This window comes from Phycodurus eques, chromosome 13 (genome assembly GCF_024500275.1).
Source record: "Phycodurus eques isolate BA_2022a chromosome 13, UOR_Pequ_1.1, whole genome shotgun sequence".
Lineage (NCBI taxonomy): Eukaryota > Metazoa > Chordata > Actinopteri > Syngnathiformes > Syngnathidae > Phycodurus > Phycodurus eques.
In genome coordinates, this window is record NC_084537.1 from 25,164,522 (window position 1) to 25,304,990 (window position 140,469).

General features: G+C 44.5%; 7 protein-coding genes and 1 long non-coding RNA gene across 37 annotated transcripts; 6 read left to right on the forward strand and 2 right to left on the reverse strand.

The window, feature by feature from the left end:
* The first annotated feature begins 725 nt into the window (after positions 1-725).
* On the forward strand, positions 726-15,599 carry LOC133411833 (phospholipid phosphatase 3-like). Of its 4 annotated transcripts, XM_061694552.1 has the most exons (7): positions 960-1,009; positions 2,651-5,257; positions 5,379-5,483; positions 10,760-11,040; positions 11,954-12,011; positions 12,118-12,294; positions 13,239-15,599. In XM_061694552.1, exons 2-7 carry the CDS (start codon positions 5,198-5,200, stop codon positions 13,365-13,367), a joined length of 810 nt encoding a protein of 269 aa, XP_061550536.1. In that variant the 5' UTR covers positions 960-1,009; positions 2,651-5,197; the 3' UTR covers positions 13,368-15,599. The 4 variants fall into 4 exon arrangements, with proteins under 4 accessions (XP_061550535.1, XP_061550533.1, XP_061550537.1 ...); XM_061694551.1 differs by lacking the exon at positions 2,651-5,257 and having other exon boundaries at positions 726-1,009; positions 5,329-5,483; XM_061694549.1 differs by lacking the exons at positions 2,651-5,257; positions 5,379-5,483 and adding an exon at positions 6,437-6,594 and having other exon boundaries at positions 726-1,009.
* Positions 15,113-20,920, reverse strand: LOC133411835 (uncharacterized). The gene is made up of 3 exons (XR_009769700.1): positions 20,639-20,920; positions 19,643-19,781; positions 15,113-15,750 (listed from the first exon to the last, which is right to left on the reverse strand). It is a non-coding gene; the product is annotated as an uncharacterized LOC133411835 (long non-coding RNA).
* Positions 20,921-27,279: 6,359 nt separating this feature from the next.
* Positions 27,280-29,425, forward strand: LOC133411834 (leucine rich adaptor protein 1-like). Its single transcript, XM_061694554.1, has 3 exons — positions 27,280-27,468; positions 28,889-29,076; positions 29,158-29,425. Exons 1-3 carry the CDS (start codon positions 27,280-27,282, stop codon positions 29,402-29,404), a joined length of 624 nt encoding a protein of 207 aa, XP_061550538.1. The 3' UTR covers positions 29,405-29,425.
* Positions 29,426-30,046: 621 nt separating this feature from the next.
* pgap6 (post-glycosylphosphatidylinositol attachment to proteins 6) lies at positions 30,047-41,433 on the forward strand. Of its 3 annotated transcripts, XR_009769699.1 has the most exons (15): positions 30,047-30,094; positions 30,697-30,891; positions 31,734-31,917; positions 32,005-32,206; positions 32,445-32,572; positions 32,654-32,919; positions 33,747-34,075; positions 34,605-34,701; positions 35,504-35,618; positions 36,243-36,382; positions 38,176-38,354; positions 38,441-38,587; positions 38,669-38,785; positions 39,303-39,899; positions 40,054-41,433. XR_009769699.1 is itself a non-coding variant. In XM_061694544.1 (14 exons), exons 2-14 carry the CDS (start codon positions 30,834-30,836, stop codon positions 39,636-39,638), a joined length of 2,298 nt encoding a protein of 765 aa, XP_061550528.1. In that variant the 5' UTR covers positions 30,047-30,094; positions 30,697-30,833; the 3' UTR covers positions 39,639-41,433. The 3 variants fall into 3 exon arrangements, 2 of the variants coding, with proteins under 2 accessions (XP_061550528.1, XP_061550529.1); XM_061694544.1 differs by having other exon boundaries at positions 39,303-41,433; XM_061694545.1 differs by having other exon boundaries at positions 38,714-38,785; positions 39,303-41,433.
* rgs11 (regulator of G protein signaling 11) lies at positions 41,369-53,734 on the reverse strand. Of its 3 annotated transcripts, none has more exons than XM_061694547.1 (17): positions 53,633-53,734; positions 52,267-52,363; positions 52,081-52,131; positions 50,967-51,073; positions 50,803-50,854; positions 50,402-50,460; positions 50,233-50,309; positions 50,058-50,139; positions 47,361-47,429; positions 46,221-46,244; positions 46,079-46,140; positions 45,669-45,782; positions 44,679-44,794; positions 44,496-44,583; positions 44,272-44,410; positions 43,267-43,349; positions 41,369-43,185 (listed from the first exon to the last, which is right to left on the reverse strand). In XM_061694547.1, the coding sequence occupies exons 1-17, from the start codon at positions 53,693-53,695 to the stop codon at positions 43,065-43,067; spliced, it is 1,404 nt and encodes a 467-aa protein (XP_061550531.1). In that variant the 5' UTR covers positions 53,696-53,734; the 3' UTR covers positions 41,369-43,064. The 3 variants fall into 3 exon arrangements, with proteins under 3 accessions (XP_061550531.1, XP_061550530.1, XP_061550532.1); XM_061694546.1 differs by having other exon boundaries at positions 44,679-44,797; XM_061694548.1 differs by lacking the exon at positions 52,267-52,363 and having other exon boundaries at positions 44,679-44,797.
* Positions 53,735-54,132: 398 nt separating this feature from the next.
* Positions 54,133-59,662, forward strand: ints15 (integrator complex subunit 15). 3 transcript variants are annotated; one of them, XM_061694083.1, is made up of 9 exons: positions 54,139-54,216; positions 54,720-54,916; positions 55,019-55,240; positions 56,047-56,212; positions 57,126-57,403; positions 57,843-58,080; positions 58,295-58,334; positions 59,079-59,346; positions 59,576-59,662. In XM_061694083.1, exons 2-8 carry the CDS (start codon positions 54,722-54,724, stop codon positions 59,314-59,316), a joined length of 1,377 nt encoding a protein of 458 aa, XP_061550067.1. In that variant the 5' UTR covers positions 54,139-54,216; positions 54,720-54,721; the 3' UTR covers positions 59,317-59,346; positions 59,576-59,662. The 3 variants fall into 3 exon arrangements, with proteins under 3 accessions (XP_061550066.1, XP_061550067.1, XP_061550065.1); XM_061694082.1 differs by lacking the exon at positions 59,576-59,662 and having other exon boundaries at positions 54,133-54,216; positions 54,716-54,916; positions 59,079-59,485; XM_061694081.1 differs by lacking the exon at positions 59,576-59,662 and having other exon boundaries at positions 59,079-59,485.
* A 3,194-nt stretch (positions 59,663-62,856) lies between these two features.
* On the forward strand, positions 62,857-85,541 carry tfr1a (transferrin receptor 1a). 6 transcript variants are annotated; one of them, XM_061694898.1, is made up of 19 exons: positions 68,147-68,232; positions 69,957-70,141; positions 73,915-73,964; positions 74,786-75,023; positions 75,377-75,563; positions 75,727-75,952; positions 76,055-76,177; positions 76,289-76,384; positions 76,956-77,095; positions 78,967-79,118; positions 79,209-79,328; positions 80,308-80,393; positions 80,486-80,549; positions 80,683-80,750; positions 81,341-81,408; positions 81,482-81,575; positions 82,261-82,482; positions 83,281-83,433; positions 83,536-85,541. In XM_061694898.1, the coding sequence occupies exons 3-19, from the start codon at positions 73,932-73,934 to the stop codon at positions 83,776-83,778; spliced, it is 2,313 nt and encodes a 770-aa protein (XP_061550882.1). In that variant the 5' UTR covers positions 68,147-68,232; positions 69,957-70,141; positions 73,915-73,931; the 3' UTR covers positions 83,779-85,541. The 6 variants fall into 6 exon arrangements, with proteins under 6 accessions (XP_061550887.1, XP_061550882.1, XP_061550886.1 ...); XM_061694903.1 differs by lacking the exons at positions 68,147-68,232; positions 69,957-70,141 and adding an exon at positions 62,857-62,926; XM_061694897.1 differs by lacking the exon at positions 69,957-70,141 and having other exon boundaries at positions 68,158-68,232.
* Positions 85,542-89,202: 3,661 nt separating this feature from the next.
* LOC133411941 (activated CDC42 kinase 1-like) lies at positions 89,203-130,446 on the forward strand. 16 transcript variants are annotated; one of them, XM_061694792.1, is made up of 23 exons: positions 89,203-89,410; positions 89,538-92,599; positions 95,242-95,412; positions 100,877-102,138; positions 102,668-102,724; positions 111,780-111,957; positions 112,198-112,268; positions 114,321-114,590; positions 114,687-114,839; positions 117,143-117,306; positions 118,238-118,357; positions 118,516-118,642; positions 118,823-118,969; positions 119,658-119,752; positions 120,048-120,242; positions 120,348-120,439; positions 121,313-121,345; positions 121,617-122,050; positions 123,157-124,233; positions 125,692-125,787; positions 127,330-127,458; positions 127,879-127,952; positions 128,369-130,446. In XM_061694792.1, the coding sequence occupies exons 4-22, from the start codon at positions 102,058-102,060 to the stop codon at positions 127,915-127,917; spliced, it is 3,558 nt and encodes a 1,185-aa protein (XP_061550776.1). In that variant the 5' UTR covers positions 89,203-89,410; positions 89,538-92,599; positions 95,242-95,412; positions 100,877-102,057; the 3' UTR covers positions 127,918-127,952; positions 128,369-130,446. The 16 variants fall into 16 exon arrangements, with proteins under 16 accessions (XP_061550776.1, XP_061550775.1, XP_061550778.1 ...); XM_061694791.1 differs by lacking the exon at positions 89,538-92,599; XM_061694794.1 differs by lacking the exon at positions 89,538-92,599 and having other exon boundaries at positions 121,316-121,345.
* Positions 130,447-140,469: the final 10,023 nt, after the last annotated feature.

Sequence of the window (140,469 nt, forward strand, 5' to 3'; positions counted from 1 at the left end):
ACTGCGCTGCATCATACTCAAAGTTGTTTGTAATATTTCGCTTATGTCAGGGATTCTCAAAGTGCGGCGCGGGTGCCGCCACTGGTCTGCGGGATCTCTGTCGTCGTATGCGAAACAATCACTGAAGTACAGTTAGTTGTACCGGTATTAACTTTTACGTTCAATACATTTGCATTTAATCTTTAAGATCTGTTTGTTCTTGACATTTATCAGTAGCTACGACTTTATGGTGGTACTTGGACAGCTGAGTGTGTGTGTGTCCACCCCTCTTTTTGGTGGTACTTGGTAACGAGAGAACTAATTTCCTTGGATGTGGGGCGTGTTAAGAGTATGTAGCATATCTCTGACAGCGGTTACATTTGTTTATATATAATTTGGGTGGCTTATAGGGTCGCTGACCAATCTGTGGACTAATACCGCCATACTCATGAGAGGGAAAATCAATGGACTAATGTGGACCGTTCTACGTTGCGCAATAGTGTCGTTGTTTTCTCCACCAATTAGGACACATTGTTTAAAATGAAGCGCTTGGGGATGTCAAGTATGGAATCATTTTGGAGCTTCATCCGGCTTTTGTGCCTCAAAACTCCAAAGGGAGACCGACGTGGGGGGCCCGCGGCCGAATGCTCGAATTGGGAGGCGGGGCTCCCTCCCCTCGGAGGCGGGGCTCCCTCCCCTCGGAGGCGGGGCTGTTTTTCCTTTCCACTCTCACCGCCCCCGAAGAAAGGAAGAAGCAAGTCAAGGATGGGGCCGAGTCCGAAGATTGTGCCAATGCGCCAAGTGACAGTTGCTCGCTAGACGACTTACTCCTCTTGCGGGGAGAGCAAAGAGAGCAAGGTCATTCGTCTCGACTTGAAGAACTCGAGGAGCTTTTAAATGCAACGCTGCTTGATCTATGAGAAAAGCATGGCAGGCGAGACGAAGAACGGCGGCGCTTCTGCGAGCGGCTGGAAAGAGCACAGCCGCACAAAGTTGCTGGTCGGGGTGGACCTCTTCTGCCTCTTCTTGGGTAAGACTCCGCTCGCGCAATTTGGAATTGCGCGTCGCGTGTCTCTGGAAGCGCTCGAGCCCAAATCCCTGAGGCGTTCGTCCACTCGTGGTCGCCGAGTGGCAAGTCTTTTTCAATACGCCAAAGGTTTGTCACGTATGCTGGCCTATGGGTTTTGGAGTTATCGTGCCCACCGTCTCAACAGTGAAACCGAATTCGACGGTGTCAAACGCGCGGGCCGGGGGCCGGCCGCGGCCCGCCGCATCGTTTTATGTGGACCACGAAAGCCGATTGTGCGTCGACTGACTTAGTTTCTCGTGAAAATACCAACATTGCAAATCGTCTTCGCTTGTAATAATGTTGCGATATTGCAAGCATTTTTGTTACTAATCCCCGCTTTAAAAGAAATGTGATAATAGTTGAACAAACTTTTTTTGAATTGACTTCAGATTTAAAAAAAAAAAAAAAAAAAAGATTTTAATTATACGAGGCGATCGTTCATTTACATGGGCTCCCTTCAAAGTCATAACGGCCTCCGCGGGAAGCCAACCACCACGTTGTGGCCCGCAACAAAGGCGAGTTTGACACCTGAGATGTTAATGCGTTGTTCACATCAAATTGTTATTGTCAGAGTGTTGGTCACGCTCGACCCGTCGCCCCCACAACGGCACGTTTAATACAGCCTCCAGTAGAGGTACTTGAGCATAAACCATCCCAGAAGGTTCCAAAATTGCCTTCATAAAACTAATATGGAGCTTTAAAGTTGCGAGGTTTATCGTGACACTTTTATGGGATGTCTTTTTGTTTTGTTTAGTTTTCCTCCCCAAGTGCTCACAGGATGACTCCTTAAAAGAAAGACTTGCTACGGTTCTTTCTTCGCCAAAGACCTGAACTGCAGCCCCGCTTTTCCTCGGGAGATCTCTGCGCCACTTCCCTCGATGCGCACATCTGGCATTCTACGTCTTGCTGTGTATTTGCGGAGTCGTGAAGGGAAGTGGCGCAAGGGTCAGACTGGAGCGTGATGTCAAGCAGCTGCAAACACGGGCTCATTAAGGTCGTCGCTGCGGCCGCGACGCTTCCGTTCGCTTGACGTCCTCTTGGAGGTGTGATCTATTTTTACTCGTTTAATTTCTGACCTCCGCTTTTGAATTCGATGTTTCAACTGGAGCGTTGTGCTCAACGCCGAGAGATACAAGTGCAACGGTTCCCTCAACGTACTGTGTTTAGCTCCTCTCTTTTTCCCTCTTTGTCTCCATGCGATTTCATGCGGGCATTTTTGGCTATTATTCATTGTTGTCCCAGCCTCCCAGGGTGACGCCAGTTGAAAACCTCTGCAGGAGAACATTGTTTTCGGCTCAGGACGCACCATAGTCCACAATAAGATAAAACCTAAGACTGCATGGGAAAACCATGGTACAACTATTGTTAAGACAATACGGCGATAGAGTTACGGTACGAACAATCTCGGCGTGTGTCCGGGGAGTGTAAATCTCCATGATTTGTGCTGTGTGAGCCCAACTCCCCACAGAGAAGCTTGTCAACAAACCAGCCGTGTTTTTTCTGGCGAGACGTGCGGTTTAAAGGGCCGCAACCACGGGGAGGAAATGGCGGGCCGGGACTGGTAATCGCCACTCCCTCAATTCTCACACACTCTGATTGCAGTTCTTGGATCGCTGCACTCGTAGCAGATCACCCGCTTCAGAACGTTGGCCGCCAGGAGAGAGCTGCTCTTATGACATTGGAGTTTCCCTCTGCGTCACGCAGTTGGATCTTGACCACTTTCTTTCAACACCACAGCAAGTGTCTTACAGTAAATCTTCAAACTCGCTAAGCTTTTGAATACCGTTTCTTATTTTGGTCTAAATCTGATCTCCCATGTCACCTACTAGCGATGGGCATTTGACTAAATTTGATTGATCCGTAAAGGGGAAAACAATCGATTTGATAGTTTCAAAATATTTAAGAATGAGATGGGAGGATCGACCGCTGAATGGTCTCCACTGAAGTTGCTTTGATGTCAGCATTTGTATTAAGCTGATTAATTAGCATAGTTTAACTTCCCTAAAATGACATTATTCGTATTGCTGTATGATTGTTATGAATTGGATTATTTTGTGTGTGTGTTTTCGCTGCAGTTGTTGTTGTTGTTGTTGTTAAAGTCCTCTCGCTTCTCCTCACGCGGGTCGCGGGCGTGCTGGAGCCTATCCCGGCCACCTTCGGGCGAGAGGCGGAGTACGCCCTGAACTGGTCGCCAGCCAATTGCAGGGCACCTAGAAACAAACAAACAAGCATTCGCGCTCACATTCACACCTACGGGAAATTTAGTGTCGTCAATCGACCTACCACGCATGTTTTTGGGATGTGGGAGGAAACCGGAGAAAAGCCACGCAGGCACGGGGAGAACATGCAAACTCCACACCGGCTCAGAACCGTGAGGCAGATGTGCTAACCGGTCCCCCACTCGGAGTCAATTGAATGCAAATAAATCCGACTTTCCCTGTGGCCCAGACGAGCTGTGAGCTACTACGTAAGTTGTAGCGTTGGACAGACAGGGAGCAGGTTGTGTGGGCCACACACACTCAAAATAACTGTGTGTGTGTGTCTATATACCACAAGTGCCTCAGACGTACACATTTCTGCTCCAGACAGCGAGGAATCCCTGCGCCTGGAAAATGTGTGTCTGTTTATTTGAATAGTCACACACCTTGGTATTTTGGCAAATCCTCCAAAATACGGAGCTACACGCTGGCATATACGGCAAACAGGAAAGTGTGAGGCATTAGAAGCACTATACAGATTTGGATGATTTCTCATTGAATTTAAATTAGCGATGGGAAGTAAGCAAGCAACTAAAATGACGCTTGATGTTAAGAACGTTTCGATTTTTTTTTGGGCTTGTCTGGGCTACTGCAAAAAAAAAAAAAAAAAAAAAAAACATTCTCGCCGACTGTTGTTGTCACTGGCAGGACGAGGACGGCCCGCCCCGCCCTCACCCCGGGAGCGGGAAGGGGGATGAGGGGAAAATCCCAAGATGCCGCACTCACTGCTGATGCAGCACTGTTCGGACGGACGGGGGGCTTCGCGGGGTGAAGAAAAATCCCCAGTTGAGGTTCTGGAGAACAGAAGCTCGCGCAGTCTCGGTGCGACTGGGTTTTTCGCGCTCGACCCCTTTTAGCTCGTTTAAAAGCGTTCGACGACAACCTGTTACATTATCCGTCTGTTTGACTCGCCCGTGACAAAATGTCTTGAGGTTTGTGTCGCGTTAGCGCTCGTGCCTTGTGGCCCGTCATGTTGTTCGTCCCCGCAGTTAGCGGGAGACCGTAACGACGACAAGCGTTTTCAAAGCGGATGGTCGGGTAATGTCAGCGCGGCGTGTTCCACGGGTCAGATCAAACGTCCAAAGTGTTGAGTGCGCTTGTGTATTTTTACAGTTGCAGAAATTCAAAAGACCGAGCAGATTCGGTGTTAAGCTCTCTGCCGGATAACGCTTGAGGAATGTGAATGAAAATAAAACTGTTAATCATCAAAATCTTGCCGAATGTGGAGGGAAGGCCGAAGCGCCGCAGTTCCCATCAGCCACTTCTCGAGCACAGTTGCAAGCCAGCTGGACCTTCAAAGGCGTGTGTGCGTGCGTGCGTGCGTGTTCAGGGGCTCCGAAACGCCAATGTGTGTTTGGCTTTGCTTTGACAGAATCATGCGCCCCCCATCACAGCTTCAGCCACGGGCAGCGCTGACCTCCCCACCGAGCGCTTTTAGACAGAGCGTGGATGTGTGGGCCTCACAGAGTGACTTGAAAGCGCCAGCGTCACGTTAAAGACCACATTGAAGGTGTTTTCCCAAATTTCAAAAGACCTCTCCTGGGGAAAGTCCTCACTCAGGTTTCAAAGTGGCTCCACGGCTGCCTTTCTGGAACTCGGAGGGGGGAAAAAAACGCTGCCCGGCCGATTCCCAAGTGCTCTGTTTGCTGTCAGCAGATAGATGAAGATATCAACTTGCCACTTGAGCTTACGTCAATAAAGGAATGAGACACTCCGCAGGCATCTTTAAAGTGGACGTTTTCAAGAGAAAAGAGATGCCCCCCCCCCCCCCCCCCCTCCGGTCATTGAACAAAAGCGTTTTCTCATTTTGAATCTTCATGTCCGCCTCGGATCATCTGCATAATCATCGCTGTTGTTTTCTTTCAAGGTCAAGGGATTTTCTTCGTCTGATATGATTAATTTTGAAAAGTGGATTTTCCTGTATAATGGTTCTCTGCGCCTTTCTGTTCCCGTGAGTGTATTTCAGTATTTCCGTGATGTACTGATGCAGATGTTCACTGTGTCGTTTGTCCAACTACGCAGTGATGCTTGTCGCTGTGTTTTTGCACAAATCTCCCTTGGCGCCTTACCAGAGAGGATTCTTCTGCAATGACAACAGCGTCAGTCTTCCCTATAAAAGCAGCACAGTGTCCAGCACAGTGCTGACAGCCGTGGGGGTCACTGTACCTGTGGTCTCAGTAAGTCGTGTTGTGCTGCAGCGGGAGAATGGGAGAACATGCGTCACGATGCTCTCAATTCAAACGTCGGCTTGTCTCACCTCAGTAAGACGCAGTTGATTTCAACAGACTCTGCTTTCGCACTGTTCCTTAGATCGGAACACTTGCCCGTTCTTTTCTAGTAGTAGCGCGCTAATCTGTTTCAATTTGTATTTCGTTTCGGTGCCATCGCGTACAGGTGACAGCAGGAAAACTGTGTCACAGGTGTAAAAATATTAACTATAATTGATGATCCCGACAGCAAGCAAACACAAATAAGCTAAAGAAGATGCAAAAAAGTAACGTCGTGCAGTTCAAACTGCAACTTTCAGGGTGTAATTTTCCTGAAGATGTTGATTTCACGTGATGTTAAAGGGTAAGTGATGTTGTTAGAATAGGAGCAGTCTGGAAGGAGAGGAAAAATCTGCAACGCAAGCGTTGTCGCAGATGCCTTCGTTGGGCGACCGTACATCCTCGAATCGACCCTTTCTCCAAATTTACGTCTGCGCAAACAATCGACTTTCATTTTGACATCCCAAAACGTGGATTAGCTTTCATGAATCCAGTGCTGATTCAATTGCCATCTACAATTTAAATACACCTTGAGAACCATTAGTTAACTGAAGGAAAAGGAACTTTGAGCAAAATTGACGAATGGCCAACATGAAGCAAATCGGGCAAAAAACGTTTTGTAATCAGCAGCTAAACAATTGAGAAAAAGAAAGTCCCGAGTCTCGCTGAATAGCAACATTTGTGATTCACCGCAACAAAGACGTGCGCTGTGGATTGGCCGCAAAATGGATTGAGCTCGTCCAGATGTTGTTCTCGTGTTGCCTCGTGACCTCTGTGATGTGCAGATCATTAACCCAGCTCCTCCGTCTCTCCCTCCCTCCCTCTGCTTTCTCCACGCGTCGCTCGCTGCATCTTCACAATAGCCGGCCTGCCTTTCTTGGTCATTGAGACCAGCGCTGTTCAGCCTTACCGTAGAGGGTTTTACTGCCACGATGAGTCCATCAAGTACCCGGCCAAAAATGGAGACACCATTAGCGATGGTGTGCTTAGCGCTGCTGGCATTCTTATCACCATCCTCTCTGTAAGTCCCCTCACTCACTAATGCCATGATCACCATCAGCTCTCAGCCACCCTCACTGCTACTAGCAACACCTACTGACAATTGTCTTCATTGCATTTGTGTGTTCAGAGTTGCTTGTCAAAATGGTTTTATCTCGAACCGTGTCCCAGCAAATACAATAAGTGCATATTCACAGCCGTGTGTCTCATTTCAGAGATAATTCGAGAGCAAAAGACTGGTTCGGTCATTTCTCAAGCAATTGCTGCTCTCGAGTCTGTGGGAATATCCAACCTAGTTGCCGTCAACATTCTACACCTTGAACATCTACAATCAAGGATTCAGCTCAAGTCAACATGCGTTCGTTCATATTTGGGGCATGCACGACAACTGTCTTTTTTTTCCCACTGATACCGAGAACTTGGTGCTTCTCCAAGCCCGTACCGATAACCGATATCATTTTTTGAATAGTTTATATCGAGGACTTTCAACAATTCAATTTCCCCTACTTACCTAGTTGTATTTTATATTAAACTGGTTGCATTAAGCATGCATTTTTATTCATCTGAAATATAATTCAAATTAAAATACTATTATACTAATATATCATCGTTTATTATCATATATCATATGTACACAATGTAATATCAAAAGAAAACTGCCTTTTTATAGTCACTTTACACAAGTACAAATGTACTTTGTTCTTGTGCAATCATTACTATGGTATTGAGAACTCAATGAACTTCTCAAATTTGAATAATACACAGGTTGAAATATTCACGTTTTTGTTTTTTTAAATGTCATTACAGGCGGTCATTCATGCTAATGTTAATTGAAAGACATTTGAATTTGTGGCGGGGGGGGGGGGGGGTGTTGCTGCCGACGCGCTTAGCATTCGTGGAGACGCGCTTGCGGCTTTCCTTGCCCAACGGAGGCGGGGCCAGCCTGCGTTTGGATGTTAATTCCATTTGTAGATGATCAAATGTATTGTCCAGTGAGCTGAAATTATAGAGGACGACGCATAGGAGAGCCGTTTGCAAGGGTTAGCAGTCGTTACCTTCCTTCGAGGTACGGCTCTCGTTACCGGCCCAGTTTCTTTTGGTATTGGACCGATGAGTGTGACATTCCTTTTTCCCCAATATCGGGCCGAGAGTTATCGTGCATCCCGAAATATTTTCCAGTAACATTCCAGTCCACGGCATTTTATTCAGCTTTTATTAGTGATGCGCCGAATTAAAAATTCTTGACCGAACCCAAAAACTGAAACTGAGCAACCGAAAATGCACTCGAGGGCCATTTTCGGCCGCCTAAATTTCGGTGCGTCACTAGCTTCTATATAGCTTTGGATGCCAGACTCAAACCACTGGAACTGGCCCCTCTCCGAATGATGACACTTTAATGCCGAAAACTAAAAAGTGTTATTCCTTTACAGAAAGTGAAGAACAGGGACTATTGGGCTAAGTCAAGTTTATTCAGCTAGCGCGTAATCACAAAAGAGTCTCAAAGGGCTTCACAGTTGACAAAAATCAACGGCATCCCCTGGTTTGGACACTTCCATCCAGGTAAGCAAAACTCGGGGAAAACCCTTTTGAGTTAAGAACAAAGGAAGAGATAACAGATGGAGGGATGCCTCCTCCGCGATGACCAGGCTGAAATGAAAGATGAGCTGGCAACATTTATTACTGTACATGGGTGGCAAAGATTGAATCAACGCAACTGGACTGCTCTTGTTTGTTGAAGATGTTTCACCGTTAATCCAAAAGGCTTCTTCAAATCCAGATTTTAGGTGTAGAGTCCCTCAATTTGTGCCTCAGTGGGTGTGTCAACAATAGAACGTTGTCGTCGTTGTTGTTGTTGTTGATGAAGGGGCAGCAAAACAGGCCAAAATCCAGATGTCGGCAGTTGCATAGTACTGTAGCAGTGGCTGTGGCTGTGACAAAAATGTCAGGAAATAAAAAGTGTCTGTATTTACAGTAGCTTTCCAGTGGATCACTGGACTAATATTTGGTTGTTGGACCACGATTTCTGAGAACTGCTTCACAACTGTATTGCATGGGGTCAACCAATTCCAGCCTTCAAATTCAGTTTTCTTCACATTCTGGAAAGAAATAACACTTTTTGATTTTGAAATGGAACATGGAGTGTTCCCAATGCATTTTTTGTTTATGGAAATAAGAACTGTAACAATTTTGAGCTGAACTCACATTTTTAAACACACTCTGTTATGCGACTCACAACCGTACATACAGTCGGAGGCTCGACGCGGATTCGACTACTTGTACTATAACCGCAGAGGTTCTTCATAGTGAGAGGCAGTTGCGGGGATATGTAATTACGGTTGACGCAATAGTTGCTCAGTTGGCTACTGTAATTGTCGGTCTGAAATTGTGGCAAACACCCCAAACAAGAACACTCGAATTCTCTGATATCTCATTTTCCCCCAGCGCGCCGTAACTGTTTGTATAACTTTTCCTTTTGTGAAGAGTGTGTTCTGACCTTCCTTTGTGCTGTCCGAACCAGGAAACCCCGACTTTTAAGTCAGTCGTCGTATTTGCTACAGATGACGAGAGGCCACATCCTTCATAAATGCATGCGTGTCATTTTTAGATAAAAAGGAAAAGAGCGCAGTTTTCTTTGAGAAGTTCAGGACCTTTTAGAAAAGCCTCAAATCGGCATCTCGGCCCGGTGATTGTCTTGGCGCTTTCAGCGGCACGTTTATTATTTGTTCACGCGAGGGCGGCCAGATGAGATTTCTTCCTCTTTCCCGTAGCCCGGCTCTAAAGGCTTGGATGGTGGAAACAACACTATCGGCCTGTCGATTCCCCTCGAGGGCGAACCCTCGGCAAAGTGTTTCCCAGAACGAGACTTATTTCCGCACCCTGGTCAAGAATGTCTGATGAAACCAAGATACTAACACGAAAACGCTGCGACGTGCCCCGTGAAACCGGAGCTCTTGGCGAGCGACGGCAAAGACAAGCGCGGCCCCGATGAGCGCCTGCTGGAGTCTGCCCTCCAAAATCCGAGCCGTTGCCGAGCTCAGCGTTTCTGATGATTAGAAGCAGCGGTGCCTCCCCCACTTCCTCCCGCCCATCTTTCACTCCCACTCCACTGCTCATTCCTCCTCAGAGTTCCTTTCTTACTCCCTATTGTTTGTGTATATATATATATATGTATATATTTTTTGGTTTTTGTTTTTTTTGCTCTTTTCACATTCTCCTGTCTCCTTCCCTGTCGCTCGTAGCACCAATCCAACATCCATCATCGCTCCGAGTCTGCCTGCACTTTCGCTTGTGTGACTGGAAGACAAAAGCATCCGCGTGGGGTCGGGAAGTGTTATTGAGCTTGAACAGCCGTTGTGAGTTAAAACTATCCCCCGCCCACCCCAAGTCCGTCTAACGTGTCTATCGTCACTTCGAGACAGACGCTTATTTACTCTCGTACAAACGCTGTAGGTAAACGTAGGTGTGCCCGCCGCATTGTCGACATGCTTTCTCCGGCTTAAAATTGCGCGAAGAAACACACATTCAAACAGAAAGTTGCCTCTTTTCAGACCTCTGGGAGAAAGAATTCTAGTCGAATTGTCGACATGAGGAAAGCAGATTGAGCATAATCTCAATCCTGGACAATTTTCCCCTGTCGGAATAATAGAAATAATCTGTTCCAGGGTCAAATCTGCCATGATCCAAACTTTGAACGAGACCAGCAGTATTTCTTAACTGTCATACAAGTGTAAAAAAATGTCCTGTAAATAGTTAAACAGTAAACCACTTTATCTTGACTAGCAATTGAAAAGGTGCAATATGAAGGATGTGCCTCACTCATCTCGCATTTAACATTCTTCATTTCTTAAACAAGCGTACAAGTGATGAATGACTGGTAAGAGTAAAACGTTAAAACACTCAACCTTGACTTCGATAACAAGTGACGATGCCAAGTGTGAGTCTAACAATGAAACTTCAGTCATTTCTTCATCTGTCTCGTCGTCTTTTGAAGCTGCTGAAAGTGCGTCCTCCAACAATTGCTTCTACATTTCTCACAACTGCCACGACATATTAACATCGTCCCGTAATACTATCAGTGGGGAAATTCTTGTCCAAAAAAAATTACTGGACAGTACAAAGGAGATCAGTGATGAGATTCGTGTGCTCCGCGTCCCCAAATAATAACAACATTTGACCTGTGCCGTCAGATCGTCATTGGAGAGAGCTACAGGATCTACTTCCTCAACGAGGGATCGAAATCATTTGTGGGGAATCCCTACATTTCCGCCCTGTACAAGCAGGTGGGCGTGTTCGTTTTCGGCTGCGCCATCAGTCAGTCTTTCACCGACATCGCCAAAGTGTCGGTGGGCCGCCTGCGACCCCATTTTCTCGACGTGTGCAAGCCCGACTTCACCACTATCAACTGTTCCCTGGGCTACATCGCCGACTACCAGTGTCAGGGGCCCGAGAGCCGAGTCCAGGAGGCCAGGTATTGTCATCGCTGCTAATTCGAGCTCGCACTCGCTATGTAAATCCCCTTTCGCCATTCGCAATTACAGTAACCAATGAATAGCGAATCACAATCAAATCGTGACTACTATACTATTCCTCAATAAAGCCACGCCATTGTCCAGCAAATGAAAAATCCAATTTGATGATTTAAAAACTATCTACAGTATATTCCCCTCCCCTGGTTAAGTCCCGGTCGCAGATTTTGTCACAACGGCATAAAGATATTACACTGACGCATTTTGGCAACAGCTTTTTCCGTGCCAAAATGCTTCTTTTTAGTTTAAAACCCTCGCAGCATCCTGGCCGTGGTCGGTTACACACCGGTCTCGCTGTGCCGTAAAATGTATAAATCCATGCTGGCTGGCAACATCTGCTTCTATTACTGCCAGCTAGTTAGCTGAGCAGCCAGTTAGCGGTAGCTGGCTAGCTCTCATAAGTCATCTGCCACGATGTGTTGAAGGAATCTTGGACAACTTTATCCCATTCATCTGCCGCGTTCGCAGTCTGTCGTCAACATCCGAGCGGCTCCTCAAAGGTCCGTGCCATTGGACGATTTCGCGGAGATTATCGTCTCGGGGTTGAGAACGGCTCCGTGATCCGTTTGATTGGCCGGTACCGGCGACAACGGCGCGGCAAGTCAAACCGGCGGCGGTTGTAAACAAAGGGATTTCTCAGCATCGCAGCTCTCGTCAGAATAAAATACGTAGCTACTTCAATTTGTTTTCATCCAAATGCAAAATGTACGATTCAGGATTTGTTTTTTCGAGCAAACTCCCGAGTGAATCCGAATTAGCGGCCGTCTGTTCGTAGCGCTACTACTAATGTGATGGTCTAAAATGGGGCACCTGAGTTTGTATCGACTGAAGCGGACTTGATCATTTTCTCCTCAGGAAGTCGTTTTTCTCTGGACACGCTTCCTTCTCCATGTACACCATGCTTTATCTGGTGGTGAGTTACTTCTTTCTTTTCAGCTTCTCGTCATTTACCATTGATTTGGCACGAAAATGATGTTAAATACTTATCGAATGACTCTTCAATAACGTCGCGTGTACAGTTTTACCTGCAGTCTCGTTTCACCTGGCACGGAGCCCGATTGCTGCGCCCGCTGACCCAGTTCACCCTCGTCATGATGTCCTTCTACACGGGCTTGTCCCGCGTCTCGGATCACAAGCATCACCCCACTGATGTCCTGGCGGGTTTCCTTCAGGGCGCGCTGGTGGCCTACTGCATTGTGAGTGGCTGCAACATCACTGACAATCTGCTTGTCTCCAGTTGTACATTTAGCGCTACAATATACAATATTGTTGAAGTTTTGAAAAAGAATGCTATCGACTGTGTGGTGGCGCACGGATTATGGAACTTCTCGGGTGCTTTTCATACTGCTTTGAATGAACACATTTCTCGTGCACTGCAAAAATGCAAAATCTTATTTCGAGTCAAAAATATCTTGCCCTACTTTTTTGAAGACAGTTTTGACTTTTTTCTACATTTTTACCAAGACAAAAAGAATAAATGTCCTGGTTGTTTTGTTTTTTTGCTTTTTACTCGTTTTGAGGTCGTATTGTCTCGTGCGCTGTGACAGTTTTTGAGAGCAAGGCCCGTATATGGCCCTCGGCCTTGAATTTCAGAAGCAACCATTTGTACTCATTTACAAGAACGTCCATTACTAAGAACTAACATTGAAAAATGGTGGTTTTAACTAGACACAGAGATACTTATTGTTGTATGTATACAGTAATACAATTTTACAAAATGGGATGAACTGTCCAAGACTGAGAATGTGACTTTTTTTTTTTTTTTTGTCAGAACCAACAGGTAAATAGCCAAAATAGAAACCTTTAAAAAGTGAGAATCTCATTGGAAGAAAAATGTTTCAACACTTTTTGGTCGTTAGCATAACAACAAATAGCTTGACAAGAGTATGCACTCGGGATATGCATTTACTTGAAATGTCGCTGCCTCTCCTGGTTGCACCCAAATAACATGATCAACAATCAGTTACGCACAATCATCACAATTCCAAACTCTCCGTTAATTGACGAATCGGTTAGTATGTCCATCCTTAGTGTACACATAAATGAGAAAGCGGAAGCGTTCTAAAGCAACGCCATTCCCGACACCGTGTGGATGCGTGATCAAAATAATAAGACAAAAATGTATTTATGTCCTCCCCAGGCGTTCTTTGTATCAGACTTGTTCAAGGCCAAAGGGAGACGTTGCGCCTTATCGTCGACTCCCGTGAAAAAAGAGCTCGTTCCTCCGGCGGACATCAGAGAGAGGAGCAATCATCTCATCGTGGCGTAGCATGCGCTGCAAACTGACCATGTAGAAATCACTACCACAGACACTGGCCCAACAAACTGCAACTGAATGAACTCCGAGCGTGGAGGAAGCAGACAAATTAGACATCTTGGAAGGTTTCCAAAGATGAGGAAAGGCTGCGTTTATATTAAAAAAAAAAACCCCAAAAAAACAACGTTAAAAAGTGCGGAAACGGGCGTGTGTTTCCTGGGTCTCGCTCGAAAATTCCACGACGCAAGCGAGAAGACTGTTGGGCCTCCTGGCTCGCGAACGGCCACGAGCGCGGCTGACGAAGAGCAGCTGCGTCCAGCGGGGGCGCAATTATCCTGCCGCCCGCTCGCCGTGTGGCTCGTGCAAATGTAAAAACAAATTCCTTGATTGGAGGAAGGATGATGTATCACTTTCTTTTCTTCTCATCTTTTTTTTTATTGTCGATATACTAATTGTAAAGGAATGTTTGACGTCAAGCACTATTTTAGCTCAACTCATTATTGGCTGTTACCACTTGTGAAGCTTTTGCAAAGCTTTGTAAGCATTGTTGTATGTAATGTTGATTTCAAAAGTGCACATGTGTTGCAGTAGGCGAAAGGTATGTGCTTGCATGTTAGACGTGGGCCTCGTTCTGCTGGTTAGGACGAGGCCCCGCTGAGCCATTTAATGAAATGACCGTCACTTATGTGAACCAGACGTGTGCGTGTGTGTGTGTGTGTGTGTGTGTGCGTGTGCGCGTGCGCGTGAGTTTGGGTGGATGCACATGCTTCTGTCTCCGTGTGGTGTCTATTTGGGTCATTTACATATATTTTGATCAATAACAGTTAAGAAAAATCTATTCTAGCTGTTGTTGTTTTTTTATGGCATCTTGGTTTTCTGTGGGTAAATGTCTCCCATGATGAAACAGCGAACGCTTAAAGTCCTATTTTCCAAAACTTGTTGAAGAAATGTCATTAGCATCTTCAGGGGGGGAAAAAAATCATGAAAGTTCATTTGGGACACCTAATGGGGTAAACATTTTGGCGTTAAGCATTTGAAGAATATTTAAAATAGGTTTTTCTTGGAAACAATTATGACCTTTTGATGGGTAACAGCTGTCAATCATTCAAATACTCATATCAGTAAAATGAATTGATTTTCAAAAGAAAATTCGGAGGGCTTTACCGTCTTTCCTGGTATTGATCAAATGCTAATAAAATGACCCAAATGTATTTTAGCGTTTGGAGCCTTCCAATGTGCCTCTCTGTGCGACCAGAGACGGAACACCTGCCGGTGGAGACGAAAACTGTAGAAAACAAGCGTAATATGGACCAATCCAAGTGATGATTCACATTGCTGATAAACTCCTGTGACCACATACTGTATCTATCTGACACGGGCCTTATGTACTTACTGTTTTGAAGAACAAAAGGTACCAAAGCACAAGTTGACAAAACAGAAACCTTTGAATGGATTTGGCACATTGTAAAGCACCTTGTAAAGCGTTTCAGCTCGTGAGTTTTTACACATTTCAACGGGTTTACATGCTCTTTTTGATAGGAAATAATACTCTGAACCACTCACTGCAAGCTTCATCTTAGTTCACGTGTGAAGAGCCATTTCCTTTCACAATTGTCTTGAAAACATATCTCGCAGAAGTACTAGGGCCCGATCGATATGAATTTTTTGAGGCCGATACCGATCCTGATATTCGGCAGAACAAAATTCCGATAACCGATTAATCGGCCGATTATTTGGAAAAACTTTTTTTTTTTTTTATTAAAAATATACACACTTAGTGCTTTCAACATTAAAGACATGAATTACAGGCAGAACAATACTTTGTCTTTACTTTTGCAACAGAGAATTGCTGATTTTTGTTCATTTGAATGTATTTCTCTTTCTCTTATTTTGTAAATGTGTTTTTTTTTCAATCGGCCAATTTCTTTTTGTTGGTTTTTTTTTTTGCTGATATGAAAAGGGCTCATATTAACCGGTCGGGCCCTAGTATATACAGTGTATTACTACACATTGTATCATATGTGTATGTGTGTCTGTTGTGGAAACGCCCACTAGGACTTTGTGTCTGCACCTGTGTAAATGTTCGACATGCTGCTTGAGGAGGCGACCGTCATTGTGAATATTGAGGGCTACAAAAAAAACACAAAAAAGCTTCAGTACATTTCTGTTTAAAGTGCCTTTCAGTATTTTTGTACTGCCAATGTTGAAATGTCGACACTGAAGGATGTAAAAGTGTCTTGAATAAAACACAAATCTCAAAAGCTGTTTTCATTATTTTGAACACGAGATGCCTCAAGTGGTGGACAAAGAATGCGCGGCCTTTCAGCGGCCCGCCGACGACTTTGCGTGTGATGGCGAGATCGGGGCGTGGGTCGATGGTCGACTTCCGTGCTTCCTGTGGGGAAATAGTGCACATTCCAGACTGTGAAACGTCTCCCCAATGGCCTTCTGGAATAATATCGCGTCTGCATAGCAGCTATGTCAACGTGGCTGCGCACTTTTACTCAGGAGATAACAGTACTTGCTAACGTGTGTGCTCCACTGTAGAACCCTTCAGGTTGTAACCAGGTCTTCTGCGCCCGCGGTGTTTGGAACCTGCACGTCGTTCGTGTGACGTGGCGAGCTGACGGCTCATTCTGCACATTGCTCGCGAGCAGATTAAGTGTTGATTAGTTTAATAAGCCGCAAAGTGTGCTTGGTGTGCTGTGACTTAGCCTACTTGAGGTGAGAGCTGACTTGTATTTGAGCACGATAGCATGTGCAGGGTGCTCGAGTGGACAAATTCAGGCGTCACGTCCTCTCGCTGGAATTGAACACGAGGTGTGTCAGAAAGGTTCCGGGACTGTGTCACAATGCTACATTTCAAACCCAAATTATGAATTTTCCCTTCGGTTTGGGCCAGACACTCAAGCAGCAGGTCTACAAAGACATCCTGCAGCGTTTGCTTCGTTCAGTGTGCAAGAAGAGGCGAGAGTCGTGGCGGAACGTGGACACCATCGAGACGGCCGTGACGTCGGAGTTGCGGAGGATCCAGAGGCGGATCCAGAATTTTTTCACAAAAACCAATCGTCGACGGGGGACGGTGCCGATCGAACGTTTGGCTCCCCGAAAGCCAATCGACGACAACCGGGGCTTGAATTTTTAACACCACGCACGAGGGGGGCGGTCGCCCTTTCGACCCAAGGCCACCCCCTGGCTCCGGCCCTGGGAGAATCCTTCCATGGGTGCATGAAAGTGTGGCAGAGAAGACTCCGGTCCTGGAACTTTGCTGACACACGTCATCACGAAGACAGGTTCTTTAACACCTAAATTCCACATCACGCAGGCCTGGCACGTTTGTCAACCACTTCTGACCGGCTCCGTGAAGCCAAGTTTTTTTCAAAGATTAAATTCTCATTTGCAGTGTACGCGACCACACGCGGCGTCCATTTGAAGCAGTTTTCCGGTTTTGCACATGTTCAGCTGGACCTGCTGGGGCTTTCTTGATCTTAAATACTTTCAACTCTAATAACGGGATTCTTTTCATGTGGTTGGAGTGGGAGAAACTGACTGTTGTTTTAATTGTTCCCACCAGTTAAAACCCGATTAATGATTCACAATCGGCGCGTCACAAGCAATTAGATGACTCAACTATTTTGATATTGTCATCAAACAAACTCATTAGACTTGAATGTGTTTTTCCAGAAGTGGTGTGGAAATGATAAAAGTATGTGTACAACACACTTCACATTTTGAGGAAAGTGCAATAATTGGACCTTCTTTGGTGTTCGATCACTATGTCAGAAAGTTTGGCCGATGGAGTCAACTTGAAGCCAGTCACAGGATTTAATGTCACGGATTTGTTCTCGCCCGGACGGACGGATGCCGAGAGGAAGCGGGCCGCACCCGCCAGATGCCCTTAGTGATAAGCGACCTCGTTACAGCTCCCTCGCAGAGAACCACGATGATGGCCGGCTCCCACGTAGAGCTTCGCACTTAAAGCCGTGCTAAGCTCCGGCACTTTTTCCACGTTCTTTTTAATCCATCACGCAGCAGGATTTGCAACTTGAGTACTGCGCTACATCATACTGAGAGCTGTCGGTAGTACGCAGCGTTTCCCAACTTTGATTGACCCGAGGCACATTTCCATTCGACAAATCTCGCGGCAAGCGTCAAGTTGTTAATGCCACAACCTGCTATTGACTGTCGGAGCCTGTCCCGCGAGCTTCGCAGCGCCTTTGTAAACACCAGATAACAGGAATAGGGACCGTCCGCGGTATGCAAACTTTTGTTCTTCAGTGTCTTTGTTCGTTTTTCAGTCATTCCATTGTCAGACCTCAGGGGAGGAGAGGACCGCAACTCCGATTAGCCGGTAAAGAAATCAGAGACATGTTCAAAAGGAGGCCATATCAATATTTCAATCGAACTTCGTAGTGTTCTTTCTTCAATTGAGGAGCCCTTACACACGTGATATTGTGTCGCATGTTTGCCCTCAGCATGCTCCACGAATAACCTCCCTCCCAAATTCCACAAGCTCTTTTCCTGAATTCAGAATATGTGGAGCCCAATACAGGATATCATCTGGAGCAGTTCAGAATCATTATGCATATACAGTAGCTCGTGGAACTCCGCAGATAATTGGCGCCCATTATAAAAACGATATACTATGTATATATACGATCATTTTTTTTTAACCTAAACAATTCGGAATGAGCGGGGAGAAATCGCTGCTAAGCGTTTTCGGAATTGGTCCACCCCCCCGCAAGAAAAAAGAAAAAAGAAAGAAATCAGCGAATAGGGGAATCCGTGGGTGCCGAACCGCAAATATGCCGCGGGCCGCTATAACATAACAACAATAACAAAAAAAAACAAGAACATTCAAAACAACTACAATTGATCAGACTCACCAGAATCTCTGCTGATTAAACGCATGTGCGTAAGCAGTGCAGCCAAGAGAAATGAAGAGAATAGACCGTTAGGAATAAATGAATAGAATTTTGTGGAACAAATATTCCAATTTTGTTTGTAGATGTAGGTCAGTGCTTTTTGCTAGCGGCTGACCGGGGCCAGCCGAGAAGGCCTCGCTGGCCCGGATCGGCCGCCGCTCGGTAGGACATATTCCGACATGATACGATATGAAGGTTGCGGGTTGAATTCCCGGCTTCCTCGTGGCCAATGCGAAGTGACCTTGAGCCTTCAGTCGCACTGAAGCGACTGAGCTGCTGCTTTCCTTTCACGGCTCGCCATCCGTCTTCAGAAGCGCTTGTGCACCCGGCCTCCATCCCGGCTGACGTTGAGCGAGAGGCGGGGTACCCATCCCGATGTTTCGGAGACAATGGGTTTAATTCTACGAGAAACACGCTGCCAGAGTAAGGACTTTTTGCATGTTTAGATTTGTTTGTTTTTTCTATTCAATTTCACTGTTGCAGTCGACCTCCTGAATGGCCCCAATCTTGCTCTCGTGTTTCTGTTTAAAGGGAAACTGCACACCCAAAAACCCTATCGCCCCCAAAAATGTGCCCCCCGCCCCCATTCTATTGGCATGATTTCCAACCCCAAATCCCAGAGCCGCTTTTATTTTTCTCTCTCTGCTGAGGAATTTTGAAGAAATGACCTCCATATGTGCTTGAAGGAGCCCCATGGGAAGAGCGCCAAGAAGAATATAGTGCTGACGGAACACAAACATTGACTTCATCAAACATGGAGCTCTGATGCTCTCCATATGCTCACCTGGCACGGCAACATTTTGTCCTTATCTTCCTGTAGCACATGTTTTGGGCTTGCGATTATCTATCAAATTACACGGAAGCGTGTGACCAACGTTTTGGGCCATTTGAATTTCTGGACAATTTGATGAATGGATTGATCCTAAATGCAGACTCAAGTCAGTGACATGAAAGCGCTTTACACAACTAGCGTCTATTTGTGCGGTATGGAAAGCGATGTTGAGCATTTATTCACTGTCTTTAATATCGCCGTATACTGTATGAACTCTTCCGTGCTAGTTCAAAAGACGAAGAATCGAAGGTCGACAATTTCCTCCAACTGGCTTCGGTAACGGAACAAGAGAATGTATGCCTGCGAATACTGCTGCGCTCTGTTGGTGTGTGGTGCTGCTCATGTGTTAACGTGGCAGTTGTTTGAAGGTTTGCAATTAGCATAATCTGAATGATCATTTCCGTTCGCCAGTAGATGGCGTTTCTCATTTTACGGGGCGATTCAAAAAGAATGCGCCAAAATCAGCACGCGATAGTTCAAAAAGGAAAAACAATGGGAAACTCCAGCTTGGACACATATGTCGTACATACGTTCAAGTTGTTACTTCGTGTCACTTCAAGCGGACATCGTCAAGCCGAGATGGCAATTCTTCCCAAACGCCCCGCAGGGTGCCGCGCTCCACCGTGTTGATTGCAGCTGTTATTCCATCTTTCACGCCATCGATATTTGCTGGAAGTGGTGGAACATAAACGTTGTCTTTAACACAGCCCCACAAGAAAAAGTCTCAAAGCAGGCTGCACCGCGACAATGCCATTTGTTTCCGCAAACTCAAGCACACAAAACGCTTTCTGCTGAGGAGTCGCCATGTCGAGTGTTAAAAAAAAACAACGTAATTTTTGGACAATTGAACGGTGTCAGAGGAGTACGTCACCACAGCGGTGACGTTGACACCCACTCAAACTTGGATAACTCCCCTATCAAATGACCACTGATTCAGTCCATTACAACGCTTTTAAACTTAACAAATGCGTAATGATTTTGACGTATTCTTTTTGAATCACCCTGTATAATAACGTTAAGCAAGCGGATTTTCGTGAGACAGAATTATATGGTCTGGTTGTTGAACATTTTGGGTGAGGTGAAAACCCGTTTTCACACGGTCTCGATATTGTGCCCTTTCCCCGATCTCGGCTGGGCTGGGCCGGAACGTAACCCCTTCCATAAAGCGGGCTTCACTGTATAGCGTCCCCGAATGCTGCGCCCACTGAGCGCATATGTAAGTAAGTGAGGGCTCGGTGTGTGTTTTTGTGACACACGGCCGAAAAAGAGAAGAAAAGGCAGAAAAGACTCGAGTGATTAACTTCTCATCTCAGGTACCGCTGGACCGGACCCCGTGTTGCCTTTGGACGACCGCCAGACGCCTTTTGATTGTTGTTCGCCTGATTGTTGTGACACGAGCGCTCGACAGGCGCTGACTTGTGACCTTTCCGCCGATGAATATACGTCGGCCAAAGATCGCTTACGACGCAGCCTGAGGGGAAAAAAAAAACAAAGAAATCACCCAATCAAGCGCGGCACTATTTCACCTGATCATTAATATGTCTCCTCCGTCACGGTTGACCTCCACCGTCGTGGCGTGCGTGCGTCACCGGAAGAGGGGGAGGCGGCGGGCTCTGCCGCTATCTAGAAGGTTCCGAGCTGTGCTCCTCCGAGCGCCGGCTGACAGGCTGTCAGTGGTTTGTGTCTCCTGGTCGTCTCTATCGCGAACGACGTGACACGCTCGGAGAACGTGAGGGGGAGAGAACTTCGAATATTTGGCAAGAGAACGCCTCAAGTTGCAGGAGGGGGGCTATTGTGTTGCATTCCATTTGGATCCATTCGTCAGCTGTTGGAAAGCTTTCCCGTTTGTGTGCGCACAAGGAAAGTATACACACTTCAAAACGGGGAGGTGGCAAAACTATTTGGCAAAAACCGCAGCACCGTCGACTCACTCACGCACGTCATAATCACAAGGCCTGAATCGCAAGACAAACAAAAAGGTTTCCTGTGCCCTTTGCTTAAAAAATTTTAAAAAAAACAACAACTTGAAAGTTTTATCATCCCTGCATGCTTGTGTTTCGCTTCTAGCAGATTCACATATTCAAAGTTTTCTTTTGGGAACCTTGCGTTGGCGCCATCTTGTGGCATGTTGGTGCCAAGGAATTATAACAACAACAACAACAAGAAGAAGAAGAAGAGGAATATAATGCTTTACACTTATATATCACCTTTCAAAGCACCCAAAGGCTTTACAATTGCACACATTATTCATTGACTCCACAGTCACGCCTGGTGGTGGTAAGCTACTTGTGTAGCCGCAGCTGCCCTACAGGGGGCAGTGTGACAGAAGCGTGGCTGCCATGCTGCGCCCACGGCCACCGCCAAACATCCAACCGCATTCGCTCATGGGCAACGTGGGTTAAATATCTTGCCCAGGGACGTGACGACGACGTGCTTTACGGTACAACGCGACCTCCGTTTGCCCTCCGCGCCACGCCGCCCGATTATGTTGAAGTGAGTTGAGGAGCTTACTATAGTAGCATCCAGGGCTTGACATTAATACCCGACAAATGCGGGTGAATTTCAGCAGTGGCAGGTACCTTTGGCGGCTTTCGTTTCATGTCAATTAAATTCAGTTCAGTACGCCCCCTCCCCCCTTTGACGAATGTATTACAGTCGAAAGTCATTCCCTCAGCACGCCGCCCCGCCTTTGGCAAATGTATATCGATCGGAAATAGATTGCTTCGGCCCAAACAACACTGCCCTTGTGCAAAACCTAGCAACGTCTTCCAAAATCTGTAAATGTAAAATATTGTGACATCATTCCCAAAACATAACTCCAAAATACATTTTGTCTTGTAGACAAAGATTTGTAGTGTGAGCTGCAGCTCACGTGGAACTTCTCACTCCAGCCGACATGTTTGAACTCTGACTGCCGCGCACATGATTCCAGAGTCTTTTTACATTTCAAGTACAAATTTCAACAACAAACAACGCCGTCCCAGAAAAGATGACTTCTTAATATGGGGCAGCTTATCGTATAGAAAGTAAACAGAAGGACTAAAAGGTTTAGAAAATGTGGGTGAGGGAGGGTGGGCGGGTGGGTGTGGGTACGCGGTTCTTCCTGCCCCTCAAAGATGTAAACAGACGCTGCAGCAATGACTGGTCGTTCCTTCGGGCACCGGGAGGAAACTCCTGTTGTACGTCTCAACAATAATGTTCCCTGGGGTTATTTATTCCGGAATGTTCATGGGTTTAGGATCGAGTGCCCCCGTGGCCTCTGCTTCACGCTCCTTTGGGTTTTCCGCAAAACGCGGCCGTGCCGCGGCAAAGATCCATGCGACAGGAAGCTTTCCGTGCTGCCGTGCGCTGCCAAACGCACTTTCATGTGTTCTCATTTTTGGAGTCATTGAAAGAAATTGAAGGTTTGCCTTTTGTACACTGTAACTAAAGTACTATGCTCCGGGACCTTTGCTTTATGTCAAGTAAACATAAGACAGTCATGGATGTTTATGGGCTTGTCTCCGTACATATGAGAGTCATTAGCTTCTCACTAACTTCATCTCTTTGGAGGGTCTTAAATGGAAACAGATGCACCCAACGACATCATTGTCTTACTAGAAACTCGTGAGTAATTTGTCATTGTTCTCTCTAATGCGAACGACCTTTCTCCACTGTTCTCAAGCATTTTGCGTGAGAAGCAAATGTGCGTGGAAACGTCTGAGCGATTTGGCCACATTCTTCTTTGGGGACGTTTGGGCCGAGAGTCGAACTGTGCGGCCAAATGCCGGGATTGCTCTCCCTTCGCTGGGGGGCTGCGGCAGAGCGTGTCAAGACAGAAGATTTCCCCCCCTTGAGTACACGTACATGCGCATTCGTGCATTCTGTCCATCTCTCTGTCTGGCGAACAAAACCTTGACAATTGTAACGCATCATATCATTTCATATCTTGACAGTGCTCAGTCGGTTTCCGCTTGCCAAATTGTGAGCCCGCTATTCATTAACTGTGAAGTCACTCGAAAGGGCCTCTAGCGTCAAGATGGCCTACATTTGATTACAATTACTGCTTTATGTATTTTTTGCTGAAGAAAATGAAACTGGCAGTCAATTCCAATCATATGAATGTGTTTTGGGAGAGACTGGCAACGCTACACGACGTGTATTCCGAGACCGCCGCATCCCGCCTTTCGCCATCACTGGGCTTTATCTTGTCAAATCAAACACTGTCGGGAAAACGTGTCACCTTTCACCACAACCGGATACAACCGTTACCGTGGCGACAACAAATTGTGTCAAACAATGGCTCTTCGCAGGAATGCTGGGGGAAAAAAAAGAACAAAAAGAGGATAGAAACGTTGGTGTCACGTTTTGGGCTGTCCATTTAAGAAGGGCTTGAGGTATGTTCACGTAGTTTTGATACGAAGCAGGCAACAAAACGTTATGTAGCCAAGCAAGCTAGCGCCAGCACTAACGTCGGTACGTAAACATGCCGACATTCATGTCTAAAGCTTCGGTAAACTGGTTTGTGCGCGTGAACAAATGTTGACAGCGGTGATCAAGTATGTAGACATCGGCAAGCAAGGACCGATGTGCTGCCATCCTATTGGTCGACATCAAGGTGCGCTGTTGGTGAGTTGCCGTTGATATGTCACACTACACGGAAGATATCCCGAAATATCCAACATGCCAAACATTTCATTCTGGCGTCATAGGGCCAAATCGTTGTTCGCGGATTATGCCGCTCCACAAGAAATGTCGTCATTCCCGACAAAATATGCCGTGCCCGATCTGGGAAATCGCCCGCGATAGCTGCGGTCGCGTGATGCCACAGACTGGGGGGGAAAAAAACAACAAAAAAAGTCTTTAAGATCACAAAAGCAAACGCCTGTGTTACGTCCAAGGTCTTGGAGCCATGACTGATTCAAAAAACGATTAGCTGACTAATACAGTGGGTACAGAAAGTATTCAGAAACCCCTTAAATTTGTCCGTCTTTTATCTTGCAGCCATTTGTTAAAATCATGCAACTTCCTTTTTTCCACATTAATGTACACACAGCACCCCGTATTGACAGGGGGGGAACAGAATTGTTGACATTTTTTGCAGATGTATTAAAAAAAGAAAAACTGAATATCTCACACAGCCATAAGTATTCAGAGCCTTTGCTCAGTATTTAGTAAAGCACCCTTTGAGCTAATACCGTCACCCGTGTTTTTGGGAATGATGCAACAGGTTTTTCACACCTGGATTCGGGGATCCTCGGCCGTTCCTCCTCGCAGATCCTCTCCAGTTCTGTCAGGTTGGATGGTGAACGTTGGTGGGCAGCCGTTTTCAGCTCTTTCCAGAGATGCTCAATTGGGTTTAAGTCAGGGCTCCGGCTGGGCCGTTCAAAAACAGTCACGGAGTTGTTCTGAAGCCACTCCTCCGGTAAGAATTCGGGTCAAACTATAGCTGAAAATCAAAAATCAAGCCTAAAATTACAACTGAATCTATTTTGGAGGGCGGGGGTGATTTCTTCAGCAGACATGGTTTTGTTCACAACATTAGAGAGGTCCTTTAAGAGTTTATAATCATTTTATTTAGGATTTAGGATCATTGTTGACTTATTTGCAACAATCAATGAGTAAGCTTTTCGCAAGGGCACCCCGACCGTTAAATGTCACCGTGATGTTTCTTGTCAACGTGCTCAATTTGTACGTGATATTTGGCGCGTAGGGCTGCACGGTGGCTGACTGGCTAGCACGTCTGCCTCACAGTTCTGAGGTTGCGGGTTGGAATCCGCCCTCGCCTGTGTGGAGTTTCCATGTTCTCCGCACTCCTGCGTGGCTTTTCTCTGGGCACTCCGGTTTCCTCCCACATTCCCGAGTGAGGAAAAGCGGTTCGGAAAATGGATGGATGGCTGTTTTGTGCATTTGTTTGCGCCGTTTGCATAAGTCCGGGAGTTTGGCACCTGGAATTGGGCAGAACAGCTGCCCAAATAAGCACCGACCTTCTTTACGATGACCCGTAAATCATTTGTAACTACACAGACAGATGCCGTTAAATATTATATGTTCATAATGAAGGCCTTTCCACAACCTGCAGGTTTTTTTGTTTGTTTTTTTCAATAATTTGAAATGTTTGCTCAGGTTTATGATTTCCCTCAAACTGGAAGTTAGGCACGTTGGCTCGTAAAAGACATAATTCTCCGTGTGTGCCGCATTTTTTATGATGACCCATTTTCTCATGTAAGACTGACCTCAGAGTCATTGCCTTCCTCCCCAGTTCATTTAGACCTCCCCCTCCCCCCTCCCCAATCCAAGCAAATTACAGCATTCTGTCAAATTTGCTTTCTGATTATATTGTAGAACCTCTCGACTGCAATCACGTACAGTGGTCAAAAAGATGTGGAACTAATAGTTCCGTACCTCCCGTAAAATGGCAGTACCTCTTTTTTTTTTTTTGTGGAGGGCATGAGTCATGGTGTTGACCCAAGCTCAGTTTTCAGGGTTGCTCAGAGTTGGACTGCAACGACGGTGCAACCTAATCTCTGCTGGAGCCCATAAATCCAATCCCAGAGGTGAAAAACAAAATCAGGCTTGATCGTTCGACCCTGAGCGTCGTCTCACACCTGTGTACATAAAATGTCTCATGACTGCTGCCACCTACCGGCCAAATTATGAAAGATGATCTTTCATTCGTTGCGGTGATTTGTTTTGTGTGTTTTTTTTTTTTTTTTTTTTGGTTTGTTTTTTGAACTGGTGCTTTTAGTATACTGTTATTGATCCAGCTGTTGTTATGCCCATTGTTCTCTCTCATCCTCTTGATATTTAATTGTTTCCTGCCAGGTTCAATCATTGTTGATCAATATTGTGAGAAAACTTTCCCACAGCCAGTGCCTTCACATCGATAAATATCATTGTTAATAATAACATATGATCAAATTTGTTAGTCCATAAGTTTGTATCAAACTGGTAGCCCTTCGCGTGAACCAGAGCTCTCAGTTTCACAAACGTTTGGTGAGTAATCGTTGATGTTAACGTTAAGTATGCAGGTCGAGCTTGCAGCAGTTTGTCCGAGTGGGATACCGCAATGTTTGTCTCCCTCTGCCGGCGCATATATTTTGCTTCGACAATGTTTCGTTAGATTGCAGACGCCTATACTACCGTTGGAGGAGCATCGTGATGTTCGTATGTATAATTTCCCGAGGTTGAAGTATTTCCCATGTTTTTGAATTCCCGTTTTTCAGTTTCATCCTCAAGCGCGGCCTTTTGTGTTCTAGAGCCACATTGGATTTTTAAAACCAACGGAGGGGGTCGTCCGGGCCGTTCGCTGAATGAGGTAAAAAAAAAAGAAAAAGTGTCAAATAGTTTATTTAAAAATGTAAATAATAATGGAAGCAATGTTTTTTTATTTGATTATTTAGAATGATCTTAATTGCAATTGATAAAACAACGATTTATTTCATGTCAAATGGTTTCTTTTGATCACAATTTGTTCATTTTTATAATTGTTTTAAAAATGAACCCATTATTTTATCAAGTACAAAAATAAATTGTGTATGATAGTCATATTTTTGGTAATTACTTACAATAAATACCGGTATATTGACCAATTATTTATTGAGATCAATTTAGAAAAATAAAAGCTCGTCTTAGTTCCAAACGGAGAAATGAATGCAACAACTCTGAGGGGACTGTTCGTGATCACGTACAAGACTGCTCAGTACCGGGCAGATTGCCAAACAGGCGGGGTCTGACCGTGGCCCGCGGGCCATGCGTTGCACACCGGCGCTGTCACGTGCCAGCCAGCAAAATACACCTCACGCTGCGCATAACACGAACATACGTGCAGTGTCAGTACAGAGACGCCGCGTCGTGCTGTCGCCGTGTTGCCATTTCCAGTGCGGAGTCGTGAAGCTTCCTCTTCTTCTGCACGTGACCTGCGGAATGAAAGTCCCGCCATTGTTTGGCCGCCACACAAACAGCTGAATTCCCCCCGCACACAAAACCAGCGACCTCTCTGGCATCAATGCATGGTGACTTTGTCTCTCGTCTTTCTTTTCCAGCCTTTTCAACAAATGCTTGTTGTCGCGCGTCTTGTCGGAACGCTAAATGCTCCGCTGATGCCAGCTGTGATTTTCAACTCCACTAAATGAAGTCTTCCGTTGATTTAACCGCCGGAAGGCAAACGAGTGTTGAGCAGCGCGACATGACAGAGGAGACTTTCGTTGGTGTTTCATTTCCAGGTTTGGAGGAGCTGGAAAATAAAGTTGGCCGGAAAGCACCGGAACGTCTTCTGCTTTGGATGAGGGATGCGGCGGACTCGCGCGGCGGGGGGTCGGAGGACCAAAACTCTGATGTCAACGATTGTTTTGTCGACAACCTGAAACAAGAGATGGTGAGGAGGGTTTCCTTAGGCCTTACTTACGAGAGACCACTTAAGTCCATTTGATCAAGCAAACTAAAAGATGGCGCAAGTGGATGACAGTACACACTATGGCGTAAGGAGTATACCGCATCTTATATTTACAAAATAGGAGGGTCCTCGGTCGAACTGCGTCACATAAGAATTTTAAAGAAGTGGTTTATAGTGTCTCCTGTAATTATGATAGACGTTTGCGGAAGCGATTGAATGAAACGAATCCCGGCGGCCCTAAAATTTCATCGATCGAAAAAACAAGATTCTGCTGAGTTTTGCTTTCAAACAACCAAGAAACGTGTAAAACCGCAGTAAAGCGTCGAACAACCACAAATACAGCAATGGCCGCAAAATTGCTTCGCGCCACCCGATCGCTCCCATCACTCTCGACCCGCAGAGCAATACGCTCTCGTAAATGCCCGACTTGAACCGTTTCTTAACTTCAACCGCTCAATAGCGACGCGCAGTTATTCAATCGGAGGTCCACCGAGTCAGCCGATGTTTCTCTTCCGATTGCGGTGCTCAGACAGGACCACTGTCCTCTGTTTCAATTGGGATGAGAGAAGTTAGTTGTTTGGGTTGCAGGTTTGTGTGGCGATGCCGGCAAAAGGTGGAGGAGGTGGACCCAAATGCAGGGAAACACAAGATCTACGACAAGGGGCGGGTGTCATTGCAAAACGATCCTGGGTATTCATTGGGGGGGGGGATATGTGGAATAATCAAAACGACTTAATTAACCATGCCCGCCATTCTCCAAGCCGATTGGCTGTCACCGAGTGATTTGTGGCTTGAAGTCTGAATTTCCCAAGCCCAGAGCCAAAGGGCGAAGAAGCGAATTTCCCCCCGTTAAACGCGTCGCCCGGCACGGATTTGCACAAACTGCAGTGACTTTATATGTAAACATGTCGCGCGAAAGGTTCAATTCGCGTCCGGTGTAAACGCAGCATGAAGTCGAGCAATAAGTCGTCGTCCGCGTCCATCGAGCGGTGGGTTCACTTTATTTTCACTTCTATTGCAGTTCTTCGTGAAGGATGAATTCCCTCGACACGCTTTCCGACACGGGATTGTTTGTAATTCCCAACACAGATGACCGCGCGTGTTCCAGGACGGATTGCGTGCGCTCTCGATTCGATTCGATTCGATTCGACGTCGAGGGTGTTGAGAGCATTTGTTGACGTGCGCACTTCTAATTTCAGGGAAACCTTGAAATAATAATGACTCAATCCATGAAATAAAGTACACGCGTGTGTGTGATTTGTAGTGGAACTGCGTGAGGCTTGAGGCTATGTCCCAGCTCATAAATCCCATTTATAGTCACGTGCAGGCTTCCGTTGCACAATCGGTTCGCGTAGGCCTGCACCGGTCACCTGTGACCTGCACGACATGAATTCCCATTCAGACGCGGATGCGCTGCGCAGATGCGAGGATTCTACGCCAGCTGGTCGCCGTGCACGAGGGTATCGAGTCCACGCGCCGGTTGGCGTCGGAGCCGAGCACCTCGGCCGGCGGCCGTGACGTCAGCCGGACAGGAAGTCGAAGCAGCCCGGTGACGGCGGAGGAGCACGAGCGCTCGCTCTCTCCGTGCAGGTGCGGTGTTCGTGCAGCCTTTCAATAAACGTGCTACAACTGCGCTTCGGTGCCGGATAAGCTCTACTTTGTCTCTGACAGGGACATTCCAAGATTAACGTCCCCCGTGGATTTGCCGAAAATCTCCAGTCAAAGGAGCTGCGTCGAAGCTTCAAGCCGAGAGTCGCAAACTCAGGACCTCGAAGCGGGTGCCGATCCAACGGAAGAGGTTCGGCCAGGCGCGAACCGACCAAACACGGAAGAGCGCGAGGAGACGGCTGCGCTTTTGTTCGATTATGACGCTCACTGGCGCTGGATCGAGTCACGCGACGATGTCACATTTTTATGATCTGCAACTTCCATGTAAAGCTATTTTTTTCCCGACCTGAAATGAATGAAAAGGAATGGAAGAGTCATTTTCATATGATTTGATAAATAATAATGGACGGCTGGATGGTTTTCGATGCATAAATTTCTCCCGTGGTGAAAAAGACACAAAGTCCCATTTGCGAAAAGTTACTGGCGATTTGAAATGGTAGGTATTCAAAGTAAAGGCAATTGTTACTGGTAAATGGTGGTTGCCCATTGAAATACACTTCTTGCATAACGCTAAAGGAAAAAGTGCAGAACGATGAAGAAATCATTGACGTGTTTCCCTTCAAACTCCGCGAGTACAGGTGCATACATTATGCCAACAACTCATTCAAGCCATTACAGTCTTGATATCGTCAGAATATTGGCAAAGACGTGCAATAGTGGCGACCCTTTGGCAAATTCATACGTAGCTCAGAAATCTATTTCGGTCTCTGCCTCATCCTGGCACTTCAGCTCGCAGATCCCTCTGATGTATTGCGACACCGTTATGAGGCGTTAACGCTAAAGACAATCCATATTTCAAAAATGGCCTCGCCTCTCTTTTAGCGGCGTGGTGTTGCTCCCGTCTCTGTATTGGACATTCAGTTGTGCCGATGGCAGTCGGAGTCCTGTAATAGTCGAACAAACCCAAGAAGCGATGCCGTCTTTCGAGTTTGATTGGCGCGTGAGTATTTGGACTCTCACTCAAATGCATTTCATACAGTATGGTCTGAATGTGGTTTATATACCATATACCATATATCGGGACTGTGGTTTTGGGGGTTAATGGGAATGCTTTCTCTGCTCTGTCAAACATAACATGAAATAAAGGGTTAACGCCGAGTCGTGCATCATTCGAAAAGGAGTCTCCATATTTCTAACTCCACGATACCAATTTTAGAGTAGAGAAGAAGGCTAAAATAACGGACTGAGACATTTTCCCTTTCTCAATCGTTCAGCCATGGTCAATGAACATTGTTTTTGGCCATGGATTTCCTTCAGTTCAGTGTGGAAGCTTTGACCTTTGAGGTCATTTTTTGAAACTGAACTTTTGCACAGTACAAATAACAACGGCATCGTATTAACGGCAATATAGATCCAAAGCAGAGAAAGAAAGAAAAAAAGGGGACAAACTGCATGAAGCTTAAAGCTTCACATTTTTTTTTATTTGTGGTCAGTTTAAGAGTGTACTTTTTTTTTCAAAAAGAAGGATTTTTACAGAATGTACGCTTCTACTAATTGACATTGCGCATCATTTCTTTTCAGCGATGTGTTCTTCGCCTCCAGGTTAAGCTTTGACGTCATGGCGCGGCGGTGGTGACGTCACGTGTTTACAGCGGGAACCAGGAAGTGGCGGCTCGGCGCAGGCTGGCGAGGCTGCCAAGCACCATGTAGTGCTTCACACGGTCCCTGCGGAGGAAGACATGCCACTTTTGGATTTTCTCCTCCTCTTCGCCTTTGCAAACGCGACATTTGGAGACGGTAAATGCTCAAAAAGAATTGTTTTGGTTTTTTTTGGGGGGGGGGGGGCGCGCGGTAGCCACTTGGCTAAGTTCCACGCGAAACCCTTGACTGATATTAAATACATATATGTGTATTTTTACAGCCTTTAAAAAAAGTTGAATTCCATTGTCACATGTTGACTGCCGGTAATGTTATGTTAGCGATGTTCCGTTGACTTCCTTCCTGCCCAGCTCACTTAACGACATCGTTACGAAGATGCCATCATTTTGTAAATGCATTACTTTGACTCGACTGAATACTTTGTACATCAATTGTTGCCTTTGCAGGTACAATATAACCTTAAAAAAAGTCTATAACGTCGCTTGATGTGAGAAAAGCGCAATTAACGGTCACCCAAATGTATGATGTTTGTAACTACTTGTGCCCACGATCGTCCCAATTTTCTGGATTTTGTGTGCTTGAAGTGTTTCCCTCTCCACAGATGCTCACATGAGGTACATCTCAATCAATTACAATATGCTCGAAGAGTCCATTCATTTCATAAGTTATATATATGTGGCAACAGACTTTACAGAGGGCAAATTCCTGCCTAGTTTTTGCATGACTAATTATTTCAATTGTTTCTTGATTGCCTTGCGTTTGCTCTGTGTCTCTGAGCTAAGCGACCGTAAAATCCATCATATTGGGGCAATTGTGCGGATATTTTCAGAGGTGCGAGGGGACATAATTGGAGATGCCCGCGCAAATTTTGGTGACCGTTGATGGCAATTTTCTGACATTAAGTGTCGTGAAGCTTTTTTTTACGCTTATGTAAAGCGTTTTCGACTGTCCCGTTTTGCGCATGAAAATGCATATCACAGATGGGGAGGTGACGTTTGTATCGGAGCTCTCGTCCAAGACAGCTCAGAAGTTGTCCAAGTATGGCTGGTATGGAAACGCAAGGTTGCAAAGGTTTCATATACCGGAGGAGACCGCCGTCGCCCGCTGGATGTTCACTGTCAAGAAGGGCCACAGCTTTCACTGCGCGGAGCGGAATGTCACCGTGTAAGAGTCTTCAGAATAAATGTTCGCTCTGCTTCTCGCACCGTCCGCTGCTCAATTTCTGTTTCACGCTCTCCTATTTTTTTACAGCTACGTTCGGCAGAGTGCCCCTCCGGTCGTAAACCCGACTGCCGCCGCTTTTCCAAACATGACGCTGTGGAGGCCCTCTCTCTCTCTGAGCCTCGCGGTCACCTCACTCAGCATAGCGACCTTCAACGTCTCGAACCCCGCACCCGGGGACTGGTTTGTCGCCGCCCACCTGCCTGAAGATGATGGGCGCATTGAGCAGAAGGTCTGCACACTTACTACTTTGTCACTTGCAACAACAATGCGTACGTAGGTGCAATTTAATCAACCGTCAGACATTTTTAATCCAACCTGTTGCTCCGGAGCAAGGGCTTGGTTGACTGGTCGGTCGACATGAATGACAATTAACCACGCTTGTTTGTCTTGACTGTCCTGAGATAAACGTAAGCTGGTACATATCGCAACATATTCTGACTTTTTCACTGTATCTTCATCTTCTTCAGGGTTTCCCATCCTGTTCCTACTTTTTCCAGCCTCAGCTGTCGGTCAGGAGGGCAGTTGACACACCCGTTATGCAAACGGGAATGTTGCTCCGACAGACCGCTACCGCTAACAAGCCAGCACGCCTTAAGTATGAGGTCAATGTGCGATTGTGTCTCACCGTTGAACTCGCAATTGCTACAATAAATGTGCCGTGCGTTTGTGTGTTTAGGTTGTACGTTCCGCAGTTTGCCTCGTCTCTTTCCGTGTCTGTGGCTGATTGTTCCTCAGCAGAGGTGGCAGGGAGTGCGTTGTGTTCTCTGGTCCTCAGCCTGGGCTCAGACTCTCTCCTGGATGGTCCAGTAAGAGTGAAATGCTCAGGGACTCTTTGCTCTGCGTCTCTCACCAACCCGCCTTGGGACACTTGGTTACGTGTTGTCGTGGAGAGCATTGAAGACAGCGGCAGAGTGATGTTCAGCATCGTGTCCAAGTACACCGGTAGTGTACACAAAACTCACCTTCAAGCCATGTCAGCCAAGTGGTAAAGTTCACTTAAGCTCGCCGCAATGTGATTGGAAATGTTAAACTCTGATTTGGCTTGTGTTTCTACTTATGGGTGTGTCAGCAGGATGGTGATAGTCGTGTAAACTAAAACAAACAAACAAAAAAAACAAAACAGCATGGTGTAACCAAGCAATGAGTTCAACAAAGAACAGAAATGGAAGACACCTCCATTTTAGAGCGCTTTACAAAGAACACAGTTGACAAAGTGATTTACACAGTGTAAATGAAACAAAGAACAATAGATGTAGCTAGGTAAAATACGTTCACCCAGTTAACATGGATATTTGACTTCAAAAGCCATCAATGGCAGTGATTTCAAAATACATGATTTAGCTAAGTAAAAACAACATCAAAACACCAATTAAAAGATAAAGTAGTAAACAAAAACAAAATAAGAGTAGATAAGGATTAAAATCAACATCTCAGCGCAAGATGAAAGCCAGAGGGGAAAAAAAAGTTTTAAGAGAGGATTCAAAAACAGGAACTGAATCAGCCAGTCTAAAGACCAGTCTCATAAAAAGGTTTTTCTTTCCTTGCCTTTCAAGTCAGTTACCACATTAGTGTCTAACTCCATCCTTTAGGTACCCTTCAACTGCTGTTTGTACCCCAGCAGTGGTAGGATCCGTTATTTTGGGTGCCCTTCTCACAAAAGGAACATTAAAAAAAGACGTCTGCTGCACTGACTGACCAAAACAAAAATGGAACCAAACACAACCCTTCTACTCTAATGGTTACAGAATGTCATACTTGCTGTTTTTCAGAGGGGTGTAAGCCGAAAAGCGTAGGTCTTGCAGCTGATGATGTCAGCGGCCTCCATGGCAACAGCAGCAACGCCAACTCCGAGTCCTCGGCAGCGAGCAACAGCTCTGCTGCGATCGAGATTGAACCGGGATCGCCGCTGTTGTCGCCTTCGGCGTGCGTATGGAGCGTCCCGGTTCACTACGAGGAGGACGATGTTCTCTCACTCCAATTCACTCCAGTCAATGGACCCAGTGTCAGCGTCAGAGCAACCCGGCCCACACTCCTCACGTACCCACTCCCTGCGCAAGTCACCGGCGGGACACTCAACCTGCAGCTCACACTCAACACCGTAAGTGAGAACGTATTCCACGCGGGATTTGGTTGACGTGATGATTAGGAGAAAGTTTGATATATTGTGTGTCCAGGAGAGCAGGTGGAAAGGCAGTTAAGCTCGAAGTTCAGGGGCGGGGTTCAAATGATTTTACCATGGTGCAGATGGGAAGAAAAAACGTCTTGGAGGTGAAAAGAGTATCAAATCGAGCGACGACGCTGAAACTTGACATTGAGGGTGTCATGTATAAGGTGCACGCAGGTGGGATATGACCGAGAAGTGAAAGCGAAATTCTGGAAGGAGCAAGACGACCGAGTGCCGATGGTTTGGACACGTCCGCAGGAGGGATAGTGAGTCTATTGGCAAGAGAGCTAAGAGGTTGCTTGATGTCGTGAGGGAAGTTGGTGGAAGAGAGGAGGACGCAGAAGATAGGCTAACATGGAAAAGGAAGAAGCGCTGTGGCCACCCCGCACAGGACTAACTAAAAGATAAAGAAGACCTGTAGAAGAGTGTGTGAGTGAAGTCTTGTTTTACTTTGTTTGTACAGACAAATGTAACACTGGGGAACAGCAGCACTGTGGTGGCGTGCCTCTCCCCCCGAGCGCCAGTCCTCCAACTCGGCAACAACTCCCCATGCCGCACAGGTGACACCCACACGCCAGTCAGTTTAAACGTCATCTGGAATAGCTTTTGCTCATACTACGAGTCACTGTAAAGCTGGATTCACGCCCATAGTGCACAATTACCTGTTAATGCCTTATCAGATTTTTGGGGGTGGTCTATTTACATGTACGTTTCAAGTGACACAGTGTCAATATGAATGTGTTTACATTCACGGAACACATGAAACCATCTTCACGAGCAGATGTACCAGTTGGACTAAAATAACTTGACAAGCGTCAACCCTGGGCAGTGACAAAATGGAAATAAACAAATAAATCAGAGGCGTGTTAAATGCGGTATATTGTTTAGTTGGTATGATTTAAATGAGTGTAACCTCCACATTACACCACTGACCGGCAATTATTTACCTTATTTAATGACAGAAAAACCTATAATAGCATATTTAAAGGTCTGTGGTTTCGTGTAGTTTGGATTTTTTTGTGTGCCTGTTTGTTTTGTCGTGTTGTTTGAGCAGACACTGTCGTGTATACTAGTGGTTCTCAACTGTTGTCACCGAGGGACCCGCATTTTCCTGTTATCACCAAGTTGAAAGTAGAAGTAGTTCGTTGCAGTACTTAAGTAGATTTTTCAGGTATCTGTACTTGAGCTTTCTCTTTTTTGCAGCCATGATGCATATTCAAATTGTGCCACGTGAACCTTGCTGTGTAACGCAAGGCTTAGTAATCGCCTCTCAACAGCCTTGTGGGGAAGACCCCCACGTAATGGATACAGACTTACCTTTGATTTTGAGTTTACGTTGTGACTCGTGTATTGTTTCTGAAGCTTTGTTTGGAGGCTATGGCCTTAAGGTGAACACCAGCGTTCCCAAATCTGTGGTTCGGCTGCCTTTTCCTGCGTCAACGGCGTGGTACCTCACTCTGCAACTCCTGTGCGGCAGGTAAATAAATAAATAGCTCTCGCTTTTTGCATGGATGGAAAATTACACCTTGTGCTCAACAGCTTCAGTATCTTGATAACTTTTTTTGTGTCGTCTTTTTACTTAAGATGGGCATTCAAAACATATTTCCTTGTATGAATTCAGTCATCCCTCTGTATCTAACACAGAATATATTTGGAATATGTTCAAATATGTTTTTTTTTTTTTGTCTTTATGATCCCCCTTGAGATCCCAACATGGTTTAATTTCTAATTATCCTTTCATTTTAAATGACAGTCATGTACATCAACAACTGGTTGCCAACTGTCAAACAAAGTTGAGGAGAAAACGTTGATCATATACTTTTATATATGATTAACATATGTACAAATGAATAATACTGCACCACTGTGTGCGCCAGGTTGAAATATCCCAGACATTTCCACACACAGTCCTCATCGACTTCCTCCATGTTTGCTGATCCTGCTGTCGTTCTGTTTTGTTCAACAAACTGACTGCTTTGTTCTCCAACGTGGAGCTTGAGAACATCTTCAGCATCTCCACTGACACAAACATTCAATCAGTCAAATTCCAGATTACCAACAATGCCTTTGATTTGACATCTGTTGTGTGTGTTTGCAACAGTGACTGCGGCAGTGTGTCTGTGGTGTCCGTGGAACCGGAGGTTTTTGTCAGCGCCTGTGTCGAGGACTGTGGCGCGTTTGGGGAATGCAGACTGCTCAGGTCCTACAACTACCTATACAGTGCCTGTGTATGCAAGGCTGGTACGACATACGCTAACATACACAGCGATGTACTTGTATTTGCGAGGACCTTCCTTTTACTTTGTCCTTAACCCACCAAACTGCAAGACAGTGGCACCTCTAAAGTTGAACAGTTAAACAATTTGGAGTTTGACGCAAATGTTCGCGATAAATGGGTCTCTAAAGATGCACCAAAACCCCAGCGTTCAAATGGTTGCCTTGCTTGATGGAGACAAGGTGCAAGCAATATTGTGCCCTACTATCATTAACTGTGTCCATCACTCATCGTCACCGCATTTTCAAATGTGAAGATGTTACCTAAAACGTTGCCTCTGTTTACGATGCACTTCTGTTCTTACAACATCGGCGTAGCCCGATTTGTAAGTCGGAACACACCATTGTTCTACCACTAATCAACGCTAACGCAGAAGTAAAGTCATACCGGTCATTACAGTGAATATTTGTAGGAAAAACACTTATAGGTAGGGCTGGGCGATTATGGAAAAAATAATAATCATGATTATTTTGATTGATCTTCAAATCACGATTAATAAACACGATTATTCATTTATTTCAGAACAGTAACTTGAAATATAACTTAAAAGAACAGCCAGAAAATACAATAGTTTAACAACAATAATATATATATAAAAAAAACAGAAACAATAAACACTAAATAAAAATAATGGCTAAAAACATTGGGGTGGTGTGACTGTATTGTCTATTATAAATATTTGTAAAAAAAATAAAATAATAATCCTCTCAATATTCTGCCACTTAGCAAATCCAAATAATGTTGTCATACTAATTGACCTAAAACAGAAAACTACTCTGATTTCATGTCAGAGAATCAGGGCTAAAGCCATGACGATCTGCTGTTGCTGCTGTGTGCGCCTTGGCCTCTTAGGGGCAGTGTGGTGCCACGCATGCATGAAGCTGCATATTTACAGTAAGCTAAAATAGAGTACAAGAAGAAAGTCGCAATAAAACCATATTAAACTCGCTTTTCACAGATTAGGAAGAATATATGCCTTCGAGTATTGTTACATTGTCTGTCTGTATGTGTTACGACGGCATTTGTGTGTGAATATTCGTTTTTTGAAGGTAAAACCTCCAGTGATTTAATGCTAATGTTAGCTAGCCCGTCAATGGGGTTTTCCATTGACTGTTAGCATGAGCTGCTAATGTCTAAAACGATGTGTGTCTTCCACTTAAATATACGTGTGCAACTATTTTTGTTGTGTCAACAATCGGCTTAAAGCACGCTCAGAAGAACATGCGTCACACACTTGCTACAAGCAACACAGGCTCCGTTCACGGTCTGTTTACAAGGCAGGTACTTGCGTGCACAACTTGCGCTGTGGCACGTGAATTGTTTTTCTTCGATGATAACGTTTTTATGATCGTGAGCAGCCAAAATTGAAATCACGATAAAATTTGGATTAATCCCCCGGCCCTACTTATAGGCCGTAAATATAAATTTAAAGGGAGCAAATGAAAAATAGGAAAAAAATCCTCCACTCCTCAGCTTGCGCTGCGTTGTCGGTAAAACTAGGACTCTCTGTACTGATGGTAATCATTTCATTCTACAGCAAATACAATGTAACAAATCAGAGGTCGCACTGTACACTCAGTGAGCCTGAACACATCATCACTGTGTGAGCAAAGGTGTTGAGGATGTGTGCTCAGGTGTAGCGGGTACAATGCTGGCAAACTTAAAGCACGGCATGTTTGTGTGTGTGCGTGTGTGTGTGTGTGTGTGTGTGTGTGTGTGTGTGTGTGTGCGTGCGTGTGTGTGCGCGCGCGCACCGTAGGTTGGAGGGGTTGGGGCTGCACAGACGGTTCAGCAGCTCAGTCGTTCGCCCGGCAGTTGGCGGCCACGCTGCTGCTCACGCTCAGCAACGTTGCCTTCCTGCCGGCAATTGCGGTGGCCGTCAAACGCTGCTACGTCACGGAGGCGTTCGTTTACCTCTTCACCATGTTCTTCTCTACGGTAACACGCCGTAACTGACCATCAAGTTGGGGCAGAATTTTAGGATTTAATTTTGTTGTGTGTGTGTGTACTTGTGTGTACTGCAGTTTTACCACGCCTGTGACCAGCCGGGTATTGCCGTGCTATGCATAATGAGCTATGACACCCTCCAGTACTGTGACTTCCTGGGGTCTGTTTGTTCCGTATGGGTCACCATTTTGTGCATGGCTCGCCTCAGGAGCACGGTGAAATATGTAAGACGACGGAGCGTCTGTTGTTAGACTTTTTTTTGCTATCTACACACGGTTCGCAACTCTCTGCTTATGTGCACGTAGACTCTGTTTGTTCTCGGGACTCTGCTGATCGCCATGTCACTGCAGCTGGACCGCAAAGGTCTGTGGAACCTGCTGGGCCCCATCCTCTCTGCCATAATCTTCATGGTGGCTGTTTGGGTAAGGGATGTGCGCCGTTCAGTCTCGGGTAGCATGTAGGGCAGAAAGGGAAAGATTAGTTCTCTACAGAGCTCCCAATTCGTAACATTTGTACGCCTTCACCTTACGAGACTGAATGAGACGGTGACGCACACTAATACAAAATGAGGACACTCGCTAGGAGCTGCTGTAGGCCACAACTGACGCCCAGATGCTCAGACTGAACTAAACAGCATTAATAACCTCACTCCGGCTCCCGATTGCACTCACTTGGCCACGTCCCTGAAAAGCACACATCCAGCGCACAAATACTACAGAATGTACGATAATTATACTTTATAAAACCATCTTATTTCATCACATTCTCTTTTAATATGGCTTTTTTTTTTAAAATAATAGAATACAGCGCTATTTTTCTTTCCGGAAATGTCTGAACAAAACAATACTTTTTGGGGGGGCTCCTTGATCGTGTTCACCAGTGCCAATGGGACTGAATGAACCACTCAGAGTCAGTCTGGTCCTCGTTTTGTGTCGCCAGGTGTACCGAGGAATTAGGCGTCGCCATTGTTACTTCCCGTCCTGGCAGAGGTGGGTCTTCTACCTTATCCCCGGAGCACTCTGTGCTCTCGTCGGGGTGTGTTTCTACATCTTTGCGGAGACGGAGGACAACTACTACTACACGCATTCAATTTGGCACATCCTCGTGGCCACTTGCGTGGTGTTCCTGCTGCCGCCCCGTGGAAGGAGCCTGGCTGCCGTCAGTTGGACCCAAGGATGGCGGCCGGATTGGAATTGGACGTGGCGCTGGACTCCTCGCGTTTGTGGAAGCACACTTTGCCCGAGCAGCAAAGATGAACTCTACACTGTCACATAATGACACTGTCACACGGATTCTGTCAAATTGTCACAGAAGTCGACACGCTTTAAAAATGGAGAATCTTCTGAAATTTTGTAGGCCTCCTCACTCGGTCCTCACCTTAGCCTCAACGATGCCTGCTGTCTTTTTTTTTTTTTTTTGTAAATAACTTTTAAGTACTGTCCTCACAACTTTGTGCAACTTTGCAAAGCTCTTGAAAATGCCACTTATTCATTTCATTACCTCCTGATCCATTGAACCAGCTTAGCTACAAAAGAGGTTTGTACATATTGTTTATGGCGCTCTTATGCATATTTGGTCGTCGATATACGGTATGCTCCAAATATTTATAAATGCTGTCACTTTAAAATGTTCAATTCCTACTAAGTAATGGTGTTCGTACTTGTTTGTCGATATGTGCCCCGTGGTTCAGGGTGCAGTCTTGCTTCTGCCTGAAGTCAGCTGGGGCCGGCTCCCCGCAACCCTGAACAGGACAAGCGCTATGGAAAACAGATGAAGTCGACCATCCGCTTTATGACTTTTGATTTTCACGATGGCGGGAGGCAGGTTCACACGTCAGCTGAATGATTCCTGCCAGGTGTGTTCATGTCGTACTCATTCTGAAGCACTTTTATGATTTATGTGAGTTGGGGCAGCTCTTCTGCTCAAATGGGAACTTGAATGTATGTATGTATGTGCCTCCCTTTTTTCTCGAGTGTCTCGTGTGTTTTCGTCTCGCCTCAGTTATTCCGGATTTTGTTCTATGCAAACGATTTATATGTTCTCTTGATTTTGTCAATTTCAACACACTCATGTTTTGCTCCTCCAATCTTGAAAACCAATCTTAGCTTCCTTACAGTCGTCTTAGAGCAGACGTGTCAAATGTTTGTCGTGGGCCACATTGTAGTTTCCCGCAGAGGTCTGTTATAACTGAACCCATGGAAATGTTTACTTTTCATGTATATACACACACACAAGTAGATAACTAGTTTTGAAATCAGAAGTCAACGAGTCGGTTTAACTATTGTTCAGGTGACTGTAAAATGGGGTTTGGCAACAACAACAAAAAGCTCACAGTATCTCAACGTTAGTATTGATTACATTTGACAATTTCAAATGAGATTTTAGCAAGAATCATGGACATTGACACACCTGATTTGCTTTTGCGGCCCACATCAAATGGGGCGGGCCCGATGTGGCCCCCGGGCTTTGAGTTTGACACACCTGCCTTCGACTGTCTTTCATGGTGCCCGTTTAAGAGCGAATCGCATGAAGAGACCAGCGAACCTCGACCTCCCTGCACAGTTACTCAATGAATGTTTGACAGACCAAAAACCAATCTGTTAACAGCATTGTGCTTTTTTTCTATTGTTCTGTTCATTCATGTAACATTTCTAAAGGACTTTGTGCCCAGGGGAGGCTATTTCATGTGGTTGTTGCTCTTTTATTGTTGAACACGCACATTCATATGTGACTGTCCAAAATGGGAAATGGAGAGAAGAAGATTATCATAATCCTCAGAAGTGTATCGACTCGGTCCGGGCGTGCAGTTGCTTGAGTCCATTAGTAAAATTGATCCCCTCATCAGGTCTGCAAAGCTGGCTGAGTACGAAATATCACTGATGCAGCAGTTTATTCTTATGGTGTAGGTTCCACAAGACTATTAGGTTTAAATGGTGCACAAATGGCGTCGAACAGGAGAGCGCCCACTTTCCGACCCCCCCCCCCCCAAATACACACAGCCCTTAAAACAGTTCAATCCTTTTCATGGTTTTTTTCGAGCTGCTCTTGAACACATCATGAACAGGGCGTGCAGTTGATCAATCTGTTATCAAACTCTTCGTCCTGATGGTAAAGTGTATTAAAGTAGAGGTCACGTCTATATTTAAGGCTGTAGCAATTTTCCGTATACGTTTTATCTTGACCGATGACAGCCAGTAGAAGGAGGCAGGCGTCGTCCTGCTGAAGAAACTGCAGCTAACCACATCCGCCCATTTTCTGTAGGCCTCCCGCTTGCTGTGTTTGTGCGAGCTGCAGCTCGTCCCAGCAAAATTTGGACGAGAGGCGTGGCAACGCCCTGGGTTGGTCCCCGGCAAATCGCTTGGCACACAGACAAACCACCATTCACGCTCGCAGTCACACCCACGGGCAATTTAGTGTCTTCAAATTGTCCAACATGCATGTTTTGGGAATGTAAAAAGAGACCAGAGGACTTTGTCAGTAACCCACCACTGTGCTGTAAACTTAACATTTGGGCCGGAGGCATGGAGAGAGACATACAAAAAAGAAGAAAAACATGGAAATATTAGAAAATTGTTACAGATTCAAATCACATAATTGAGGAATGCAGTGCACAACACAATAAATGTTGAATTTGTTTTATTGGGACTCGAACGTGCTCAAGCAAAGGTAGCAGTGAATGCACTCACCAGTTTCCTTGTGGAATGAACAAACGCGTCAATCTTGATCATTTACCAAAAAAATGCACACGAGACAAACTAATTACAAAATGTACATCTCTATTGCTCAAGTAACAATTGATTTTTATTTTTTAAGGGGAACACTGCCAGTGAATCCAGAGTTGGATATCAAGAACAAAATAAACATTTTAAGGCTGAGAAAGAATATAGACAACAAATACTCTGCAGGACGTTGCAATAGCGCTGGAAGCTTTTTGTTAACTTGCTGGTATTCTATTTGATGCTACTCTGGTGTGTGCATAAACGGCAATGTGCTCCAGAAACCGGCTGTATGTCGCCGTTATACTGTGCGTGTTGTATTGTGTTTTCATATAGGGCGAAAAACTTGGGATTGTAAGTGTAGGCCCTTTTCACCGCAGGATATTTATACCTCGGAACTAGGAAGTTTTGGAGGACGTTGGGACATTTTTCAAGGCTGACAGAAGAACCTGCAATTCGCTGCTCTGTTTGTGCTCGGGCCAAAGCCTTGTTAAATGTAAAGGTATTGTTTGGTGGCATCTTGTGGCATATTGGTGTCAAGGAACTTATTGAAGTAAGGGGATGAGCTTCATTTAGATGGGCCATCGCCCTGTCTAATAGAAAAGTAGTGCTTTGCTGCCATCTTGTGGCAGCAGTAGGCAATCATAAACCTTTTTAAGGAGGGCGTCAACTTTTTCCCTCGGGGCGAAGGACTACGCTACATTTTATAACAGCTCTGCACACGTTACTTTTTTGATTTAACATTTGCACCTATATTGTGTTACAAATGAGGACACCCAGACGAAAAGTTACCACAGATCAGGATGGAAAGTGAGGTGCCGGTTCTTGTCGTTCTCCCCCCCCCCCCCCCCCCCCCCCCCCGACAGAGGCGTGCAGGATAAATCAAAGTTGCAGTCAGAAACGAGAAAGTTTAATGTGGTGTGACCACAATGACAAGAATGAGACCGAGGTGGACCTGTTATGTTTTCATTGTTTTAGCCTGGCATCAGACAGCGGCAGAACTGGTTCCTGCCAGCTCAGACCCTTTAACGAGCCCGTCTTCCTGAGTGGCGGCCTTGGCGGGCGAAGGGCTCGAGTGCCGTTGTCTCCTCATAAAGGGAAACACGCTGAAGAAGTGAAGTGTCAGACTTAAGACACTAGAGTATGAATCGATGTGCAAAAATGTTGAGATGCATGTGAGTTTTCACCTTTTCTTTGTTTCCTGTGGAATAATAGCCCTGGCCAGCATGTTCTTGTAAAGGTCAGATTTAAGATATCTGGGATAAGAGTCCTATACACAGACACACACACACACACAGACACACACAACAATGAGATACAGTTAGGCAATAGCAGCACAAATTTGTTTTTTAAATCACAGTTTTGAAGTGTAAAGATTTCTGACTATACATATTATTTAGATTCAGACTGGTGTCCCTCAGGGTTCAATTCTCGGTCCACTGCTATTTAGTTATGCTGAATTTATAGCACATAATCAAGACAAGGGTCATTTGTGTCATAACACAAAAAGGCTACTGTTAATCCCAAAATATTCATACCCCTTCCAATTTCTGAGTTAAATGACTGGACTTGTTCTAGCTGGAAGTGACACAAGTAAGTCCAAAAAGACTGTTGGGCTACTGTTGTGACACACGCTGGTGTTTAGAGATATATATTAAAACAACAAAAACAACTGATTTCATTATTTATTTACATGTTGACTAAAAATTATTCTGACCCTTTCGCTCTCTGTCCAGTGTTCTAACTTTATACTGCAGTTTATTTGAACGCTCTTGAATTTGCCAGACGTTAACGGGGTCAAAAGATTGTTTGTTTCCTCAAAACAATCTCAGATAAGATCTGGGATCTGAATACTTTTCCAAAGTAAAAAGCAATTAAAATAGCAAATGTTTCATTCATTTCTGTAACACTACTTCCAAAGTAATAAAACACTTTGTTGTATCATTTCTAGCTCGGAAGATGCCTATTGAATGAATAAGAAAAGTCATTCAAAGTCTGGATCATTTTGAGCTTATACATGTATATTTACAGGACAGGAATGATTTAAAAAAAATATATATATATATATATTTATAAAGGATTATTTTTGTAATAGTTTTGAGTTACTTTTTTCTTCCCTATCAATTTCGCCACTGAAAAATACTGAACAAATGTCTGATAATATAAGACGAAATCAGACAGGCCATAAAGACCTTCTTCATGAGGAAGTAGATGTGCATTTGCGCGTCATCCATGACAAAGCGATGTGGACGTTGGATGCCCTCTAAGGTCTTGGTCATGGTCTTACTGTCAATATTCACCCAGCGTGCAGCTGCGGGCGCCAAGAAGTTTCTGTTGCACATTTAGGAAAGCAATTGGTACAAAAAGGTGAGCATCACAGTGTGTTTTGTGTGGCTGTCAGTGTGTCTGTTCTTACTTGTATATTTCATCCACCTTCTCTACGATCTTGGAACTTTCTCCATGTCTGATGTCTTCACATGCCTGCCAGAAACACAAATTCTCCGCTGGAGAGAGAGAGAGAGAGGCAACAAAGTACGATTTGCCACCTGGATGGAGCGAAGGTTCCTCAATAAACTACACCAGAAGTATATTCTCATACCACTAAATTCTTTTTCCAGGTAAGTCATGAATTCCCGCCTCCCCATGGTGTCAAGGAGAAGTGCCATGAAGCTGAAGCCCCAACGTTCCACTCGGAGGCGCGTCGGGGTGGGCGCACTCCTCGCAGAAACAAAACATCCATTATTCATTCTCAAGGTAAGCTTTTATTTAGCATGCATACGAAAAATGGTAAAGATGAATAATATATACTACAATCTTTGCTTATTAATGTACTTCCCCTCTCGCGGGACGTTAGCTGAGACGCCCGTGATCCAAGTGATAAGCGATTCAGAAAATGGATGGATAATGTATTTCGGGGAGGCAACCTTTGGCACGGATGGCACGAGGTGGCATAAACACTGGCACGCTGGGTGTTCTGACGATCTTGGCTTTATGTGTGGCCTGATTGAATGGGCTTGAGCTCCCGCCCACAGTCCCCACAGCTCGGTTGTGGCGCTCCCGCCTACATTCCCAAAGACCTACGCACGACCGATGTCAACAATGGCAGCGCCGGCTGCGAAAAAAGGTCAAAACTAGGCCATTCCGGTCTTCATGGACCCCAGAGCTTGCGTTTGAATATTTTTGAAAGACCGTTCTGCGTGCACTTTACATTGAGAGAATGTTGCATGCCGAACATCGAGTGTAAAACAGCATCTTGAGATAAAGCAGAGTGCCAAATTCATCCTGCGGGCCGGATTGTTCACTCTAGTGAGCGGGTTTTGGTCCACGGGCCGTATATTTGACACCCCTGCTGTAACTCATCCGTAGGCGTGAATTGTTGTTTGTCTATATGTGCCCTGTAATTGACTGTTGGCCAGTCCAGGGTGTACCCCACCGGCCAAAGTCTGCTGGGTAATTGGAGCCTCAAATTTCGATCATTTTTGCGGTACTGACATTTTAATAAGTGACCTACACTTCAACAGTATCTTATACCAAGCAACATAATGTGTCGACTGTTCAGATCGTGCTTCGAATGTGTGTATTCTCTCACATATCTGCATTCATGGTCCAAAGCGCAGTGTCGTCAGAGATCCAGGGATTACTGGGAAGACAACCCTGCATAATGGGATCGTGGTTCTGGTACTGCTCACTGAATTTCAAAAAACTGCTCAGGCACAAACACACACACACACACACACACAGTATTACTGTATTAGTGCGTCAGATCACAGGAGTTAATGGCCACTAATTCCAACTCGCCCCAGGAAGCATCCGTTAATGGCTCTTCTTGTGAGAGCATTAAGCCTCGTGTGTATTTGTGTATGCGTGCTGAAGGAGCAAAGTTCTGTTCGGGAGGCCTGACGTCCATTCGAGTAGGTTTGAGTTCGGACGTGGCTCGCTCCGCGTGTCACTACTGTCAATTATTACCCATACTATGATGTGTGTTGGATCAATACGCACCCTTCCAGGCAGATGGATGACTTGACACGGTTTCTTCCCAGAGCCCTTCTCCAAGTTTCAATCTGTCAAACACACACATGAAGCGCATCAACAAGAATAACGCTTACTTGACACACTCCGAGACTGTGGAAATGCTCTTTACCTCTCTTTTGTAGTAGTCACTATTCTAGATCTGTTTGAGACAAAATAGAAGGCACAGTGCGAAAAAAAACATCAATTAAGGCAAAAAAATGTACGTATTGTGTCAGGCATTTTATTGTATTTCATTGAAATTATTTATGTTTATTACTTTGTAAAGATATATAATGTTGGGAAGATGACTTTAGAAATGTAGTTGGTTACAATTACGTTACCCTTATGAAAATGTGATAGTAGTGTAACTTTCGATTATTTTCTCAAAGTAATGTAACTAATTACATTTGATTACACTTTGCTGACTTCATTTTGAATGAATGCATCAACAGGACCCTTTGATGTTTCCTGAAAAAAGTGGATCATAATTTGGGAATTAACCAAATGCTCCTTATACAAATAATAATCTAATTTAAAAAAAAAAACACACAATAAAATGTAAATACAATCAAATGTGATTGTCGCATTATGTGTGCAGCATGTGGAAAACCATCTTAGCATACAATGTTGACCGAATGACAAATGTGCACAGTTTAGACAATATCGCTTCATGACAACCAAGATAAGTGAATGTTCCATAAAATGTACCAAATTATGAAGATCAAATTGTTCAAGTCATTGTTCTTTTGGGATCAAAAGTGTAACTATGAGTCAACGTTTTCAAAATCTTCATCTGGCCCTTAAAGGTTGTATTTGGAAAAATATGCCATGTTTGAGACTACAGCAGAATGGCACATGACCATCGAAAGCCAACCACAAGTGTCTGTCTGCTTTAGAAGGAGAAAGTGAGTTTATGTGACTATTTTTCAAATGTATCGAAAAACAATTGTAATCCTGGAAACTCGTTAAATTACGTAATTACTTACTCCCCAACACATATATCGTAGTTTATATCCTCGTTTCCAAAAATAGCAATTTTAAGTAGATACTTCAATTTAAATGCAGTTCAAAACCTTAAATTCACAAATGTATTTAAGATTTAGAGTCGAAAGCGTACGTAACTGTCATTAGTTTGAGTGCAGTTCATTTGGGAACTTACTTTGAAACAATGCCCGGAGCAAAAAAGAGGCAAAGCAAAACAGCATTGATAGTTACATTTGACAAATATAAAACAATATGCAGGGAAATATTCTGTGATGCCTTCACTGACCGGTGTGACTCGTAAATTGCAGCTACTCAGCCTTTCCAGACCCACGTCGAGCACATTAAGCACCCCCGGCTGAAAGAAAGCACATTTAATAGCGTGCGTGTGTCACGAGAAGCCGCGTGCGAGGGAGCACTTAGGCCGCTCTGAGCTTTTTCCACGCCACCGGCTCAGAATTCTTATTCCCAAGTTTCCCTTTCATTTTGCCCGTGTCCTCGTGTTTAATTCATAAAGGCAAGACAAGATGGAGTGCCTCCTCCAAACACTTGTCCTCAGCTTCTCTCTCTTTTCTAGATTACAGGAAGTCGCCATCACCCCTTCCCTTCGCAAGCCCTCCTAATGCCACCTCACGCTGCGTTTCCCCCTTTTAATTCCTCTAAATAAGATGATAGAGCAGAATATGACATCTGATATATTGGATAAGGTCATAATGCATTATTCCCCCCCCCCCCCCCACCGCTCTCTGATTTTACTGTGTTCCTACACAGCTCTCAGCTCAAGCTTTTACCAGATGGGTTGAATATTTCATGCATGAGGCAGAAGGCATTGAAGCTGAACATTACAGCGTCCACCGACCTTTTATATAAGGTAGGCAGCAGGTTACAATGTAGCGTTAAGAGAATTGCAAAAACAAGGTAAAATGTTCAGTGGTACCCAGGCACGTCTATTTCGTTTCAACGTAAGACCTGTATCAATGCCACTGAAGTTTTATAAAAGTCAATTCATCCAAAATATCTGGAGAAATGTGTGAAAAATCGCACCAAACTTCAGTGTTCTAACAAGTTGTGCAAAACTTCAGCAAATCTCAGAAGGAAAAAAAAACGTGACTCCAGTATATATGGCTTTTTCTTTCGCTTTTTCCGCATTGCTATTTGCGATGGCAGACGTACTGTACAAAGTGTGCGCCGGAATCATGGACCTCATACTGTACGTCTCTGTCCTGGCTGCTTTGTACAAAATGGCTTAAGCAGCAAGAAGTCAACAATTGTATTAGAAGAAGAACAGAAATCGAACAAAGTTGGGTTTAGCCTGTTTGTGAAGTGACTCACGTCGCAAGCAGTTATCGCCCTCTTTGATCAAACTGGGGCCTGATTACACAATTTATTATTTTGGTTTGAATCAACTGTACAGTGGTTAACTTTGTTTTAGACTTGTAAGGCAGTTAGGAATGTTAAAATATTACTTTAAATATTGCCTGTACAGTTAATAAAGGTATTGTAATGATAATAGTTGAGTAACTATGATCAATAGTTTCATTATTTATCTTATAATCATTGCAAAGGCAGGATTTTACACTTGACTGTGTAGGCGTACGGAGTGATGCGTCTGGAGAGTGGCGCTCATTAAAATGCTGGATTATTCCGGGACCAACAATGGCAGTGCTGCACGGTCATGGTAATATTGCACTTGTGTGACGACAAAATAGCAATAGTTCCTGTATATTGTGTGGCTTACATTAATATGTAAGCGAACTGGCACGTGGCTCACATACTGTAAGCAAGACTGTGCTGATATTTCAGTTTCAGTTGGCGGGGGCTTGGGATTCTCAGAAACATCCGAACGAACCGGACATACTGCTATTCTCTTAAATTTCATACAAAAAACGTACGTCAGCAAAGAGTATCTTAGTATGACAATGCATAGTCTGGTATCTTAGCAGTGAATTCAATATCAAAAGCTATTTTTCAAAATGTCAAATTAAAAAAAAAAAATCTTGCACTCTTTTAAATAGTAATTATATATATATATATATATATATATATATATATATATATATATATATATATGATGGTAAATCATAGAATAGGATTCAATACCATAACCACATAGTTATAACATCAGGCACATGCACACATAGACGCCAAAGTGGTGCCCAAGCAACTGCCCTTTTGCCCTGGATGTAAAAAGTGCCCCTTTTGTTGCAGCTCATTTTGTTCTCCTTAATTCACATGTTTAAAAAATAAAAATGACCCTCTGTGTCATCTTTTCCATCCAAAGTTTTTCGATATTTGAGGGGCATTTATTTGAGTCCTTGGGAGAATTTGTACATCACCTTAATTTATGTGAGTTTAATCAGAGGCCCTTCAAATGGTGTTGGGAGCGTGCTGACTCCAATTGAACATGATTTTGAACACAGCCACAGCCCCATTTAGGGTGTGTGCACTTGTGCAACCATACTATCCCAGTTTTTTATTTTAACTTCCTCTTGCATTTTTTCCCCCAATTGAGGTGTAGAGGTTGGTGTATAGAGGGGAAAAAAATTTTCATGATTTATTTTGGTCTCATTTGGTATACACAAGAAAAACCTGCCATTTGAACTGGGGTGTGTAGATTTTTTCTATCCACTATAGCTTCCCTTCACCTCCTTGGTTAAGAGTTGCTTTATAAATGGTGTTGATATTAACAGAAAGAAATGATTTAAATACTGTACTGTACTATACTTCAGTTTTCTTCCTAATAGTAGGGATGCTTCTGGTGATGGGTGCATACGCCCATTTTTTTTCTTATTTTTGTTTCAATTTTTTTTTACTAAACACTTATTGGCAGATTATCCCCGTTTCTGATTTTTTTGGGGGTTAAAAAGAAAAGTGTTCCCCCCCCCAATGCAATTACAATGGGCATCAATTATCCGGGGTCCGGCCCGGTCCCCATGCCCCCGCGAATAGCGGCGGCCCACTGTCCACTTAACGAGAGACAACATACCGGGGGTCTGTTGACGAGCCAGTAAGCCTGCTCCTGACACTCCAGAACAATCCGGTCAGCCTTCCGCCTCTGTTTGGATGCTCTAAACAACAAATACACTATGAGGTTGTGTGTGTGTGTGTGTCTGTGTGCGTGCGTGCGTGCGTGTCACTGTATTAGCATATTGTGCGCGTACCTGAGTTGCTCTCTGGCTTGCATCACCACAAAGTCCCAGGTGTGGTTGATCCTCTTGTGCAACAGACTGTAGCGCTCCTTAAAAGGCCGAAGGAAATGCTAAATCTCTGAAGTTCATAATTCACACTATTCTTTTAAATATATAATCCCACACACTGTTTACGTTTTACCTTTTCATATTCCATCAACTGTCCTTGTTTTCTGATGTTCCTTTTAGCCAAGTGTATTGCTGATGGCAGAAATGAGAAAAAAACAAATAAAGCTATATTAGATGATTCAAATTGTGCAAAAGGCACCTGATAAAAGTTGTTCGTTACATCATCGCAGCTTAATACCGCGTGATCAAATATTGTTAACCTGCTAGTTCAATAAAGGGAAACCTCCTCAGTTGAATGCTCTGAAAAATGTCAAATTTGGAGTTCATCGAAGAAAAATGTGGAAAATAGGCCACTGTCAAAGCAAAACCTGTTGTTGAATTCATTGAATATCAAATTGGGGCTATCGGCCCTGGCCATCACGTAGCTCCGGGCGTGCCTTCACCCGCTTCATTCTGATTTCAGTGTTCACTTACCATAGTCCAGCTCAGAGGCAGGCCACCGAGTACCGGTCCAGAAGTAAGGGGTCTGAAGAAGACACGTTTTTCAAGTGCTGATTAAGTGCGTCTGGATTTGAGATTCATCCGATGGAATCCTGGTTTTGGATGAGCAAAGTGTGGAGAGTTCGATGAAAAAATACCTGGAAGCGGTAGGGCGAGTCATCGGGACGCAGCACAAGCAACCGGGGCTCCTTGAGAGGGTAAATATAGCTGAAGCCCACCAGCATGACTCCAAGGTGCAGAGCCTCTGGAGGAGTCACAGACAGCGTCACTTGTCGCAAATCCATTGGCTCAACTTGGGACTATCTGCATCGTACACGCGCAACAACATCTGAAAGAATACCTCTGTGACATTTTCAACAAAAAACTGAGCACTATTTATAGAGGCAGGCTGTACAAACTGGTAATGTCACATGTCCCGAGAACATTGAGAGGCGCTAGATGAGGCGACTCGGGCATCTGGTTAGGATGGTGAAGTGTTCCGGGGCACGTCCCACCGGGGTGAGGCCCCGGGGACGACCGGAGGGACTTTGTCTCCCGGTTGGCCAGGAAACGCCTCGGGATCCCTCCCGGCAGAGTTGGACCAAGTGAAGCGTTTGCTGACTCCTGTTCTATTTTTACGACTACTGGTACTACTAAAAATAACAATAATGTAATAAGTCCCCTCCGGCCTCTAATCGAGTTCAGGAACCATGAAGTCTCCGGGGAATGCAAATCTCCACAGGGAATCTTGATCAAGTGGTGTCGCCGGGTGAGCTAATGGATCTCGTGTCGTCTGGGGTTGGCATTCCCGTTTAGTGGAAACGGCAAGCCCACTACACACACATGTGAGCGCTCCCACTCAGCTGGAGACCGTGAGCACCATCCCCAGACAACACGCACGACACACAGACAATACAATTCAGTCAATCCTTGCTATTTTTTGGGAGGTTGGGAAAAGTCATTGACACCCACCCACAAATGTTGGAATATGTCTATAAAGACGACTGCCTATGAGACAAGACTACTGGAATTCCTGACTGAACGAAGCTCCTAACCTCAGTTCAATATGCAGTAGTTGTTTGACACCAAGATGGCACCGAAGCAATATTTTGTATTCGTTCAAAAACAGCAAATAGGTGAGCTTTTTGTCTGTTTTTAATAGCAAAAAAAACAGAGTCTAGGTCACCCCCCCAAAAAATTGGCAAATGCTGAACTGTGAAAATGCAGAGGTCGACTGTACTGCTTATCTAACGAGCTCCTCGGAGTCCTCACCCTCTTCGCATATGTTGTATTTGTGAACGAGCCACTCGATGATGTCGCGGCCTGCGGAGTCACAAGACAGAGAGAAAAGCTCTTTGGAAAGCACGCGCACAATATATTCTCCGAAATTCCCCGCTGCGTTCTGCACGAGCACTGGAACAAAGTCGCCGCAGCGCGCATTTGCTAGCACGCTCACACCTGTCATGGCGTGTGGGATGACCGTTATAAGGAGCCTCTGGTTTCTCATCTTCACGCCCATGTCCGGGTCCTGCATGGCCACAATCACTTTCTCCATCTGGAAGTTGAGGCGCACACATATTCTACTATATACATACTGTACACTGAAAACAAGTACTTCATTGTCAGTTGCACATGATTCAAATGTGGTAAACTGGTGTCATTTTCCATTGTTTTCCCAAGAAACTAATCAAACAATATTTTAGTCTGAAGCATTTTAATTACGGGGGACCAATGTACACGTTCCAAAGAAGTGGAAGTCAAACACACCATGTGTGTTTGATCGCTTTGGAGTCAGCCAGACTTCAGTCGAGTACACTATCATCGCCGGGGTCATGTCGTGTCCTGTGCTGCAACCGTCACATCTTGACATGAAGTGCAGAAGAAGGAAAATATCCCTAAGATGACTTTTGAGAAGCGCAGGGACATGGTTGCGTGTCCCCACGATCCAGCTTGACGAGGTCCCGATGACGATATTGTAACGTGTACAGTAGAGATGTACTCCTTTCGAGCTACCGCTATCAATCAGGCTTCATTTCTGCAGCGGAATTACTGGCAGCGCACATCAGAGATGACGGCTGAATCTTTTACGACTGTCGGTTCCGTTCATAACAGGCGGATTCATCCTGTCTGCCGAACGACGGCCATCCATTAAGCGTTAGTTTACTGTATGCCATCTGGTGACCTCCTCAGACCTCACTGAGCTTAAATCATCAAATTCATCAACACTCCCTCCGAGCGAAAGCCTCACTTATACTCACACGATGCACATTTGAATGAATAATTTCACTGTATAGTTTTGTAGTCTTAAAGTATAAACATAACGTAGCTTATACAAGTAAAATTGACTGTTTTCCTCTTGCTGCAAAAACAAATGACTGTCAAACCAATGTCATTTTGGGTGTTTTGCATGAAACGTCCTTTCTAGTTTCTGACATGGCAACCTTTTTGTTTTCTTCTTTTCCCCATTACATTTGGTTTCAAATAACACATTGCGTTATATTTTTCAACTTCTTTGATCAAATATATCATCGAAAGATTTGAATGAACGTACGGTCTCTGTCAAATGATAAACAACACTTTCACCCAAAACTGATCTATAGGTAGGCCGACTGTCGCTTCAATTATTATTTAAGATCGCAAATTGCACTTAACAAGTTCACACTCCTAACTCAAACCTCATACTTTGTGTGCTTATGTCGTGTCTCCATGAGACCGAGTTCGCTTGCGTCTGGATCTCGTGCACTGATTTTGCAGGCGACAAATGTGTTAAGCCCCGATGCAGGTCAGAGGACTCGAAGTTGTAAAACAAATCAATCATCTGTACCTTTCGAAAGCATGCCATTTGTTCCCGGTGCCAGCCCCCTCGAGCCAGGGTGTTGATGGTCATCTTGCGGGCTGCTTGGCAACAGCTGCGCTCAGTGGATGTGAAGTGGTGGCGGGGACGCGCACGGGTTCCTCTTTGACATCACGCGCGCCCCGGTGGCGAGAAGAGTGGATTAGAGGATGGGGGGGGGGGGGGGGGCAAACGGATTTGTGTACTGGGGATAACATTTTTGGTTGGGGGGCGGGGGGTAAAAAGTAAGCAAAACACTTGAATATCTCCCATTATTCGAAAATATTGTGTTTGTTATTATTATTGTTATTCGAATTATCTTACCATTACGACTTTTAGACAAATGGATGATTAGACTTCATGTTGTTAATGCGTTACTAGATTACTCTGTACACAACGGTCTCATTTCGTCCCAATGTTAGACGCCGCCGCCAAGGGCGTGCAGGCGAAGTCAACACTTTCGACCCACTGACGCTTCCGTACTACCCGGAAGTTGCCCCCGGCGACGTTCGGCGGCCGTTCACTTGTCTCAACATCGTTTGTTTATTTCGCTCATTTTGCGAGTGCCGCCCGAGGTAAGAGCTCATTTCAACGCACTTGGTATACGTTTGACTGCTATTTCAGTTATTTGTGCGCGCGTTGTTTCTGTGTCACGTGAAACGGTGACGTTAGCTTAACTTGCTAACATTAGCTGAAGCGGGATGACCGACTCTCAGGGGCTCGCTTCGAAAGGGTTAAGAATGCACAAACTTTCCTTCTAAAACGGAAACATCTGGAGTTGGTTCATAATTGGAAGGATACGCTCTCCAAGTCAGTGTGAGTGCTGGAATATGTAAGGTTACTGTTAATCGTCAACATCATCCATGATAAAGAAGACACTCATATTTGGCTTGCAATGTCAACCGCAATAGATAAGCATGTGCTCTAGTTCCATAGGTACATGTTGATCATGATCATTTTCAAATAGCTCCGTGCCACCCAATGTAAATGCCGTAAACACAAAACACACAAGTCCATTCTACTAAAAGTGTGGAGTTCATAATGTTTGTGCAATTGAATTTGGGGGTCCGTCAGGTAGCGATGGGGGACATCCGGCAGTCCTTGTTGCCTCGTGATGTGCTGAGCGCCGCCAAGGAGCTGCTGTACCACCTGGACATCTACATCAGTAACCTGGTGCAATCGGGGAGGCAGCCTCCTCAGGTGGACACGAAAACCTTGGAGCTGGTTGAGGAATTCATTCTGCATGCACCTAAGGACAGAAACGCACTCACCAGGGTAAGTAAGGCGTGAAGCGTCAACAATAAAATTTACATCGTCACGGATGGCTAATACAGGGCTTTTTCTTTGTTTGTTTGTTTCTTTCTCTCGCTCTCTTAGAGAATGAGTGCCCTTCAGGAGCTTCAGCTTCTGGAAATCATGTGCAGCTGTTTCCAGGAGCAGAGCCGGGATAGCGTTCGTCAGCTTATGTTCTCTGCCCTCTTCAGCCTCCAAGGGAACCAGGCAGATGACAGCCGCATGGCACTGCTGGGCAAACTGGTTTCTATGGCAGTTGCTGTGGGCAGAGCTCCCATCTTAGAGTGTGCTGCCACCTGGCTGCAGGTGAGCATTTTACAACACTGACCGAGCTTTGCCATTCCTGATGAGTACTTCCATGTTCTAAATATTTGTAGAATCTGTTATTCTATCGATTATGATTCTTCTTTTTTGTCTCCCCACCGATGAATCATATAATATATTTTGCATTAAAGTTGATTGCAAAACAGTAATATCGTGGGAGGTGGGTATTCACGTCTCATGGCTCGACTCCTGGGGCCTTTATTAGATTGCGTTTGCATGCATCTGGATCTCGTGCACTGATTTTGCAGGTGACAAATGTGTAAGCCCTGATGCAGGTCAGAGGACTCTAAATTGTAGCTTCCTGCAAACCGTAAAACAAAACAATCATTCGTCCCTTTCGAAAGCATGCCATTTGTTCCCGGTGCCAGCCCCCTCGAACCAGGGTGTTGATGGTCATCTTGCCAGCTTTTGGTTTGGTGGCCACATGGAGATGGGGGTTGTAAATAACTGCAAATAACGATTATTTTCGTAATACATTCAACTTATTTTTTTCCTTAAATTGGTTAGAATTCTGCTACTGGCTTGGTCCATAACATGTCAGAAAATAGGGAACAATATTAACAAGGGCATTTTAAGTTCACTTGGGTTACATATGTCTGAAAATAGAGCTGAATTCTCTTTAGATTATGTTCTTCTATGGTACATCACATCATAAACAGTTTAGTATTTTTGAGAGTAAATAAAATAGTTGAAATCCCCAAAAATCCAATGAATTGTAACATGATTTTGTTTGGTTGCGCCGCATCTCTTACTGAATGTCATTGTCTATGACTGTGTTTGTCTGCCAGAGGACCCACCGGGCATACTGCGTGCGCCTGGCACAGGTGCTGGTGGACGACTACTGCAGCATGATGCCAGGTTCGGTGCCCACCTTACAGAATATCCACAGTGCCAGTCCACGCTTCTGCTGCCAGTTCATCACTGCTGTTACCACCCTCTACGACTTCTCCTCAGGTGTTAGTTTTGGAAGATGCTTAAGATGTCGCAAAATACAGAATTTCCTACTATTGTGCCCGGGGGCAATTATTTTCTGCCAAAAAACTCTAGCGGGTACCTGGCACCTATTAGTGTAAGGCATTTATGGGATCCCTTTTATTATCCGGAACAAATTGGCGTGAATTTCAGTAGGGAAAACTTATTAGATCAAGATTCAAATTCGTTAAGATACATTTACTCTTTAATAACTGTTTTTATACAAATCCATGCATTGTAGTGACGCTCAATTGAAATAGTTTATTTACTGAGGCCATGGTCTTCAGTCGGAAAAGGGTGGCGTGGCCTCTCCGGGTCGGGCAGGAGATCCTGGCGCAAGTTTCTCGGGGTCTTGTTCACGAGTGAGGGAAGAACGCAGCGGGAGATCGACAGGCGGATCGGTGCGGCGTCCGCATCGGTCTGTTGTGGTGAAGAAGGATTCTACGTTCTTACCCTCACTTATGGTCACGAGCTGTGGGTCCTGACTGAAAGAACAAGATGGCGGATACAAGCGACCGAATGAGTTTGCAGGGTGTCCGGGCTCTCCCTTAGACAGAGCGTGAGAAGCTCGGCTGTCCGGGAGGGGCTCAGGGTCGAGACGCTCCTCCTCCGCATCTGGAGGAGCCAGATGAGGTGGCTCGGGCATCTGGTGAACGTTTCGGGCACATCCCGCTGGGAGGAGACCCCGGGGACGCCCCAGGACACGCTGGAGAGACGTCCGTCTCTCGGCTGGCCCAGGAGAGTTGGACAAAGTGGCTGGGGAGAGGAAAGTCCGGGCTTCTCTGCTTAAGCTGCTGCCCCCGCAAAACCGACCCGGGCTAAGCAGAAGAAAATGGATGGATGGATGGATGTCAAGCCGAGATAACAAAGTGTTTTTTTGTTTTGCTTCCCTCAGAGGAACTAATCCCTCCTCTAGAACTCCTCCACATGATTGTGTCGTGGATCGAAGATGAACCTCGCCTCGTCCTGGTCACCTTCCTAAACACGGCGCTTTCTGGCAGCCAGCCAATCAGCTCACTCGATGTCACACCTCTAGGGGGGTTGGTGCGCTGGTGCGTCAAAGCCCCGCTGGGCGACAAGAGGGACAAGAAGCAGGCGTCCGCACACGGTAGCTCAGAGAGTGAGCAGGAAGTGGCGGGTCTCTTCTCGGCACTCCATTTGAGTGTCCTGCAGGTCAGTGTCTTCAAATTCTTTTCTTTTTGAAAAGGGACTGTGTAACATTTTTAATAATTGTAAATACACTCGAGTTAGCTGAACAGTGTTTTGATTTTTTGTGTGTACTTACCTGCAAGCATCTTCTTTTAAACTAAACTTAACCCAGCTTTGACATGCGCGTCATCGTCCATTAAAAAAAAAAAGTTTAATATAAAGCAAAGGAAATTTATTTATATAGCGCATTTCATACACAAGGTAACTCAATGTGCTTCACATGATTAAAAGCATTAAAAAATATATGCTTATAAACATTTAAAACAAGGAGGGGGGGAAAAAAAATAAAAATACAATTAAAACAGCGTACAGTGCAAGAAATATTTAAAAGTGGAAATGCTCTAAAAAGCATGGAAAAAAAGAAGAGTTTTTAACCTGGACTTAAAAACATGCTCACCAATAGGTCTTCATGCTCCTACCGAACATCCTCAACGAGAAAGGCATTTTCGGTCGCATGGCGCTCCTCCAGATGGACTCGGTGGCCTCGCTGACCTCTGACCTTTCCCGGCAACTGGACCAGGCCGACAAGCACACTCGCACGTCGACCGCAGACGTACATGTGCTGACGCAGTTGGCTCTGGACAGGCTGGCTCAGGCCCTGCAGGTTGCCATGGCCAATGGAGCCTTGCTCTGCTCCAGAGGTGCGTGTGTCCATCATTAGAGAAACTGAAGAGCGGGAAAAGAAAGTTAAATAAAAAAAAATTCTCGTCATTTTAAAGGAAGTCCGATGAAGGTTACGTCTTTTCCCGCACTTTTCCCCAGCTTGTAGCTTTGTTCTTAAGAATCAAATGAACATTTGCTGTATTGTGCAAACTTTCCACGTGTTTATGATGTGCTGTGGTCTTGTTCTCACAGAGGACCTGAGAGCCATCTGTTCACGCCTCCCACACAACAAGTAAGAACACATCTGAGCTGAATACGTACTTTCCGCTGCAATTTCATCTATTTATTTGACAAGCGCTGTATCATGTCTCATTTTCTACACATTTTTCATCTCATCATCAATGGACATTGATGTGGAGGACAAAATATTACTGCCTGTGTAAGGTGTACACTGAGCATAATTGGACCTCGGATGCAGTGTGTCCTTGGCTTTGTTTGTATTTCCAATGAATTTTCCCCTTAAGAGATAATCAAAATGTAAGATGAATCATGTGAGATATGGAAAATGGATGAATGGATGTCTTTTCTATCACAAAGAAAGAACTTCAACTAAACCTAAACAGCAATTTGTAACACTAATACAGTGGATACAGTGGGCCCACGCTATTTGTGGGGGAGAGGGACCGGGTCGGACCGCGAGGAGGGAAAATCCGCAGATAATTGACAGCCATTATAATTGCATTGAAAATGTTTTTTGTTTTTTTAAAACCCCAAACAATTCTTGAATAAGCGGTGAGGGATAAAATCAGCCTTTTCGGGGTTGGTTCCCTGCCAAACAAAGAAAAAAACAAAAAGGAGGAGAGAAAATAAATTGAGGGAAAAAATTGGTGCCAAACTGCAAGTAAGCAGGGGTCTTCAGTACTCTACCGCCACAACTTGAACACATTCATAATATCTGCAATGATAACATACTTTCCAATACAGATGAGCATTTCTCTTCTAACGCTGTTCACTCTATTGTGAATTTGTGCGGCAGTTTGCTCCAGCTGGTGTTGTCAGGTCCAGTGATGTACTACAACAACATCCACACGCCCCCTCTGGCCTTCAGTCCGCACGCATCCCACGGGCCAATGGCCGCGCACCCTATACATGCGGCGCACGCCCCGCACACGCCGCTGGCCTCCCATCCCTCGCCCCATCCCGCCTCCCACCCCCAGTACCCGGCCCAGCCCTTCGTGACAGGGATACCGTTTCCTTTCCGACCTGGCCACTGAAGACAAACACAAAAAAAGTCATCCTCTTTTGTGAGTTACTCATTTTTGTCTATATGTGTGCATAAAACGTTTGTTTGTGTGTGCGTGTGAATGACTTCTTGTACATTGTGTAAAGTATTGTAATGTTAATAAGCACATTGACTCTTGAGAGTCTGTGTGGCTAGCATGTTCCTCCAATAAATATTTTTTTTACTTTTAATCCATTTTAGCCGTTGTGCTTGACTCTAGCCACTGGTGGCCACTATTGTTTTATTTCTAGCTGGAAATCTGCATCTTGTTCACCAGAAATGGAGAAGATGGGAACATGCACTCACTGGCTACTGCATTAGGTATGCCTGCGTAGTCTTATGAGATCTAATTCAAGCGGTCGAAACAAAGTTCTACATTGGTAGTAATGCTCTGTTTTCGTTTATGCCGTCAGAGAGGTTTTTATTTAACCAGGTTTGGTTCTAGGGTCAAATGTTTGGGGTGCTGAGCTCCTGGCCAGGCAAGATAAATTAGACTATTTTGTACATTTTAATGCAATTACATTCTTGCATATCCGGGGGGTGGGGGGGGGAATGTGCTGTACTTTTGTTGTTAAAAAGTTTACTTCCACGTTAATGTTCAATAGGTTATGAGGACAGCCAACTCTAAAGAGTGGATTAAGGCCATGCATGAGTCTATGACAAGTGCTATATAAATACATTTTGGTTTTGATATAATAATACACAATGGTGCATTTGGCACCAGGACATGTGTGTATTGATGATCGAATTGTGTGTATTGATGATCAAATTGTGTATTGATCATCGACTTTGCGGTCATGTCATCGGACTTGCGGCCACGTGTCTTGGACGCTCGGGTGAAGAGAGGGGCGGAGCTGTCAACTGATCACCACCTGGTGATGATTTTGCTCCGATGGTGGAGGAAGAGGCCGGTCCGACCTGGCAGGCCCAAACGTATTGCGAGGGTCTGCTGGGAACGTCTGGCAGAATCCCCTGTTAGAAGGAGTTTCAGCTCCCACCTCCGGCATAACTTCACCCACGTCTTGGGGGAGGCGGGGGACATTGAGTCCGAGTGGACCGTGTTCCGCGCCTCTATTGCCGAGCCGACCAACCGGAGCTGTGGTCGTAAGGTAGTCTGTGCCTGTCGTGGCAGCCATCCCCAAACCCTCGGGATCCCCTCGGAAGAGCTGGAGGAAGTGGCTGGGGAGAGGGAAGTCTGGGCGGCCCTGCTAAACCTGCTGCCCCCGCGACCCGACCTCTGATAAGCGGTAGAAAATGGATGGATGGCTGGATAATAATAATAAAAAAATGCAGCTTTACCTCCCAATCTGTAGGCACCTTCTGTGTTATGAGATATCACATTATAGCAGGAGTCAATTTGGAGCATTTACCTACCGAAGAACACAATGACAATGATAGACAACTACTGTAATTTCTAATGTATAATGCACATCCCCCCCCCCCCCCCCCCCCCAAAATTGTCAAAAGTCAATAGTGTGCATTATACATAGGTATAGGGGGAAATAAAAAAGCTTTCACATTTTATAAATGTATGCTGCCATCTAGAGGTTATGAAGAAGCTGTACAATTTCATTCCAATGTCACCACCACCTAGAGGTTATTAGAAAGGTGTACACTTTCATTCTAATATGCCGCCACCTAGAGGTTACAAAAAAGGTGTAGCCTACACGTTCATTGCAATATGACAGGGGTACGTATGACTGCATATACTGTATGTACAGTTGTGCTCATAAGTTTACATACCCTGGCAGAATTTGTGAAATATAGTTGTTGTTTTTTTTAAATATGACTGAACAACAACCATCATTAATTTCTTTATGGTTATGTTTTGTTTATTGACAATGCTTTTCTGAAATGCTTGACCATTTAATTTGAAACCCATCCCATCCATCCATTTTCTGTACCGCATCTCTTTAGGGTCGCGAGCGTGCTGGAGCCTATCCCAGCTACCATCGGGCAGTAGGCGGGGTACACCCTGAACTGGTTGCCAGCCAATCGCAGGGCACATACAAACAAACAACCATTCACACTCACATTCACACCTACGGGCAATTTAGATTCTCCAATTCATGCATGTTTTTGGGATGTGGGAGGAAACCGGAGTGCCCGGGGAAAACCCACACAGGCACGGGGACAACATGCAAACTCCACACAGGCGGGGCCTTGGATTGAACCCCGGTCCTCAGAACTGTGAGGCTGACGCTCTAACCAGTCGGCCACCGTGCCGCTAATATGAAACCCATTAAAATAAAATTAAATATATTTCGCCGAGCCCTTTATGTTTTCTTTAAAGATTTGTACCCACCTAACAAATTCTGCCCGGGTAATCAAACATATGAGCACAACTGTGTGTTTTCTCAGTTACTAAACAAAAGTAAGGCTGTGAATTCAAAAATAAGAGCAAGTAAATAATAAGTATTAATAATAAGTATTACATGTTCAAATAAAGTGCTTAACTTCAGAGTAATTATTTGAAAAATACTTAATTTTGATCATATGGGTAGAAGCAAAACCATGCATTGTAGAAATGCATTATACATAGGTAGAAGGGTTTTCGAGAATTTTGAGGGTGCGCGTTATACACGAGAAATTACAGTAGGTCTTTATTGAATACATGTAACGGTGAGACACGACAGCCATGACAGAAGCTTTGTCAAAGCTTCGTTTGAAAGCAATGCGCAGGATTAGCCAACAGACGGCGCTCTATTTAAGTCTGTCAAATGCTTCAAAGAAGTGAATCATTTGAGGCCATTTTTCTCCAAGTGATTCATTGCTTCAGAAAAGCCTCAGTTCCTCCATCTTTATATGTGCTTTACACATCTTATAGTGTCTTAAAAATCACCTCTGTCATTTTTGGCAATGTTTTTCACTGGCCCAACAGTGCATCCATCTGCAACAAAAGTCTGTGCAATAAACATGGACAGTGGCCAAAGGGTGCCAGGTAAGCTAATATTCTTTTATTAATGTTTTTTATTGCCTCGAGGCAGAAATGTTTGCGTCTACCAATTGTTGTGGTTGACTCAGGCGAGTGAGCTTTTTTTTTTTTTTTTATTTACTTTTTAAAATTTATTTCACCCCCCCCACCCCCCACCCCCCCCACAGCCTTATCTATGGGTTTCATCATTGTAAAAGTAAATTTACTCGTGCGTAATTGTGCAAATATACTGTACGTAATGTGTCGGGTGGTGAGCGTGGAGGGTTTTAAGATGCGTTTAATGTCCTGTGTTCAATGATGGATATGAATCAAATGTAATTTCTTCTTGTCACCTTGAAAAAAATCCAGCAACACTAACTGCTAGCCCACTAACACATTAGAAAGATACTGTTTCTAAAATGTATTTATGCATGTAGAACATGGAAAGGCGAAAATAAGTCGTTATTAAGGCAGAACATGTCATAGTAGCAGTTTAGCCCTTCATCAGTGGGAGCTATGACATAACCAAAGTTGTCACAAGTATCTTGGAACTCTGCCAAGTGCATATGTTTGGCCTCTGTTTTGAGACAGATAGCTAATCATTAGCCTTCAGCACACCCTGAAAAGAGGACCAAACCCCTGGACCTCACCCAGGGAGAGTTGCATCAGCCGTTGTACTTCGTCAAAGGTAATAATGGGGTCTGCCACCGACCTACTGGGTGCACGTGACAATACAAATGGTCTCAAGAGGAGTTTTTAACTTTATTTCCCCCTCACTGGCATTGCATGAACATCAGTAACTATTCCTAGACACACACGCACACATGCTGTAGCTACTGTATATACTTAACTGTACATACATGTATAGTCACTGATGTTCATTAAAATACTGCATTGTAGAAAAGTTCATTGATTTTAGTACTTTAATTTGAAATAAGTGAAACTCGTATAGATGCATTAAACACATTTCAGAAGGCCAATTCTTAACTCTATGAAAGAGAAATTATTTTGCGTAATGTTCTAATTTCTTGAGCTGGTGCATTTCAAGTTTGCGTTAGCTGTAAGCTGTAACCATCAAATGTTGATAAAATAAGTCAGCATATGTCACCCTGCGTGCTGTGAATCTATGTAATGAGTTGAACTACTAAAGTTTTTCATGCTATTCAAATGTACACCTGAATATGTGAACGTTTTACCCAATGTGCCCTACTACAGACTTTGAGAATCAACATATTGAACCATTGCAGCTTTCCATTCGTCACTTTTTGGATATTTTCCTCAACTGTCAAGTGCCATTAGATTGTTCTGACTCCAGGGTGTGGACGTGATAAAGAGATGCTTTCTGGGATAATGATGCACTTGGGGGAGGTGACACAAAAAGATACTCTTCAAATGAAAAAGGCGGGCTTGAAGGGTATGTGTTGATTTTAGGAGTGTGACAGTTAAGTTTCTTCTTGGCAGTCTTCCTTGAAATGCACAGAGATTGAAGAGAAACTTTTCTTGTCATCTAATATTTCTAAACATGATTTCATCATGCATGGCTTTTAACTTGTGCATTAAGCCATAATGCATCTCCCTTGATCTGTCTGTGGATATGAAGAGAAGGAACAAATCTGTCATGGTCTCAGTTGAAGTCTTAGCCGTGGTCGGTCCGGTTCCTCCTTTGCAGGTGTGCGACGGTTGCGTCGCAGCAGCAGCTGAAGAATCATCGTTTGCTCCGGGAGAATGACAATGCACGTTCAGATAAGCCAACTAAGGCTAGCTTAAGTTACGTCGCAATGACTAGAACTTTTAAAAAGGTCAGGTGTGAAGCAAGGTCATTAGAGTACTGCAGAAGACTTGTATTCAACCATCCACGTTTGCAGAGCAAGACAAAGTTTTCCGTAGTTTTGGTAGAAAACGACACGTAGCGATCTGAAAGCCGGTTGCCGTTTCAGATCCAGCCAAGCACGAGTCACACAACGAAGGAACTAACAACAAATGTGGATTCTGGTTTTCAAGATGTAATTAAAAGGTGATCATATCGCGCAAGGTCTTATCTTTCAGCTTCCTTTCATCAGACCTTAGTCTAAGGAAACCATAAAATATTGTCGTTGACCAGGATTTACAACACTGGGAAACAAAATCTATTGGCCTACGCATCGTCAGCAAACTCAAGGCGAATCTGATCTCTGTGTTGACATAATCAGTCAAGTGCGTGTATTCAACCAATATACGTACTGTACATATGGGAGGCTACAATAGCATTCTCTTTGATAAGAGTTCATGTCATTCAAACTCATGTTAAATGTCAAGTCAGCAGTCAATATGTACATGTTACAATTACATATCGGTTATTTATAATAAGCGGTATTATTTCTTTAGCTATAAAAATGCAGTGGGCTTTTTATATCGATATGAATAGAAAATTGTTCAACTCTGAAAGAAAAAAAATCAAAATCAAATGATGTTATACATCACCCAGAAGCAAATAATCATTTTTGATTCATGCGAAATCATAATAACTCAAATAAAATTGTATCGAGCTGGCTAACAGACGCTCCAACAAAGATGAACAGAATCGCTCTGATTCCTGCTCCGTGCACGTTTGCATGACCGCTTGTTGCTAGGCAGAGTTCACAGGGCTCAGTCAAAATTGGCTTATTATTGTTAAGTAATTGTGATTGGCTTGGGTGTGAAGTCTACAGCGGATGTGCACTATTCTCGTTCTTCTGCCACATTGGCACTGTTTATGCATTTCCACGTTGGCATGATAGTTACCAATTGTGTGAGAAGCTCATAGCTGCCTGTTAACTTCTAACATTTGACGTGAGTTAACAATTCACCTGCATCACAGAGCGAAATGTTTTATATTACATGCAGGAGCGAGTAAAGATTACACACAAGACGTGCAAATCCTCTCTGACGGCTCGATGGCGGCTTCACATTCCAGGCCTGCGATGTGTAAAACTATAACGACGCCTCATTTAGGAATGCAGCTGAACTTTCAAAGCTCGAAATCAAGACTCTAGGGTGGAGGGTGAAACTGTCTGTCGCAAACAGAGAAGGGCAATAAATCTCAATGACATTTTGTCCACTCTTCAGTCAGGCAGGGGAACTGTCGAAAGATTACAGTTAGCTCCAAAAGCGTTTGGACAATGACAGTTGTTAGGGGAAGAAGAGGAAAGCCAGAAAACATCTTGAAAAGCCTCCAATGTTCTGCAGCCAGATTCTTTGGACATGCAGATGCAACCAATGCTAACTTGTAACTTGTATCCGAATAATGGGAACAGAGACGTTACGGGAAGGAAGGAAGGAAGGAAGGAAGGAAGGACACTGCCGGCCCGAGGCTTTATGGGGCCCGAAGCAGAGCAGGCAGTGTACTATTATCCTCCATCCATTTTCTTCCCCTTATCGAGGTCAAGTGGCGGGGGCAGCAGCTTTAGCAGGGAAGGCCACACTTCCCTCTCTTCCGGGGGGGATCCCGAGGCCGGCCGGGAGACGAAGTCCCCCCGGCGTGTCCTGGGTCGTGCCCAGAACACCTCAACGGGGGAAAAGCTGCTCATAGAACGGCCTCGCTGGTGTTCACCCTAAGGAACTCTGACAGAAAAATCATGACAAATTCTTCCATTGTCTAAATACTTTTGAGACCAAAGTGTATTTGACGGGAGAACTTTACTGGCCAGTCTTAAAAAGCGGCGATCATTTCAAGTGACAGCTGTGGGAAAGCGGTTCAAACCTAGGCCGTAGACCACCCGGCTGGGTGACACGAAGTAAAACTTCGGAGCTCGGCACCAAGTGAAAACATCCAATTACCGTGCAATCACGCAACCCGAAGCTTTGTGTGTTTTGGCGAAATCCAAAAAATGTGGAGATGGCAAATAAATACCTAGTGTATGTAAGAAAAGTGTTGACAAAGATGAATTAATAATTGACAATGAGTGGCGTCTGCTTTGCCACTCCCCACCAAACATATCCAATCATAGTGGTGACTGATTTGCCATCCCTGTCTGCAGAAACACAAGCCTGACTCAATATTGGCCCTTTTCTTCACTGTTTGTGTGTCGAAGTTGTTTTTTCCGCCATCAGTCCTCCTACAAAACATTTGACGAGGTCACCAGAACGGAGCGTGTTGATTTCCAAATATTATCCTTAAAGTTACACTGTGACAATAAACATCCTCAATGAAAGGTGCAGATGAAGAGACCTTTGTCTCTCTTGAGTCAAAAGATGACGCAGCGGACAACTTCACTGGAAAAAAGAAGGAGAAAAAAAGTCTACACCTCTGACTTAGTCAGCAACCCGAAGACCGCGTTCAATATATCTAAACTTCCTCTTCTTCCTTCCCCTAAAGAAGATATTTTCACAGCTGCAGCAAGACTCAACTTTTCCGTGGATTCTGGCTTGCCCGTATTATTTTGGTTCACGTTTCAAGGTGAAGCGCTGTTTGGCCGGTTTGAACCCTTTGAACCATTTCAAGTGCATTCTTTCAAATGAACCCCAAACGTTTTCAAAAGTAACCTTTTTCAAATGTTTGCCATCATCACATTCTATTTATACACGGGATATGTCAGTTGAGCACACTTTCGTTCATTTTTATTGTCATTGTATTATTCTTCGAGCAAATGATTTGCCTTTTTTACGAGCTCAAACATGCCTGAAAACTCACCAATTTTTGCACGCACGTACGTATTTTAGGCTTCCAGAACAAGACTCTCCAAAACCCACTCAGTAACATCTGGTGGAAAGTTAAAAAGAAGTCGGAGCCGAGACCACTCTCTCCAATTGGCACAGAATCGTCTGGACGCGTCCACCGTGACAACTCGCACGGAAAACACGGCCGCGTGAGCCCCGGCAGGTACTGAACAGATGGGCAACTCTGAACTGCGAAAGAAACGTTTGCCCGTCTCGTGTAATGTAGTCGGAGCACGGTGTCAAACATCATTCGGACGATTCCCCGTGACAAAAGCTTCTGCTTTTGCAGTTGGAATTGTCATTGCTTTTCTTCATTGTGTTCGCAGGTAGTAACCATAGAGGCTGCGTGGTGTCCATTTCAACTAAAGCTTTCGACTAAAGTACCGTCTTATTTCCGATGAAAGAAAACAAATGGTTACATTGCGCAAAACAAATCTAAAAGTGGGATTTTTTTGGGGTTGTAGGGCCATTGCGAGGAATTCCCACTTCTTGGACGTAATTAAAAACAAAAAGATGTCATCAGCATCAGAAGACTGACTGCTTTAAGTCCGGTCAGAAAGGTGCAAATTAATGAACCCAACCGGGCTCCGAGCGGACGATGCGGTCACGCAGAGCAGAAGCGTCTTGTGATGAGGAGTGAGGCGCGCGCCACTGCTGCATTTCCATTCTAACACGGTTAACGTCAGACTTGAGAGAAAAGTGCGGTCAAATCTACACTAATTGACTTTTCTCTTGTAGTACGAGTATGAAACAATGGAGAGGAGGATCAGTATAGCTGAAAGATTTCTTTTGTTCATGAAATGGACATTTTTTGTGACTTGAAATACAATTTTCAGGCAGCGCTGAACTAGTGTTAAGCATGTCCTCCTCATAGTTCTGAGGTCGCCGGTTTAGATCTTGGCTGCGGTCTTCCTGCGTGGAGTTTGCATGTTTTCCCCGTGCTTGCGTGGGGCTTTCACTGCACTGCAAAAACTCAGAAACGTACTAAGAATATTTCTTGTTTCTAGTCAAACTAGAAACTTGCTTGAAACTTTACGGCTAAACTTCAAACATGCACTACCTCTGACTAGATGTGATTACTTTCCCCTCTAAAATGTGTACATTACATACTTTTCTTTCTTTCTTTCTTTCCAAAATGCAAGCAGGTCTCTCTCTCTCTCTCTTTCTGTCTCTCTCTCTGTCCCTCCCCTCCCACACCGATGGCCGAGCGTAATATAAGCCGCGGCCGGCCGGCTGAAGGACACACGTCCGTCCGGCTAACACGCAACCGTAGCTAGAAAGCAGCAAAAAGTGGAAGATTTGCGCCCTTTTAAAGACAAGGTAGGATTGGAATGTATGGAGCGTATTCAAGCATGAGTGTTGCGCTTTAGGCAAAGAGACCAGTCCAAATGGGGGGCATAAAGTGTTCCTTTTGCTTGTATTCATATATGTATATGTGTGTACGGTACATTCATATTTGATATTAGAGTTCAATGCATTTGAATTATATGTAGTAATGACTTGCTGCACGTGTTTGTAAAAATGAAGCGTTGAACATTGCGACGATTAAAAAACGCTCGACGTTTGAGATGTAAAGCTGAATGAACATTCGGGCTCGAGTCGCCGCATCGCGTTGCCAGAGCAACACAGGGGAAGCCCATCGCGGGGAAGCCCGGTAGTCACGACCCCGACAAATCCGGGTCGCGAGCGGCCCTCGGTGTGACCTTCCGGCTCCGGGGGAACCGCGTCGCTGTCGCCGTGTGTCTGCTGACCTTGCTGAGAGATCAGACGCAAAAGCAAAGCAGGTGTTTCTTTCCTCTGACGAGAACAAAGAGGTCAGAGCATATTGCTCCGATTCTAAAGTCTTTACACTGGCTTCCAGTCAGCTTTAGAATAGATTTGAAAGTTCTGCTACTGGTCTATGAATCCCTAAACGGTTTCGGTCCCGAATACATGAATGAAACGCGAATGGCATATGAATCCAGTCGGGCTGTGAAATCGACAGACTCGGGTCAAACAGTGGAGCACAGAGGCCAAAGCAATCGTGGCGAAGCAGCATTTAGCGATTATGCTGCACACAAAGGGAAGAATTGAGGTCAGCCCCAAGTGTGCATGTTTTAAAGTCCAGGTTAAAAACTCTTCCTTTTTCCCATGCTTTCTAGAGCATTTCCCCTTTGAAGTATTTCTTGCACTGTGTGCAGTTTTAATTGTATTTTGTTTTAAATGTTTCCAAGCTGTTTTTTCCTTTGTTTTGAAATGCTTTGAATCACGTAAAGCACATTGAGTCACCTTGTGTACGAAATGCTGAATGTGCTTTGCTTTGTGCAGAAGGCGGCGGGGGGGTGGGCTTCAGTCGGCGGCCGCGTCGCCACGACAAGCGGCAGGTGAACTTGACAAGTTGTTGTGGCAAAATACGGACACTACGACATGCGGAGCGTTGAGAGCAGCCCCTAGCGAAAACAGCCAACTCGAGGAGAATCCGTTCGTATTTGTTCGATTGTCCCGATTGTGTTCACGTGGTCCAAGGTCGGTCTGTCGGCTCGGCCGCGGTTACCGTCTGAGTCCTCTGTCCGCTCTTTTGGATTTGGAGCATTCCTAAAAGGTGCGATTTGCCTGCCTCGCTGTATTACTACTTTTTTGTCTGACTTTCTCATGCTTTCCCCCAATGTGCCTCTCGCACGATTTAGTCGTGCACAATGACTTTGGTGCTTCTGTAATTGCCCTTTTTCTCACCATCTCGTCACTCCCACGTCACTGGTTGTTGTTTTTGTTTTTAAATAGACAGTGGCACCGCGGTTCACAAACAAATCAGTGTACATACGTGTTATCTGGAAGCCTAATGGTATGATTAAAAAAAGGAAATAATAGCTGAACATGAGAATTGTGTTTCCGAACTTTGTCCTATTCGAGCGAAAGCAGCTGATGCGGCCGATGGAGTGACTCTTTCAATGAAGCGATGACCTCGAATTATAGAAAAGTGCAGGACTGAACAAATATCAGGCATTCATGTTCATAGTCCGTGTTTTTGTTGATTCCTAAAGCGTACTGTTTCTGTTGAACTCAAGGCATTTCCGCAACAGAGACTAGATCCATACATGCGGACCCTTTTGTGCCGTCTGCTACTTGGGGAAGCCCTTCTCCGATTGAATGATGAATCGATGACGTTCTGCGCCCGCAGGGACCGCGCCTACACCCGCACCGTCTGCCCGTCCTGCGGGTGCCATCTGATCCCTCTTCGCAAGCGGCGCAGGTCCTCCCCGAACGCCGCTTCTTAGCAGTCTCGGACATGTCCGCCTACGGGTTATGTCGCCGCCGCGGCCTCACGTCCGGCCCCCCGGCACCTCTGCCGAGCCCCTTTTGTCCGGCTCGACCCCAGGAGCTGAAATTGACCGTTCAAACTCCCATCAGGGCTGTGCTTGAAGCATCACAGCGACCGACGCTTCGTAGAAACGCAGGTTCGCCGTGCTTTTGTTCGCAGTTCTCAAAGGGCATCGCTTGCCCTTCTTCTAGTTTGCGGCGCAAGGGCGTGACGCAACCTAGCGTACTATCTCTGATTCACACGCACGTGAGTTGAAAGTTCACTAAACATAGATACAGCGCATGCCTCACGAGACTGAAGCGGCCAGATGGTCGCCTTGTGAATAGCTGGGCTACTCGTGAGACAGTCTCGAAACTCCTTTCTGCCCATTGTTCGAATGTCTTTGTTCTGTTTAGGAGAATATTGGCAACGACAGCAGGCCTGTCAACTGAAAGTGAAAGAACAGCTAATCTGATTAAAGTATTAGCTTGGTTCCAGCGCGGTATGTTTGGCACGTTAAGATTAAAGACATTTCTCTACCCACCTAAGTGACCAATGAGCTTTCGAAAGCAGGTGGTTTTTGTTTCAAGTGCATAGCTTCCAACCGTGCACCGCGCTGCACTGCGCTGCAACCATTGCTCCGAATAGGAAAGTCGAGTATTTGTTGAAACCTATTCCCTGTGGTGTATTGAATGGCTTTGTATGAAAAGCCAAGGTTACAGTCAAGGGACTTCTGCGGTTATGTTCGGCCTTGCGATAATCTAAATTTAGCCACGTCACAGCAGGTGAAAATGGTCACGAAGCAGTTGTGTCAATTGCATGTGCAACTTTGACTTGATTTATTATGTTACAGTAAAGCACATGTCAATGTTCTGCCCTGGAAAGACGCTGTTAAGAGTTGGCAAGACAGTTGTCTGTTGAGTAAATGCGGTCGGCACGGTCACCGCGGCCCCTTGGCATTTGCCCACACAAGCGCTCGTCACGCGATGTCCAGCTTCCAGTCGAGCTCGTAAATTGGTCCACAGAGGTCGTTAAGTCTGTCCGCCGTTTAGCCGGGGAGCGCGCACGCCTCTCCGGCCCGATTCCATTCAGCTGCGTCGTGTTTGGAGTGCTTTGTCTCGACCAAAGTTCACGTTCTGTGATTCTCACGGCCAAAGATTACTGCGATGTGTTGGAAAAACCTTCCGTCTGTGTTGATAAGTCCAAGGCTGTTGGTCAGGTTTGAGTTTTTCCTCAAGGTCAGACCCAGGCTGTTTGGGGTAATGTCTATTCTACTCACAAAGTCAAAGTTAACCACTGATTAACCACTGATTTTAGGTCAGGGTGCATAAAGGTGACAAATGAGCAGATTTGTATTCAAACTATATCAGAGGAACTGTTTGGGAAGGCTTTGAAAGAGTAGGTCTCTCTCTCTCTCTCTCTCTCTCTCTCTCTCTCTCACAGTGAGAGAATGAAACAACAATCGAGTCATCACATTTTGTTACATGACGCTAGGTCACGTGTGGGCAAAATATGGCCCGTGGGCCACATATGGCTCGCTCTGTCCTTTAATTCAGCCCACGGAGTACACGATTGAGGATTCTAGAATATATATTGCATTCATTTCGATGGTTGTTTTGCATTTATTCATTTAGCTCATTCAATAATTGATTAATTGATTTATTCTCAACAATGCAATAGAACAGTATGAGCAAAATGTATGTATTTTTTATTTCACAATTTGACATACACTCAACGCATTTGATTTGGTTCAATATTTGGAAAATAATGTTCGATTTTACATAAACCTTTTTTGGGCCCATCAGTCCGGTTTAAAAAATCCAGTGTCAAAAGTTGGCCCTTGGGCACAAACGTTGGCCCATCCCTGCGCCATTCAGTTCTATGATACAATTGGGCCTCATTATACTATTATCACAGCTGCGACGTGTTGTGGTTGTCACCTGTATTATTATGACAATTATTTATTCTCAATTGTCATTTTAGATGAATATTCTTCCTGTTGTTCTTCCTGGATTCGGGGGGGAATGGTAATAAAATCGATCCGTTCCAAACTGTCACTATCACAAAATATTTAATGTAAAGGCAATATTTTAAGTACCATCCTTCCCGGCAATCAATTCAAATGGATTATATTAAAATGCTAAAACAGACTTAAGTGCAATTGTGAATAACAATAATTCTAATAATGGGTGGGTTCTATTCAAAGCACAGTCACTGGTTTGATGGAGTTGTTTTTTTTTTGTTCCATCGCCATTGGCCGGATCGAACTCCCCGCTGCTGTTGACCAACTCCAATTCGGATCTTCTGTGACGGTCAATCGCGCGCGTTTGTAACGAGGAGGAGCAGTGAGTCAAGAAGATTCACGCTGCGGCGGACTGACCGATAAGCTGAGCTGCCGCACGATTGTCACTTGAACCCGAGCTCGTGTTTTTGTGCGTTGCGTGTTTCAATGCGTTACCTCACATTAGTGATTTTCATTTTACATTTGCGACACAGTTAATGTTCAAGAATGAGACGTTTGCGATAAAGTCCATCAGCAACGCAATGTTGATTATCGCTCCATCATTAAATCAAGAGTGTTTTCAATGGAGTTGTGATGTGAACATTTGACATTCTTTTGGATGATTAGTAATGTTCAAATGTTACTTTAAACATTGCCTGTACGGTCCGTGACCGTGAAAGTTTTGTAGATGGGTCACAGTTTTGGCCTGTGGGATGAATTATTTCAAACATGATTGAGCTCGTTGTTGACCAAATGTAAGTTCGAGCAGCTGAGCAGAACGGATTGCGGTCGAGCTGCCGCAGTGAATAGTCAAGTTTGTAGTTTGTGGTGAGCTTCCTTGGTTTGTTGTTAGTCTAAATTGTTTTATAAGAAGGCCAGGAGAGAATGTTTCCAGGAGAGAAACACTTGACCTTCGGATCCTCTCTTCTCAGGTGATCACTTACATTCGTTTTGAACTGGGAAAACAAGTATAAATATACTTAAGCGTTCCATTTCAGGTCTTGCTGTTTTGTGAAATTTGAACCTTTCTTTGCGTCGTCTCAAGCGAGCGGGAAGCTGCTTATTGGGCTAGTGTTTCACGCTGGCGTTGGAGTTCCCATGGAGCCTGCGGTGAACAATGTTCCAAACCAGTGTAGTCTTTTTTAAATGCATTTAACTGAAACAACTGGGGCCTTTTTAGTAAGCTGCAAAGGAAGCTGAAAGATTGTTTGGACGGGAGGTTCGGGACTCAATTAAGTGGGACACCACGTTATTCCCAAAAATGAAAAAGTAACACATTTTAAGTCAAATTTCATACGATGGAATATCTGAGAATTGTATTCATTCTTTGACATTAAATGTTAAACCGTTGGTGTGAAAAGTTGGAGCCATAGTCTGGTCCCTCACCTAGCACTTTGTTGCCGTGGTAACCCTACCAGAGCTCTAAAGCCCCCGACAACTTAAGTTCCCAGGAACTCCCGCCACCGGGAGTTTTGGGTCTTCTGTAGCTTTTCGTAGGAGCCAAGATTCAAATACTCGTGCCACCGTTGCATTCTCATCAAATGCAGACTCGTATCTCGCGGCATTGAAGGTTTTTTTCCCGGTATGCACAAACATATACAGCACTGTATTTGCTTTCCCATTTGTTGTCAATAGTTTTGGACACTTTTGGTATTATTATTATTAAAATGGTATCAACTAATCTGTTGCATTGTTTGTTTTTCTTTTTTTTATGATTATTTAGCTTTCCGTCACGCAACAATGGACCAGGCACGGTCGACAATAACAAAAATTGTGAGTATTTTGACAGTCGTCGTGACAGATTTGTCTGGCGCTTTGGTTCTTGACAAAATAAAATGTCCCAAAAAATTAACTACAGTACTTAAAATAAAGGGATAGAACATTGAGTTGAGCCAAATTTGGAGTTGGTTGTAATTTATGGAGGTTCTGTTGAAATATTTTGTACAGGCAGAAAATACCCATCAAACAAATCAAATAATCACTTCAAGTCAAAATGTAGCCAGGTTATGAATAATTGTGTGCTTAAATGTATTTCTGTTCCTCTGTTTAATTTAGGTGGCTGTAGTTAATAGAAATGAAGGATCATTTAGTCTACAGACTAAATTGATGGCAAACGCAAATCTACACATCGTTAACTTAAAAGCATAATTGCCTGTCGTTTTTGAACATTTACGGGAAACGAGAAAAAAACACAAGAAATCCAGCAAACCAGAAGAGTCCAGTTCAAGCTTTGCTGATTGCCATGAAACGAATGACTGATAATCGAAACTGACATAGAGAAAAATCATCCTCTTTCGCAAACACATAGGTTTTCTGTATTGACGTTGGGACAGTAAGCTGAAAATGTCTTGCGCAATTACGCTATGAGGCTTACGATATGTTTCGGTGTGAGATAAAGTGGGACAAATGGTCGTGTGGCTCAAATCAACAGGAAAATCAATCCCCTAAATGTTATTTGTTGTACTGTAAAAAGACGCAACCCTCAATTGATATCCGACTGAAAAGAATCCACCGATATGAGAAGTTGTGGTGCTTTGACTGTACCAGTTGGCGAATCCACCATCTTTTATGTTCTCCTCCTCCTCCTGCTGTAGTTTAATGGAGAACCACATTCATATACACGTTTCAACCTGACCCAAAACATGGAAGGTGACAACAGTCACGTGGAGATGAAGCTTTCGTCCGACATGGATGAAGAAGCTGGTGGGAATGGAGTAGGAGCCCACCTCAATCATAACTCCAAGCGCAAATCTTACATGACTTCAAAATTTGAACGCACGCCCAAGCACCTTTGCTTTATGGTAGCTACCGTCCTCCTCATCTTCATCATCGGTAAGTTGGCATTGGCATTTTTCTGGTTGGTTCCTCATGTTAAATTTGGATCGAGCTCCTCGTAGAATAGATGAGTCATTACAATTTACGAACACTATTTCCCAAATGAGAAATAAGCCAGTGTTATTGATGCAGTCTTTTTACAATGATATATTTGGCTGATTGACTGAAGTGCAATGTGCTGGGTTGGACCGGGTGCACTTTCGAAGCTTCTGAGTGTAAATTATGTGATGTGCGCAAAATGGCTAGTTGATTACAAAATAGCCACACCAGGTTGCCTTGTAATTCTATGCTGCAATTTAATAATGGAAATGTCATGGATTCTTTTTGTCATTTGACGCTTCCACTTTCAGGGTACTTGATTGGCTACTTGGTCCATCGCCAAAGAGATTTGGCTCCCAGCTGTGAAGCTTCCGCCGTGCACTTGTCTGATGAGCCTGTCGAGCACGAGACGGGAGCCGCCCCCGTCATGGCCTGGAATGACGTCAAGAATGCCTTTGCTCAGAAATTGACTGTATCCAACTTCCAAACTGCCTTCAGGTGTATCTAACCCCCCATGACTATGCAATTTATCTACCTATCTATACAGCATATATATATATATATATGTGTGTGTGTGTGTGTGTGTGTGTGTGTATGTATGCATATGTACACAATTCATTCTTGACTTCACTTTCTGAACTTGTTTTTTTTAATTTCTTAGTGATTTGTCCAGTGAAAGTCATCGGGCTGGTTCCTCAAGTGATGACGCTCTGGCAGACAAGGTGATCAAGAAGTTTCAAGAGTACGGCCTGAAAACCTGGACCGACGAGCACTTCATTAAAGTTCAGGATCGCCCGCTTTCCGGTTCCAACAAAGTTATTTTCAAGAATGGCAGCGAAGAGCGTCCGGAAGGGTTTCTGTCCTACAGTGCCAATGGAAATGTAAAGGTAACCTGGTAACTTTGATTGCAAGTTGTTTTTGTTTGTGGTGAAAAGGAACTACTGCATGGCAATAGCAGGAGATGGATGTATTTTGGCCTTTTGCTGCAGGGAGCTGTCCTGTACGCCTACTATGGACAGGAAAGAGACTTCAGAATGCTGCGAGACAGAAACATCAACATGAGCGGCAGAGTTATGTTGATCCGAGCTGGAAAGATCAGCTTTGCTGAAAAGGTGGGCTGGACCTTTCGAAAAGATGACTTCCTCCTCCGAAAGCCAAGTTGTGTCTTCTCGTTGCCAATCAACTTCGAGTATGTCATGAATTGCTCTCGTTTGTGTGACCAGGTGGCCAATGCTGCCAAAATGAAGGCCTCTGTTGTGCTGATCTACCAGGATCCCACGGATTATCCTTCTGAAGGCACCACTCAGCTCTTTGGACATGTGAGTCTGGACTCTGGACACTCCAGAAGATTTTGGGGCTAACCGCAAGCACAGGGGCGACACGGCGGACGACCGCTTAGCACGTCCGCCTCACACTTCTGAGGTTGCCGGTTCAAATCCGGCCTCTCCTGCGTGGAGTTTGCATGTTCTCCCCGTGCCTGCGTGGCTTTTCTCCGGGCACTCCGGTTTCCTCCCACATCCCCGGAACACGCATGCTCGGTTAATTGAAGACTCTAAATTGCCCGTAGACGCGAATAGTTGTTCGTTTCGATGTACCCTGCGATTGGCTGGCGACCAGTTCAGGGTGCACCCTGCCTCTCACCCACAGTCAGCCGGGATAGGCGCCAGCATGCCCGCGACCCGCGTGACGATAAGTCCTACGGAAAATGAATGAACGAATGCAACCGCAGGATGTCAGGTCAATTTGTTTGATCGTGACGGAAACCATGAAACAAAATCGCAATCGTGTGAAATGTAAAAAATGAACAGAAGACAACGAAGGTGCATCTGAAGCTGTGTGATTTCCGAAACTCTCTTTCTCTCTCTCTCTGGCTTTCGTTCTTTCTCGCAGGTCCATTTGGGTTCAGGCGATCCCTACACCCCTGGCTTCCCCTCGTTCAATCACACCCAGTTTCCACCTGCCGAGTCTTCAGGTCTACCAAATATCTTGGCTCAAACCATCACCGCAAGCACGGCCACCAGCATTATCGCGTAAGGCTTACAGAGCAGTTGACAAAATATAATTAAGGCAGGTAAACATTACTCGAGTCGAGCCGCTTGATTGATGATTAACGAAAACAACTCCAAACTTTTTCCTCCGATGCAAAGGCCACTTTGAAATGCTTAATTGCAATTCATTGAACACGCTCAAACCAATCAACGAGAAATGATCCACTATTGTACATTTTAGAGTAGGACTGCACGATATTGGGGAAGACCATTTTTATTTGTATTTTTTAAACCTGCAATATATATTGGGCTGCAGCTTTTGCCCTACAAACTCAAAAACGTGAAGAAAAACTCGTTGCTTGAATGGAGTATTTTAAAAAGAGGAATGAAAACAAAAGCAGGACCTTTGTCCTTAATGTGCAAATAAAAACACACAATACAGTGTGACAGGAACGATGGTGAAAGGACATTGAAAACGTTGCATTGCTCACAGCTCTGGCTGACTAGATTAACAAAATAATTTGTCTATTCTTATATGACAAAATAAAATGAATTCCGTAATATCACACTGTGACCATAAAGTGTTTTAACTAAAGCTTTCTGATACAAATAATAATTTCCCCAGTAACCCCTTTTCACAATTATGTACTGTATTGCAAAATGAACACATTCACTCCCATTTACGCAGTGTCCCTGAACGCACCTCGCGCACACACGTAGCTGCTGCTTGCGTGCCTGCCTGCAGTCTTTTCATTCTGAAGAGCGAAACCGGAAATGCAGCAGGTGCAAACACGTCCCTCTGCTGGTCACATTTAATATTACAGTTGATTCACTGTACTGTATATCTCAGTACACCAACATCGCAGCAGATCCTGCAAAGTGACTTTTGCGCGCACGTACATCGCAATGACGATGCTTGAATAAAATATCGCGCAGCCCTATTTTATAGTTGTTTTTAAAACTGCCACATCACAGCGTCCTGTTCAAGGTGATAAGGCAAATAGGTTTTCAGGATTTCAGGAGGCGGGCCGTGACCCTCTCTCCCACTGGAATAGATCTGGCCCTGCACTGAGCAGCGGCCAAATCTCATCTCCACTTTGAGAACCAAAATCACAGCAATCTGGAGTAAGATGAGTACTTTTAAAGTGAGGACTTGAGGCTCTCCAATGTGATACTATATGTTCACCAATTGAACCTTGACACAGCAAAAACAGAGCAGACAAGTTTTTTGCTTCAGAAACTTGAAAATGTTGTTACTATTTTAGTTGCACATTGTTTCTTTTTATCTTTGCACATCTAGAAAAGCTCTCTGCAGAGTGGACCCCCCGCTATTGGCAGCGGGACAGGGACCAGGCGGGACTGCCAATAGCGAAAATCCGCAGATAATTGACCATTAAAATTGCATTTTTTTGTTTTTGTTTTTGTTTAACCCACAAATTCTTGAATATGCGGTTATATACCGCCACTAAGCATTTTGGGGGTTGGTTCCCCCCCCCAAAAAAATGAAAATCAAATGTTTTTAAATCCGCGGATAGGTAAATCTGCGGGTGCTTGACCACAACTATGTGGGGGTCCACTGTAAAACAAATGTATTGTGATTAGCAATGTTGCAACGAGCCACGCCTCCACTTTTTTTGACACCCTCACTATTCATTTTTGTGTTTTTTTTTAATAGCTTTGTGGGTCGTGTCAAATCTTATCTTTAGCACGTGTATTCCTTTGTTTAACAAGGTAACGCAATTAAGAACCGTTTCTCATTTACAATGCTGACCTGGAGGCCATTTAGGGTTCGGTGTCTTGCGCAAGGACACTTCGACAGCGGACAGTCAGAGCCGGGATGCGAACCGGGCAGAACGTTGGCGCGAGAAGTACAAAGTGTGGAACAAATGTGTGGACTAAATGTGCTCCCCCAGGCAACTGGGGGGTCAGAACGCACCAGAAGAGTGGGGAGTTTTCAACAAACTCGGGAGTGAGAATGACGTCGTTACTGTGGAGGTGGAGAACGTTCTCACCGAGAAGAAGATCAACAACGTCTTCGGTGTCATCGAAGGCTTTGTGGATGCAGGTGTCCGTGCAAATTTATTCCCCGAGAGAGACAAACTGAGCATAAATTTGAATATGAATTGAGTATCTTATGCCTGTGTCTTGCCCGTAGATCGATATTTGGTTATCGGTGCCCAGAGGGATGCGTGGGGTCCGGGTTTTGCCGCATCGACCGTTGGCACCGGCGTTCTGCTGGAAATGGCTCGTTCGATCTCAGACATGCAAAGGAAGGGTACGCTGTTTGGGACTGCCGATGTTTACTTGGTGTGCTCGCGCTGAAATTCGGCTCGTCCCAATACTACTAGTGACACTCGGTATTGGGGAGGAACTAATTACATGTCACCAGATTAGAATTGTAATCCATTCTATTATTGGGAGAAAATGTGTCATGAAATAACAGTTGCTTTGGAAATGTCCACTTTTAGTTACACTTTGGCGGCACGGTGGCCGACCGGTTAGAGCGTCAGCCTCACAGTTCTGAGGACCCGGGTTCAATCCCCGTCCCCGCCTGTGTGGAGTTTGCATGTTCTCCCCGTGCCCGCGTGGGTTTTCTCCGGGCACTCCGGTTTCCTCCCACATCCCAAAAACATGCATAAATTGGAGACTCTAAATTGCCCGTAGGTGTGCATGTGAGTGCGAATGGTTGTCTGTCTGTTTGTATGTGCCCTGCGATTGGCTGGCAACCAGTTCGGGGTGTACCCCGCCTCCTGCCCGATGACACTGGGATAGGCTCCAGCATGCCCGCGACCCGAGTGAGGAGAAGCGGCTCAGAAAATGGATGGATGGATGGTTACACTTGAAAACTAGCCGCAAAAGCAACTTTTTGTTTTTGGTCATACCACTTCCTCTTTCCGAAGCCGACGCTTGTGATTGGCCCTCTCTGGTCATGTGCCATTTAGGGTCATATCAAACAAGACACATTTTCCCCCAAAATGACCTCGATGCATTCGTCAGAGGTTTTGAAAAGGTTTCTATGGTTGGAATTCACTTTTTTAGAGGAAGCAACAACACTTTTGATACATTCATTCAAAACTAACAAAGGTCATCACAATGTTATCATATGTAATTGGTTATACCATCTTTGAGAAATTGAAATAGTTACATTTTCAATAAGGTAACTTGTAATTGTAATCAAGTATGTTTTCAAAGTCATCTTCCCGGCATTGGACAACACCTGTCTTATCTCCTCCTCCTCCTTCTTCTTTGAATAGACGGATTCAAGCCAAGGAGGAGCATTGTGTTTGCTAGTTGGAGCGCTGGAGAATATGGAAGCGTTGGCGCCACCGAGTGGCTGGAGGTGGGAATTGCATGCTAAACTTTTGCTTTGCCAGCAACTCGTCTGCATTCTGCAGTTAGCCTCCTCTAACTGGATCAATGTCTTGTTTGCAGGGTTATCTTTCTTCCCTGAGCACGAAAGCCTTCTCTTACATCAACCTTGATGGCATTGTAGCAGGTACCATCATTTGATTTTGGATTTTGGATTTTACCTTTCAAGCCTTTGATTTGGCTTATGAATATTGCCTATTCATTACAAATGCCTAATTGTAAATGTTTCTGAATGAATGGATCAATCAACTCCTTTCCAGGTCATAATGGTTTTAAAGTAGCAGCGAGTCCTATGATGTACGGCTTGATTGAACGCACGCTCAAAGAGGTACATCTTGAATCGCAGTATATTTTAAGGCTGCACTACATGATATTAGGATTGTACATACAGCAATACATTCTAAAAATGTCAGTTCAGCAATGCATTGCAATTTTTCTTCCTATGACTCAATATCAATTCAGCAAATCCGCTGATTTAAAACAGCATTTTAACAACGGCGCGAGGCATGCTGGGAAATCTTCCATGTTTGTCGTCATCGTGGCGGCTCGCTGTCAGAGGATTTCCCAGCGTGCCAAGCGCCGTTGTATAGTTGTTAAAGTGCTGTTTTAAGTCAGTTCGTCCCCGAATCCCATAAATAGTTGTCACAATGTGAATATTAATGGAGTTTATGTGTGTTTGTTCCCCCTCAGCAGCTTTTGTTGTGTCTTAACTATTTTTTTTTTGGTTCAAAATTGTCCAAATTGACTGTCAATTATTTGTGCATTTTGTCTTCTTACGGAACATTTCAATCAAGATCGAATCGAATTGCGACCCGAGCGAATCGATATTGAACGGCGAGCTGAACAATGGAAAAGGAATCGAACGGTGAGGTTAATAACGATGGCCATCCCTAATACATACGACCTTTTCCTCCTCAGGTGGGCGTCCAGAATAGGGCGGAGTCCCTCTTTTCCGAATTTGGAAAGGGCAACTGGGAAGCTAACGTGTATGTTTGCTTAACATCTAACATCTGTGTCATTTGCAATTTGTTATCTTGAGAAATGTTCACGTCTATTTAGGTTGGAGCCTCTGAAGCTGGATAATGCTGCTTATCCTTTCATGGCCTTTTCTGGCATTCCGTCCCTGTCGTTTCGATTCACCTCTGGCAATATAGTAAGTGCTTTAATATACATCTTACATGTACGTTTGGAGACTGACATTGCGTTTTGTGCATCAGCTGTATTTGTTTCCATTCATTTGTTATTGCACTTTGTAATAGCACATTTACTCAGCTGGCCCTTGCTGAAGTAGACATTTGTTTTTGATTATCTATCATCTTATTTAAAGATCCATTTTGAACTGAAAACTGTTACATATTAATGCAAAAAAAATCCACATTTGGATCAATAATCATGATGACAATATTGATCAAAATAATCAGGATTATTATTTTGGCCATAATTGTGCAGCCCTACTCTCTGCGCGCTTAAACACCTTCCAGTAATGCGTAGTAGTATTGTAGACTATGTATATTTTATTCCTCGGTCTATGTTTTGTAATGAATTTTTCTATTGTTTTATTTAGTTTTATTGTTTTAGGCTAGGAGGCATTTATTTTACCACAAAGAAATGACAGCATACACGCAAAATCCCACGATATGGCAAATTATGCACCATAAGAATATGGGGGGGGGGGGGGGGGGGGGGGAATAAAACATCTGAAATGGGTGAACCGCACATTAGCGAGGGAACACTGTAAAGTATACTGTACACATGTGAGCGACTATCTGAAATCCAATGCATCCTCTGTGCGATTTGTGGGATCCCGCAAACCTCAACTCATTGGGCTCCTTCCCTAGGATTATCCATATTTTGGCACATTGCTGGACACACAGGAGAAGCTGATCGCCGTCACGTCCAACCAGCATCTGCAGCTGGCCGAGGCGGCCGCCAAGTTCGCAGGTCACGTCGCGCTGAGGCTGGTCCACGACCACCTGCTGCAGATGGACCTGATAAAGTACGACAAGATCATTCGTACTCATGTGGCGCAGATCAACAGGAAAGTCAATACCATACAGAGGGTAAGTGTCCCTTTTATCACTTTGCCGAGCCGGCATTTCTTGTCGCATCTAGCAAGCGTTACCGTACAGGGGGTTCCCCAATTCCTTGCGCACTTTTGTGTTTCCGAGACATGTTTCATGTAGCATATATGGAAACAACCTCATGTCACAGTGCACTTATATTTTTATTGGCTAATTGAGTCTCACTTCCTTTTTTTAATGCAAATTTGAACTTCCCGAGGTTGGGGAATTTTGTGTGATGTTGTCCTTTGAAACTTTAAAGACATCATGTATCGTGTACTGTTTACATCAAATTGTACATTTTGGCCACTATTGGCCAATTCAAACCCATGAAAACGACATTTTTTAATCTACTGGATTGAATCATACAGTTATAAACCCTCCAAAAAATGTTTCATGATTTCTGCCAGAGTACATCATTTGTCACTTTTTGGACAAGGGTGCACCCCCCACTGCGCCCAAAAAAAGAAGAATGCACAAACTGAAAATGTCCACTTTTCAGATTGTTTTCCAACCTCCACATTGTGCAAACAAATTTTAAAATGAACCTATACTTAGAACTTAGTTACAAACTTTATGGAGTATAAGAAGCAAAAACATTAAGAATCTTAACAAAAACAAAACAAAACAAAAATAAAAATGTCAAACTGAAGGATATAATCCATGTTTCAGTGTCGAATAGAGGAGCTTCGTTTGTATTTTATATCGAAACATGGCGGCTAATCCAGGTGCACATTGTCTTTGCGAAGGGCCTTGATTTGTAAAGCTAAGAGAGTCTCGTGCGTGCCATGTGTCCAGATGCAGCCCAATCTGGTCCCCATGTCGGTGCAGTGGTTGATCTCGGCCTCCGGCTCCTACAGTCGAGCCTCTCGGAACCTGATGAAAGACATCCAAAACAGCGACTTGAATGACATCGAGATGTGCCGCATCTACAACGACCGCATCATGTCGGTAAGACCCGTTGGGCTTCGGCTCCTCCTCGCCGAGGTCTCGCTTGGGAAAACGCCGCCTTGAAGGAAACCCCTCCATCCTGCGTTCCTTGGCCGTCCGCAGGTGGAGAGGAACTTGCTGTCGGCGTACGTGTCCGCTCGAGAGAGTCCTTTCCGCCACGTCCTGCTCGGCTCCGGTCCGCACACGCTCAAAGGTCTGTCCGACCACCTGGACGCCCTCAGGACAGAAAGCCCGGAAGCTGACGTCGACCGGTTCCGCAACCAGTTTGCCTTGGCGACCTGGACAATTCAGGGCTGTGCCAACGCATTAGTAGGGGACATGTGGTCCTTTGATAATGAAATCTAAAATATTTCCACCCTGTGGGTCTTCCCTCACTCACAGTTTGGGACAACAACACCGGTCCTCATTTAGATGATGATCATCATCATCATCATCCTAATAATAATATAGTAATAACCTCTGATAGGTAAAAACCGCCTCATCTCCCTTAGCCTTTCATTTCATAGCACTCGCTCTTCATACTCACGCAGTACATTTTCACAGTCATTTCTCATGTTTTGTTCTGTTGAAAGAACGTTTCAAATGTGTGGTGCTTAATTGAATACATTTGCTGACTTTGGTGCTACTGTAACCGCCTACAAACGCGAATATGACTTGGTGGCATGACCGAAAGATGAAAAATCCAACGTGAGTCACAACACCAGGACTCTCGCAAAACAAATACGGGCGTTCTGCTTCGATCTGCAGGAGTAATGGTTTTGCATTTGTATGAATAGCCCAACTCCAACCCGCTCACAGTCCGTTCCGACCTATCCGTAACTATATTTACGTGATCGCTTACTGTGCAGAAATATCCTCATTCGTAATTAAGAGGCACAAAAGATCACAACTCGGGTATTATGAATGGCGTCTTTGGATATATTTGCCACGGATCACTAACCGTAACCCTTGAGAACATGAAACAAATTCACGAAATCAGAAAAAGATAACAAACACGGACGGGGAGAGGCTATTTTACCAGGTGCCACTGAAATTCACGTCTATTTATTGTGTTATTTATCAGTGACAGGGTTCACTATAAATAGTGTTTGAATTGCCTTTTATAGAAAATGTATAATTATCGGGAGCAGTGCCTCCCATAATTATGACAGTTATACTGTCGAAATAAAAGAAAAAAGCAGCATCTGCTAACCAAAAAGCAAAAGTGTACATGCGGCAGCATCCACCGCTGAGCGCGTCGGCAGCGGATGGAAGCTGCTCGTCCAACCTGCCGCTCGCATGTGCACTTCTCGTCCTGCCACCATTACGGAAGCAGCGTAATGCGCAAACCAAGAAGGTAGTTTTTGCCTACCTGTGTGTGTCTGTATCGGAGGCAGTGCCCTCCATATTTCACTGTAGGGGTGGATGTTGATATTAGCGGGGGCAGCGTTCCTCATCATTTTTTGTATATCTTAAGTACACGACATCAACAGCACAATCAGATCTTTTGTCTCCTTGTCCATGTACTTTCTTCCCAAATCAAATGCGCCTGCAGTTTCTGTTCAGTTTTCCTCAAATGTTTTCAGCAATCTTCTTTTTTTTTTTGTATGAAGGTCTGCATGGTTTAATTGCGCTCTGTTTTTCTTATGGCAACATTTTTCCTTATTTCGAATCAAACATTGACAGTATGTTGATTTCTCGTAGATATGTATACAGCAGTGACGTGTGTTTTTCTTCTTCTCCGTTTTCAAGGTTGTAGGATGTTGGTTTTATTCCATGTTTTTGTTTTATTGATTTGTGTACACGTGTGTTTGGATGGGGCTTCATGCCTGTTCTGCCGGAATCAAAGTTACTGACGCAAAATGTCACGACACACTTTTACAGTTGTGGTGTTCCGCACAAGAGAAGAAGTGAAATGATCCAGATTCATATACACAGAAATTGAAGTAGAGCCAAATTGTGTCATTGTTTTTGGTCTCTAACCTTAAAATGAAGTGATCCCTTTAAAAAAAAATAAAAAATAAAAAAGAATGTTTTGGAAATCTTTTTTCAAGTAACATACAGTATCTTCCAAATGTATGCAAGTTTCTGTTTTATTTGACATTTCTGTCCTGCAATAAATGATTACATCGCTCCGAGCAGGCTTTTAGCTGTTTCATTTACCCTTGGGGGCCCCCTTATGAAAATGCTGTCCACGGAAGGACGTTTCCCCGAAGCCCCCTCTGGAGCCAGCTGGAGGTGGGACAAGATGGCGAGCGCCTGCTGCCGTCGGGCGGGCGAAAAGGTAACGTGGGTCCCGCGGGGTCACCATCTGTGGGAGCGGCCGAGGAGGTTGGAGCTACAGTATTGGCCCCCTTCTCAAATTCTTAGATTTTTGCATCGTTTCCCCACTTTAAGCGAATCAGAATCATCTTTATTTGCCAAGTATGTCCAAAAAACACACAAGGAATTTGTCTCATCAGACAAATATAACCCAAGTGATCTTAAAGTGCTGTTTTTAAATGGCAATTTCATTTATTAAGGAAAAAAAAAATATTCAAAGTTACCTAGCGCTGTGTAAAAAAGAAAAAAAAGTATTGGCCCCCTAAACTTAAGAGCAAAACAGTCACTTGAGCAATAAAAGGTTGCAAGTAATCTGGTAATGCCGGTACAATTGTTTGTTGGACAATTGTACAAAAGGATGTAGAGTCCTCTAGCAAGTAGAGCGGTTTGAATGACTAATAGAGCAATAGTCCGGTGCAAATGGCCATTGTGCAAAGGGCGCCGAGACGTCGACAAAGACATGCAGTTTAAAGTGACTAGTTGTGCGATAATCTGGGACAATGTCAATTGTGCAAAGGTTTGCAGATACTACTCAGTCGATTGTGCAAATGGTGCAGATGCTACTCAGGCACATGAGTGGCCAGTATTGGCCAACAACAACAACGAGACTACTACAGTGAGTGCACGAGTAATGTATGTATCCCTTTCCACAATTCCACGGCATTGCAGTTCAGCGTCTTAAGCATTCAGGTCAGATTTTTCTTCTGAATTGTGTGTGGCGCAGCGTGGTAGCATCCTTGTCGAGTTGAAGGAAGGTCTCCATGTGAACAGCACCGTCACCATCAAAGGACAAAGTCATCCGAAGGCAAAGAGGGAGTATCCCGCAACCCCTACCCCACGAAGAAGGTGGGACGACTCCTTTGCGCATTTGTGTTCCAGGCTCGCGGTCAACCTGCTCGCAGGCGACGGCGCTGCGGCTGAGGGCTGAGTTCGAAGCTCAAGTGATTGGGCTCAACTTCAAAGCGGCCACTTTTTCTTCGAGCCACCCGGACACAAAGAAGTTTGACGAAACAAACTTCCCCTTTGGACACAGACGCGATTTCCAGGTGACTTGAACCACTACGCCAGGTATGTCAAAACGCATTTTTGTCGCGGGCCACATTGTGGTCACGGTTTCCCTCAGAGGGCCGTTGACTGTGAAACCGTACAAATGTTTGGTCACCTCATTATTACAAACAAATTGATGGGTACCTAGTTTTGAAATCAGAAGTCAAGGATCATAGTTTGTTCAACTATTGTTCGAGTTACCATAAACAGAAAATGCTTGCAATGTCTCAACGCTACTATTTATTGTTATTATTTTATGAGAATTTGAGCAATAATCATGGAAGTTGACACAGATGATTTGCTTTCGCGAGCCACATGAAATGACTTGGCGGGCCAAGTTTGGCCCCCGGGCCTTGAGTTTGACACCTGCGCACGGGATGGATGGATTACAAATATCGAGTGGGCGACCAAGCGCACGGTGTCCAGTCGCTGACTGGATGGAGGTCGTCGCGGTCACGGCCAAAATCGCAACGGCGGCTTCCTGCTCTCTGGACGTCATCACGCTAAGGTCCATTTTGACAAACGACGACTCACTTAATTTGTATCCGATTTCCAATAACATCCCCAGCGTGCGTCAAGACACGAAAATGTCAAGACCGGATCGATTCCAAAAGTTTCCCGCTTCTGTTGGGAGCAGTCTTTTGTACATTACCGTCTGGCCTACACAAACTGTTCAACTGTGACAATCTGAACAACCACTGGTAAACTCTGTTACAGTCTGTCGATACGTGTTAGTTGCCCCCCCCCCCCCTTTGTTTATTGACCTATGGATGATTTCCTTTGTGCGTCCTGGAAGATCAGCGCTGATTTTTACTTGATGAATCTAAATGACAGAAACTAAAGTGAATGAAAAGACCTTTGTTAGCACGAACAATGTCTGTAGTTGTAGGACGAGAAACGTTTTGATGACTTCATCCCTTTTGAATGTATTCATTGTGTTGACTCTGTAATCCAATCTTGTGATTTTCTTTCTTTTCAACGTGTTCAATAAACTTGCAAAGACAATCCATTGGCTGCGTGTTTTCCTCTCCGCAGAGGTGTTACCCATAGAACGCCTTTTATTGTCCCGATTCAACATGTGCAATGAGATTGAAGGCAATTGCTTCTCCACTGAAGACATGGATATAAACAAAAAGATAATAATAATAATGCAAGGAGATGAATAGAACACGACAAAGCAAGACGTGGGTGCCAGCTGGCTAAAACCAACTGAGCTTCATAATTATGCATGTAATTTAGAAGACACATTTTGAAAAATCTATTCCTGTATTATGGTTCAAATGTGCTTTGACAGTTTAAAAGCCTTTCTAGGACTGGGCATCGGAAATGAGCTATAAATGCGGCGATGAGAGAGTTGTTCCTTCAATCTGTCCCCATTTAAATGAACGCGAAATAATAAAAAAAAAAGCCAACCTTTAATACAAGTACACTTGTGAGCGCAACGTGGCTCATGTGCAAATACAGAGCAAGATTGTACGACTTAGGAATTGCTTCAGTTAAAGGGGAATACGAGCCACCATGTCAAAACTTGTATTTCCAAAACTATCTTCATAAAACATGACAACTGCTTTCGTGCACTTGCTTACGGGGGCCGCCATTTTTAGGGGTTTCCACTTTTGCGAGTGTGCGAATTTGGCGTCTGCAAGGTGCAAGTTCTGAAAGCCATCGAGTTTGTAGTTTGAGTGCCCTGCGAAGCGCCGATTATTACTATGATGATTATGATTATTTCTATTTGTAGCTCCTCTGATCTCAGCCCGACGGCAGTAAATAAAGAATCTTATTTCCCGTCATTGTTCATGAACACACAATTATCTTTTGTGTTTGGTCAAAACAAGTCACTTGCTTTCCCCTCTATTCTCTGACATGTTACGGACAAAACCAGAAACTTAATCATCGTCATAATCAATTGATGGGAAATAATAATAGTTGAATCGATGACGACAACTGTTACTTGCAGCCGTAGTATGAAATTGTGAATAAGCTGTAATTGACATAGTTGAATATCAGACCTGTAGTTCTTCGCATGAATCAGTAGCCAAGAAGCAGCTCTCAGTTTCAAAGAGGTTGCCGAGTACAAGTTATCGAAAGTTCAAATGTTGGACAACGCTAGAAATCAGCTGCACGAGTACAAGTTCCGATTGTAAAAGTGGACTGTCCCTTTAAGAGTGGGACGAAAGCATGACTACGCCTCAAAGATGATGTATGCAAAAACAGATGTCCCACTTTGTCGTGATTGCAAACGTCGCCTAAACGGGATGAGCTGTCCACCAATAAAATAAAATAACTCCAAACTGAAAACCCAACGGCACATTCGATGTTATAGGGGCAGTAGAAATGTTGAAATGTGACAAGGTGCACCGAACGCAGGTTGGCGAATCTCTGTCGGTGTGGCGCGTCTTACTGTTTGGGGACGATCTCGGAGCGGTACAAAGACGCCAGCGGCTTCGACGCGCTCGCAATTCGACATTTTGAGACGTTCGGGCTGCCGCAAACGTCCGATGCGTCGCTGCTCGTCACTTTGGAGCTGGCGTATCGGTGCCGGTGCCGGTGCCGGTGCCGGGCTGCCTGGCGGCCAGGCCGTCCGGAACCGGCGGTGACCGCACGAAGCCACGCGAGCCCGGATCCGCAGGTACGTGCGCGCACCGACGCCCGTTAAACGTCTTCTTAAGGTTCCGTGCGGCTTCGTAGCAAGCGTGCCTCTTTTCCCTTTCTTTCTTCGTTTTAATTTGTGTTTGTGTTTGTGTGTTTGGGGTTAGAAGCCCACCTTGGCCGGAAGGAGCCAACAGGTGGCCGCTTGGCACAACAACTGATGACGATTTCGGAATTACGAGGCCAACTCTTCCAACGACTTTCTCAAATTCATATGACGAATTACATTGGATGACATTTTGAATGACTACATCAACAGCACCCTTAAAATTAAAAAGCCATTATTTTGGGAATAAACCACATCGTTGTGGTTTATTCCCACCACATCATCAACTGTTAAGAAAACATGATGAATTGTAAATAGTTAGTCAAATGTATTTGTTGCGTCATAGGCGTGCCAGACGATGTCGACCCAGTGGCACAGATGGGAGTTGGGAACTGCGGGGCACGGGGACCGCGCTTATAAAAGAAGGCCTCTTGGATAGGAAGTGTCGTAGAAAGCCGCGATTCCCGAGCGGGGCACCCGCGAGACGTCGTCAGGGAGGCCGCACCGAACGAGACGATTGCATTTCATTTGAATTACAAATATAGCTTTGATTAGCTACGTATGCCTGCGACGTATGGTAACGGGCAGACGAATTAAACGCGCTTCCGTTAGCTGCTGCAATAAACCTGCGGATCCGCCTGTTGCCGTTCATGAGCGTATCCATTTTTTTAAATGACACACAAATGAAGTCAGTTTGCAAATGTAGATTGAAACTATAAAATCCAGTTCCCCCAATGTCTCCCGACGGGACAAATTCCAGTTTCTGATCACGTCCTCGTCTTCAGGTGAATTAAGTCAATGGACAACATTTTGCTTTGTGTGTTGTGAAATGCTGGAAAGACAACTTTCACAAAAGTGAAAGTAGTTGAATTGCCCAACTTAAAATTGTATTGAAGTCTGTTACTTTGACATTTTGAGTTCACACCAAATGTTTTTTTTTTTTTTTTCCTTCTTCTTTTTACAATGTTACGGATACTACACCGCAAGATGCAAACAACATATGAGCAAGAAGACGAAGGTGGAATTTGCCCCCAAATTAAGCTCTGAGCAGATATCCGTGGCGTATAATTCGTTGCGCGAGTTCCCTCCCCCGCTGTACAAGTACAAAGTGACGTCATTTCTTTTTGGCTGCTCAGTTGTGACGTAGCTGTGCTTAGCGTCCGCGACAAGGCCCATTTGCCACTCTTTGCCAAGCTAACGATGGCTACACCCCGAAAATGCGTCTTCGCCGGATGTCTCAATTTACAGGACGGCTCGGTGATGTTTTTTTAAACTCGCAAAAAAATGAGGAAAAGCGATGGACTGCCTTTTTTAACGACACGCAGATGGCGAGCTGAACATCAACACCGCCGGCCGACTCCGCAGTGCGCATTTTACGGCGGATAGTTTCGTAAAATCTCCCCGGAGACAACTTGGGCAACTTGATCCAAGCGAACGGGGCAGTGGCGAGCGTCCGAGTACCGGGGCTCCCTCCGACCGCGCCGCCGCCGTGTTCGGCTGTGTCATTATGCCGCCGACAGACAACGAGGGTAAGTTGACTTGTGCGCTTAGTTCCGTGATTATAGTCCACGATAAGCATTCGGCTTTGAAGTCGAACCTTCCTAACGTGATTGGACATCGTCTAAGCGATCACCCCGTCAGTATGTTGGATTCCTTCCATTCGACACGCCCGCAGCGTCTGAGAGCTGAGAGGAGGCCCTTAGTATTCAAGTTTTGAAACCTGGTTTTATGTACTTCGCGATTTGTTTTTTTTATTCATTGAAATTTGGCCGGCTTGTTAACGTGACTCTTCTCTGTGGTGTGTTGAATTTCCGTGCCATTTTCTTGGTCTGCGTAGCTCCACTTCAAGGAAAGGATCATCAGGTCGGACTCTGAATCTGTGAAACTCGGTTTCATGGCTTTTTTTTTCTTCCAGTTGCAGTTCTTGACGTTCCACGATTGTTACTAGTTACTGAGACCGGACTGACCATCATGGGACGTAAATGTCATTTAACGCAATCACCTGGCTCAAAGTCGGTCATTTCCCTCAATTTCCTCACCGAGGGTTGATTTAATGAAGGACAGACCGCGTCAGCATTCATTTGCTTGTCACAGGATGGAGTCAGTCAATGCAGCAATATTTGGAAATGAAAAAGACTACAGCTAAATTAGTCTTTGATTGAGTAGCAAATAATCAAATCTACACCCCTCTTTTTACAGTGTGCGCCAAAAGTAGGTTTGCATTTTACAGAGCTAAAACATTTTATTACATTGATTTTGTTTTTAGCATAATTTAATCTCGTACATTTTCAAGATGTGCTCCATGAAAGTTTTTTTTTTTCTTTTCTTTTTTCTACATTGTCTTCGTATTACTAATACATTGTCAAGGTAGTAAAGAGTATGTTCGGATTTGCATAAATACCGTATGCTGTAAAAAGTGAAAGTGGTCTTTGCCAAGAGCTGAAGACAAGTCAAATTGGATTTTTTATTTTTTTATTTTTTAAATCTCTCGAGACAAAGCAATCAATCATGTCACTCTCAGCCACTTATATTTTACCGGTACTAAAAATACCCTGAAAAGTTTCATTGTTTAGTATAAAATCAAGCTATTATTGTTCCATTTGGCAAGATCTTTGTACCTTTGGATTATTTTGTTACTTTGTGACTTTTAAAATGTCATAAAATGAATAAAACCTTTCTTTTTCACCCAATCTCAATCAGCTGTGATCGACCCCAATTTTTGGGTCATCCCTAATATATATATATATATATATATATATATATATATAGTGACACCCTTGCCCTCCATGCTTGTTTGCTGTGTGGATTTTAACTTTTTATTTATTTATTTGTTATTTTTTTGAGAAATGTTCTCATTTTAGCAGAATGTTTTTGTAATGAAGGAAGTGAGACAACTGTTGTAGACCGCGGAAGAGTTGCACATCCTTCCTGCACGATGCAAAGATTTTGCTTCAGTTTAAACTGTGTATAGCATTTGGTCCAAAACATTCGTTTAGTGAAATGTAAATGAAACACCGGTGCCACAAACACGCCCGGCGTGCCACCAATGTTGCTTGGAAATGCTAAGCTGAAAATGCTCAATTTTGTCAGAAAAGTACATTTCAAAAAGGTTCTGTGATCACGGTAATGGCATATTATTTTTCCTAGTCCTTTTTAACATCTTTCCAAAATGAAAATTCTCTTGAACATTTGATTCTCACCCGTTCTAGTGCTTAAGTTACTTTATACGATAACATGCTTGCCTACTTGGTGTACTGTGTATAGTATAACACAGTAATGGAGACCGCAGGGCTCACTGTAGTCTCGACTTTCGCAAAGGGGCTAACGTTCGTGTCTCCCGCCGTGTATCATCTTCAGCCCGGACCACCACAGAATGTTTTTTTTGTTTTTTGTTTTTCCTTTCCTTTCCTTGGCAAGAACTGAGCCATCGATGCCAGCTTGGCTTTGCTCTGTTTTTGAGATCTGACCTTCATATTTTGAGTTTGTTTTATAAATGAGAACTTCTTTTGGAAATAATTATAATCCACGGTATTCGTGAAGCGTTCCTCATTTTATTTTTTGGAGGACTGGTTAGCACATCTGCCTCACAGTTCTGGGGACCGGGGTTCAAATCCCGGCATCGTCTGTGTGGAGTTTGCATGTTCTCCCCGTGCCTGGATGGGCTTTCTCCGGGCACTCCGGCTCTGACTCTAAATTGCCCGTAGGCCTGATTGTAAGTGTGTATGGTTGTTTGTTTCTATGTGCCCTGCGATTGGCTGGCGAGCAGTTCGGGGTGTTCGGGATAGGCTCCAGCACGCCCGCGACCCGCGTGAGGATATGCGGTACAGAAAATGGATGAATGTTATTTACAATGCACTTTACATCAAACACGTGATCTTAAAGTACAAGACGGTATCACCGTTTCCTTTGGTTGGCCACTGGTGTTTCAATCCAAGTCACTCACGCGTTGAATTACAAGTTTTTAAAGTGTTGGTCCTATTTGAAGTGAAGGGCCTTACTCATAAACATTTGTAATTTTATCCAGGGACTTTTGATCGATTTTTCATCAAAAAATTAAAGCATAGTAAAATGACTGTCGATATTTGTATTAAGTTTACGCTGTCCGATTCGGGATCCTGGTCTTCCTATTCTTTTGAATTCCGAATCACCTTTTCACTGTCCTTCATAAAACATTGACTAACCATACAGGCAATGTTTTAACATACTGTAGTCGTGTATGTGTAAAAAACAAAACAAAAAAACAAACCGAGTTAATAAATGTTAATAGTAAATTTACAAAACTACATTTCAAGAAGTGTCATTGCCAGATTTGGGCTGCCGCCCATGACGGCTGCCCGTCATGCGTGACAGCAGCGTCAACTCGTATTTTTGGTGCTACTTTTGAGACGTATTTCCCCACTCAGAGCTCCGAATTGTGCTACTTTCACCGTCTTGACTCGCGTCCGCCCAGCAACTGCTCTTGTACATTTGTGGTTTAGATGCTTGTTTTTATTTCGTGAGCTCACTTATTTTTGGTCTTTTGGTTCTGGACCTCTGTCGTGCCGTTTCGTTGGACTAAATCCATGAAGTACCTTCTTCCTGTCCAAGCCCACTGACGTGATAGCCTAACAGAACTCTTTAATGTGACATTATTGCATCTGACTGGTTTTGAGGTAGCCGTTTTCACTCCATGAATGCCGGATTGAGTACATCTGTATTTCTTTTGTAATGTACAGCGTGTGTGGACTTAACGCACTGTGTCTAAGCATACGTAATTCCGCATGTGTTTTCCTGCACATAAAGACGTCATTTGTGTAGCAAACTTGGGGAAGATGTAAAGCTTGGTATTTCAACTGCTTGTGGGATTCTTTCGTCAGCTGCTTTATTTGCTGCTGGGTGAACGTGTGTGCGCGCGTGTGAATCAGATGGATTCATTCATTCACCAGCCCTCTGGAATTTTAGCCCCGCCCCCAAACCTGGCTTGGAACAATGTCAACTCCATTCATATCGCAAACTGGAAATTGTTCTCACTCGTCGGTTCTCGGCAATGATGCGGTCATGCTGAGCAAACGACGACTGTTGTCAACACTCTGACGTCACAGTGTGCGTACGGTACAAGTGAGTGGATGTTGCCAGACACTTTGGTTTCTTGACGGTGGACCCCCGCGATAAAGACCGGGCCGGACAGCGAATAGTGAAAATCCACGGACTGCACTGCATTTATTTGCGCACACGGCAGAAAATGTGAAAAAATGCTGAACAAAGGTAGATGACCCATTTTAAAGAGGAGGGTTTTCTGTGCTTAGAACTGCTTAGTGGTTAGGGCATAAAATGAACCCTTGCATTTTTGCAACTTCACCTATTTGCAGGTTTTTGGGGAAATGAATCCTCCACTATTGACCGACCCATTTGCTGTTTTTGTCTGCAGGCCAAAGCAACATAAGTATTACTTTGGTGCCATCTATTGTAATCTTGGTGGTATTGTTGTTGGGGTGAATTTGTTGATGGTGTTTTTTTTCCAGCTGCTTTTGAGCTTTCCAGTTTTGTTGTTGGTCCTTGAACGCAACTCGTGAAACTGAAAGGGGGCGGGGGTTTCATCCCCCGCAATGAGCACGGGTTCACTGTTTTGGTTTCATCACTTTTATAAATGGAATTTTACAGAATGTGGAAATGTTAGTTTTACATAATCGCCTAATAAAATGATTGCTAGACGTTACATTGTTAAGGTGTATACTAGAGAGCGGTTTCCGTTTTTATGACTCTTTCAGTGTTGTTTTGATTTTCAGGAAATGCCCACAGATTAGTTTCAACCAATGACTGCAACAAAGTCACCATGTCACGGGCTTGCAGCTGGACGAATGGAGCGAGGGCCTCGCCTAAGGTTCTCTGACCATCTGTCCTGATAACGGCAGCTGCGGTAGAAAACTGCATTTCTCGGGCCTTCACATCAACGACCGGTAAGAATCGGGAGTTCATCACGTTCTCTGTATCAGTGTGACTAGAACAGCACGTTTGTGTAGTTGTCCTGTTTGTTTAAGCAGAGGTGTGTATTGCGTATGAAGGGCCTTTTGCTCGTTAGCACTTTGCCTGTGGCTCATGCACGGTCACGCTGCATTATAATTCACGGGTGGATATATTGAAGGAAGTACGAGTCGTGGTCTGTGCCTTTAACAAGATGCCGGCAGGCCAGACACACTGAGGCCTCGGTTCAAAGAGGAAGGTTAAGAGGGTGTGTCTGAAAACAATTGCAATGGCGCACGAGTATCTGTGCGACTGTACCAGCACGCCTGCGTGGAAATGTGTGAATCTGACTTGCTTTTATCAAATGACGTACAAATGGTGGAAAAGTGCTGCCTGATGTCTACTAATATGTGGCGGCACATTAGCGTCTGTCTCAAAATGTCTCGAAGCATAGAAAGCATGAAGGCAAAGATGAGGATCTGTTGATCGAAACCTGACACTTTCTTCTTCCATTTAACATTCTTTCAATCAAATACATTTTTGAATATTGTACCGGTAATGTTCCAACTGAAATTTTAGTAAAAAAAAAATGGTTTATGTTCTACCAATGTTTGCATTCTTTTGCTTTTTTTTTTTTTAAACATTTGTATGGTCCTTAAGAATGTACCTGAAACATTGCTTGTGCAGTTACTAAAAAACGTTCTGCGTGGGTCGAGCCCCTTCCCACCATTGTGATGATTGTGTTGGAGTGCCAGCAACACCGTTGTAAAAATAACCTTCAACACAAACTTCTGCAGAGATCGTTAAACGTCCTCTTCCATCATTACTAAGGAAGGGTGGACAGAAACAAAAAGGAGGTTGCTCATGGAGGAATATGGGGAGGATTGTTAGAAACCTCCTAAAATAGCAGCAGCATTGAGTGAGCTTTTTGTGGAGAGGGTCTGTGAATGCTTGGAGGGCCTTGGAGGCTCAGACTGACAGAGTAAACCGAGGAGGAAAGGGAGCCTCTGGGAGTCCAAGTGTGTGTGTGCGCGCGCCTGTGTGTGTGTGTGGGCATGGAAGAGGCAGGACCGTGTTATTTTAACCCTGAACATACATTGGCGGGAAAAACTTGGCTCCCTTCTCAAATTCTTAGATTTGTGCATAGTTTCCCCACGTTGTTTAGCATCATTAAACAAATATAAATATCAAACAAATATAAGCCAGGTGAGCTTAAAATGCTATTTTTATATGGTGATTTCATTTATTAAGGGGACAAAAAGAAACTGTTCAAAGTTACCTGGCCCTGTGTGAAAAGTAATTATCCCCCTTGTTCAATCAGAAATTGTGGCTAATCACAATATTTGGTTAATGTTCACTGATCACACCCAAGCCTGATTACCTCCGGACCTGTCCAATCAAGAAATCACTAGCACAATCTGTCCCGAGTCGGACAAAAGATCTAAAAAAGCTGCAGCAAAATGACACGATCCAATCTATCGGACTGGGAATGGTTACAAAAGCCATTTCGAAAGCTTTCAGATTCCAGCGAACCATAGGGAGAGCCATTCTCATCACATGGAGAAAACTTGGAACAGTGGTGAACCTTCCCATGAGTGGCCGGCCTGCAAAGATTACCCTAAGAGAACAGCAATCACTCATACAGGAGGTCACAAAGGAACTCAGGACAACTTGTAAAGAACTACATGCCTTGCTTGCCTCCGTTAAGGTCAATGTTCATGACACAACAAAGAAGGAAGAGACTGGGCAAAAATGGCCTCCATGGCCAACACCACTGCTGACCAAAAAGAACATAAAGGCTCATTTTACTTTTGCAAAACAAAAACACAAACAAACAAAAAACCAACATCTGAATGATTCCCAAGACTTTTGGGAGAATATTATATGGACTGACGAGATGAAAGTTGAGTTTTTGGAAGGTGTGTGTCACGTTACATCTGGCGTAAATGTAACACAGCATCATACCAACAGTCGAACATGGTGGCTGCTTTGCTCCTTCACTTTTCTGCAAGGAAGAGTGGGCCAAAATATCTCCAAAGAGCTGTGAAAGAGAGAATCTCTCTACAAAATGTGGGCATTTTTTTTCAACTTGCCTACCAGTTTCCACAGACCACGCGACGCTCACCGACAAGTGCACAACCCAGGCCACAGAGCAAGCACAGTGTTGTCGTTCTCATCTTCTCACTCACTCAGGACTGGAAGCGCAGATTGCATATCGAGCACGCACGCACGCAGGATACGCGGATACACGAGCCACTGTCTGTCGTGTCTGCCAGTTCTGTTTGTCACTATACATCGCTGGCATAGATAATTGAAGTGGAAATGCTCAATTTTAACAAAAGAGGATTTGGCGCTCACGCCATATAAACACACCACACATGGTTAAAGTCATTATATTTCGTTGTTGTTATCATTATTATTATTATTATTTACGATCACGGCATCGGTAAATATAATATTTGGAAATCATTGGAATGCGTTTTAGACAAAAGGTATAGATGGACAAATGTGATCAGATGGAATCATGTCACATAATAAGTTAAGGCAATGAAACGCAGTCTGCTGATGTGATTTGAACACCGCAAGCAATAATAGTGATATGATGAAGACACACTGCGTGCCATGGATGACCAGGCACCCAGATGGCAGTGAAATGCTGAGCGCTTTATCTCCAGATGACTTGCAAAGCTGCAACCTTGGCATAAACGCATAGTTGAGGCATCGGGGCCCTCCTGCCATACTCGTGCCCCCCTAATCCTGCCTTCCACTGCCCTGCGCTAGTCGGCAGGCTTTGGCGCTCCTCTTAAATCCCGCCTGTTTAGCCTAAAGGGACACGGGAAAGCCAACACCTGCCACACGGACGGCTGCCTTCGACGTTTCCTAGAAAGACGGCGTGAGAGCTGAGAATTACGTAGCATGTGTCACGTGCGCATTGAGCCGACGTGGAAATCTTTCTGGGAAAGGGTCGATAATATTTCTACCTCATATTGTGTTCTGCTCTGTTAATGTCTGATTGATTTAAACCGAGCGCGCTGGCGGGTGGACTGGCTATCTTTCAACAATGCATTTTCCATTAGCGCGACACTTTCGGGCGCACGGCTTCGAATGCCGCGCGGGGCCTTTTTCACGCTGCGGCAGCTGCCACGCGGCTAGCGGAACACGGTGCCTCATTAACACACACACACACACACCAGTTTGGCTAGTTTCCAAATAATAACACCCATCCTCGCGTTATTAGTGAGAGACGGGAGGAGGATTTTAACAGCACTTGTCTCTGTGCCCTAATTCCTGCGTTTTGTGGTGTGCGGCCCCTTTAAGGAGCAGTAGGTCACCACGTGAGGGTGGCGAAGCATCGGGCTAAGGGCACGACGGGATGGCCGAACCAGGCCGCATTGCTTGAATCGCCTTTTGGGGGGGAAAAAACAAAAAAAGTATGCAAAGTATGACTGATGTATTTGATTGTGCATAATCATTTTGAGGACTTTTGCCCCCAACCCTCCCACTGTCGTCATCGTAGTAGTTTGGTGGAAAAACAACAACAATGCTACACGTCAGCCATTCTGAGCAGTTACAGTTCTGATTGTGTTTCTACCCTGCAAGCACCTGACTCGGAGAAGACTTCAGGGATTTCATCCTAATCCTGTTCAACAGCTCATCGCTGTCCCCAAAACGCTGTGGTCTCCCCCAGTAACCGTAAAAGAGACGGGCAGGACTTACGGAGTCACGGCCTCCCTTCATGTCGCTGTAGAGTCTTCGAGGTGGGGCTTGGTCTGAGAGTTGTATACCTTTACGCCCACAGCCTGTCCGATCTACTTTAGCGCTCCTGACGCTCCATCATCAGGAAAGAGAAGGAGTTCACATGTTTAAACAGGCTCAGCTTGACTCAAGTTGCCTGACAAATCAAGCTGTTTGGGTCATAGGTTAAAGCCCCCAAGGGGGGTTTCCAGGTTTCACTAAGACAGTTCATCAAATCTGGGTCTCGTAGTGAAAGTTCAACGTTTAGTGCGTACATTGGTGAAACCATATATGTTTGAGTGACACGTGCCTTCTAAAATTACACGAAGTTAATGTCTCGTAACCTGGCTTGCCAGTCAGGTTTGTTCTTCCAGCAAACGGTAGATGTCAAGAAACTGCTGTCCTCAGCAAAATATTGTTCCACCGATTATTAATAACATATCTAATGTAGTAACTAAGTTCAGAGCGTGAAGAAGGACATTTGGATTTGGAGATTTGTATGATACAGAAGGATGCAGTGATAGTGTTGCGGATCAGAGATGTTGAATTTAGTCGCTGGTGCAGGTTAAGCGTAGGCTGTAAGCCTTTGACACAAAATCTGATTGGCTGCTCCGCTGTTGCAAGCTTGACCAATAAGAATCAGCCATGTAGGTTTTCAGCAGCATGCCGTTAAAAGCAGAAAACAAAGAAGGACCAGGATTCACAATCGTTCAGAGGGAGTCTTTCAGGGCTGCAGCTGACTGCTGGCATTGCTGTTGATGAGTGGAAAACTCAGTGAAAATAATATTTGATTTGTGCATATGAGGTAGGCAGTGTTATATTATGCAAGGCTTACGAGAAAGATGATGACAGAACCGGTACTGGCCCCCTAATATCCAGGATATAATACGATAACTGTCTGATTATTTCCTATTCAGTGTCTTTATACTGTATTATTTGATTGATTTAGGTGGCTAAAACTTGAAAAAAACAAAACAAATCAAGCAAGACTGTATTGATTTGATGGTATTCCATTCATGAAATTTGTACTGGCTCGCTCAGGCCGGCGTCTGTAAGGTACGCGCTGGTCCGACACGGTTCCGTACCGGCCCAGGGCCATCGGGCCACCCTTAATGTCGGACCCTTTATCGGACTTTGTGTACATTCAGTTGCTCCCGTTATTTGTGTTGTGCAAATGTCCTTTTTTTTTTTTCTTAAACACATTTCATGTAGTTACTTGCTCATGTGACGCTACCGGCTTGAATAGAGGCAGAGCCAGGAGACAAAATTGGAGCAAAAAGCTAATGTGGCTCAGTGGGCTGCAAATAACCGGCCTGAGGACTCGAGCACAACTGGAATGGACACGGCGAGAGTGGGCGGGAGTCAGGCCACGCAAACAAGGCATGTGATTTGGATTAGGACAAATAATAAACAGCAAATGTGTTTGAAAATAAATTGTGAACGGGTGAGCAAAGCATCATGTCGTTATTTCTGCTCCGACGTGGGGAAGACCAGGAGGCACGGCCATGCCCAAACACTCTCTCACACACACACACACACACACACACACACACACACACACATTGTTCTTTTATTCTGTTTTCCTCTGCGTCCAGATGTCCATTCACATGGATCCAGATGGCCTGGATACCTTCCCAGTAGTGGGAGAGGTGCTTATGACGCATGTGCGCACACAAAGCATCAAGGCTGTTTTTATAAAAATATAATTTTTTTTATCCCTCTCAGATTAACTCAACTCATGAGAGCCCCCCTGCCTCTCATCCTTGTCCCGCCTTCGTCTCCCTCACGCACGACTTGCTTTGCCCCCATTGGTTGCTTCTATTAGGACCACCATAAACTGGATCACCGCTGACTACGGGACAGAGGAGAGTGAAGAAGAAGAGGGGTGGGCGGATGTCGCCACGGTAATAGAATCTGGCGCTGGGATCAAGCTGGGGGGTGAAAGCAGGTTAAAGGGGTTCGGATTCAGACGAGGGAGGGAGGGGCCGACAAAAACAACAACAACCCGGGATTAGGCATCAACCGAGCAATCGGGAGGTCGGTTCAAGTCAAAGCGGCATTAAATATTGCCTAAAAGTATATTTGTGGCTTTCTGGAGCACCGGACATCTGCTCCTGAAAAAGGAGGAGGATGAAATAGGGTTAAAAACAAAACGACAAAAATGCATCTCCTGGTTGGCGATGATACTGCGGTGACGACTGGAGCACCGAGATCGAAACGGAGAGCCGAGCATCGCCGGATTTGAAAGACGAGCATGCGTCAGCACTGAAGCGCCGCAAAGGAGGAGTCCGAGAGACGGCCACCGTGGAGATGAGGCCGTTCTGCTCGCGGTCACAACGGACAAAGGAACCGGAGCCCTTAGGATCCGTAACGTTCGGGGCCACACGTTGCCTCCTCATTCCAGCTCTCCGTCCAAGTAAGTGATTTCCATGTCCGGCCTGACAGCGATGACCACCGGATGAATGAGGAGTGATCGGCTTTGAAGCGTCCAGGAAATTCATATCACCGACGGCAAACTGTGCTGGGAGATTTCCTTCAATGATCCTTCAGCTGGACTGCAGCTTAGACAACGCGACATTTTCCCGAGCTCACCAGAATGCTCCAGCAAATCGGTTACCGCAACGACCGGCACCTGGGCAGTGAGCGCAGCCCGTTATCACTGAACCGTGAACTCTTTGTTGACGCTGACTCAACCAAAATGTGGACACAATAAAGGTGGGAGTATTGCAATTTGGCATATAAATGAACTCCAAGCTATGCAAAAGTCAGTGGATGACAAACAGAAGGCTACAATGGTCTTCCTAACAACACCATAAACCTTGAAGCAAAGCTGACGGCGCCCTCGACTGACGACTTGACTTGAGCTGAACTTGGAAGCAAATATCGTCAAATGTGGAAGCGCTGCCATGGGGGAGACTGCAGAATACCAGAGGCTGCAGGAGACTTCAGAATCTGACTACCACTGCGTAAGCAGTGAGGACGAAGAGGTCGGTACACCCGTCTTTGCGGAGTTGTGCTCCAATCATGCAGATTTTCATTTTAACTGCAGTTATGAGTTCCTTCAAAGGAATGGTCAATGTTTTAAATCAGGGAGGTCCCCATCCCATCACGCGATTGAAAATCGGGGTCGATCACGTGATTTTCAGATGACATTTTAAATAATCCAGAGGTACAAAGATCTTGTCAAATGGAACAGTAATAGCTTCGGTTTATATTAAACAACCAGTCTAATATAAGTGATTGAAAGACACACGCAGACTGTGTTTGTGTGTACACGCATGACACACACGCGCGCGCGCAAAGACTTGGACTCGGCTGCAAATAAAATGTGATCAGGACGTCCGTATTTTAAATATTCGAAGAAATGTCAGTAACGTTAAAAATGGTTAATCATTGATGAGTTTTTATTATTGGTAAGAAGAACATGCAAATGTCTATGGTAACTACAAGATGGAAGAACTATTTGATTAACTATGCCACCACACACTTTTAATGTTTCATATTTTCTGTGAATAGAAAAGAAGAAGACGCACGATGACCAAGCAGCTAGCACCTCTGCCTCGCAATTTTAAGGTTGGAGGTTTGAATCTCAGCTGTGGCCTTCCTGTGTTGACTTTGGCCGGTCTCCCTATGTTTTCTCGGGGTACCTCAGGTTGCTCACACATTCCAAAAACGCGCATGTTAGGTTAATTTGTTGCCTCTGAACCGGTCCAAAGGAGAGTGTGAATGGTTGTTGCGTTTGTTAAAAAACCCGAAAAAAAAACTCACCAGTGCTTTTAAGGGCTCTTGAACTGACAAACAACAACCCTCAAGCTGCCCTCAATTGCTCGCTGATGGAGATGAAGGCTCCCCTTACTTCTGCGGTCACACTGATTGCATTCCACAGGTGGGTACAGAGAAACGAGAGCTCTCATTATTATCGTTATCGTGGATTTTGGGGGTTATGGTGCCTCTGTGGACGGTCATCTGAAGTAGGGAGCATGTGAATCATTTGCGGGTTTATTCAATATGTTGCTGGTTTTATCACACGACTGCAATGCACTGCCTGCAAATAGCACTTATTCACCCCTACATAGGGCATCATTTAATAGATGACACGCAAGCAGTGATTACGGTCAAAATAAAACGAGGTCTCATATGTAATTTATGGTTACACTGAAGTCAGCATTTATTCTCAAGAAAATTTTACATAAAATATAAATATAATGTAAAATGTAAGCCATATATTACTTCCAGACTGGACTGTTAAAAGTTTTGCAAATCTTTTTTGCAAATCTCCACAAAAACATGGCGGGCATTCAGGAATATGCTACGCTAAAAGTTGCATTTCACAAATTAACATTAGATCGTAAATGATCATTAAAAATGACGCACGTGATGATCATTAAACAATATGCACTGTTGTTGGCTAAAGATGTAACAGAGACGGTGTATTAAGAATTTAGTAAGAGATGAGTGACAATGATAGACATAAGGGGTTAAAAAACCTCTAACTGCACAATAGTAAACTCAAACAGCAACAACCTAAGATAATTGCCCCTTAACTGCATTTTGATTAAGTACGCCAGTGCATAAGATTTCTTTAGAAATCCAACTAAGTGCAGGTGTCCTTTGTATTGTAAAGAAACACTTAATTCCTCCATGAGCAGTGCTTCCTCTCATCTCTACCTCATCGTCGAAGACGGGAGAGCAGAGGGCAAATATGAAAGCGGGAGTCCATGGAAGGAAATTCGGATGGAATTTGAAATGCAGACATTGTCTGTTGAGTTTACTACCTGTGAGCTCGAGGAGAGAGATGCCTCATCCTCCAGAGGCTTTGTTGTGGTATAAATACAGTAAAACTGGGTCCAAAACAAAGATTCTTGTGGTCTTCAGGATCTTTGCGTTTTGAAAGATCGTGCTTCTTAGGGACACGTGACGTGAAAGTGTTTGTTCCCCCCCCCCCCTGTTTGTAACGCACCTTACAGAAAAACACATTGTTCTCCTCGTTGTGTCAAAGCCAAAGGAATTTGGCTTTGACACAAATCGAGGAATTTCTCGATTAAATGGTTGTTTCTACATGTTATCCTGCTTTGTTTTTTCTGACACGGGCGGGTCCAAATTCTAAATTGTTTGCCATTTTGCACGGCTCGGGGGGCGGGAGATTGGTTTTGGTGCAGAAACTGACGCAATATCCACGTCTTCTTTCTCTCTAGGTTGTCAACATTGGTGTTAAATTCCTAACCCTCGCTACCATGCAGCCACCGGAGGTTTATAAACAATGCGTAACATCGGATTGACAAGCGATGTGCTGATTATACTGTAACCAATCATATGCGTCACTAGCCGCGTGGAGAATTCTGGGATTATTCGATTTTGCATACGGACATTGCTGCTTTGAAGCCACGGCTTTTGACGCGGGTTCCCCCGTGGTGATTTTCCTCAGTCAAAATTGCCCCTTCGCCAGCGTGGCGAATGTGGGAACTTTTCACCTGTTCACACCCCGCTTCAACTCGCCATTGGCGTGGTGACGAATGGGGAGCGTGCACGCTGATAATCATCGTCATCATTATGTCTTGCATGTGGAGCCTCAAAACACGATACAGGGTCGCAGTTTTTTTGTTGCAACGCATTGGTCATTGTGCGGCGCTCAATTGATTGGGGTGCGGCAAAGAAGGAATTATTTTTGTTTCCCCCATTTACTTTAACAGACTTTAATGTAGTATAAGTAGTACTACTTTATGTGCATTTTGCCAGTAGAAAAACAAAACAAACAAACAAAAAACAGGGATGGCGGTGAGCAACCCAAATTCCAAGTGACAGGAGGTTATTCAAATGTAGTACATGGCTTTTACATTTCCTTAATGGCCAAATGGTAAATCAGCATTTTTCAGTCATGAGGTCAACACTAATAACATGCTGGTGCTAGTTGCTTAATTATATGGCTTCATTTAAGATATCAAACTAAGCGTACGGCTGTAGTAGAGCTCAAGTCAGAAGAAAATAAGAGCACAAGCTCCTCGCCCCGGTCACATTAGATTTGGTGCCACCGAGTGCCATCAGTTTGCAGCAGCACGTTGACATACTGACCGTTACGCTAATCCTATTGATCCAATCTCCTTGGTGATGAGGCAGCCGGCACCGTTGTGATGCATTCCTTGTTCCGATTTGTAAGGTGGGTCTTGTGGATGTAAATTAGATTCATGAGCCATACACACTGTACATAGTTTTTTTTTTTTCTTTTCCTCACAGCACTACAACTACAGTACATATCACTTTGTGTTTGCCGTGTGTGGGTTGTTGTGTTGCCTTGGCATTTTCTAACATACAGCGTAGATAACACTACATCTGAAAATGTGTTGTTCCTTAGCCTTTTTTAATGCAAATATTACAACAACATAACCTACAGTGTTTTTGTCAGGCTGTTGGCAACATTGAGGATGTCATCTCTTTCTCTGCCAGGCGAGTTGATGCTCATTAGTGTCATCATTGTTGAGTGAACTATATTTTAATGGCAACTGAAAAGTACCATCAACCTAGATTCAAAATAGCAGTTTTGGGGTAGAAATCCTGCATCTGACATTATGCAGATTTATGTCGGAACACTTCTACAGTATTCGTATACTCACTGTTTATCACGCTGCGCTATTTGCATTCTGTTGTTGATTACTACTGGCCACTCATGTGTTTGAGAACTCACTGCACCATTTGCACAATCGTCACTGTACCAGATCGTTGCACTACTAGTCACTTTTAATTGCTCTAAATTGCTTGAGGACTGCATTATTTGCACAATTGCCATGATATTAGTATCACCACACTCGTAAAGTGAAGCTGACAAACCGATGTAAAATCCCGTGAGGCACTGAGAAACGTAATGACCGGAGATAATACGCTGTGAAATTTGAAAGCCATACCTGAAGATGTCTTTTGAAAAGCAGATTGAATGAAGCTTTGCTGCTGTTCAAAAGCAGCTGGTAAGGGTTTGTTTTTAGTTGGCCAAGTTGGAGAGAGAGAGAGAGAGAGAGAGAGAACATTTTTGGAGGATTAGTGCCAGGAAATAAAAGGCAGCACCAAATAAAGAAGCAAATGCCATGGGTCAGTTAGACCCTGGGGACAGAGGGGAACTTGGGACTAGAGTGAAAAAGTGGCCAGAGGTGGGTAGAACAGCCAAAAACTGAGTGTAAGAGTAGTTTACTTTAGAATAATATGACTCAAGTAAATGTAAAAAGTAGTTCTTCAAACAATAACTTGAGTAAGTACTTAGTGAAAAAAACTACTCAAGTACTGAGTTACTGGTGACTAGTAATGATTGTGTGTTAGTGCCCATGGCAAGGGTAACTTGCACATCTGTGAACGCATCATTCATGCTGAAAGGTACATACAAGTTTTGGAGCAACATATGCTGCCATCCAAGCAAGGTCTTTTTTTCAGGGACGTACCTGCTTACTTAAGACACTGCCGAGCCACATTCTGCACAGTGTGGGTTGGGAGTAAAAGAGTGTGAGTACTAGACTGGCCTGCCAGCAGTCCAGACCTGTCTCCCATTGAAAATGTCTTCAGGCGCATTATGAAGCGCAAAATACAACAACGGAGACCCCAGACTGTTGAGCAACTCAAGTTGTACATCAAGTAAGAACGGGAAAGAATTCCACCTAAAAAGCTTCAACAATTAGTATTTGCACTTCCCAAATGGTTATTGAGTGTTGTTAAAAGGAAAGGTGATGTAACACAGTGGCTTACCACTTTTGAACATTAAATATCTTGTCTTTAGTATATTCACTTGAATATAGGTTTAAAATGCTTTTCCATTGGAATTGGGGTTTGTATATGATGTCCAATGCAATACATTGAAGTCTCTTCTGTTCATGTGTAATAATAATTATAGTTCTCACTCCCCCCAAAATACCATAAGTAAAATCCAGTGCATGTTTGAACACAATGGAATCTGCACCATGTTTAATTTTCAGGAAAGTTCGAGGAAGAGGAGAGTGGAAGAAAGTGGCTTGGTGGTGTGTGCACGTTTGCGTGTGTTTTTTGGAGGGGTCGGGGGGTTTGAATGCATCACAGGAAACAAGCTCTCCATCCTGCCGTTGAATGTGACCCTTTGGCCCTGGATCAAATGCTCATCTGGGGCTGAATACCATGAAGCCTCTGTCTTGTGCACCGTGCACCGCTTTGCACTAAACTGGCTGACAGTCTGCAGAGGAGGAGGGTGGGCGGAACAACTGTGTGACGAGTTCTGAGAAAAGTTTTTGAAGCAAGAGATGGCTCAAGGCGGCATTACACAAGAAGCTCGTATAAGGAGACAGCACGCCGTGGCCCCATAAAAAGGGCAGAATTGTACAAACACCTCTGTGATGCAGTTCTACAGCAATGCAAATTACAACCACAGTAAATATTCAAAATACTGTTAAAGTTGTTAAAAAATTTGGATTTTCTTTTGGGCTGCAACTCACAATTATTTTACGAATCGATTATTCTGTCAGTGATTTTTCTTTGTGAAATACATTTTAAAATTTCTGTCCCTTTATTTATTTTAAAAAGAGGAGACTATTTCAAATTATGCACAAACATAAATTCCTCCAGTAACTACTGGTTTGGTCCGCTACATGCTTCAGAAAATTGGCAAACATGTCGATCATTGTTTTTCAAAGTAAAAGCAGGTGTTTGCCAAGGTCTTATTTTGAAGAAATACAAAGATAATTTGTCTGCTTTCATGGCAGACTACAGAAATCGGATAATGTTTCCTGTTGAGAGGCTGAAATTCGGAGAATTTACACCTTTTCAAGTTAAATAATAATAATAATCGCAAATCATAGTTGTCAATTAATTTGCTAATTGATTAGTTGTTGATTAATCGATTAATTGTTGCACCGGTAATCATTAAGTTTATTTGTGTTGCCCTTCATCACAAAAGTGCCACAAAGGGCTTCACGGGCACAGACGACATCCCATAATCTAAACCCCCCCAAGCAGGCAGGTAAAGCAGGTAAAACCTCATTTGGGGGAATAAGAAAGTTTGAGAAAGGACTGCAGATTGGGGAGAGCCCACTTCCAGGATGATCAGGCTGCAATGGATGACATTTATCACATAGTCAGTCTGGTGCTGTACAACGTTCATTAAGATGGCATAAGAGTCCATTTAAAGAAAAAAGGTGCCACAGGCTAGACTCCTTCGGTGATCCTGCCTCAGGACCTGGCCCGGTCGGTCAGAGCACAATCCTCCATGGCAACGACTCCGGGGGAAGTGGTCCACCTCAAATCTCGTCCCAGTTGGTCGATGCAGAACCCAAACAGGAACGGCCTCATGTTCGGTCAACGTCACCGAGCCCTCTGTCCGAGCAGGAGACAAGGGGGGAGCAGATACGACAAGCGGTAGTAAAGGTTCCGGTACAGCAATATATTAGTGTACTATGTGTGTCAAAATCGATGTCCCAGACCGGCAAGACAAGTGTCCAAAAGCACCATAAAGTCAACGTGCTCCATGTTCTATTTTAAGATAAGGAGGTAGGAGAACGGGAGTTGTGGTGGTATGTTGATGGAATATGTCTGGAGCTACATGAGAAGGGCCAAATAAGAGCAGACCTATTGCATCACAGGAAAGAGGGCGTGTTCTCTCTGAAGCCATCCAGTCGCTCATCTCCGTTGCACTGTTAAAAAATGAAACCACAGACTCTGGACTGACTGCACATCTCCACTTTGTGCTGTCTGGCTTCCTTGAGGGCGGTTGAACAAGGGAGAAGTATGGCCTATTTTTAGCCCCACGCTGCATGGAAGAATGAAAAGGCAAACAGACAGAAGCTCCGCATGCAGTCAGACGGCGAGTGAGAGAGAGTCTGAGAGAGAGAGAGAGAGAGAGAGAGGAGTGATTCATTTGTGAGGTTCTGCAACATTTGGATCACTGGCTCCTGACTGTGTGCGGAGAACACGTGGCAGGACTGTTTGTTTTTGTTTTGATCTGTTTAGCTTTACTTTTTTTGGACACGGAGGTGCCTCTCTGCCTGTGTGAGTGAGTCAAAGCTAAAGAACGGACTTTCAGACGGATTGGCATGCTATGGAATGTTGTAGATTTGTGCACAGGTTCGTAAGACGCCGTTTGCCCCCTTCCTGGCTTCATAGCTCCAGATCTGGATCCAGGGAGTTGGTCTACCCATTCCTTCAGACACTGGGATGCTCAGAATGGGAGCAGAGTGGTTCGGCTATCAAGCCGATATCACAGAGCACGTTTCTGGGCTCCTCCACTCATAAGGACTGAGGAATTCAGGATGCGACGCTTTGAGAAGCTGAGAAAGGCATTGCCCTTTCTGGCACACTTTCACGTATATCGAGTAAGTTTGTTTGGCTTCGGTAGTGCGAAAGGATTGTGTGTATGTGGTTGCAGCTGGACCATGGCTGTCCTCTGGGAGAGTTGTTATTGCAGCAGGATGTCAGAGCAGAATTGAGCTGATACAGCTCAAGAGTTAGGCCTTTGATACCTCTGTGTTTGCGTGCGTCTGTGTGCGTTTCCCCACCACCATGAGGAATGAGAGACGCTATATTTGTTGCCGTCATGTGCTGTGCTTCTAGAAGTCTCCATCCTTAGGAAGTTATCAAAATTTGTTTTCGAGCTGTGCATCTATAAATATATTTGGGGCCAATGGGCTGAGAAGCAGGTACATGTACTGATGGTGTCGTGGTGCAGACTTCTGACTTCGGTGCAGGCCGTGTAGGTTTGGTGAATGGTTGTCTGTCTCTGAACGTGACCTGCGACTGACTGGCGACCACTCCAGGGTGTAGTCCACCTTCTGCCCGAAGTCAGCTCGGATACGCTTCAGCTCCTTGCGACCCTGAACAGGATTAGCGGTATGGATAATGGATTGATGGCCGGATGGCATGTGAACAAATTCATTAAGTTGACCAAAACAGAAACAAATTGATTTATGGTTTATGGTTGGGATCACCTTAATAACCAATTTTATTAATCGATTAATGAAAAATAAACCATACTTTGAGGCAATTTTGGCACAATGGCGTGCACTACTTTGCTGCAACCAGCAGAGGCGCTATTGATTTTGTCTCCAACATTTTGAGAGACGAGGAGTCCACGATCGGAAGCTGAGCGACAGTGGATCCGTTCAATCTGCGGTGTACGCATTTGCGCGCTGACTGTCGGTGTTCAACGTGTTATGCGTGTGAATTTATTTCGGTGAAAAAGTCTTTTGGGAAAGGCAGTCAAAATGTTGGCGCATTGCTAAAATGATACCAAGTAAATAGTTAGCCTGACTCCTTACAGCTCAGATGTGACACTGCTTTGCAAAGAGGCCAGAGAGGAAACAGAGTTGCAACTTCTTTACTCTGTGGTCAACAACACATACGTGTTGCCCACGAAGGACGGCAAGGACGCTCGTGCGAAATGCTTTTCAGTGGAATGTATTATGCATGTGTATACATTATCAGCAGCTTGAAAATCCTTTTTCACCCCTGGAAATTTATACAATATACAGTATTTAGCTGATAGCTAACATATATCAATATTCATTCTAACATTCTTCCCCAAATTATAACCTATTCTGATTCTGCTAAAAATGAAATGGACAAGTCCCTGGAAATAATACATACCCTGTGGGGTTGTCACTTGTAAGTAGGGACGGGCGAGTACCCACACAAGCCTTATTTCAAGGTATCAGGTACTCGTGAAGGCTGCCAATCCACCGATACTTAAGGGAAACAAATCTGACCTCTGGCAAGTCCTCCACGCAAGCAGATGGCGCTAGAAGGAAAGAGGTCTTTTTTCACATTTATCTGTCATTATGTTCATTGAAATGTCATGTATATCAGTACTAGCGGTATCTGTACTCGTTATCTGTGAGTATCCAAGAGTGAATACTCATTCTGGTATCGGCCTGGAGAAAAAGAAAAAAAAAAGTGGTATCGAATGCCCCTACTTGTAAGTACAGTATTTGCACATCATAACTTCTGGGCCGGTTGTACTCTATGGGACTGCAAGTCTATCACAGGTTTTTATTTCCTTTTTTTTGCCAGGTACTTACTGTATGTGATCCAGCAGAACACCATTATATCTGTATGTAAAAATATTATTGGGATATTTTCTTTATAATGTACTCTCGTTGTAGTGAGAACAAAATTATTACCGCTACGGCCTTTTGATCTATTTAGACATTTATGCATATTGACCGGATATCTGTGACGGTATGCTTATTTGAGAGTATGATACTATGAGGAAAATCTACCCATCCGTACATTCCTGCAAATGTTTATTCATCGCGGCCAAGGGCAACTTTTGGGCAGCGATGCCTGTTTTGTTTACTTTTGTACTGTGGACTGCACACTGAGGTCACCATTGCACATCTTGCACTACTAGCGCTGTTGCCCACGTAATTGTCACTGAAGTTTCTTATTCATTTTGTATGTCATCATTATGTTTTGTCTACTGTGAAACTCTTATTTTTCTGGAAAATGTATTTTTTTTTAAACCTACATTTGGTTGTAATTTTACTTACAGAAATTACTCAAGCACATCTACCAGTATTTGTTTGAATGTTGGTTCCAATTTTGTTGTTGTTGTGAATTAGATTTTAAACGTTGTCCTGTTAACAAAGTAGAAAAACTAAATAACGAGCAGTTTCCTGTGTTTGTTTTCTTGTAGAAACTGGGCAATAATATGCAGAGTGAGGAAGGCACAGAATGGCTGCAGGAGCTGCTGGTCGAAGTGCAGTTGCAGCAGTACTTCCTGCGAATCAGAGATGACCTCAATGTCACACGGCTCTCCCATTTTGACTACGTCAAGAATGAAGACCTGGAGAAGATTGGCATGGGTCGACCTGGTGAGAAACTGGCTACCCTCAGAGGGTTTTGTGCATGTATTGTCCTTTAACTGAGAGTAAGTCTTAAATCTGGGGTCGTATTTAAGGGTTGTTCAAGCAATCTGTAGGAGTTTTTTTTTTTGTATTTGTTCAACTCGAACTGTAGTGTTTAGTAATGGTCTCATTTGTGTTTCACTGTTGCCTTTCAGAATTGGTCTGATATATTTTATTCTCTTGATTTAAAAAAAAAAAAAAAAAAAGGGCAGCGACGACTGTTGGAGGCTGTAAAGAGGAGGAAAGCGATGTGCAAGCGCAAGTCCTGGATGTGCAAGGTGGACACCCGCACACCTCACCTTTATTGCTTGTGGTTGTTTAACAAATACATGAGAAGAGGACCTTAAAAAATTGTTTTTGCAATATTGAGGGGGAAGAAAAGTCACCATTAGATTATTTTCCCAAATCTTTCAGCCCTACTGCTTTCTCTATGGTCAACGCCACCTGCCTGTCACACCTCTACTGCAAACTTCCATCTTGCTGCTGTTCGCTGTTAAGTTGGCTGCCTACTTCTCCGTTAACATGGTACCTTAGAAGGAGCAGGGCATTTGGGAAGCATCTTTAGGCTGTTAGAGAGAGAGCAAAACAAATAATAAAAACGTGCAGCTGGGCGCCAATAGGTGAGTTTTTCAGCTATTTCTCTAGAAAAATGTGCGACTCCAAAAATGTGGCGGATGGGGGGGTTTATTGTACTGTGTACACCAACACAGAGCCACCATGACTTTGTGTCATGTGCATGTGATTGCCTGCATGACTTAGTGTGTGATTATACACTGAACACAGACATTATTAAAACAGCTGCCCATTTTCTTCCTTGGTACTTTTCAAGTTCTGCTCGGTCATCGCCATAATATTTTCAGTGTTGAGCCTCCTATTAGAAATTACACCGTGTCACCGTGGTGTTTTTAAAAAGGTTACAGCATTACGTCATGTCTGGTACGGTGTGAAAGTGACACCGTACACCGCCTGCTACTGTTTATATTTGGTCAGTCAAACATGTTAGGCACCAGTGTTCATTGGCACGTCTTTATTTCTAATTATCCAATTTCTGTGTCCTGAAGTTTGGTGGCCATCTCATTATCCTGTAAAATATGTGTTTGGAATGGGGAATATGTTATTTCTGAGAGAGACATCTGTTTGTAATGTATCTGACTTTTTTCTTTTTTTTTTTTTTTAAACCCAACTGCTATGGTACAGCAATGGTAGCTTTCATGAATTCCTCTTGGGACCTCTAAACAGAGAGCCTCTGCTCAGCATGCGCATTGTACAAGAGCAAGTTTAGGGGAACTAAAAACTCTCACGCATGCTCATTTTCATCTTACTTAATGTAATAGCGCTTGGCCTGATGAAGCACTTCCTGGCAGCTAAGTAATTTCCTGGCGAGTCCTTCATGATCGGTGCCCGTCTGTGCATAAGCAGCAGCATTTGCGTAGTTACTCACTCACTGCAGATTTGGTCAAAAACGTAGCTAAACAAAAGATCAGTTGTGTATTCATTATTCACCTCGTGTGCTTGTATGAAGTCCACTTTTGTTTTGATTTTTATGTACACACATGAAATTGTCGGTAGTGGTACCCTACTGTTTAAGAAAGAAAAAGCCCCAAATGATCACTCAAAAAAGTTGAAACTGACCAACGTCATATAAATAGACATTCGCTGAAAATTAGCAAATGAAAATCAGACATTGCTTAATTTCTGTTGTCCAACAGAATTATTAAACCAAACTGAGAGTACCTTGAAATGAATATCCATCCGTCCGTTTTCTGAACCGTTTCTCCTCACGCGGGTTGCGGGTGTGCTAGCGCCGATCTCAGCTGACTTTGAGCGGGAGACGGGCTACACCCTGAACTGGTCGCCAGGGCACGAACAACCTTTCGCACTCGCGTTCACACCTGCGGACAATTTAGTCTTCAATGAGCTTTACCATGAACGTTTTTGAAATGTGGGAGGAAACCAGAGTACCCAAAGAAAACCCACTCAGTCACAGGGGGAACATGCAAACTCCACACAGGCGAGGGTGAATTTGAACCCGCAAGCTCACAACTGCGAGGCAGATGTGCTCACCAGTCAGCAAGCGCGCCGCCCTGAAATTGTTTTCTCGCAAACCTTTTGAGGCAATCAAATGATTTCGGTTTAAAGTCCCTGCAGTTGCTTTGTCACGGCCCCCTTCGCCATTCACCCGAATCGGAGGAATTTGCCGAATTTGCCGAATGCAGAAGTAGGTTGTGCATATACCACATTGATTATCGTGCACTTTTTCCTTATGCTTGTTTCTTTGTTTTTAGATTTCCAGATTGACATAGTTCTTCTCTCCGTTTATTTCGCTCTAGGTGTTTAGCGGTAAGCGTCCAGACGGGCTAGACTTTCCCACGCAGGGCCAGCCCGCTTCCTCCTTCCGTAAAGTGTCTCCCACACGTCCCCTGGGCTTGCCGGACGGGGTCCTGGCCTCGCAGCCCGCTGGAGAGGCTCCTCTCGATGACCAACAGCAGGCCCTGACTTGCCTCATCACAGAGAAGGACCTGACTCTCTTCGAGAAGCTCGGGGATGGATCTTTTGGCGTTGTGAAGAGAGGAGAGTGGCTGACTCCCGCAGGAAAGATGGTGAGGAGACTTTTGGTTTCTGCGTTGCAGTATGCATGCACCACCATGTTTGTTTGGGGCAGCTGTACTGGTGTCCATCGTCGTCCTACTTTCCAGATTAATGTAGCTGTAAAGTGCTTGAAGACGGATGTGCTCAGCCAGCCTGACTCTCTGGAGGATTTCATCTCTGAGGTCAACGCCATGCACTCGCTGGATCACCAGAACCTCATTCGCCTCTACGGTGTGGTGCTCACACACCCAATGAAGATGGTAGTGCGCACACAGAATGGCACCCACAGAGGGAGGACTATGCAATCGTGTGCAGTAATCCCTCGCTATATTGCGGTTCACTTATTGCAGATTCCGTGCATCGCAGATCTTATTTATAGGTCAGTGTAGTCCAGTTACTCACCTGCACATCTCCGATACCGTTGGCTTTATCGGCTATATGATTTGAATGTGGCGGCATTGACTCCCCATAAGGTCAACCGGGGTCCTATTCTTAGCAGAAAAAGAAACCCTACTGAGTAATCTCAAGTCGTACATTTGGTAAGTCACCGAATTGCTTAAGGATACAAAGAACATGACCGCAAAGCTGCAGTCAAGAGTTTTCTGAAATCATTTCACAAATACCAACCTTAGCCTGACAAATCGCGAATGCACACACTCATAACAACAGGAACAAATGAGAGTAAAGAGCACCGTTTAGCTTGATTTTCTACTACAGTGCTTTAAAAACATCACTGCAATGAATTCTGGGTTCCAATCATGCTTTTCGCTGACGACACTGCCGACACCGCCGCTGTGAGGAATGCAGGAGACGGGCCTGTTCACACCACGTCCGCCTGGGCTGTTGTTCATGTCACTCAAGCAGAGAACACCTGCCTTAATTAGCCATGTGCTTGTGTAGAGGTTGCGGACGGTAGGGGTGTCGCTATCCGATCTTGAGATCGGAAATCGGTCCGAAAAAAAGAGAATCGGATCGGAGTGGCTATAAACTCTCCGATTTCCGCACTCTTCTGGAAACGGTCCATTCCATGCTTCGCTCCAGCAGCGCCTGGACGGCATGCAGAGCCCACGTGAACACAACACAACAACAGGGTGCTAAGGCGCTAACATAGCAAGGAGGAAGAGTGACTGTTGCTTGCTTAAAAGTTGTTTATTGACACTCCAGTTAAAGTTTATGATGAAACTAAACTCGCGTGACAAAGGAATTACACCTATTTCATGTTCAAATACTTCAGACTTTTTCTTTCTTCCTTTTTGTTCACACAAATTGCTAGCTTAACGCGAACATGCGGTGAATGAAAAACCCCATTGACGAGCTAACAAAAAATAGCATTGAACCCGAAGAATAATGAATATTGGTACGCGAATGCTGTAGAAACGCATACAAACAGGCAATATAACAATACACTCTGACGTATATCCTTCAAACTCTGTGAAAAATGAGTTATATCGACAATAGTCGATCGAGACCGCTAAGCACCTGGAGCCTTGACCCGCCTAAATATTGTCAATCAAACTAAACCCCAGTTGCATCAAGAAATTCAAAATTGGATTGCCACACATGCGGCGAAAGCAAATGATGTTCCCACCATAAGCTGACCGTGGAAATAAATAAATAATAATAACTGAATTGAACTTGAATTATTTTTCACTTTAAAAGTATAAGTTGTTTATTATTGATTGAGGTTATTTTTCATGGTTTTCGAATGAATTTTTGTTATTTAGTCTATTCAAATGTAGACTGCTTATTTTTAAGTTAGGCAGTGGTTCTGTTGCAATTAAAATATTGAAGTTATTGTTGAGTGCCTTCTCATACAATTTTTATTTTACATTCTTTTGACTTCATGTAACCCATTGGTTAATAATGAATGGGTCATTTTCTTCCCCCACCTGCTGATTATTGTCCTCGAGTAATATCACTTGATCAAGCCTTTTCTAACATTCCGTACTCCAAAATCGGATCGGAAGTGAAAAAGTTGGATTGGGACATCCCTCGTGGATTGTGCCCTCAAAATACCCGTACCCGTCTAAAGTATCACAGTATCGCCATTGAATTGGATATATGAAACTTTACATAATAGCACAAGTAATACTTGTTCACGACTGAGCGGATGTCGTTCATCGCGGGCGGTTTCTGGAACGTTAATAAACGAGGGTTTACTTTCGACACTTTTACTTGTGTGCCTACGTACGTGTCAGACTGTCCGCGAATATGCGCACGACCTTACGGGCCATTCTAATCTGCTTTGGCATCTGAAGGCCTTTGTGCGAGAGTGATGAGAGGATGGAGGAGAAAAGCAGGAAGGGAGGAGAGCTTGTGCACTCGGGGCCAAAATAGCCGCTGGCATTTCTGCCTTTTCAACACCGTGCTACCTTCCAGTGCCAAATAGTTAGCGAGCTATGTCATTACTTACAGCCTTCCTGTTTTTGTCACGTTACTTTGTCAACGTAAGCTCCCGTTCTCTCCTTTCTGTTCATGGCGTCGGTCTACATTTGAACTGACTTTGCTCCTCCGTCAGCCATTCATCCCTCTCTCTTCCTCTCTCCGCCTCCACGCGCCGTAGGTGACGGAGCTCGCTCCGCTAGGTTCTCTGCTGGAGCGCTTGCGCTGCGTGCGTCCACAGGGGCCCGTGCCGATCCACACTCTGTGTCAGTATGCTGTGCAGGTGGCCTGCGGCATGGCCTATCTGGAGCAGAGGCGCTTCATCCACCGGGATCTGGCCGCCAGGTTTGCACCAGAAACATTCAGTCACGAGCTTATAACATGGCTCCAAATATTTTGAGCTGGTGTTCATCCACTGTGTACTTGATTGCTCGTATTTTCCCTTGAAAATGTTTTGATGGCATGTTACGTTATTTCATGGATATGGACTTTCCTTCCTTCCTCCTGCTCCACCCAGACTTTTATAGGCCATTACAGGGTAACTTGGCCCACAGGCTAAATGAGTCGCTTCCTGGCTGCTATATTTAGTGGTCTTGCCCAAATTCAGCCCATTAAAAAACCTCATTAGGCACTGCTAATTTTCCCATCATAATTTGCACATACAGATCATCATTGTGCTCGTATTGGTATATTATGGCATAGTTAATTATATTTGTCGTTATGTCATAGCAGACAGGTGTGCCATGGTTAACACTTTTATTTCTTTTAAAACATTTTAAAATGAGCAATGAATGTGTGCTGAGGACTGTTCTGGGTTGGGGGAAAAAAAACAAACAAAAAAATCATACTAACTAGCTACTGAAATATTGTTCGATATGCAGAATGCAACTTTTACCATGCACCACTGAGCAAATTCACAAGGCATTGACTCCATCGTAACCGGACTGGTTTGTTTGTCTTGGAAGAATGTCACAAAGATGACGCTCTGCAAAAATGCCAACTCAGGTTGGAATGGCAACTTCAGCACGATCGTGTACAAGGCACCGACACATTTTGAATCGGTGATGAAAGTAATTGCACAGTCGGCGTGCGGCCGCAGAACAGTCCAGTTGCGATCGATTCAATGGCCTGAGAATGAAATGACCTGGATGCATGAGAATATTTCCAGGCACCAATGAGCAAATACATGTTCACAATCCTGTAGCACTTTATGTTGCACCTTTTTTGTGAGTTAAAAGTCACAGTTATGGGGCTAAAATGTGACTTGGCTCTTCAGAAACGTCCTGCTGGCATCAGCTCACAGAGTGAAGATCGGCGATTTTGGCCTGATGAGGGCACTGCCGAACAATCATGAGCATTACGTCATGCAGGAACACCGGAAGGTTCCCTTTGCGTGGTGAGTGGACGACAATAGTCTGAGCTTATGACTTTTGAGAGTTGGACTGATCTGATTTGTTAGACATCTAATAATTCAAACTTTATTTAGTTGAGTTGTTTTCCCTAATCCGTATCTGTGTGCATTCCGTTGGAAAGAAGTTGTTGTCCGTCCTACAGGTGCGCGCCTGAGAGTCTGAAGACCAGAACCTTCTCTCATGCTACTGACACGTGGATGTTTGGCGTGACGCTATGGGAGATGTTCACACATGGCCAGGAGCCTTGGTTAGGCCTTAATGGGAGCCAGGTAGACTCATGCTTCTAGCAACAATTCAGTGAAGTATTGAATAGCATAATGAGAATACATCTTGGAAAAATGCTGTTCTTTCATCATATCAATGAATCGAGTGTGTATCAAAAGTACCCACTACATAAATACTGCAAGGCATTTGCATATTTCATCAAGAAAGTTTTGTTTTCTCTCCAGATCCTGCATAAGATTGATAAAGAAAGTGAACGTCTCCCTAAGCCAGAAGACTGTCCGCGGGATATTTACAATGTCATGTTGCAGTGCTGGGCACCGAAATCGGAGGACAGACCAACTTTTGTTGCCCTACGGGAGTTCTTGCTGGAGGTAAAGTGGCAGAAACATTGCTTCTTTTCATAGGGGAGTCAATACAATCAACCGTACTTGAGAGAAGTCATGGAAATGTCAACCTCGGTGACTCTGATTGCATCAATTTACCTTCAACGACATCTAGTGGACATTTCTTGAAGTAACTGTTAAAATGTTTACAGAAGAGTGCAGAACTCTGGACAGGAACTTTTCCCCAGGAAACAAAACGCTGAACGGCTCCAATAGTAGAGTCCGACTAAAAGGTGGAAAATGCAATAATGGTGACATCAAAATATTGATTAAAAGATCGACAAATTACAGATTTGATGTAGAGATGCATCGGAATGACTTGATCTCGGATTTCCCGCATAAGATGTAGTCACCAGTTGTGCAATTTGGATCAGACAATAACAACCGTCGTCATAGTTTTTTGTCATTTCTCCCCTAAATGTCCCATTTTAATGATTGGATCATCATCCCCATTTATTTTTATACAACTCATGCAAGTTTGGACTCACCAGAATGTAGTAAAAAAAAAAAAAAAATATATATATATATATATATATATATATATATATATATATATATATATATATATGTACATATATAAAAATTCACTTGTGACTAGTCACAAGTGAATTTTACAGTGCGATGCTCCCGTTCGGTGAGGCCCGCCACCTGACGGTGGCGCTAACGTGTGTTTCAGAGCATGCCGACGGACATGTGTGCGCTGCAGGACTTCCACGAGCAAGATAAGCTCCTGATCCAGATTGATGATGTCATCACAATCTTTGAGGGCAGGTGAGAGCTTTTGCGTGCGTGTGCGCATGCAGGTTGTTCCATGCGTTGGAGGCAAGTGGTTGTTGAGTGTTAGGTGCAAATGTATTCAGAGGTTAAATCTGCCCATGTCATTGGTTATCATACAGCTTGAATGTATTTATTGATCTTTGTCATGAATTAATGTTAGCTCTTCTGGCAGCACAGACACGCCCCGCTTCCCACTTGGGGAAACCCCAAAATTGTGGACCGTGAATAAAACAAAACAAACAGCAGAGAGCCTGTTATGTTTCATTGTAATGATTTCTTAATATTTCAGAGCCGAGAACTATTGGTGGCGAGGTCAAAATAAACGTACCCTCAAGGTGGGGCAGTTTCCCAGGCACGTGGTGACATCGGTGGCGGGTTTGTCAGCTCACGACATCAGCCGACCACTCAAGAACAGCTTCATCCACACCGGTCATGGAGATGCCAACCCTCATCGCTGCTGGGGCTTCCCGGACAGGATCGATGAGTAAAGATGATGCCGCTGTGACACTTTTACCAGTAGATGGCAGGAGCTGCTTGCAATCGGTGGCCTTGCCCAAGTAACGCCCCCCTCCCGCTCCTTCTCTACCAGTTTGTATCTTGGGAATCCCATGGATCCTCCTGATGTTCTCGGTTTGGACCTCAGTGGAGCTCGGCCCACTCGGCTACCGGGGCGAGCAAAAAGTGAGTCAATGAAAACATGTCATAGCGGGAAACGTGATTACATTTCTGAATGGTCGTTTCTGTCTCTTTTTGAATGGATCTTTTTTTCCCTATTAAATACATGTCCCTGATAACAATTATGCTGTTTCACTTGGACGCTAAAAATGGTGGTTGTTGTTTTTTTAATTTATTTACCAGTATAATCACTTTGTACTAATTCTATAAATCAATTTTATGATGGGGCAGCACGATAAGTGGCAGTAGTTCCGCCGTCAGCCGCACAGTCGCGAGGTCCCCTGCGGTCCGGCTTTCTTCCCCGTGGCGAAAACAGGCACGCTAGGTTGACTGAAGATTCTAAATTGTCTGTAGGTGTGATTGTGAACGGTTGTTCTGCAATTGGCCGGCAACCAGGTCAGGGTGTACGTACCCCGTCTGTCGCCTCCAGTCAGCTGGGATCGGTAGGGAAAAAAGATGGAGTCTGGCCTAATAAACGACACTACGACTGATGTTTGGTTTGACATCAGGCTCAGCTCGGTTAGGTACGTAGCTTCTCTGATCGCAAATGCTCAATGTGAACTGTTTGTCTGGCTCCGTAACAGTGCGCAACTTGAGCAGAAAAGCTACTCGTGATGAAAATGTTCATGTACACTACAGTCGCGTTTTGTTCAATTCCTACAGCGCGCACATATTTCCTGTGCCCTTTTATTCATATTCATGTCTGGGTGTCCTGTCAGGTTGCTCCTTTTCATTCCAATCGTAAATATTCTTTTGCTTTGCTTTGAAATTCCCCTGACCGATCTTTCTTTCCTGACTCGCTCGTCTTTTCGGATCCCCGCACTTTCCCCCGCCCCCCTTTTCATTCTTTGCACCACGGTGTGTGGACTTTGTTTCCAGAAGAGCCTCCTCAGCCAGCGATGGTAATCCAGAGTAAGTCTGCTTTTTCTCAGCAGCTCCTCACCCATTGCTCCTGCCCTCTCTGTTCCCTTCTAGCTCCACTCTTCAAAGGTACACCTCATGTATTTTTTCTCATTTGCTTGTTGTGCAGTGCCTCTGCCATTACCTTTATTTTCCATTCCGTAACATCATCGTTTCTCTATTTCCCCAACGTCGAACCCTGCTATCAAATGGCCTTGCTGTGGCGTGAACTCCCTCTCCCGTCCCCCAAAAGTAATGAATGATTTTGCACGTTTCTCCTTAGAGCCTTGTTACGATCCTGTGCATCAGGACGACGACTTGACATCGGCAGCATTGACGAGACTGTCACTTGGGAAAGCGAGCGCTGTCAAAGGCCTCAAACTTCGACCCACGGCCTGGGTCTCTTCTTCAAAACAGGGGAGTGACAAGACTTCGGAGTCAAGCCACTACCCCTGGAGAGAAGTGTCCCTCATTGACTTTGGGGAGGAGCTCCCCCCGCCCACACCCTCCCCGTCACCTGGGGGGGAAATCCCAATCCCCTGTCTCGCAAAGCTGGTTTTGGGAGCAGAGAATCTCTTGGACCGGACACCACCTCAGAGTCCCTCCAGGTCGTTGCCCCGCCCACTTCACCCCACACCCGTAGTGGACTGGGATGCGCGACCCTTACCGCGACCCCCGGCGTACGACGACGTAGCCCAAGATGAAGACGATGTGGAGGTGCGGTAGGAAAATGTCATGTCAGAATAATGATGACTTGGTGACGGTGTGAACGTTACGTCTGGATACACTTCTCCCTGAAAGGATATTGGGATGTCGGGTGAAATTTCAGGATGAACCTAAAATGCACTATAACCTTTACAGGTGCACTTATTTTTGACTTTCTCTAAACGTTTGACTGCGCATGTTCAACGTTTCGGTGCTTTTTGTCGAAGTTGCCGAGCTCCGTAAAATTCACAGCAGGTGTTTGACCCGTGAAGCGACCAGGGTCAATTAGAATTTGGTTATGTAAACAGTCGTCGTCGTCATGCTGTCCACATTTTGAGACCAAGGAGACAACTAGCAATTGATCCACAGCACGCGCTTTAAACGGGGCGGCCGCCGTGGCCACTGAGCTAAGAACGTCACAGACTGAAATCAGCCAAGTTCCAACATAGATACGGAGAGACTGGAAGCGTCACAGAAAGGCATGGAACTGGACGTCCTTGGATATTGATCTGTTGATTCATGGATTAAACACAGTAAAAGTTGTAGTGCGTTTTACGTTCTTTTTGCGAGTAGTGAAGGTTTAGTCCAGCGCGTAGTGTGCCTTTTGCCGACTGTAAGCTTGGTTAGCAAGCGGTATAGAAAATAAATGGACTGGAGAGCGCCGTCCCGGCAGTCAGCCATTCCCTTTTACACAGTTGCCAATTTCCTCACCCCATTCATCCCTCTGCAGTTGTGTTTCTACAGCAACCCAGAAAAAAAGTGAATGGAACACCACATTCAGAGGCCTTTTGGCAATTGTCAGGAGCTCTGCCCTTATTGACTTAGCTGCGGGTAGGAGGCTCTAAAGGACTGGCTGTTGAAGGAATCTCAGCCCGCTGCCCGAGCGCTGCTGAGGTGCCCCCGAGAAATAAACGAATCCCCAACCGCTCAGTGTTGTGCAGCTGCCTTGCTTAAGCTCTCTCTTAATGCATGCGGTGCTGCGGATCTATTTCTTGATGCATTTTTTTACGGGGTGTTTATTGGAGTCTGTCTCTGTAATATGTGTAGGAAGTAGACAAATGAGTGTCAAGCTTAAGTTTTCAATACACACTGTATATACATCATGTTTTTGCTCACAGGTGAGTTCCATCAATGGCATGGAGCTGCAGCACAGTGAGGAGCAGAAGGAAGTCCATTTTCCAGAGGAGGACAACGCGTCCGCGCAGAAGGTGGAGGGCCTCGAAGATAACCTCTTCCTCCCCAGCATGCACAGCCAGGGCCCGACTACCTCATTTTCCCAGTCTGCAGAAATATTCCAGGAACTCCAGCAAGAGTGCATGAGGAGGCTCAATGTGCCGACAGGTCAGAGTTCAGCCGCGTGTCTGCGGGCGCACCTCCCCTCCTCTGAGGACAAACCCCAGATCCCTCCTCGTGTCCCCATTCCCCCTCGCCCAATTAAAAGGGGCGACTGTTCATCCGCTCGGCGCTCCGGGGACCTCTCGCTGTCCCCGACCCCGGCCGACGTCGCAGAGGACATTTCCTGCTCAGAGCGGGACCGCCCGCCGCGGATCCCTCCGAGGGAACCTTTGTCGCAGCCTGGCTCCAGGACTCCCAGCCCCAAGGGCCCGGAGGTGGGCTCCCCGCAGCCCGCCGTCTGCTCTGCCAGTCCCACCCCCCTTACCGCCTGCCCCTCCGCGCAGGCCCAAAGCTCCTACCTCTCCACCTCTCCCGGTATATTCATGCCCACTACGCACAGCTTTGCCTCTGATCCCAAATACGCTGCACCCAAAGTGATCCAGGCGCCGGGCAGGGAGTTTGCGAACAAGGGCCCCTGCATCCTCCCCATAGTCCGTGACGGACGAAAGGTCAGCAACACTCACTATTACCTTCTGCCAGAGCGGCCGCCCTACCTCGACAAATACGGCCGCTTCTTCAGGGAGGCCGAGAGCCTGAGCGTCAGCGGTGCGGAGGACGGACGGCACGTACGGCAGGCGAACACCGCTACGGTTCGACCCATGGTGCTCGGCGCTTTGCAGGGGGAGCTGAAGGCCAATTTCTCCACCAACAGTAATGGCAGTCCTGCACCACTGATAGGACCGAAGCCATCAGTTAGTCCCGCCGCGGCTTGTGCAGAAGGTTTGACGACGACGACGGCAGGCACCGCTTCCTGTCCCAGGACGGACGGATTAGGAAACTCAGCTGACAGAGTCAAAGTGGTAATCAGAATCCGAATCCGAATCATCTTTATTTGCCAAGTATGTCCAAAAAACACACAAGGAATTTGTCTCCGGTAGTTGGAGCCGCTCCAGTACGACAACAGACGGACGGTCAATTGACAGAGAACGCTTTGGAGACAGAAAGACATTGACAAAAAAAAAAAAAAGCAGTAAAGGGTTGCTAGTTATCTGGTAACGCCGGTACATTTTGCTATTAAAGATTTGCTCGCTTGCCATTGAAATCGCTTGACTAAAAATATTTGTGTACGGTACATCATTTAGGAAGAACATTCAAATAAGAAGTGGTCTGCAAATCATTTTCTGTTTATTGGAACACAGTTCAGGATAACTTTACCCATGGGGATGTTCTTCAATGCTCCATGCCATTTTATTTTGGACATAAAATACAAATAAAACACACTTTACCAACACACTGTTGGGTGTGGGTGGGCCCTATGTTGACTTTGTTCAGGGAGGGCGCCATATAACTTACAACTCATACTTTTGACTCCTCGAAAATGACAAAATATTAGCCACAGCTCTCTCAGGGCAAGTGTGATGCAATACAGTTGTACATCACTGCAAACGACAAAGCCAATTATTAACATATTGTTAATGAATTCCTCAATCAATCAAACCCCAACATTATCTTTGTAAAGGCAAAATACTGCATTTGATACAGTTGTAGTACTGTGCTGTATCTCCGTATAGTGTGTAAGTAATCATGATGATGTAGTTGGTTGGTGCACGCTGCATTGGCAGACGTTCAATACGTTCGAGTACAATAATCTTAAGTAATGTTCTACGTACTTGTAATGAGATGACGAGTGACCCCCTTAAGAGCGAGACTGTAATGTTTATTTCAAGCGTGTCCACGTCCACTGGTTGTCCTTATGCAACAGCCTCCCCTTTGTGAATTGATATTTGTCTCACTTTAGGGATGAAAAATCACAAATATTCAGTTGTCGTAGCTGATCAGTGTTCAACGATGAATACAACAGAGTGGACCCTCGCACACCTGCGGATTCACCTCTTCTGGGTTCAAATTGTTTTTCCAATTTCAAATCTTTGTTTTTTTTCTTCTGGTAGTTTTTTTTTTTTTTTTTTTTTTTTTGTTGAGGCGGAACCAACCCCCAAAACGCTTATTGGTGGTTTATCCCCAATTACTTATTCAAGAACAGTTTTTTTCAAGGCAATTACAATGGGCATTTTCTACCGATTTTCACTGTTTGTGGTCCGCCCCGAGATTAGCGGGGGTCCACTGAGCTCTATTTATAATGTAATACTATATTACAGTAGTAACCATAAAGTAATGAGAATGTTGTGTCCCAACAACAGACTTTCTTTATTCATTGCCAGTAGATTATTGTATGACATTTCTTGTGTGTAAAAAGGGTCTTGATGTAATAGATGAATTGGACATTCCTCATTGTTGATTTGACTTCTTTTGTCCGTCAGGTGCAGGCGGCAGTTCACGGTGTGACGACGGAGGAGTGCCAATGTGCTCTTCGCAACCACAACTGGAACATTCAGAAAGCTGTGCATTACCTCAAGGTGAGAATTACTTTTCGTATGCTGTGAAGAATGCTCATTTTATGGGGGGAAAAAAAAAAAAAAAAAAAGCTATTTTGCTGAAATTGTTTATCATCCTCTGATCCCACAATAATCAAAAATAATAAAGAGAACTCATTTGAATTTTCCAATCGTCGCACAGAATTCTACTAGAATTTCCTGACATCCATCAAAAAACACGATAATTGTTTTCGCAGTAGTTGTTTGACTTTTACTAGCTCCCTTTTCTAAAGTGTCCTTTTCCTTACATGCAGATTCAGTCACTACCTTTCTGTTCCATTCACCAGGCCACAATAGCGACCATCTGCATTATTTCGTGTCATAATACGAGGAGTGTGTCCCAAGATGTCCTTGAAAGTGAATGATTCCTGCTTCCATCAGTACCTTTTTTTATCAACAGCGTGGCCCCCATCGTTCGTACTATTTCATGTTTTGCTCTCCGTCAGTTCACACGATTGATATTGTTAACATTTTACACATAAATTATTGGTCATGTGTATGAAGTCCGGGACGGTGGACAAACCGGTTAGCGCATCTGCCTCACAGTTCTGAGGTTGCAGGTTCAAATCCCGGCCCCGCCTGTGTGGCGTTTAACATGTTCTCCCCGTGCCTGCGTGGCTTTTCTCCGGGCACTCCGGTTTCCTCCCACATTCCAAAAACATGCATTCATTGGAGATTCTAAATTGCCCGTAAGAGTGAATGTGAATGTGAATGTGAGTGCGAATGGTTGTTTGTTTCTATGTGCCCTGCGATTGGCTGGCGACCGGTTTGGGGTGTGCGCCGCCTTTCGCCCGAGGATGGCTGGGATGGGCTCCACCACGCCCGCGCCCCTCGTGAGGAGAAGCGAATGTATGAAGTCAAAGTTCCCACATCAAAAACCACGATTTCAAACTTTTGAACAACCCCAAGTAGTCCATTGCCGAGTCGCGGTAATCCATCAAAATGGAGGCCCCATGCAAGAGACATTTGCGATGCAGTGGGCGAGCTTCAGTCCTCGGCCGGAAAATGCTTTGCTGCTCCGCAGAGATCCAGTTTGGTGCATTCCAGGTCAACTCTTGCGCCATTCTGGGTAATAACATTTTTATGTACAGCATCTACTGTAACTGCAAACGGGTAGTCGTTGAAACTTGATGGTTGCCATTTTCTTCCAAGCTTTGTTGATCCTTCAGGGAAAATCAGGCCATTGCGACCGTGATGAACAGGTTGTAAATATTTCTGCTGCTCTGCGACCGCTGTGCAGCTTACTCACAGTGCGGTTCGTGAAAGGTATGTGTGGATAGTAGCGGACTCGAAGGAGCACTTAAAGGGTTCCTAATAATAACCGGCAGAACGTTTAGAAGATGAAGAAAAAGGCCGTCCTGACGTTTCGGCTTCAATCGAAACGGCCGTGTATTTGGACTACGAGCACTTTTCAAATGTGCTTGTGAGGGCTGCAAGCAAAAAAATATTTCCGTTACGTCCTACAATCAAAAGCATCCTCCAATTTCTGCTTTGAGTTGTAATCAACGGTTTGTTTGCTCGTAGGTGGAGCAGTTGTTTTGTTTGGGTCTGAGGAGCGGGCCCGAGTGTCGAAAGCTGCTGGAGATGTGCGACTGGAACCTGGAGGTGGCCAGCACGCAGATGTTGAGTGACTATGGCTCCAACGCAGCAGAGGTACCCCTCACTTTGTTCGTTGGGTGCGTGTTCAGTATTTCTAATGACGTTCGGTATCTCCGCTCAAGCCAGGTGTGTGAATGCAGAGAGAAAATGACCGTAGAAGACTCGACAATTTGCTGTTTTTGTGCACTGTGTTGTACTGTGTTGACACTATCTTGTGGTATCTCAGGCTTTTGCTGTTTGTGGCTAGGCTCGGGCCCGACCGCCCGGGAGAGCAGCACTGCGCGTTCTTTTAGTGCGCACGGTGAGATCGTGCGCCGGCGTCGGGCCTCGTTTAAGGAATTTGTTCGTAATTCCTTGAAATGTACTTTTTCAAGAAGATTTTGCCGTCTGTAAAAACAGCTTGCAGTTTAATAGTCTACTTTTTTACCCTTTTGCACCACGATGGTCGTTGCTCATGTTGTTCTTCACATACAGGCAAAAATTGCAGCGGTCCGAACCTCCCAGACACGCTAGCTGGCTACCGCCGTGACGGACGGGTACGAAAGCAGGTAAGGGGGACTGAAAGCCACAGATCACTTGCTTGCCTGCGACAAATCTGAAGTCATGCTTTTTTTTTTTGTTTTTTGTTTTTTTTTAAATTCTTCCATTTATTTTTTCTTCTTTTGAAATTGTAGGCCCTAACCCACAGGACTGGAGTGTAATAATATTGGCCAGCACATCAAATAAGTCCTAAACATCCGTGCACATTATTGTATTTTGTACTTTGGTGATTATTTATCGTCAAATAAGTTTTTAAAAGCACATGTAGAAAAAATTGAAAATGTGTTGTAATCTTAAAATGTTTGTGCTGTAGCAAACGTTTCTTGGTCAAGGTGATATGATTTCTATTGAAGTGAGTTTTGGATTGCGTATATAATTTCAGTATTTTTTTCCAATCTAATACCAAACTTTTATGTATTTGCAGGCTGTAAGAGAAAACCTCTCCGGCTGCAAGAGAACGTCATCATCAATCAAAACATTTCTGGACCATCCTGTGTGACCCTTCAGACTGCGGCTGCCGTTTGAAAGAACACGTCACTGAAATAGCACAAAATACGACCTTCTCATGGGGAGGGGGGGAGGGGGGGACTGCTCCACTTAAGAATTTTTATGACTTGTCCAAAGCAGACATGATAACAATCCCACTTTTCTGACACTGTTAGGTTCGTGCGTAAGATCCTTGCGTGGCCAACTTGTCAGACTCTGTTATTGGTGCTGCAATTACTCAAGGGATATGCCTCTGGTCTTTTCTTCAAGTTGTTAAAAAGTCCATTTGGAAGGGAATGTGAAATGCGATGATGAATTGGACAGCATAAATGCACAGAAGCACCTTCCTCAAACCTTAGAGGTCTTCAAAAAGTGCAATTTGTTGAGTCTCAATTGAACTGGAAAAGTCAAAAGTGACTGCCTGCGTGGGTTACATGCCAACCTCCTCCACTGGATACGCATTGGCACTTACAAGCAATTTGGTCTGGGACCAAATTGCAAAGAGTCAAACTGTACCTCTCAATTGTCGAATATGTGTTTGTGTGTGCGTAGCGTTGTAAAATGGCACGGGGGCATCATTATGAACACTGGCTGCTGAACTTCTGCACAGCAAAGTAAAGTTGAGCACACACAGAAAAACACCACCTCAAAACAAAGAGCTTAACTCTGCAGCCAGGAGGACACTTTCATATGGCTGCACTGGTTTCAGTTCCAAGTTGAGAATCGGTGGCCCACGTGCTCAAAGACTTCACTTCTTCTATTGAGCTGATTCGAAAGCTTTTGATCTGCCAAGTCTCATGGAACTGTGCACACCAAATAAAAGCAGCTAATAATGGCAATGTAGTCATTTATGCCCACATTGCTTCAAGCTACAGCTGGTACAGTTCATATAAAAAAGTACGCAACCATGCTCAGGGGCCAGGTTTTTGTGATTAGAAAAAAACCTGTAACGAAGACAAATCACTTGAAAACGGTTTCACTGTTAATGGAAACTATACCCTCTACAACTCAATAATAATAATAAAAAATATATATATATATATATATATATATATTTGAAAGGGGAAGTAGAAATAAACAACTGAGGTAATGTGATTGTAAAAGTGTGCACAGCCTCTTCTAACTTTCCAAGGCATTAAATATAACATTGTGGAACACAGAGAGGACAGTCATCATCATCGAGTGGAGAAAAGCTAGACGTTGCCACCGACACCTGGACGTCCCCTCAAAAATTGATGGGAAAATGAGAAGCAAAACTGGTCCGGAAAGCTGGCGCCACTGAAGGAATTTCTGCCAAGTCCTGGCTGCGTTTCGTCCATGTGACAACAATCAAGCGGTTTCTTCATATGGCCGGGCTATGGGCGAGGGTGACACCCAAGCCAAGCTGCTTTTTGCAACAACAAAAAAAACTTGAAATCTGCATGTGGCAAAATGTGTTACGGTCTGAGGAAACCAATGTTGAACGTTTAGGCCATTGTTCCAAAATGTACTTAACACCGCTCATCACCAAAACTACCAAGTATTGGTATCAGGCCAGTACTTGCGTCAAAAATTCTCACATCAACTCCTGCTCGCCACGCTGACGGTTTGCCGAGACGAGCGACTTAACGTATTTGAGGTTATTCAGAGCTGTTTCAAATGCTGGCAGGTGTGTGCTGACTCCTTTTTTTTAACATGAGCTTGATTATGATTGGTTAATTCTGAACATAGCCACAGCCCCACTTATGAGAGGGTGTGCATACTTGTGCAAGAACTTTATCAGTTGTGCTGCACAAAGTTTTGAAAGGATTTATCTTGGTCTCGTGGCATTTGAATAGGGGTGTGTAGACTTTTTAGATCTACTGTTTATTCTGCCCGTTTGTTTTTTTGGGCTATCGTAAAGTTATATGACGAAACCTCAGATTTATTTTTCAAGCCGATCCCTCGACGATGACTTATCAATGTGGAACTCAGTCAACATGCTCAATATTTGGGCCTTTTGTTCAAAGAGAAAAGGAAATAAAAGACATTCCAGAATACTCTGGGCTCTTAACATTCATGTGGTCAACAAAACCCAAACAATAAGCCTGCGTTGTCCTTCCCCAAAGAGAGAGACGGCTTGCCGTCTACCAAAAATAATCATTGGAAAATGTGTGCGTTGACACGCAGCGTCTTGGCAGATGCACTGGCGACCAGGCTTCAAGATGTCTTCGGGACAGATTTCACGGAAGGTGCTTCTTTTGGATGACGTTCTCCGGCGGTCCATCAGGCGGCTGTAAAAAGTGTCCCGTGTGTGTGTGCGCGCGCGCGCGCAAAAATGTGCAGCGTCAAACGTTCGGAGCGGCAAGTTTGGCCGTTTTGTAAAAGGACGACGTTTTGCTCACAGATTTCTCAGCTGCCTGTCTTTGAGTTGGTGGAGCGGTTCGACGGAACCTTGCGGCAGGATCATCGCCACCAAACCACGCGGTTGAATCTTGTTGTTCCTAAATCGAAATCTCCCCTCACACTTGCCGTTCCTGCCTCCTTTGTACTTGCGCGTATTTGCTCCCCGCTTTTACTCTTGTTTCGACTGAACAGACAGTTTTGGTTTTTCCTCCTTGGAAATGTTCATGGGAGTTGAGTTGATGCTGCTGAGTGTATGAATGTATTATTATTAGTAGTAGTATTTTGACTAAAGTATGAATTATTCCCCCCCCCCCCGGTTTCTGAATCTTTGCCTCATTTCCTTCCTTGGAGTCATCTTTGATCTGCGTGGAACATGAATTTGCTGCTTAATTGGTATATCACGCTCCCTGGATTATGTTTTTTTAGTAAATCCCACATTTCACTCCCAAATCCGACTCACGGAGCTAATTATTAAAATGAGCCAACGGCACAGCTGATGATCCCTGACGGTGTTAAATGGCGCTGCAGTTAGTCTAATAATAAGCAAGATTAGAGCAGCTTGAAACAAACAGGTGAACATTCGACACGACTCAATTCTTTACTCAAAACCTTTGAACATGAGTTTTTCAATTTATTTGCTGACTTTATTATTGGAATTCATTTTTTAAAAAATGAGCCATGAGTTCTTTTTGTAAGCTTTTTCCGAATTTCTATCATTTTAAACTGCAAGGATGTTTGAGCTTCGTCATAACAAACATGCTCTCAAAAGTAGAGTATCTGGTATCTCTTCTATAACAATAAGGGGACATGTTAAAAATGGACATTTTAATGGTTTGCCCACGCAAACTCAACAGCCAAGTCAAGTTGGCCAATGGAGGTTTGCAGGCGGAGGGATGACGTCACGCTCGAGCGTCTCCAGTGGCACCGTAAAAAGTCAACATTTGTGTCGCTCGGGATTGTTTTTTTGTTGTGTGTGTGGAAAATTAGTCCCAGTTAGTTTGCTGAAAAAGGCGCTAAACGTAGAGTGCGACACGTGAATATTATGTGCTTTAATTCTTAATCTTGTGTGTAATGTGATCGCAGAATGTTAGATGCCTTTTATTAAGACACCTGGGAACAGTTAAAACCAAAAAAAATGAAAGCACAATATGTCTCCTTCAAGTTCTTTTCTTGGCTCGTCATTGAATGAAGACACACGAACTAAAACGGCTGCTGTGGCAGGGGACAAATCAACGGAAGGTGGAGATTTTGGAGGATTCTTAGCCGATCCTGCACGAGTTGGGATTTGCGAGGTTCTCTTGAACTCTTCTCACAAATCAAACAACCTCACAGGGTAAACCGTGCACGAGAGCATAAATGTTTTTGGACAACTGAACTGGGAACAAAACACGGGTGAAAAAAGACAATGGGAGTGGTAAAGCAGCCGCTATGCCATAAAATCAAGTTTCATGTACATAAACGAGCACAGAAAGAGTGAAGGTGGACAAGGCGGACCTCGATTGCTTCCAAATTGATTCTACCAAATGTTCTGTTACGCTTGCCCTCGTTATAAGCCAGCTGACATCGGGCGAGTGAGGCGTTGCACCCCGGACCGGTCGCCAGCCAATGGCAGGCCACAACCATTCACGCTCACATTCTCGCTTGCGGACAGATGGGTCTTCAATTCACTTGGCGAGCATGTCACGTGAAAGGAAGCCGGAGTACCTCAAGAAAACCACGGCGGCGCGTGGAAAACAGAGAGGCCGGAACCGACATTCGAAACCCTCAGAACGGTGAGGCAGACGTGCTAACCACGAAAGCACCGTGTTGCCTTCGACCATAACAAGTCAGTCGAAATGAGAATTTGTGTTGGCGATGGTTGTTGTAAAGATGGTAATGCCCAAAGAGGGGGCATTATTTTGGGATGTATTCAAATGATCAATTGACCTTCAAACTGCACAATTGCTTTGCTCGCTTCGAAACTCGACGGTGGGATCTTGTAGGACCTAAAGTAAATGCCAACTGGATTTATTGGTAAGGAGGTTTAAATCCTGATGAGTCAAAGCATTTCCGGAGCTTTACAACCTTATTCCAATGATCGAAGAGAATTTGTACGACGGCAAAAAGAAGGAAACACCGCGGCCCAACGCTCATTTCGTAACTCCTTATTAATGAGAGATGTGGGAAGATCTCAATTCGTCTTCGAGATCTAGGTGCGTGCTGTGTACAGTATCGTTACTCAGTCCCTGGCCAAATGACTGATATCTTTTGAACTTTGGAGCAGTGGGGCACCTACAGGGAAATTATAGAAAATCAAAAGATAATTGGAGCTATTTTTGCTGCCTTTGAACAAAATCTCCAGTTGTTCATTAGCATAACCGTTTGCCACGTTGGCAATGTTTTGGAACTGTTTGGAGCTGCTGATTATTGGCCCTGCTTGTTTAAGGAGTTTTGCCAAAAGCGCCGTTACCCAACGTGAGTCAGCAAAAAATCTCGGTGTTATATCTCAGCACATTAACAATATTACCAAAACTGTGATGTTGTTGTTTTCCCATCTTGGCAATATCGCTACGATATGGCCCATGCTGTCCGCCAGTGACGCATAGTCTTGCCTCAACTATTGTAACGTGTTGCTTGCTGCTATTAAAAGCCTGCAGTTAGTAGGAAACGCTGCAGCGAGACGTAGCCAACTTGCATTATCTCTCGGTCTACTTGACGGACCGAGTGCAAACCAAACCTCCGTCATCTGGTTTATGGAAGACAGCTCGTCACAGGTTTGTGTCAAATGTTTGGAGTTGTCTTGAAGTAACTTTGCGAAACATATCTGCGAGTCTGCTACTAGACAACAGCACGCTCTCCATTTCGTTGTGCCATTTATCAGAGCAACAGAAAAGTCAATGAATTTGCCAATCCCTAAATGATTTATGTCTGACTTTTTGAATCAACGTGCCTTCTGAGATTTAAATGACGTCTCTTGGAAGCAAATGACCTCACAGAACTTTTCGACTGACACTTCACACGTTCGAAGTACAGCGGAGCAAATTCATCATTCAAGCCATTTACGCCGTTTTCTCAATTGCTGTGGCTGGGTCACATGACCAAAAAGGGTTTGTTTCGTGATTGTATCAGGGCTCGCTTGGGCTTTTGCCGCCCGGCCGGAAGTACATGTGACGTCATGGTGAAATGTCCTCGAGGCTACAAGTCAATCATCTTTGTGTCAGACCAGGTTTTTAGAACGCCTTTTGCCTGACCCTGAGCAGTTTTAGCCTTCGTTTCTGTCTTCCAGATAAATGTGATTTCGGGACCATTTCCTCTCAGCCTTGATATATCCTCCTTTAAATATTTGACTTTCATATTATTCTAAATCATAATAGTTATGCACCGTCTTCTGCAGCATCTCCAAAATGTGGACTTTTCAACTTCCATTCTGTCACGCTCAGTCCAAAGTCATCTTCAGAGACTGTGGACTAAAACTATTCAGGAAAACCCTCTTAATCACTTCACCAATTGGGGCTTAACTTGAGGCAGCAAAGTTGCCGAGTAGTTGCACGTTTCCCTCGCAGTTCTCAGGTTCGGGGTTTGAATCTCGCCTTTGACCTTCAAAGTTGGTATAGTCTCCCTGTGCTTGCATGGATTTTCTCCTGGTACTCCAGCTTCCTGACACATTCCAAAAACACGCATGTTAGGTTCATTGAAGACTTGCGACGCCCTGAAGTGTCAATGTGAACGGTTGGTCGTGTCCTGCGATCGGCAGGCGGCCGTGCATTCCGGGGCTACCCGGCTTCTAACCCCAAGTCGGCTGGGATCGGCTCCAGCTCACCTGTAACCCTCATGGAGACGAGTGCCATAGAAAATGGATGGATTAGGTAACTTGGACTCGCAGGGTTCCCCTGAATATTCATTATTCATCTCAGGTCTATGCTTCCTATTTTGTGGGAACAGAGTGAAAGAGGCCCGTTTCTTTTCCAGCGTGACTGCGTCCCCGCGCACGTGAGGTCTGTGAAGGCACGCGCGGTTGACTTTGGTGGGAAAGCATGTCCGAGCCCGGACCTCAGTCCCGTCGAAGGGCTACGAGCCTTCGCCAAATCCTTGGACAAAAAGCCCGACAGTAAGTCACCCGGACTCGACGAATATCCATCGGAATTTCACCAAGTTGTAGGAGAGATCCAAACTCCGTTCACTGGTACCCACCCACATCGTCGCAGCTGTGATGACTCCCCTTTTAAAACAATAAAGACCCAACCCTAGCATCCAATTGTCACCGACAGCCGGTAATTATTACCGATTTAAAAAGTGTCCGAAGCACTGTCATCGAAATTGAAAGTGTCACCCCTACAGGTATATGCTTCAGATGCAAAGACCGTTTAACCTAATTAAAATAGCACAACAAAACCAGATTAAATCATAATCGTATCAAGGGATGCTGAAAAGCCTCTCGACAAAGTTTTGTTGATTTGAGAGATTTGTCGAACGCGCTTTATGGGAATTGGAATTTGGACGATTGTTTATCCACCGGATTAAAACATCATACACCCTCCCCTGAAGCTGCTGTTATTACAAATGGTATCGGCTCACCAAGTTTAACACTTCATCAGAGCACCAGCCAAGACTGCCCCCGCTGCCCATCTCCATTTGCAATATTTATTGAACCTTCAGCTAACAGCAATACGATAAAAGGATCGCATTACAGGGATCTGCGCTGAGAAATCCAACACTACGGAGATGATTTATTACTGCACAGAGACAAAAAAACCTCCAATTCACAACAGGGATTCTTCGAAACTATTTCAAACTCCTCTGCAGTCTTCAGCTATTTAATGAACTGGACTTAATCTAATATTAAACCAGTGCCAAACGAACCCTGGCATTCTGGAAGCAAAGCCCCCCTCTCTCCCTGGCAACATAAAATATCTCGGCATGAATATCTCCCCCAGGATATCCGACCTGTTTAGTATTAATTATACCTTAATATCTAGACTGCTTTAAACGCTGCAATAGTTTATCGCTCACTCTAATTGGTCTCATTGCAACTGTCTACATAAAACCCCATGTGTTAACTATTTTCCTTTCGCACTGGTTACAAACACACAATTTATTTAAATCTAAATTTGATTGGAGAAAAAAAGGCAAACATCTCCCTCAAGAAAAGGCAAAATCTCTTTGTGGCCTTGAAGCCACAAATTTTCTTTTTTATTTCCTGTCAAACCAACTGAACTCAAAAGCAAACACAAGCTAAGTCTTGGTTCGAATTAGGACAGATGTAGTGTAAACTCACCTTCCTCCGAGATCCCCAAAACATGCATGTTCGGTTGACTAAAGACTCTAAATTGCTCATTGTTGTGAATGTTCGTATAAATGGTTGTCCATATGTTCCTTGTGATTGACGGACAACCAGTCCAGGGTGTATGCCACCAAAGTCAGCTGGACTAGTGAGACCCGTGACCCTAATTAGGATTAGCAGTATAGAAAATTACATTTCTATGTGCTCGTATCCTACTTCTTCCTCATGTGCCGGCCTTCCAATATTGGCAACTTTCTACCATAATATTCTAACTTTCTGTTCAGCCTGTCCGTATACGCTACCCTTGGGTCAAATTCTTCAGAAGTTTAATTTTGACGATCATAGCTATGCAGATGACAGACAGTTATATCTAGCAGTGTCTCCACATGACTACAGTTCAATTGAGGTGCTGTGTCACTGTCTTAAACAGATAAATAACTGGATGAGCCAAAATTGTCTTCAATTAAACCACAACAAAACGGAGATAATTGTTTTTGGCAATAAAGAAAAGAGGATTGCTGTTCGTAAATACCTGGAGTCACTCTCTTTAAAAACCAAAGACCAAGTGCGAAACTTTGGTGTTCTGATAGATTACGACCTGACTTTCAACAGTCATATCAAATCAATGACTAAAACTGCCTTCTACCATCTGAAGAACACATCAAGAGTGAAGGCTTGCATGTGTCAAGCAGATCAGGAGAACCTCATCCGTGATTTTATCTCAAGTAGACTCGACTATTGTAATGGTCTTCTGACCGGACTCCCTAAAAAGAGCATTCGACAGCTGAAGCTCATTCGGAATGCTGCAGCTCGGGTTCGGACCAGAACAAAGAGGTCAGCGCATATTACTCTGATTCTAAAGTCTTTACACTGGCTTCCAGTCAGCTTTAGAATAGATTTGAAAGTTATGCTACTACTGGTCTATAAATCGCTAAATGGTTTAGGTCCTGAACACGTGTAAGATATGCTCATGAGATATAAACCCATTAGGGCTCTGAGATCGACAGACTCGTGTCGAATAGTGGAGCACAGAGTCCAAAGCAAACAAGGTGAAGCGGCATTTAGCTATTATGCTGCACACAAATAGAAGAAGTTGCCAACAGAAGTGACGTCAGCCCCAAGTGTCAATCTTTTTAAATCCAGGTTACAAAAGCGCTTCTTTTTTTCCCTCATGCTTTTTAGAGCGTTTCCACTTTTAAATGATATTTCTTGCCCTGTACGCTGTTTTAATTGTACTTTTATTCTTATTTTTTCCCTCTTTGTTTTAAATGTGTATACGCTTCCCCCCCTTTGTTTTTAAATGCTTTTAATCACGTAAAGCACATTGAGTTACCTTGTGTATGAAATGCGCTGTATAAATGCATTTGCTTTGCTAGCCCTCGGGCCCATTGCATTGCAGTGCAGCGCTTTAGATTGCAACAGCCGCAGAGAACTATAGATCGATGATGTGTAGGGGAGGGATACAGTACGTGACCATCAGCACAAGACAACTTGTGTTCCTGACTGAGACGGAGGAGGGTGCCCTTGTGAGTTTGGTCGTTAAGAGGGCAGAGAAACAAATGAACCCGACACACTGAAAACATCAGATAAATCATTGCGCTGTGACCTAACGTCACTAAATATCCCGATCTACATAACGCTCTTATTTGTCTTGTGAGGCCACCATCTCGACTCTGCCGTCCATGTGTGCAAAGTGCTTTTCTCATTACAAAGTCCCCTCAGGGCTCCACGTACTTTTCTCAAATTGTGCATACTTTGAATGGAATAGTGCACTTTGATATTGATTTTGCTCCCACAAATTCTGCCACTGTCAAAATAGCTTCCCCACGAGACACGATTATATATGATTACACATACTGAGTTCCACTTGGACCAGTCAGCTGGAGGAGGGACATTTTTCCCAAAATAAAAATAAAAATAAAACATGTTAGGTGGAGTCGGGCATTTACGACGACCTGATTTAGAAAATAAAAGAGTCTGACATCTCAATAGATAGATAAGCCAAAGAAAAATCTGAGAAACTGTGAACTTTGAAAAAAAAAAAAAAGTTTGGTTGTATTTAGTCCACAAACACATTTCACACCACTACGCTAAGATTAATGTACTAAATCACCATTTGAATTACAATTACATGATATTCTAATCTAAAACAATAAACAACTTTCCTCTGCTGAAGAGGTCGATCAATAATGCGCACAATAAAGAGAGGTAATCATGCAGCATTGGAATACGCACAATGGGAGACTCATGCTTTTTCCATAGCGCTCATTCTTAGCAGGGTCAGGGGCGTGCCGGAGCCCTTCCCAGCCCACCCTGGGCGAGAGGCGAAATGCACCCCGAACTGGTCGCCGGCCGATCGCACAACCATTCACGCTCACATTCTCAATTGCGAGTCTTCAATGAACCTCGCATGCATGTTTTTGGAATGTGGGCGGAAACTGGAGTACCCGGAGAAAACCCACGCAAGCACGGGGAGATTTGAATAAAAAGGTCAAATTCAATTCAATTAGATTTTAAAAAAGAATAATAATCGATGGAGATGTCCTCAGTTCCCATGCTGTGAGGACAAACCTTCCTTCAACCTTTAAGCCTTCCAAATGTAGCTTGCAGATTGCTTTTGGCCTTTAGATTTAGCGAGGCTTGAAGGTTTACAGAGCAGATTAGACGTCTGCAATTAATGTAAACAACAAATGCAAAATTCCCCAATATTTGATTTCGTCGTAAGCAGACACTTACAACCTGGGTTGAGAATGCACATTTTCACAAGCTGGAGCCTCGCATCCCGCTGTCACATGTCAGCATGCTAATCCGTAACAAATACGTCATTTGCTGCCGTATAAAGATGGCCCAGAAATAAATATTTCTGACTTACTTATTTGAGCCGAGCGGGTTTCTTTGGCCCAGCTCCCCCTGGGGGGTCGGGGGTCGGTGTTGCTCAGATTTTGGCCCTACTTCCCCCCCCTCTTCTCTGTGGTTTCGCTCGCCTGGTTGGCTGGGAGTTGGCTTCGCCGGGGCACGGGGCGCGTTGGACGCTGCGCGGTGTGGTTTTGTTCCGGGTGTTGTGCTGGGGCGGGTGGTCATTGATTTTGGCAGGGTTGGGGAGCGGTTTTGTTTTCCTCCGCCCCGTTGGGCGCGGGCGCGTCTTCTTGCGCGCTCTTCTTCGTTGGTTCTCGGCGCTTCTTGTTCTTCGGGTCACCCTCCCTCGATGCGCCGGCACAGCAAATTCGTACACCGATTGACTAACACGCACGTGATATAGTGTTCATTCATTAAAATGTTTGACAGAAACTACAGACTTGAATTACTAGGATCACTAATAACAACACAGGTTACGCTTACGTATCAACTCACAGGTTCTTACAGGTGTTTAGACACTAAAAAAAGAATGCCACCGCACCACTCGCCAGTAACACTGCCTTGCTCATTTCCCCACATCCTGTCCTGTCCTTCTGTGTCCTCTCTTATCTGGTTCTCTTGCTTAATTATTGCATGTCTTCACCGGGTCCCCCCCCCCAAATCTACAAATAACTGTTGTAACGTTACTTATGTTCAAATATCAAAACTGTCTCACTATTATTCTGCTGTGTCCACTCTGCCCCCCCCCCCAAAAAAAACCTTTCTGTCCGGCTGCATTTTCAATAAACATCAGAATAATTCAACATTTGAAAATAAACCGAGGGAGTATTTCAAACTCCCCTGTTGCAGCAAAGCTGTTGCAGCACAAAGGCAGACAGATCACAGTCAGATCCAATTTAAGACATCAAGTCGTGATAGTAATTCGTGAAGATAGTAACGGTCTGTTTTGATTCATGCGGTCAACGGTATGAATTTGAACCGTTTATTTATTACTATGGCTGTAGTGTGTATTGGTGTACAGCTCCTTTGTGTCAAACATGATGCTAGGTACACAAAGAGAATGTTAACAGCTCCAAAAGAACGCCGATGATAAAAACAATCATATTACTGTTGTAATATGAATGGGGGGGAAAAATGAATGAATTATTATGCCTCACCTTTTCACTTGTTTCAAGCAAATTCTGACTTGAAATAAGTTGCCAGTGGGTTAAGGGAGAAAAAAAAATACTCCACTGGCAAAACCGCTTCTACTTGTTTCAAGTAAAGATTGTCTTGAAACAAGTGAAATGGTCTAAAAACAATGTGCCTTTTAAGGTGATGAGTCTTAATTGAAGTGTAAGCAGATTAGTTTTAAAACTTCGCAGGCACGGCGAGAACATGCAAACGCCATACAGGCGTGGACGGATTTGAACCTGGAACCTCACAACTGCGAGGCAGATGTGCTAACCAGTCGGCCGCCGTGCCGCTCATCAGTATTGTCTATTGTAAATACGAACCCGCATAAATCCGCTCTCCCGTAGCTTGGATTCGCAAGAAATTGTGCACCGCATGGCACACAA

Excerpts from the sequence above, each read along its gene's own strand:
- LOC133411833 (XM_061694549.1), top strand. The coding sequence starts at position 877 with ATGCAACGCTGCTTGATCTATGAGAAAAGCATGGCAGGCGAGACGAAG. Across the intron at positions 1,010-6,436 it reads CCTCTTCTGCCTCTTCTTGG|CCGGCCTGCCTTTCTTGGTC; the intron begins GTAAGACTCCGC and ends TCTTCACAATAG. Across the intron at positions 6,595-10,759 it reads TTCTTATCACCATCCTCTCT|ATCGTCATTGGAGAGAGCTA; the intron begins GTAAGTCCCCTC and ends CTGTGCCGTCAG.
- LOC133411834 (XM_061694554.1), top strand. The coding sequence starts at position 27,280 with ATGACAGAGGAGACTTTCGTTGGTGTTTCATTTCCAGGTTTGGAGGAG. Across the intron at positions 27,469-28,888 it reads ACAACCTGAAACAAGAGATG|ACGCGGATGCGCTGCGCAGA; the intron begins GTGAGGAGGGTT and ends ATTCCCATTCAG. Across the intron at positions 29,077-29,157 it reads CGCTCGCTCTCTCCGTGCAG|GGACATTCCAAGATTAACGT; the intron begins GTGCGGTGTTCG and ends TGTCTCTGACAG.
- pgap6 (XM_061694544.1), top strand. The coding sequence starts at position 30,834 with ATGCCACTTTTGGATTTTCTCCTCCTCTTCGCCTTTGCAAACGCGACA. Across the intron at positions 31,918-32,004 it reads GCGGAGCGGAATGTCACCGT|CTACGTTCGGCAGAGTGCCC; the intron begins GTAAGAGTCTTC and ends ATTTTTTTACAG. Across the intron at positions 34,076-34,604 it reads TGCAGCTCACACTCAACACC|ACAAATGTAACACTGGGGAA; the intron begins GTAAGTGAGAAC and ends TTGTTTGTACAG.
- rgs11 (XM_061694546.1), bottom strand. The coding sequence starts at position 53,695 with ATGACCATCAACACCCTGGCTCGAGGGGGCTGGCACCGGGAACAAATG. Across the intron at positions 50,855-50,966 it reads ACTCGCCCTACCGCTTCCAG|ACCCCTTACTTCTGGACCGG; the intron begins GTATTTTTTCAT and ends TGTCTTCTTCAG. Across the intron at positions 46,141-46,220 it reads GTGACTACTACAAAAGAGAG|ATTGAAACTTGGAGAAGGGC; the intron begins GTAAAGAGCATT and ends TGTGTTTGACAG.
- ints15 (XM_061694082.1), top strand. The coding sequence starts at position 54,722 with ATGGGGGACATCCGGCAGTCCTTGTTGCCTCGTGATGTGCTGAGCGCC. Across the intron at positions 58,081-58,294 it reads AGCCTTGCTCTGCTCCAGAG|AGGACCTGAGAGCCATCTGT; the intron begins GTGCGTGTGTCC and ends TTGTTCTCACAG. Across the intron at positions 58,335-59,078 it reads TCACGCCTCCCACACAACAA|TTTGCTCCAGCTGGTGTTGT; the intron begins GTAAGAACACAT and ends TTTGTGCGGCAG.
- tfr1a (XM_061694903.1), top strand. The coding sequence starts at position 73,932 with ATGGACCAGGCACGGTCGACAATAACAAAAATT. Across the intron at positions 76,178-76,288 it reads AGATCAGCTTTGCTGAAAAG|GTGGCCAATGCTGCCAAAAT; the intron begins GTGGGCTGGACC and ends TTGTGTGACCAG. Across the intron at positions 76,385-76,955 it reads CCACTCAGCTCTTTGGACAT|GTCCATTTGGGTTCAGGCGA; the intron begins GTGAGTCTGGAC and ends TCTTTCTCGCAG.
- LOC133411941 (XM_061694792.1), top strand. The coding sequence starts at position 102,058 with ATGGGGGAGACTGCAGAATACCAGAGGCTGCAGGAGACTTCAGAATCT. Across the intron at positions 117,307-118,237 it reads CACCGGGATCTGGCCGCCAG|AAACGTCCTGCTGGCATCAG; the intron begins GTTTGCACCAGA and ends TTGGCTCTTCAG. Across the intron at positions 125,788-127,329 it reads AAGCTGTGCATTACCTCAAG|GTGGAGCAGTTGTTTTGTTT; the intron begins GTGAGAATTACT and ends GTTTGCTCGTAG.